General features: G+C 40.2%; 12 protein-coding genes across 18 annotated transcripts; 4 read left to right on the top strand and 8 right to left on the bottom strand.

Moving 5' to 3' along the window:
* Positions 1–643: 643 nt before the first annotated feature.
* On the top strand, positions 644–10,412 carry si:ch211-204d2.4 (uncharacterized protein LOC100003662 homolog). Of its 2 annotated transcripts, none has more exons than XM_034122337.1 (12): positions 644–877; positions 3,659–3,806; positions 3,935–3,991; positions 4,494–4,542; positions 4,682–4,779; positions 5,685–5,816; positions 6,429–6,518; positions 6,618–6,686; positions 6,776–6,846; positions 7,063–7,126; positions 8,449–8,526; positions 8,829–10,412. In XM_034122337.1, exons 2-12 carry the CDS (start codon positions 3,666–3,668, stop codon positions 9,267–9,269), a joined length of 1,290 nt encoding a protein of 429 aa, XP_033978228.1. In that variant the 5' UTR covers positions 644–877; positions 3,659–3,665; the 3' UTR covers positions 9,270–10,412. The 2 variants fall into 2 exon arrangements, with proteins under 2 accessions (XP_033978228.1, XP_033978229.1); XM_034122338.1 differs by having other exon boundaries at positions 658–877; positions 3,662–3,806.
* A 7,756-nt stretch (positions 10,413–18,168) lies between these two features.
* On the top strand, positions 18,169–28,218 carry tbx5b (T-box transcription factor 5b). The gene is made up of 9 exons (XM_034122429.1): positions 18,169–18,404; positions 19,398–19,574; positions 19,870–19,964; positions 20,253–20,372; positions 21,836–21,983; positions 23,398–23,550; positions 25,365–25,456; positions 26,597–26,838; positions 27,540–28,218. The coding sequence occupies exons 2-9, from the start codon at positions 19,404–19,406 to the stop codon at positions 28,115–28,117; spliced, it is 1,599 nt and encodes a 532-aa protein (XP_033978320.1). The 5' UTR covers positions 18,169–18,404; positions 19,398–19,403; the 3' UTR covers positions 28,118–28,218.
* A 15,827-nt stretch (positions 28,219–44,045) lies between these two features.
* Positions 44,046–46,534, top strand: LOC117476021 (coiled-coil domain-containing protein 42-like). Its single transcript, XM_034122376.1, has 6 exons — positions 44,046–44,051; positions 44,782–44,871; positions 44,995–45,183; positions 45,495–45,716; positions 45,817–45,975; positions 46,052–46,534. Exons 1-6 carry the CDS (start codon positions 44,046–44,048, stop codon positions 46,205–46,207), a joined length of 822 nt encoding a protein of 273 aa, XP_033978267.1. The 3' UTR covers positions 46,208–46,534.
* Positions 46,535–46,761: 227 nt separating this feature from the next.
* On the bottom strand, positions 46,762–54,051 carry iqcd (IQ motif containing D). Of its 2 annotated transcripts, XM_034122352.1 has the most exons (6): positions 52,569–54,051; positions 50,603–50,681; positions 48,806–49,448; positions 48,419–48,637; positions 48,259–48,330; positions 46,762–47,241 (listed from the first exon to the last, which is right to left on the bottom strand). In XM_034122352.1, the coding sequence occupies exons 3-6, from the start codon at positions 49,439–49,441 to the stop codon at positions 46,960–46,962; spliced, it is 1,209 nt and encodes a 402-aa protein (XP_033978243.1). In that variant the 5' UTR covers positions 49,442–49,448; positions 50,603–50,681; positions 52,569–54,051; the 3' UTR covers positions 46,762–46,959. The 2 variants fall into 2 exon arrangements, with proteins under 2 accessions (XP_033978243.1, XP_033978242.1); XM_034122351.1 differs by lacking the exon at positions 50,603–50,681.
* On the top strand, positions 50,850–64,132 carry tpcn1 (two pore segment channel 1). 2 transcript variants are annotated; one of them, XM_034122348.1, is made up of 26 exons: positions 50,850–51,426; positions 54,586–54,722; positions 56,274–56,450; positions 56,608–56,721; positions 57,212–57,342; positions 57,611–57,699; positions 57,827–57,861; positions 57,966–58,024; positions 58,225–58,324; positions 58,438–58,554; positions 58,641–58,765; positions 59,080–59,128; positions 59,213–59,276; positions 59,362–59,406; positions 59,502–59,558; positions 59,644–59,697; positions 59,839–59,911; positions 60,470–60,577; positions 60,666–60,827; positions 60,964–61,079; positions 61,429–61,475; positions 61,564–61,632; positions 61,745–61,841; positions 62,313–62,452; positions 62,681–62,761; positions 63,148–64,132. In XM_034122348.1, the coding sequence occupies exons 1-26, from the start codon at positions 51,336–51,338 to the stop codon at positions 63,292–63,294; spliced, it is 2,484 nt and encodes an 827-aa protein (XP_033978239.1). In that variant the 5' UTR covers positions 50,850–51,335; the 3' UTR covers positions 63,295–64,132. The 2 variants fall into 2 exon arrangements, with proteins under 2 accessions (XP_033978239.1, XP_033978237.1); XM_034122346.1 differs by lacking the exon at positions 50,850–51,426 and adding an exon at positions 54,258–54,464.
* On the bottom strand, positions 63,934–72,267 carry slc8b1 (solute carrier family 8 member B1). Of its 2 annotated transcripts, none has more exons than XM_034122349.1 (15): positions 71,885–72,267; positions 70,091–70,243; positions 69,254–69,306; positions 68,769–68,826; positions 68,012–68,117; positions 67,630–67,797; positions 66,666–66,779; positions 66,504–66,578; positions 66,281–66,411; positions 65,906–66,047; positions 65,663–65,784; positions 64,911–65,064; positions 64,749–64,829; positions 64,587–64,651; positions 63,934–64,486 (listed from the first exon to the last, which is right to left on the bottom strand). In XM_034122349.1, the coding sequence occupies exons 1-15, from the start codon at positions 72,047–72,049 to the stop codon at positions 64,298–64,300; spliced, it is 1,776 nt and encodes a 591-aa protein (XP_033978240.1). In that variant the 5' UTR covers positions 72,050–72,267; the 3' UTR covers positions 63,934–64,297. The 2 variants fall into 2 exon arrangements, with proteins under 2 accessions (XP_033978240.1, XP_033978241.1); XM_034122350.1 differs by having other exon boundaries at positions 66,504–66,575.
* A 2,219-nt stretch (positions 72,268–74,486) lies between these two features.
* LOC117475996 (acyl-CoA dehydrogenase family member 11-like) lies at positions 74,487–80,177 on the bottom strand. 2 transcript variants are annotated; one of them, XM_034122344.1, is made up of 15 exons: positions 80,105–80,177; positions 78,950–79,238; positions 78,436–78,659; positions 78,225–78,324; positions 77,848–77,965; positions 77,316–77,458; positions 77,062–77,214; positions 76,480–76,574; positions 76,290–76,389; positions 76,058–76,198; positions 75,877–75,969; positions 75,492–75,599; positions 75,226–75,397; positions 74,795–74,861; positions 74,487–74,704 (listed from the first exon to the last, which is right to left on the bottom strand). In XM_034122344.1, exons 2-15 carry the CDS (start codon positions 79,226–79,228, stop codon positions 74,590–74,592), a joined length of 1,908 nt encoding a protein of 635 aa, XP_033978235.1. In that variant the 5' UTR covers positions 79,229–79,238; positions 80,105–80,177; the 3' UTR covers positions 74,487–74,589. The 2 variants fall into 2 exon arrangements, with proteins under 2 accessions (XP_033978235.1, XP_033978236.1); XM_034122345.1 differs by lacking the exon at positions 80,105–80,177 and adding an exon at positions 79,992–80,016.
* A 1,709-nt stretch (positions 80,178–81,886) lies between these two features.
* On the bottom strand, positions 81,887–94,968 carry morc2 (MORC family CW-type zinc finger 2). Of its 2 annotated transcripts, XM_034122405.1 has the most exons (28): positions 94,882–94,968; positions 94,138–94,288; positions 92,920–92,973; positions 92,794–92,828; positions 92,636–92,704; positions 92,409–92,499; positions 92,199–92,307; positions 91,605–91,764; positions 91,353–91,461; positions 91,114–91,239; positions 90,947–91,026; positions 90,775–90,857; positions 90,555–90,640; positions 89,688–89,828; positions 89,445–89,599; positions 88,958–89,086; positions 88,748–88,853; positions 88,451–88,583; positions 88,286–88,369; positions 87,663–87,896; positions 87,089–87,358; positions 85,594–85,713; positions 84,929–84,986; positions 84,410–84,548; positions 84,154–84,321; positions 83,963–84,056; positions 82,929–83,117; positions 81,887–82,785 (listed from the first exon to the last, which is right to left on the bottom strand). In XM_034122405.1, exons 2-28 carry the CDS (start codon positions 94,203–94,205, stop codon positions 82,717–82,719), a joined length of 3,159 nt encoding a protein of 1,052 aa, XP_033978296.1. In that variant the 5' UTR covers positions 94,206–94,288; positions 94,882–94,968; the 3' UTR covers positions 81,887–82,716. The 2 variants fall into 2 exon arrangements, with proteins under 2 accessions (XP_033978296.1, XP_033978297.1); XM_034122406.1 differs by lacking the exon at positions 85,594–85,713.
* Positions 94,969–95,179: 211 nt separating this feature from the next.
* On the bottom strand, positions 95,180–99,104 carry zgc:158398 (uncharacterized protein LOC568894 homolog). Its single transcript, XM_034122439.1, has 7 exons — positions 98,920–99,104; positions 98,194–98,381; positions 97,736–97,988; positions 97,543–97,642; positions 96,955–97,096; positions 96,722–96,862; positions 95,180–96,553 (listed from the first exon to the last, which is right to left on the bottom strand). Exons 2-7 carry the CDS (start codon positions 98,353–98,355, stop codon positions 96,533–96,535), a joined length of 819 nt encoding a protein of 272 aa, XP_033978330.1. The 5' UTR covers positions 98,356–98,381; positions 98,920–99,104; the 3' UTR covers positions 95,180–96,532.
* A 682-nt stretch (positions 99,105–99,786) lies between these two features.
* plbd2 (phospholipase B domain containing 2) lies at positions 99,787–104,025 on the bottom strand. The gene is made up of 12 exons (XM_034122389.1): positions 103,788–104,025; positions 103,336–103,429; positions 103,097–103,255; positions 102,903–103,003; positions 102,567–102,781; positions 102,101–102,195; positions 101,809–101,969; positions 101,248–101,343; positions 101,094–101,165; positions 100,839–100,991; positions 100,593–100,755; positions 99,787–100,479 (listed from the first exon to the last, which is right to left on the bottom strand). The coding sequence occupies exons 1-12, from the start codon at positions 103,997–103,999 to the stop codon at positions 100,309–100,311; spliced, it is 1,692 nt and encodes a 563-aa protein (XP_033978280.1). The 5' UTR covers positions 104,000–104,025; the 3' UTR covers positions 99,787–100,308.
* Positions 104,026–104,242: 217 nt separating this feature from the next.
* rbm19 (RNA binding motif protein 19) lies at positions 104,243–113,766 on the bottom strand. The gene is made up of 24 exons (XM_034122388.1): positions 113,629–113,766; positions 113,368–113,550; positions 112,670–112,783; positions 112,418–112,459; positions 111,361–111,595; positions 110,307–110,590; positions 110,158–110,217; positions 109,951–110,029; positions 109,405–109,476; positions 109,068–109,277; positions 108,852–108,982; positions 108,638–108,762; positions 108,403–108,499; positions 107,569–107,679; positions 107,254–107,454; positions 107,096–107,165; positions 106,854–106,999; positions 106,709–106,769; positions 106,425–106,504; positions 106,281–106,336; positions 105,839–105,955; positions 105,625–105,730; positions 105,413–105,533; positions 104,243–105,316 (listed from the first exon to the last, which is right to left on the bottom strand). The coding sequence occupies exons 1-24, from the start codon at positions 113,662–113,664 to the stop codon at positions 105,234–105,236; spliced, it is 2,820 nt and encodes a 939-aa protein (XP_033978279.1). The 5' UTR covers positions 113,665–113,766; the 3' UTR covers positions 104,243–105,233.
* Positions 113,767–115,507: 1,741 nt separating this feature from the next.
* On the bottom strand, positions 115,508–120,112 carry slc2a11b (solute carrier family 2 member 11b). Its single transcript, XM_034122387.1, has 12 exons — positions 120,059–120,112; positions 119,261–119,359; positions 118,975–119,135; positions 118,768–118,892; positions 118,520–118,649; positions 117,831–117,979; positions 117,315–117,502; positions 117,099–117,209; positions 116,653–116,754; positions 116,476–116,551; positions 116,247–116,374; positions 115,508–115,730 (listed from the first exon to the last, which is right to left on the bottom strand). Exons 1-12 carry the CDS (start codon positions 120,077–120,079, stop codon positions 115,545–115,547), a joined length of 1,476 nt encoding a protein of 491 aa, XP_033978278.1. The 5' UTR covers positions 120,080–120,112; the 3' UTR covers positions 115,508–115,544.
* Positions 120,113–133,160: the final 13,048 nt, after the last annotated feature.

The raw sequence follows: 133,160 nt of genomic DNA, 5'->3' as shown, positions 1-133,160 counted from the left end.
GTTACAAACTTATTCAAGATATATTTTGCCATAGGCATAAAGTTGCATTGAAGTACATCATATTTCCGCAAAGAGAAGACCAGATTATATATTTGGGTTTTCTATTATTTCTTAATATTTTGTTTAAAAAATATTTGGAATGCACTTTAATTAAGTCAACCTCACCAAAGTGACAGCTAGACATTCGTGAATGAATGAAACTATTATTCTACGCTATGCAGACCTGTTAATCCAGGTTTACACTCCCTTTAGACCTGCTCATTTATAAGAAACAAGTGTGTGTGTGTGTGTGTGTGTGGTGTGTGTGTGTGTGTGTGTGTGTGTGTGTGTGTGTGTGTGTGTGTGTGTGTGTGTGTGTGTGTGTGCGCGCGTGCGTGCGCGTGTGCGTGTGCGTGTTTGTGTCTGTGTGTGTTCGACCCAGTTCTCAAGTTGCTACCTGAAGAGATAACATATCGCCCGCAGTTCCAGGAAGAAAGATAATGCGCACGGTTTATGTATTTTCTAAATAATAGCCCCTAAACACGTGTGTAAAAACAAAAAATAAAATAAGCAGAGATGTGTTGAGCAGTGCAGTTCCTCTACTGAGAGATCAGAGCAGAGGAGGAGGACCCGGGGCTCAGAGGACGCATAGATCACATCCGGGGCTGGTTTATTCTAATAACGAAACGTCCAACCCGGAAAAAAGACAACTCTTCTCTAAGCCGATCACTCAAACAAACAGACAGAGAGCTGCACGCCGGCTGTGTGACTGTACGCGGTGTCTAAAAGTTAGTAAAACTTTGTCTAACATGCTCGTTGTTCACCGGACTCGGGTCTCTCCTCTGTGCTTCGGAGCCGTGCGGGGCGCTGGCTGTGGCGCACACTGACTCCACACTGGGTAAGTGCTTTGGGACTGTGTGTGTGTGTGCGTGTGTGTGCTCCCGCCTCAGTGTGTGTGTGTGTGTGTTATGAGGCCAGAATAATGTAGGTGTGGCAGGCCGTTGTTGGATCTGGTGAGTCAGTGCAGGTCATCTGAGCTGTCTGTCTGCCAGATCACATTTCAACTTTTTTTGTAATACTCATAATCACGTTATAGTGTGCAAGCCCATGATCTGCTGTTCACTCAGTGGTGTGAAACCCGTGCCTCCACTGTGGTCAATAATATGAACACCCAGCTGTCACTAGAAAGCAGTAAAGAAGATGAATTGTTCTTAAATAACAGACAGTGTTTAAATATGCCACAACTTCCAAGAGTCCAAGGTAACGTCATCATGTAGCCTGTTTTGTCAAAACCAATCCCAAATATATTACGATTTATCTTCAATTTTGAGTTATTTTTAGCTACTTCTTATTTTGAATCCACCACTTTTCGGGGTTAAATATTGTAATTTTTACAGCGTTATTTTGATCTGTGGGCGGCTTGACCTTGAAGCTTAACTTTAATTATAAGAATAGCCTTTCATGGCACTCAAGGTCACCCTACATGACATCAGCAACACAGCCTCAGCAATACAACGTCAAATAAATCAACAATAAGCAACAGTGCATAGCAGTTAAGCTAGTTTATTAACATTGTGTTACTAAAAGTTACAAATTACAAGTGCAGTTTTAAATTCTGTAATGGATTCCGGTATGCTGACACTTTAAATAAGATGAGGCCCTCCCCAGCTCTAATTAATAAAATCAATAGACCGTCATTTTCACTTTTAAACAACATCATAAATTGAAAGAAAAAATCATTTTGGAGCAGTCCCTAAAATGTGAGGCCTTGTTAGTTATATAAAGTGTATGAAGCTGTTCAAATGAGCTTTACCTCAAACACATAAGCAACGCTCACATTTCTAACTAGAGTTGTATTATTGGATTTGTTGCCGGTCAATCCATTCAGCTTTAAGTTTAACTGTTGTGAACCTCTAGAGATTGTCAAACCTGAGAGAATTAGCCATATGGTATCTAGTTTGGATACGACTGAGTTTCATTCAGGTGTAGGACTGAGCAAGTGTGAAGCTCAAAGTCAAGAGATCTTTGCCTGTTTTTTTCTTTCTTTTGAACTTCATAGAAGAACCTAACAAAACTGCTAGAGTATGGCTGACATCAATCAGTTTGTGCTTCAGAAAAGAGGTTTACCTTGTCCACAAAGAAAGCAGATGTAAACTGAGTGTAGGTGGGTTTCACTTCACTGGCCTGAATGTGGTTAAACATGATGACATGACACTGATATTACTGCTGCAATCTGCACACAGCATCCAGCCCTCTTATACGCAAACTTTATTGACATTAATGAATGTGTGTGTTAGTCTGTTACTCTTCAAAGCTGAAGTAACTTGTGGTTTGTAGAGATTAAGACTGTCTGAGTTTATTGTTAAGTTTTGCCTAAGATGCCACAACCTCACCGCTGTTTCTCTCTGCAATGGTTGAGCCTGATGTTTTCCGATACCCCAAAATGGTTTATGTGTGTGTATGTGTGTGTGTGTGTGTGTGTGTGTGTGTGTTGTATAAGTCCTAGCGTGGGTGTTTGTGTGACCTCTGCGGCATCCTTTTCTCTTTTCCATTCCACTCAGAGTTTCTGCAAAATGGTTTGAATCTTTGACCTATTTTAATGGCAAATGTAATGAAGGTTTCAGAAATGAAATTATTTACAGGAGTTTCACCGGGACAGGGAAGATGAGTTTAAGAGGCTGCTGTTATTTCTCTGTCTCTGTCTGTTCATTGGGTCATGTGTGTGTTTGTACTCATTGGAAATGTTCCTGGAAATGTATGACAGTCTTGTAAAAGTATTGGCAGAGGCCTCAGTCATTCAGTCTGGACCATATATTTTATTTGACTGTAACGTTATATTCCTTGTTCTTAATATATGAAAAAATTAGACACAGATGTGGCCTAGTTTGCTATCATATTACCTTTGTAGCCCAGTTACATTTAAGTGGGGGGAAAAGCAGAACATTTGAAAGAAAAGAAAATCTGCGTTGCATCTGTGAGTACTTCATGTTACGTTTGCAGAGATGAAAAAGTGTAGAGACTGATTCCCTCCGCAACTTAAGGAGGACGAGATTATAAAATATAGCTTTCTGTAGGCCAGAAGTCGTCTGACTCCCCCTCAAAAATAAAAAAAAGTACTTCCCTGGAAAGCAAAGATAAATAAATTATCATCAGCATACCTGAGTGTCCGAGCTGAATGAGTCTTTTTTTAGAAATTGGTCAGCAGCTCAGTGATTCATATGCATGGCATCGTCTTAATGAATACATCTCACCAGCTCTCTCCCCTCTCCCCTTTTTCCCATTCCTCCCTCCCTCTCCTCTCTCTTCCCTGGCCAGTGGAAATGTGCGTGTGTGCAGATCTTGAGTGCAGTCTGTAATTTTTGGCTGTGGTGAAGGGCCTCAGCTCAGCCTCGGGCTTCGGGGTTTGCTGCTCGGCCTCAATCACGTCACATGAAAAACTGCTGAGTCGGAGTGGGTCTCTTTCTCCCTGTGTGTGTGTGTGCGTGCGTGTGCGTGTGTGTGTGTGTGTGTGTGTGTTTCAGCAGTAAATGAAAGTTAGTTTATCCTCCACATCTGCTTCTCTGCCTATCTGTCCTATACCATCTCTTTCTGTTGCTCCTCTCTATATATTCTTCTCATCTGACTTGAGTTTCTGTCTGTGTGTGTGTGTCCATGTGTGTGTCCTGGTGATATGTGATAGCAGCAACATGCCGTACGTGGACCGGCTGAACCGTGTGTGTGGCTTCCTGGACGTCGAGGAGAAGGAGAACAGCAGTCGCTTCCAGAGGCGATACTTCATCCTCGACACCCAGGAAAATACTCTGCTGTGGTATATGGACAACCCTCAGGTGCTCCACACAAAAATGCATGACACACACTTGCACAAACAGCAAGAGGAAGTGAAATTGACCAATAGGAGTGTGTAACCTTGGACTCTGAGCCAATGACGAGTGTATGTGTTTGTGTTTGCATGCAGAACCTGCCCAGTGGAGCTAGCTCTGTTGGCAGCCTGAGACTAACCTACATCTCGAAGGTAAACCATTTCCCTTTAGTGTGGGTTGTAGTAGTGAACTGCCTGTGCAGAAGATCTCAGCCGTTTGGACACAGAATTTCATACAAATATAAACATGTAAATAGGCAGCACAGATTGGCATTATCTATAGTTAATGGCCACATGCCGAGGCAGACTTTGTGAAGTTTTCCAGATGTCAGAGCGCTCCATGAGCTAACCAGAGATAATGACATCTGGCTGCACTAGAGTAGTGCTGACAGCTCCTCCCTGGACACTCTGAGTCAAAAAGTCTGCAAAGATATGACATGTTTCTCCTCTTAACTCTCCTCTCTTTTTGTCTACGCTCCCTTCTCTCCACTTTTTCTTTTGTCTGTTCTTGGGCTTTTCTTCTCTGTTTGTGTCCTCTCCTCTGCTTCCTCTCTTGTCCTCTCCACTCGTCTGCTCTCCTTTTCCTTTGTCTCCTCTTCTCTCCTTTTGATATCACTCCTTTCCTTTTGTCTCCTCATCTCTCTTTGTATCTCAGGTGAGCGAAGCTACAGTGAAGCAAAAGCCAAAGACAGAGTTCTGCTTTGGTGAGTTTTTACAGGGAGACACGCTGAACTTTGCTTATGCAGAAACACATTAACGCATGAAACGTATTGACACGTGATAATATGATATAATGCAGTTATTATGGATATTCATGGAGTTGTTTATTGTCTATTTCTGCAGTTATCAATGCAGTTTCTCGAAGGTACTTCCTACAAGCCAACGATGTAACCGACATGAGGGACTGGGTGGCGGCTCTCAATAAAGCCAGCAAGATCACTGTGAGTGTGACACACACACCTGCACACATGCACAACATAACCAGACGTATTTCGCTAATGCGCTGCAAGAAAAAGGCTCAACGAGAGAATTATTTCCACCTGAGCACAGGAAGCTGCAGTTTGTGGTGATGTGCCTGAAACCAGTTTGGCCTGAGTGGGCGAAAATGCCAGCAGGCTGCCCACAAAAACCCTGTGACACTTGTTGAATGAGGAAATTGTGAATGTGCATAAATGTAAGCGATAAAACTCACGTCACTGTGGTGGAAGTGTCAAAAACACCATTGTCTTTACGTGTGTGAGTGAATATGCCATGCATATTAGGTTTGAACATTTGCATAATATTTCTGCGAGATGAGAGAGTCCTTGTTGAATGGCAAATGACAGAGTGTCTATCTTTTTTTCTCTCACCTGCCCACTGACATAGGAAGCTGCAACGCTTACTCTCTCTTTCACTTCCTCTTTGACGCCTTTTTTCAGCTTCCTTGGCCTCAATAATGGAACCAATAAAGTACTTCCTAAAGCTGAGGGACACCATTTTAAATGCAGTTACTTATCATAACCTGTTTTTGTTACATTTAGTATAATGTGACCCCTCTTCCTCTTCCTTCTTTAATTACTGCAGTTTTCCACAAAATGCACCTCATATACAAGGTTGCTTTCAAACTATTGTATTTGCAAACAAAGTTATTTGATTGTACCATAACCTTTTCCAGGTTAAGGATGTTTACATTGAAACAACCCTTTAGACTGTGTTGGATGTTTACAGTTGCATTTTTGCAGCATGGAGAGTCCCAGTTGGAATTTAACCTCTGACCCCTGTTAAAGAGTAGCAAGCTGTACTAACTAAGCTCCACTTGTTAAGGCCACACTAGTATATGTAAGTCTACGTGCTGCTCTGCTCACAGGTTCCCAGATCTGGCCCCGCCTCCCTGAGGTCCGATGTGACCGCAGTCATCAGCGACGCTCAGGGAGTGAAGAGACAACACGCCTACAAGACTGAGATCATCGGGGGCGTGGTGGTGCACACCCCCATCCAGGTAATGGAGAGGAAGCTAGGAGACAACCAGGGTTGGGAGGGATACTTTAATGGAAGTAATGTTACCTGATTACTCTCTGTTAATTTTGGATTACCTCAATATCAAATGCAATGCAAATAAATAAAAGAGAAAGGAAATATCAATAAGATGTGTTTTACTGAGTGTATTATGTAAACACCAGAACAATGTAACCTCAGAAAAGAAGAAACCAAGATAGTTAGTATCAAAAAGTAGGCGTATAGTTTCACACTTAAAGTGTTAGCCTACAGAACAGTACAGTTTACAAAGAAGAAATATAACAGTAATCTGATTACGTATTTTTTTAATGTCACTGTAAGGGAATACAGTTACCTTTTTTTCTTGTATCCTGTTTACGTAATCCCGTTACATGTAACCCGTTACTCCCCAAGCCTGGATATAAAGATATTAAAGGTGACACGGATGGCGTTAGAAGACAGAATCAGTGTTTCTAAGCATAGTTTTTGTTCTGTACAGCTTGCTCTTGGCCTCCAAAACCACATTGTGTGCAATCTGATATATTTTGAAGATGGTGGTAACAGTGGCCACAATTGTTGAATCGATATTGAAGATGGCATGTGTGAAATGTTTCAGAATGAGTGCGAGGAGGCAGAAGGGAGAGAGAGGAAGGGCAACAGGCCAGGCATGCTGAGGTGCGGTTACTGTGTCAAACAGGGAAATGTGGTAAGTACCAAGCCACTTATAACTGATAAAACGCTGCTTTTAATGAAAAAAAAAAAAGCTGCATGTGGAAACTGTAATGTGGCTCTGTGTGTGTTTCAGAGGAAGAGCTGGAAGAGGAGGTTTTTCACCCTGGATGACAATGCAGTTAGTTACTACAAGTCTGAGATGGTGAGGAGCCAGGCATTTTGTATCTTCCCCTAAAATGTGTGTGTTCTCTTTGTCTAGCCTCGTCTGAATTGTGCTTTCGTTTGTCCCAGGATAAGGAGCCTCTACGGGCCGTTCCACTGAGGGACATTCAGAAGGTCCATGAATGTCTCGTGAAGTCAGGGTGAGTCAATGAGCCAAATTCTCAATTTTACTTTCTCACGATTTGGTCCTCTACTAGTGAATACTCTGATTAAGAACAGATATAACACTGTATGGTGTACGCCTGACCACTTCCTATACAGATATGAATTCAGAAACCAGAAAAATACAGATTGTAGATTTTTGGCACACAGCTACTATCTAGCCTTCTCTTAAGCCTCTGATTTCTGTCCATCAGGGATCTGCTGCTGAGAGACAACCTGTTTGAAATCATCACCAGCTCCAGGACCTTCTACATTCAGGTACAATCCCAACTTCCAACATACAAGAGATGCACGTTTTAAAATATTTTGGATGCTATTTGGCTCTAGATGAAAGCATTGACTACAATAAACAAGTTATTTTGACGGTAAAGCGTAGAGGGTCTATAGCAGTGATTCTCAAATGGGGGTACGTGGACCCCTAGGGGTACGTTGGGGTACTGCAGGAGGTACGTGAGATAAACAAAAAAAAGGTTAATTAAAAAAATACCATGCATGATTTCAAAAATAATCTAAGTACAATAAGTTAAATAGAAAACACAATTTTACATAAAATATTCCTTTAACCACCAAGGGGGTCCTCATATAAACATGTCAAATGTGTGTATTGTATTTTATAGTTTTCCATAATATATCATTTTGTTCATTGGTTTGTTAAACATATATTACTTCAATTGAAAAACTCCGTTATATTCTTTTTTTTCATGCATAAAGATGAAAATATCCTTAGTTTGTTGTAATTCATGTATGAAGGAGTTAATCAATCACACACTGATGGAACATCACTATATAATTATTTATATAGTCTTTTTCTTTAAAAGATGTTCGGGTTCGGTCAGGGCTGAGAAAATGTTTCAAAGAGGGTACATGACTAAAAAAAGTTTGAGAAGCACTGGTCTATAGTCTCAGCTGTATCCGTCCTGATGTTTTGAAGCTGTTTTCTCTCAATGCTCTGCTGCTGATGTGTGGCACGAGCTCCTCTTTTAGGGAATTAAAAGTTTGTTTTTGTGAAACGGGCAAAGCCATCTGTTAGCATAAGGACAATAACTTCCTGTTGCCCCCCCTGGGAGAACAGCTGACTGAGACAGTTGGGTCGGATCAGATAGGAAGTACTGGAGAGAGAGAGAGACAGCCTGCAAGCATGAGCGCTTTTATTTTTGTTTATGCGAGAGAGAAAAAGGAAGCATGGCAAACATTAAGCAGAAAAAAGCACAAACACATAACCAAGAATAGATTGAACACACACCGTGACCACATGCAGACATCAAAGTTAAAAATCATCTTTTAATAATAGTACGTCTGTTTTTGCTTAATTATCTAGAACAGTTTGTTGTCACTATTGTTTGGAATGTTGTTCTTTGTCCTTACTTACTATGCAGTGGTGAAACTCAACCTAATAGCTTCAAACATTTATTTGGCTGCGGTTTTAAGGATCACTTATTTGTGATTGGCATTTGATGACTTTAAGAAAAACATTATTAACTATAAACTATATGACCAGCGATAAAACACAAAAGGTCAAACCAGTAAAAAAGCCAGTGTGAAGTTAGTGCAAGGCTTGATGTGCTGCTGTCTCCCTGCAGACAGACTCTCCAGAGGAGATGCATGGCTGGATCAGGGACATTGAGATGAAGATCCAGGACTTCAGGGGCCCCCCCAAGGTAAACGTCAACTCTCCCAGTGGTGTAAAGCAACTAAGTAGAATTACTCAAGTACTATACTTAAGTTCAATATTGAGGCTTACTTTCAATATTTTGCTACTATCAAATCATATGATAAACTGTATATGATTGAGAAATGGGCTAATCTGCATAATGAGTACTTATTTAGATGCCAATACTTTTGTACTTTTACTTGAGTAACATTTTGAATGCAGGACTTTAACTTGTAACAGAGTATTCCTACACTGTGGTAGAGAAAAGTAATCCTCTAATATGATTATATCTTTCTTTCCTACTTGCAGGGCTTATCATTTTTGCGTGCGTCCTCTCTCTATCGTAATCCCAATGCCTCCTCAGCGCCTCGGGGTCAGCAGGGGCACGACCTCCGACCGGCCCTGATGAAGTCCTGCTCCGTGGCCCCCGGCTGGCAGCCCTGGACCCCCGTCCCGTCCTGCGAGCCCTCCATCCTGGACGCAGAGGATGAAGACAGTGCTTTCAGCTCTGCGCCCACCTTGCCTTCTCTCTCCTCCTCCTCCACTTCCTCCTCCACATCCTCCTCCTCCAACTCCCTCTCCGCCCCTAACCCTTGCCCCACTGCTCCTCCAGCAGCTTCCAGCTTGGGCATGCTCAAAGCGTCCGGAGACGTGGCCTGCGGGCGTCGGAGGCACCGCTCGCAGCCGCAGCCTCACACTGGCTTCCCCTTCAGCCTGGACGACGACGGCATCCGCACCACAGACGTCTGAGTACACTCTGCTCAGACTCCTGTGTTGGTACCTGCTTTAAACTGAATGTGACTGGTAATAATAGTATTCCTTGCTAATGAAGTGACACTGTGAGCATCTGACTTGGCGCCATGACGTGAGATCAAGGCCGGTCTTGTGGCTGTTTTGCAGACGAAGGATGCGCACAGCTGGAAGAAAACCGAGAGGCGCAGTGTTTGTTGTTCACAGGACTGTGAAGAAGTACAATGGAGTGTTCAACTTCCTCTGAAAACTTGAATAATCTTGTTGTTAATTGTTCTAGCAGACTACGAATTATCAAATGATGGCTTTCAATCTGTTGCACTTGCCTCCACTCGGAGATTTAACTGTCAGCAATAATGTGTTTTCACCCCTGTTAGAAGTATTTACCAAGAATAGTGTTTAAAGGCATTTAGACACACTAATATCCATTCCTTTTATATTCAAGCTTTTTTTCATAAAACACATAGTTTGGGTCTTTTATAGTTGTTTTTTTTAGCCCAGCAGTGTTAGTTTGCCTCTTTCTTCCTGAGTCACACATTACGTGACATCAATTTACCTTAGTTAATAATTAACTAGCATTTGTTTACTTACATCTTATCAGGTGTCTGGGGGAAAATGTGTGGGTCTCATTAAAAAGGTACAAGCTAACTGAGCAGCAGCTTTTATATGTTCGCACTATATTTTAAACATTAGCTTTTAATATTTGGCTAAAGTTGGTAAACTGTGACTCCTTAGCTTTTAACAGAGAACCTACCGTAATAATATAGCAGTGTTTTTAGATGGTACTACCAACATTAGAGTACAGCTGATCAGCCGGTTGACAGCTTTGTAAATGTGATTTTTGTTATTCCAGCATTATGTGGAAAAATGTGCCACTACTTCTGGTAATTGAATTGTAATTGCGCACTTTGCTTTTCTCTTTTTACTTATTCTTTTGTGCTTTTACAGCAGATATTACAGCTTCCTCCGAGAAGATGCCTCGGAGACTTAGTGTTGTTACAGCAGTAGACTAACCCTAACAGATTCACCTCAAGACGTCATTGATGTGGTACCGTGGTCACGCCTTTTCCGTTTGCTAAGATGTGTGCACTCGTCTGCCTGTAATGTTAATTTTCTTTCTTGTACATTAAATAATGATTTGTATTCGTCTTGTTTGAGTTGTTTTTGATTAACTTTATTTTAGTTTGTCTTTTCACGCTGCCATCTAGTGGCTCCTGGGCAGTGGTGAAAGTAGTGTACTTAAGTACTACAGTATATATATTTTTACTTTACTTGAGTATTTCCTTTTAAAGCTACTTTATACTTCTATTCATCTTTCAGAGGCAAATATCATTCTTTTTTCTCCCCTACATTTATTTAACGTCATAGTGACTAGTTACTTTGTACATATAATAACACATGATACGCTGTTATGGTATAATGTGGTACTGTAGTACTAATCTACAAAATGTCACATATTTGAATCGCTCCAAATTGACACTCTACCGATACTAAAATGCTCTTTCATGTATAAAAACTGGATAGTATAATAACCATAATTATATAATACTATGTAAAGATCCATTCTGCAACAAGTACTTTTACTTTTGATGCTTGAAGTAAATTTAGATTAGATGAAAATTGTTTTATACTTATTATTCTGAAGTAGGTTGTTGAGCAGGGATGGGTACTTTAATTTTAATGCAATTACTTTTTTAAATCAGGACTTTTACTTCTAGTGGAGTATTAAAGACCATAGTATGTGTACATGTACTTAAGTAAAGGATCTGAGTACTTCTCCCAACACTGCTTCTGGGTCAATTCACATCAAAATGTGCTTTCGATGGAAGTATTTTAAAGTGTTATTGTTGTTTTCTCTCCCGGCTGCTAGAATGTCCATCTCCCAGGCATGCAAAGGGTCAGGACTGACGTATTTGATCTTTAGCACCTATAACTCATGCTTACGTTACGCTGACACAATCACAAGCATGCACGCCTTCCACATGCCCCTCCGGTGCCAGAGGCTGTGTTAAGTGAAGTGTTTCACACGTCCAGTGCAAAGGTCCATTAGGTAAAATGCCTGAAACTCTGTCCTGACCTCCGTCCACGTCCCTCTGCCTCCCAGTGCAGCTGCGTGGCTGCAGGACGGGCAAGATTAAAATGTCTCCGTCGAACAGTTTAAATTGTGTTGGAGGTGAAGAAAAGAAAAAGGCCCTGAGTGCCCGTGAAATGTCAGCTGTGTTGAAATTAGTTTTCAGTCTGTTAAAGATAGAGCTCCCCTAGGTACTGAGAGAACTCCAAGCAGAAACATGTGGCAGGAGATTTAGTGAAGAAACAAAAATGATAGAGATTGGAGGATGAACTTGTTGACTTCGTGTATAACAAACTCCACACCTCATACTTTTAGTTACACATATTAACTTAAAACCTTTATTTACACAACAACAAAAAGAAGTGAGAATTGTACATATGCACATCCCGAGAACAAGCAAATACACTGTTTATTGAGTCAAGGCTGTTTAAACTTAAAGATTGAAATGAATTACTAATTCAATGACCTCATTAGTTGTGCATAGAGCAAAAAACAGAATACTACCAGAAAATATATATATATAATTCAAAGATGAGCGACATAGAAATAAATGCAACTTGAAGCATCAGTTTGCACGGACTACTTTATGTGTATCTCTGTAGTTGGTGTTAAACTGTGGACTTCTTTACCAAATGATTTAAAGGGCTGTATCATCTTTAAGAAAATGTATAAAGATAGAATAATTAGACATTATGAAGATGTCAGGTAACATGTTTCGCTGATGGGAGATTGTTGTGTTGACTTTTGATTGTGTTTTTGGTTTCATGTTACTGTACGTTTTGGTTGTAAGCAGCTGTGATTTAAAGACCATCCATTTTTGAGTGAGGGGCAGGACAATAAGATCTTCTTCATCATGGGCTACACAAATGGAAAGGAAAACATGCTTATGTTTTGTTTTATAATAATTGGAGTAAAACTATAACAATATAAAAACCCTCCTCTAACTTGTGAGACTAACACACTGATCTAAGACCCCCACCACCACTATAATCTTTCCTCTGAGGAGCTTCTCATCTCTCAAATTCAAAGCCTTCCAGTGCAAACGGGTTGTTGGACAATAAGGAGATAAAGGTCTGCAAAATGGCAACGCACAATAAGCCTTCGAGCTTGCACATAACGTAAAGGTCACGCTGCACTTCAGTTTGACGCCTGTGACTGACAGACAGCTCTGAGGGCACAATGTCCCCTAAAGGTTAATGTTCCCAGGTCTCTCTCTCTCAGAGCAGAGAGAGAGAGAGAGAGAGAGAGAGAGAGAGAGAGAGAAGAGAGAGAGAGGAGAGAGAGAGCAGAAGAGAGAGAGAGAGAGAGAGAGCGAGGAGAGAAGCGAGAGAGAGAGAGACGATAGGAGAGAGAGACGAGAGAGAGAAGAGAGAAGAGCATGAGAGATAGATCAGATCTCTATCTCTCTCCTCCTCTCTTCTCTCTCTCTATCTATCCCATTCTCTTATCTCTCTATCTTCTCTCTCTTCTCTCTCTCTCTCTCTCTCTCTCTCTCTCTCTCTCCTCTCCTCTCTCTCTCTCTCTCTCTCTGCTTCTTTCTGATGCCATAACACTGCTGGTTTCAGATGATGCTCTAAAATATAGTCAGGATCAGTCAGAATGTGGTTTATTGCAGAGGAGGATTTCAGGGGGAAAATACAGGCATTTATCGTCCTGCAAAATATACTTTTCTGTAACAAATGTGTGCAATATAATGTCATGTTGTAGCTGGATGCTAATGCTTTGTTGATGGTTCAATGGTTTGAGCCGTCTTTGCTTTCCACTGTTTCACTGTTATTTCTCTGTTTGCGAAAGAAAGCCACTAGATGGAGCTGCAAGACACCACACCTTCAGGTAGTGTGTCAGCTGGTTTGCAGCTGAAGAAGCTACAACCTCATAAAGAAGTTCTGCTCACTCTGAAACATAATTGAACTAAACCATAATGCCTCTGTGTATCAAACACAATATAAAAGGATTGCAAGAATGATGAAGGGGGATGACATGCAAGCTGCCAAACAAGGACAAAGTACAATCATTGCCTGTGTTTGGGGGACCCTTCAAAATAAAAGTCCAAATAATAAAACAATTGAGAGCTCAAAAGAGAGCCTAATGAGATAGGATGTGTAGAATTAAGATAATATAGTAGAAAATGAAACACACTGTTGACTATATTAAAAGAAAATACTTAGGTAACTATAAATAATAGATTTAGTCAAGTTTCATGGACAAAGAAATGGGTTAAATAATGCCAGCTAAGTGGATACTATACCGCATGACAGTTGGTGGAAAATGAAGATTAAGGGATAACTATTTCAAGTTAATTACAAGTGGCTTTTTTCACATACCATAAAAGTGTTAGGACTGGAGCTGTAATGGTGATTGAGTCACTTTTTTAATGAGTTTTTAAAGCTCTTTGCCGAGTTCACTTATGCAAGCCAATTATTTGACACAATCACATAGATTGAATCAGTTTGTTAAATGTTTAGAAGAATATCACCGCCGCTCAGCTCATGATTTTAAGTCACAACACTCACACTTATAGCTACATTTGTTAAGATTAAACTGAGTGTTAATGACTAAAGATAAGTGGATTTGTTTCTTGTTAGGTTGTTGGAGTTCTCTGAGCAACTTTGATTGCTGATGTGTGATATTTTAACCTCTTCACTTGCCACTAAACCACTAAGTGATGTGATCTCAAGGCACATTTACAGCAGCTCAGATCACAGGCACTGGCTTTAAACAAGAGCGTAACATTTGACTAAGCCTCTCACATGTAAGACTCTCCCTAACATGTGTAATATGAAGTCATATTAATGTGGAACAGCTTTTCCTTCATCTGGACTCGGAGGCCCCGTCTGGACCGCTGCCAAACCCCCCCATTCTCCTCCGTTCCCACATCAGACCACCTTACAAACTGGAGGTGGGGGGGAGGGGGGCGGTTGGAATGTATTTTGCCCTGTGTGATGTGATTGTTTGCAGAGAAATGGGTTGACCTTGCCCTCTAATGCCACACACACACGCACACACTTGCTCTGGCTGGAGGTGTGTGAGACAGACCCGCTGAGTGCAGGAGGTCTGGGACCCCGTCACCACTTCCTCCAGACAGAGAACAGAGGATCCAGTCAGCTGCAGCCAGGATGGGACAATAATGAGCCGTCCAGCCAGCACCTCATTCCAGGTATTATTGAAACCTCCGCCTCTCACTTTACTTCTGCATAGACCAACCACTGCAAACCCAGATTTTCTACATAATTAAAAAGATTTAGTCGTGTAAACCAACATTTCCCAAAAAGTTCTACCTTCAATATTTGTTCTTAGTTTTTGAGTTAATTTAACAAATCTTTATTGATCTTGCTGGTTAAGTCAGCTCCAATTCAAAGATAAAATGTAACTAAACTTATTTCTGTAGTTTATTGATGCATGTGTCTTAATGAAAATGTTTAAGCTTTTTTATCAACTCAAAAGAATATAGTCAATTAGTTGCTTACATTTTTTCGAGCTCTGGTAACTTTTTGGGGTTTACAGTGAGAGGGATATAAGACCATAGACCAAAAAGTAAAACATTAATTACTCAGGCTTTTAAAGATTTAAATGACAACAAATGGTGCTGAGTAAATGTAACAGTTTACTTAAGTTAATGTGACTCTAACCCGAAGGAACACCTGTGGACATTTAGCTTTAAAGAGTGTGTTATCTTAATAGTGTGTGTTAGGGTGCTGGAGTCCAAATAGTTTTCAAATAGTTAATATTTAAATTTTGTAAAGGGGATTATTGTATAATTTTACGATAATCAGATACAAATGTAATGACGTCTGTGAGTTCAGGTTTCTGATGGCTACATAATTGATCATTTTAAAGTTTGATGGAGAATTATTTTAACTCAAATTAAAGTTTTACTTTTTTCAAACTAGGTTAATTTAGTATTTTCCAGTGGCTCATATCAGAATGGTCACTAAGACAATTTTTTTATTATGAATTTGTGTTTTCATGTCGATACAATTGGTTGGCATTAAGCAGAAAAGATTTTGGACACATTCGATACATTTTATTGTGTGGCTACAATATCAGTCTAATCATGTTGTGTTATTGATTATTATTGAATACAAGATCGTTTGTAAACAATGACGGAATTAACCAATGAAACCATAGAGCATAATCCATTTAGTTGATGTATATATTTTTTTATTGAGTAATTGCAACTTCCAACGGGAGAAGTTAGATAACTTCTCGGAAATATAGATTCATTTTGATTCTACTTTTGAAAATCTGGCTGATGCTGTTTTAGGAAACACAAACAATTATTTAAATGTTCTAAATAAATTAACGTAATGCATTGACCTAGTTACCATACCGTGTTGTGCTTTGATGCTCGGAAAAACAGACGAGCGAGTTTTGCCAAATCATTTGTTTCGACTAAAAGTCATGACGTTTGCTCATCAAATATCCTTCCTCATGATTTGGTTTTATATAGCAATTTCTTAGACATTTTTAAATTTATTTTACAGTCTACAGTAATTCTGTGCCAACATGTTAAATAATTATTACAAATTAAGAGTCTAATAATTAATATGAGTTAACATTCGTAGTCATGATTTTACTCCAAGAAAAGTCAATTCTGACCAACTAATGTATGACACACACTTAATGATCAATGTGTTTACTTTTCTTTTTCAGGCAATCACATTTTGTTTATGTGAAGAAGCCTTACGCTTGTTCTTGTAAAACAAGGTATGTCTGTATTTTGACATGATACGTCTGTTTATTCAGGTTTTAGTTGAAAAATGTCTAAAAATCCAACAAATATAATGAATGAGATACACATTTTTCAGGGTAATCCTTCTAAACTGGCAGCCACTGGTATGTCCAGGCCATATTCTTATCGATATTAATTGAATCACCTATTGTTTTGTTTTTTTCTTAATTTTCAATGACTTTAAAATAACCGTTGTCGTTTCAGTAAATCCTAGATTTGTTGTTTGTTGCGGAAATTGTTCAGTAAAGGCGATAGGCGATTAGTATACACTTATATTCAGTAGAGCAACAGTAAATTATTTATTTTGAATCCAAGTGTGTGAGCTTTTTGAAGTCATCATTTAAAAAACGCAAGGCGTGTGTCTGCGCGTGTCTTTGTAAAATGTGATAGGCTAGTTGGTATCAAAGCAGTGCATGCATGCACACGCACACACGCACACACACACACAGACAGAGAAACACACACACACACACACACACAGACAGACACAGATACAGAAACACACACACACACACACACACACACACACACACACACACACACACACACACACACACACACACACGCACACACACATTCCCTCTCTCCCAGTGGCAGCTCTCTCTCACTGCAGACCCGTGTGTGCAGGAGAGGCTGCACCGAGCTGTCGGTCACCGGAGGTCTGTCACCGGGGAATTTGATATCTTTACACGGTAAGGGCTGCAGTTGTTGGTGCATTCGTTTTAAAGATAAGATCGTCTTATGCCGATGCGTAAAAACGCAGCACATTTACGCACGACAATTCCAAACCAGTCATAATATTAAATGTCATTTCGACATTTAATATTATGGCTCCAGTATTGTTTGCAGTATTTTTTTATATATCAGTTCGGTTTTTATATACCATTATTTGAATTGAATGCAGGCTAGAGTATATGTTTGTTTCAGACCATGTAGTCCAACCAGAGAAGGGTTTCATGGTGGTTAGATCTGTCAACAGACTATGGTCAGTGAAGGGGAAACGCGAGGACAAAACTGGTAGAAATCGGTGGACATGGCGAGGCAGATTCCCAGCTGGGCGGCCTCGCAGTGACCCCCTCAACTTTCAACTCTGGATGCTTCCGGTTATCAGTATCTACAGTATGGCTAATCCAATCAAAGTGATGCGCGCTCGCGTCAACCTGCTGCTGCTGTAGGCCTCGTGCATCCTATCCACAATCTAGTATGAGTGTCTTTCATGTGAGATAAGAGACATGTGTGTTTCTATCACTTCAGGAACTACATCCTCATCATATTAGGGTGTTCTGTAATTGGCATCGTTACAATTGTTGTGTATAGCACAGCACCCTGGACCCCTGGTACATTTACTCTCACCCACATTCGTTATCGAGAATATGTGTGATTGGTTTACTTTGCTTCTTTTTTTTGCATGCCAATGTGGCACAGGTCATATTTATTATCAAGAGCAAATCGTGCACTTTCCACTGTAACAATAAACAGTTGATCTGGATGGATAATCCAGATGTTTTTTTAAGATAGAAAATGAGTCAACCGCCTTTTTTGAAGGGTGTGCTTAATGTGAAGCCAAATGAGAAGAAGGGTGGGGGATAAATGATTTGTTTTGAGATTCAACTACTGTTAGAGTGAATAAGTATGCTTTTGAAAAATAAATCATCCTCAAATGTGTGTGTGTGTGTGTGTGTGTGTTTGTGTGAGAGTTTGTGTGTGTGCGTGTGCGTGTGAGTGTGTGTGTGTGTGTGTGTGTGTGTGTGTGTGTGTGTGTGTGTGGTGTGTGTGTGTGTGTGTGTGTGTGTGTGTGTGTGTGTGTGTGTGTGTGTGTGTGTGTTTGATTGGCCAGTGTCAGAGCCGTGATTCGGGCTGGGGATGCCGATGCACCCGGCAGACCTATGGGAGCGCGCGGTGGTCAGAAGGGGGAGGGCAGAGAGGCTGAGGCGGACTTGACTCCATTTGTAATAAAGGATCTGATGAGCGGGGTTCAGATCAGGGCTGCCGCTGGGTCTGCGAGGGCAATAAAACAGAGGAGCGATATAAATGAGGAGGGAATAACTTCCGCTTTGATCGGATCTGCAGCCCGCGGAGACGGAGAGGAGGAAGAGCCGAGTTGTGCGCGCAGGGAGACGGGCAGCAGAGCGAGAAACAACCCGGTGTTTTATCGGAACAGAGTGGATTTTTAAGAACCGACACTGCAACATTTGGACTGTTGGATTTAAAGGAAAATATTAATTTTAAATCAAAGCAAGCTGTAAAAAAAAACCCTCCAAAAAACCGGCTGCGCGGGCGTGTAGGATTATGAGCGTGTTTTCTGCAGGGAGAGCAGAGCAGTGCATTTGAGGTAAAGGCCCTCAGGGTGACCATCCAAAATATTCACACACACACTAACTGGTCAGGCTGTGGTTAGCTTATTTGATGTAAGTGATATGCACTTTACGAGATGCTTCCATTTTTAAACATCATATAGGGCAGGCTGTAGTTTAAACAATTCAGATGTTAACACACTGTGGAACTTCAAGCTCTCATTATGCATTGAGGTTAACAGACAAAATATGCATATTGATGCAAGTTAGGTTTCCACTGTAGATATGATACACTCTGACATCTGGGTGACTTATATTACATAAATATGCATGACAAAGGCAAACTGTCAACATCTCAAAAAACAATGTTGAAGTTCAAGTTCATGTAGGTCTAATCTCATTTTACACAGAAGCATTGGATTAGGTTAATCCTAATGTAAGTATAGTTTTTTGATGCTATTTTGCAAAGAAGGGACCATAAATTGTTTATTGTGTTCAGCACAATATCAAAGTGCTAAGCCTTAATAAACGAGGCCATGGTTAACAGTCCCTTTGTGAATCTTTAACAAAAACAGATATCAACTGACCGTTTCTGTTGCTTTCATGGTTTTTAGTCATGGTTATTGATTTTGTGATTTGAATAACAGGTGAATAATATTACCATTACGTGTTCCTAAACATGGATGCTTCAAATTATATTCACTCTAAAGGTCACGAACTATTGTGAAATGATATCATATAAATTATATAAAATGAACAACCCACCCTATCAAACAGTTGGGGTGGCACTCACGAAAAACCCTGTTTACCAAATGCACATCATATTAACGTGTGTGTGTGTGTGTGTGTGTGTGTGTGTGTGTGTGTGTGTGTGTGTGTGTGTGTGTGTGTGTGTGTGTGTGTGTGTGTGTGTGTGTGTGTGTGTGTGTGTGTGTGTGTGTGTGTGTGTGTGTGTGTGTGTGGTGTGTGTGTGTGTGTGTGTGTGTGTGTGTGTGTGTGTGTGTGTGTGTGTGTGTGTGTGTGTGTGTCAGTGGGACATGGCAAACGGAGGGGACCAGTTCGGCCTTGCGGAGAGTCCGGACTCGGACTGCATGGATTCCCCAAAAGAGACCAAACCGGAAAATCCGAGCTACACCTTAAACTCTCCAGCCTCTTCCCCGCAGACAGCATCCAGACAGCAGCCAGCGGCTACTACTACGGAGCAGAATGTAAATATATATTATTAATTCATAATTTACTAAATGTTGAAGACTATGCAGATTTTTCTTGCATCCTGGACCAAAGTGAGAGGGAAAGTTAATTCCCTTCTAGTAGTTGCTATGAGATTTGTCGTGGATTAGATTTAGATAAACTACAACATAATAGAGTCCAATAACTTCTTATAGCCTATAGCCTACTACTAGATTTTTTCAAACTAATTGTTTCTCGTTTTGGGGGCTTTAATTTAACTTCCAGGAGACTTCCTCTTCAGTTGTAGTGAGCACTGTTTTTGTTTTGTTTTAGGGAATGGAAGGAATCAAAGTTTTCCTCCACGACAGGGAACTTTGGACAAAGTTTGATGAAGTGGGAACTGAAATGATCATCACCAAGGCTGGAAGGTAAGAAGTTAGGAGGAATAAATATTTATCTGTTAGTTTTTTTTAATTTGGGTACATTCGATTTATCATTTTTATGAAGCCATGGTTGAATAAACAGCACGAATGTCACAGCACGACTGTCCTGACAATATATCTAGGACAAACGGTACAATGTGAATGTTGCCTCAGGGGACGTTTTTTCTCTCAGGATAGCAAAAAAATGTTTTATCTTAACTTCAAGTATTATAATATAATCTGTCTGTGTCTGTAAAATAATATATGTATTTTTTCTGAATGTGCTCCGTGTAGGAGGATGTTTCCCAGTTACAAGGTGAAAGTCACGGGACTCAACCCAAAAACCAAGTACATACTTCTGATGGACCTTGTGCCCAAGGACGACCACCGATACAAATTTTCCGACAACAAATGGTTGGTGTATTTCAAAATGTATAGGCCTACGTGTGAATTTGATGAAATCTAAATTGAGGTTTTCCCTAAAAATAATGGTGCATGCGAAGATAATCAAATATGCATGCATGCCCATCAGCCATGATAGGCCCCATTGCTTATTAATGTATTTTAAACGTCGTTTACGGAGTGTAAAACGGTAACAAAACCACCACAGGGAAAAAAAAGCACAATCCTAGACTTTGCTTTATTTTCCTAATTATCTTCCCTGTGATTTTGTTATGTGTGCCACTTTGAATTATGCATTAAAACCTCTGTAAAAATAAATCCGTGCTGTTGGGTTTACCTCCTCTTCACCCTGCCTCTAAAGGTCGGGTCCTTCTTGCAGACTAGCATGGCCTAGTTCCCCGTGTTTCCCCCCGTGTCTGCCCGCCGGTTAAATCAGAGTATGAAGGGTTCACCGGGCGGACAGACGGCACAGACCGGATTAAAGTCTCCCATTCAAATGCTTGCTGTGCTGAGGGGGGAAATCCGAAGAGACCACTGACTCTGCAGAGATCCGTAAATGCCCTGACACCCGGGTTTTACAAAGAAACGTGCCGTAAACAGGAGTCTGGATACACTGTGACATAAAGTCCGGCTCGCATGTGTAATGGTGGCAGCGGTGTTTCTGGAGATTAGTCGGTGCTGGGCTTCAGACATTTCTCAAGAGATAACGTCTTTATGTGGGTGATTGATAGCGTCATATATAGGCTAACTGGCTGCAAATGTATCTCAAAATAAATGTTATTTTCTTTTTATTATTTACGTTTTGACCGGCTCACGTCATTTGACATTTGCTCCTATATTGTTGACTCGTCTCGGAGCCATTCTTCATGCAGACATACAGCACTACGAAAAACATTGTTTTTTACAAAATTATTTACGCAGCACATTTCAAATATTATAATCCTTCTCTTTCGCTCTAATTTGTGTTTATAAAGTGTTAAAAGCAAATGCAAACACAAGAAACGAACCCGTTTATTGTGTTAAAAGTCCCAAAAAGTAAATAATGCATCCCTCAAACAGGTTGGCGATAGCTTGTGTCTGTTTCTCAGCTGCTGTAAAAGGGGGAAAATAGTCCAATAGTTCACAGATTATGTTTAAAAGTGGACCTTTTTTGGCCACTATTTTAGTTTCGTGGGGATTTTAAGTGTTTCTGAGGAAATATGTCAACAGTTTCAGGCTTTTCTCTCGGCGGCTCATAACATCTCTGGCACAAAAGGACCGAGGCTACAGCAGTTTTAGAGGAGTCCGAGTACATTTGGATCGAAAAAGCTAAGGTCCAGATCTCGTTCAGATATCTGTGTAAACTTTAACAAAACAAGTTTACAGTTAAAGCACCAGATAGGCCTTCTGCAGCGAAGGCCTCCAGCCGGTCAGACAGACCACCGTGACCCCCTGAATGCACCGTGTCTGATCTGCGGCCTCCTCTCTGTCCAAAGGTCGGTAACGGGAAAGGCAGAGCCCGCGATGCCCGGGAGGCTCTACGTCCACCCGGACTCCCCGGCCACCGGGGCGCACTGGAGCCGCCAGCTCGTCTCTTTCCAGAAGCTCAAACTCACCAACAACCACCTGGACCCCTTTGGACACGTGAGTCTCTTTCCTTAATATTTTGAGTTTATATTTCTTCAGAACCAGAAAAATATGCTTGGTGCGTCTTGGCAGTCAATACAATAAATGTGTTTGGCTTATGAAAGAGTTGTTTGCTTTGATAGCCTCAATATATCATGTCACTTTTAAATAAAATACAATCTATATCCCAAATGGAAATAGTCTTTTGGCCCAATTAGATTCATATCGTATGCTTTTTAAATAATCAAGTGTGATTTCTTTTTTTCTTTAATTAAGAAGATTGATTACACACACGGCAGTCACAGTTCCAGGCTGGCCACCACAACACAAAACAGCCCAGAGTATGCACAGAGAGACTCATTCCCATCATGGCAGCTCTGCCGACTGTTACAGTCTGACTGTACACACACACAAACACACACACACAATGTCATGAGGCAGTTGAGCTTCACGGTGTGAGAGCAAGTGAAAACATAGGCCTATTGTTTTTTTGCACTAGCGCAAAGACAATAGGCAACAAACAGAAACAATCTTCTCAGGCTTGTTAAATTAGAGGTAATGATTTCAATGACTAAAGCCCATTAGCTAATGCATGTCACCGGCGGACACGTCACTGAGATTAAACTGAGCCCCCTGGATAAACAAACGTGCTCGTGCCTGTGTGTTCAGACAGAGGGCCGTGATCCAATTAAAAAAAAACACTTGAGGAGTTTCCTGTGTCATGGGAAATTGTTTAGAATGTGAGATAAATGATTGTTATGGTTTTACATTGCTGGTTTCCCCAAGCCAAATGTTAGATGTTAAGACATTTTTTACTAATATGGAAATGTTAGTAATTTGTCAAGAACATACAACATCCAATGAGTGACTCTTAATTATACTGAAATCAAGCTAGTGTTCAGTGAAAGCCTCAACATATATATATTTAATTTAAGCCTTTAGAATAGTCTTATAACAATGTATGATGTAGGCCTAGTTTTGGTTAAAAGGCAATGGTCACAGATTAAATTAAATTAAGTGTGTTTAAGATGCCTTGATGATCACTTTGTTTGAAAGATGCAGTTTTACCTGGTTTCATGCATGGTTATCTTTTGGTTAGAATGAGATGAAAATAAAACATTTAAAAAAAATAATCAGCATGAGCATTAGTCATTTACTTGCATACTGAACCTAAATCAACCAAAAAATAGTTTACATTAATGCCCAAATGATGACATCAATATCTATATTTAAAAAGATCTCAGCTAAATTCTTGCATCCAAAACAGCTCCTTTACTTTATCAGTTTCAGCCTACTAATATGAAAGAGTCTCTGTCTTAAAGATTAATTTCATCCAAGAACTTTGGGTACCTTGACATTCATTGGGTTTACCCTCCACCTGGACTCATGACAGGTCTGTCAATCACACCTCCTCAATCTCTCCCCTGTGCAGATAATACTCAACTCCATGCACAAATACCAGCCTCGCCTCCATATTGTCAAGGCGGATGAGAACAACGGCTTTGGCTCCAAAAATACGGCTTTCTGCACCCACATCTTCTCTGAGACTGCCTTCATCGGTGTGACGTCCTACCAGAACCACAAGGTGAGCTCCACAGCAACAACACTGTTAAAATACAGGGAAAAAACACGCTTTATGTATTTTTAAGAAGGGCCACATTAGTCCTTTTTATAGAATATTTTGTATATTAAATGGAGTTTAAAACAATACAGAAAGTGTTATTTAGACATCACTTCACATCATAGAGAACACTTATTTTAAACAATTTTTTCAAGCCATAGGTTACCTCATAATTATCCTAGCAATTATGGAAATAGATCTCAAAGTCGAATGTGTGTCATATCTGTTCTATCTATGATTATTTAGATAAGTGTTTAAGATGTGCCTTTGGTCACTGGCTACATTCAAACTTCTGTCTCTCACACACACATTCACACACACTCACAAAGAGAACCTTTTTCTTTGTTAGTATTACTGTCTGTATTTTGTATCCAGAAAGTCAATTTGCATCTTCATTGTTTATGTGGCCTTACTTAGTATTTGTAAATATGTCCAAAAATAAGTTATCCGTGTGTGTGTGTGTGTGTGAGAGAGAGCATGTGTGTGAGCGAGTGTGTGAGCGAGTGTGTGAGCGTTAGTCTGTAATGAACTGTTTCTTTCCCTTGATCTTTGCTGACCAGTTTTCTTGATGTCAACTAGAAAAACAGATTGCTGAAGCTTTTTGCCGCTCTGCTGGTTGCGTTCCCATATGATAGATTTAATTTGATTACATTTAATAACATGAATAAATACATTTTAAATGTACATAAAACAAAACAAAAGTATACTGTGTTAGCATTTAAATAAAAAATATTCCTCAATACCCCAAGCAAATTGTTTGTATAAAAAAAGTGTAAAAAAAGGACTCTCAGAAATTGGTGCATCAAATCTGTTAATAGCAGGTCGTTTTTAGTTTAAACAAATAATAATACAATGATATTTTATTTAAGCTGAAGTATTGTATGTTATGTATAAAATGTATGATAATTATAATAAAGTTAAAAAGTTAGAAGTATTTAAACTGTCTATTCGATCAAATATTATGCAAACAAATAGATTAGTGTAATAACTTAAAAAACGTGTTTTGTATTTTAATCTTAAATACTATATAACTATCTAATTCTTCTTATTCTTATTCTTATCGTTATCATTTAGTGGTAGTGCATTAGCAGCAGCAGTAGTACACTATTGTATTTGCTGAATTGAAATCAATATTATAAATTCTTGTCACTTCAAAATCACAAACAAAAAACAATATGTTTTGAAGTTTTTGTTATACAAGCTATTGTGTTAAACAACATTTTTATAGTTCCATCATGAAAAAACTAATACTATAGTTATAACACTATTAAATCCAATATGTGTGCAAAATGATGACTATTTTAGCAGTATAGTTTGGTGGTGGTTTTCATCAGCACTTCAAAGTTAGTTTGGACCCGAGCTGGTGTCACATCTCCGGTCCGGCTGCCTGCTGTGTGATGGACACACTGCGCGAAGGCTTCCCTCCATGACATCACTGAGAAAAATGTGAAAACTTAAACATCAAAGCTCACAGCTTTGGACCTCTAAAAGCTTTGGTATGAAATCCTTAAACCTGGCGACTGTTTGGGTAAACAGTTTATTCTGTGTCAGCTGGCGAGGACACTGTTCGCTCCGTTAGAAACGTCAGCGGGCTGAGGAATGTCGGCCGTGCAGAGCTTTAGCGCCGCTGCTAAAAACATCTGCAGGGCCTCTCACTAATAGTAAACTTTAACATGTGAATGTGCCTTTGTGTGTCTGTGCTGTGTGTTTGTCTTGGCCTGAGCATGCAGGTGTAATCCATGTGTCTGAGCTAAAGATTTTCCTTGTTTTGTGCTCAGATTACACAGCTGAAGATAGAGAATAATCCTTTTGCTAAGGGCTTCAGAGGCAGCGATGACAATGAGCTGCACCGCATGGCCAAGCTCCAAGGGTGAGTACAGCTGCACGAGAGGAACACTTACAGAAAACAACATCTATTTGCCCTCTGAAGATTTTTATGATTGGGGTACATATGATCCAAAACATATGTGTGTGTGTGTGTGTGTGTGTGTGTGTGTGTGTGTGTGTGTGTGTGTGTGTGTGTGTGTGTGTGTGTGTGTGTGTGTGTGTGTGTGTGTGTGTGTGTGTGTGTGTGTGTGTGTGTGTGTGTGTGTGTGTGTGTGTGTGTGTGTGTGTGTGTGTGTGTGTGTGTGTGTGTGTGTGTGTGTGTGTGTGTGTGTGTGTGTGTGTGTGTGTGTGTGTGTGTGTGTGAGCCATTGTCACCTGAAGGTTGATCTTAGCATGCAACATCAGCCAGAGCGGGCATCACAAACACGAAGCACCGAGCGTCAGGTCCTGCATTGATTGATAGATGATATCCTGTTGCTGCTGGTCTAATGGACTGTCACTGCAGATCAGCTGATGACCTTACATGGTGTCTGTTTGCGTGTTGAACTGATCTTCATTGAAGCGCTGTTTTGGCAGGCAGTTTAGAGATTTTAATAGGCCAATAGGAGAGGCTGTTTCTGAGAGGAGGGGGAGGAAAGAGAAGAGAGGGAGGGTGCAGACCCCTGTGTATCTGTGCTGCTGTGGTTGGTGGAGTAGAGAGGGGAACAGAGGAGAGGAGAGTCTATCTAAGGTGACACATGGATGGCTGTTTATTTTTAGAGCTAGTTTTTGTAGCGTATTATCTCACAACAGGATTAACTGTGTGTGTGCAAGCACAAGTGTGTGTCACTATCTCAGCGAGGGCTAGCGAGATGTGGCCCAATGTCCCACATACCCAAGAGTTCACCAAGAGGGCAGTGTGTACAGAGAAAGAGAAAGATCAGAGCTGAAAGGATGGAGAAAGACTAAGTCGACTTGAAAGAAAAGAAAAAAAACAAGAGCACACAGAATACAATCAGGTGGAATAAAATGTAAGAGAAAAACCTGCACAGAGTCAAGAGAGGTCGTTTTGTGCACCCAACTGCACGTGTAAATGTTCCTGCTGCGGGACTAATAAAGGGTCTCTGATTCTGATATACATACTTTACATTACATACTTTGTTGTCGTTGTCATTTTCAACCCACCGTTCCCTCTCGTTCTTAGGAAGGACTTCCCTGTGGTCCCTCGCAGTACTGTCCGTCAGAGGGCCTGCTCCACCGGGAGTCCCTTCAGTGGGGAGGGTCGGGGTCTGCGGGGCTCCCCTGAAACAGTGGGGTCCCCGTTCAGCTGTGAGAACCGTTTGAGTCCCCAGGAGCTGCTGAGGGCCCCCCCTGCGCACTACACCCTGGCCCCTCCTCACATGCAGCACAGCCACCAGCCGCAGGTCTACTGCACCAAGAGGAAAGGTAGGAGGACGCTTCAGCACGCTGTGTGACAAAATGATCGGCTATCTCAAGCTGTGAAAGACAAAAAGCAATGCCATTAGTTCACTCCTGACACAGAAGTCCAGAAATGACCCCTTTCCTTTTTATTTAATCATTGTGACACTAAGATCGCCTTTATTGATCCCCATAGGTACATTCAGGTGTTATAGCAGCAACATAATAGGAGAATAACACAGGTAGTACACATGAGAATATACACAGGATATGAGGAACAAGGGGAACTTGAGCTGTTAACCTTGCTCTCTACAAAGTCACAAAACTCCATTGAAAAAAACAGGAATGTTACCTTACACTGTCTGGCAGCCCATAAACATATTCCAAATACAGCATGCACCCTAAATTACATTCTTTTGAGATGGCTAAAATAACTATTGTTGCTAAATGCCCTGCTGTATATTTACTGTACTTCTTACACTGACTCTGTATTACCCCAGTTTAACCCCTAACCCTAACTACCCCTTATCAGACGTACTCTTAAAGCACCTAACAAATTCACTTTTCCATGAGGCTCCATCTGTTAAACTTTTGGATTTATTTTTCCCATCTCAGCTTCTTAAACGGTCTGAAGTAAGAATTCAGACATCCTGGTCTGAAACGTTTCCAGTTCATGCTTCTTATTGATATCAAATTGTACATTTCTCTCTGTCTGTGTCTCTCCTTAGTGGGGGAGAACTGCTCTCCAGGAAATCGCCAGCAGCCGTATAAGAAAGCCTTCACCGGTAGCTCTCCAAGTGAGGGCGAGTCTTACTACCACCCCTCCTCCTACCCTCCTCCTCCACCCGGTCTATCCAACAACCCTCTCACCGACTCCCCCTACAGCTCAGACATGGGACAGCGCCAGGCGTGCATGTTTGCCGGATCTGAACCCAGACTGGATGAACTCAACTGTACATCCTGGTCCTACAGCAGCCCTCCCCCCTCTGCCATGACCCCCATGGATCCCTACCCACCTTACACCCCTCACCCCCCCTACAGCTCCAGCCCTCAGGGTTCCCGACTCAGCGCCATAGCCAACCAGAGCTCTCCGACGCTGGGAGAACACATCGGCCACCACCCCTATCCGAGCCAGAGTGCCGCACCTCCACCTCAGAGCTCCCAAAACATTCACAGCAGGCAGGTCAGCCCTCCTCTCAGAGAGTACCCTCGCTACACTCCCAACCTGTCTCCTCCTCTCTACCACACACTAGAGACACACACACACATCAGGTGTGTCGTACCAGAATGGAGTGCAGCCTCCTAACTGAACCAGAGGACAAACCCCAAAGACTGATACATGGACAGAGATTCCTCGTCTCATATTCAGTGACCGTTCTTTCTGCTATTCTGAAAGATGCTGGCTGTATACGGACTAAATATGATATTACCTTTGTAAAATAATTGTGAAAAGTCTGATATTTTTGTGCTGTGTGAAGAGCTCTCCTCCAGCTTTGCAGGATGGGACAGTGGATTGTTAAAGACTATACATGGTCATCCATAAAACAAACAAAGTTGTACTTAATCTTCTTTCTATAACCCAAAGACTGGTGTCATCCAAATGTTGTAACTGTGAGCCCTGTTCAGGCCAGACTGTGAACGCGACTGTTCTGTTTTCCTCTAAGTCAGTCCCACTCTCTCCATTGTGAAGGAGGTACATTTCGACCCAGGCTGTAACATTTACTGACCAAAATATCTCTGATCTCCCAGCAGAGCCTGAGGTAGACATATTTTCTCTTTAGTGGAGAAAAGCATAGCTCCATGCTCAGTTTCAATGAAGGAGAAAAGGCATGAGTTGTGTGTGTGTGTGTGTGTGTGTGTGTGTGTGTGTGTGTGTGTGTGTGTGTGTGTGTGTGTGTGTGTGTGTGTGTGTGTGTGTGGTGTGTGTGTGTGTGTGTGTGTGTGTGTGTGTGTGTGTGTGTGTGTGTGTGTGTTTGTATGTAAAGCCTATGTCAGCTCAGCTCAAGGATGCGATGAGATAATTTTCCAATGAGACAGGCAGTAGTTCCTGCGGGCGCTGTAACATAGAAAAAGCAGTTTGTTTAGGCCACGCTACAGGCTGAGGGACCTGTAAACACTGCTTTCACTGCATTCTGGGTAAATGCACTACTCAGTGTCACACGGTTGTCACCGCTGTCCTCTCAGTCACCCCTAGCTGACCAATCAGCTCTCTCTTTTCTCTGAGAGCCAGCCAATGAACATGCGCCTCTCTTGTATCCCCAGCTGACCAGTTAGAGCTGGAGCGTCGCATGTTTCATGTGTGCGTGCGTGTTGGCCCATTTTTGTTTGTTTCTGAATTATTCATTAGTCCAGTGTTGATCCTTGACATGCAAGGATTGCTCAGCAAACATAAAAAAAATCACAGTTCTGTTAAACGTGATAATATTGATGCACTAACTCTTGTTCCTTTAATTTGAATCTAAATTCTTCCTGTCTTATCCATTAATGGTTTTACAAGATCCGGTTAGATACATGTCCCTGCAGCATCATCATTCTACTTTTAGCTAACCGTAAAGAAAGATATGTGGCATCCATTGTGAAAGCTGAGGTTTTGGTGTCTTTTTGTGTAAGAAGGCAGATTTCATATATCTGCCCTGTTGTTTTACATGCAGTAAAATGTGAGCAGGTGCTCTCACATTACAAACAGTATGCAGAGAGCAAATCCCCATCATTCCTTGGTATGTATTTGATTTGTATGTATGTGCGTTAAAATGAGATTTTTTTTATAGCCTTGTTCCTGCTAACAGTATTTATTACTCTAGATTTGTAAAGATTAGTCTGTTGTTAACTTGTGAAACAAGCAGAGTTGTTCAGAGATATTTGTTCTCTTTAAAGGTTTGTGTCTGGTTTCACCCCCCATCTGTGGTGATAAATAGTTGTGATAAACAAACAAAAATGTTCTGTTATATGGATAAAAAGACAGATTTATACACAGAAATTGAATAAATTTTTGAGAATTATGCGTATGTGAAGTGGTTGCAGTGTTCTTCTTTGTGATTAGACAACAAACACAGCAGAGGCAACTTTCCCACTGTAGGTTATTTAAAGCATGGTCAGCAACTCAGGAATGGAAACTCCTTTAAGTGCAGTTCAGTTAATCAGTTTCAACGCATGTAGCAATATGAAGCACTTGATGAGGACAAGTGCCTGTACTTTTCTCCAAATGTTCCAAAAGTGTCCAACATTATCATGCAACAATGTAGAGTATTGTTTAAATTATAACAGTGTGTGCTATGCTGTCTTATCAAGAACAAGAGACCCCAGTGTCTTTTACAAACCCCCCCCAGAGTGGTGTGGGTGCTGCACATACCTTGTCCCCCTCCTCTTATCTGTGACAGGTTGTTTGGCATCTCCAGTCTCCACCAGCTGGACCCCCTCATTGGTGCCCAGAAAGGCTTATGGTCTGCCGGGATGCAGGACAGAGAGAGGTGGGGGTGTGTTGGTGGTCCCCCTTCCCTCTTATGTCTCCTGACATCCCATGTTTGTGTCTCTCACAGCAAAGTTAACCTCTTCCACCTTCCACCTGCTCAGAGTTTACAACACCCTTATTTTGAAAGAACAAATGGACGTAACATGCAGAGATCTATTTATAAAAGGCTGCTAAATCATTAAACTTGTAACCCGGGGTATTTACAATTAATTGCATAGTTATATGTCAGTTGTCAGACCTCCCCTTTCTCTCCTTCTCCTTCCCTTTCTTCCTCTCTCTCTCTCTCTCTCGTACACCATAAGGCCAGAGGTTAAGCAGGCAGCCCTTCAGAGGGTCTGTTCCTCCTTAACCCTTTGTCTCCAGACAAACTGGATAAGGGGGAGAGGGGAGAGGAGGGAGGAACGAGGGAGGTCCCATGGAAGGGCCTCCGACTCTGAAGATGGATTGCATCACTTCATGCTAGCTTGTACAGTAACAGATCTGTGATGACTCCTGTATGGCTGGAAGAATAAAGCTTTGGGAGAAGTGGTAAAGTAATATTAAACACAGAGAGAAAGACTGTGTGTGTGTGTGTGTGTGTGTGTGTGTGTGTGTGTGTGTGTGTGTGTGTGTGTGTGTGTGTGTGTGTGTGTGTGTGTGTAAACCGTAATCCATCTGTGGAGGACTTTCTCAGACACACTGGACGGACAGTAGATTGATGAACCTTGGTGATCAAAGAGCCTAAGTGGTGCTTATCGTTATCTCCCCAACGCCCCCCTCCAACATAAACACACACACACACATACACACACACACACACACACACGCATGCACACACGCAACTCCTCTGACTGCCCTCTACAGATTCTCCTTTTCTCATCCGTATTCAAATCTAAAAGTCCAACATGGTTTCCAACATGGTTTCCAATAGATACACCAAATACACACACATCCTTTCTTGTCTTGGGTAGAGACGAGACACCACGTGTTAAAATGGAGACTGACATTTTTAAATGTCACACATTTTGCCTGTAGACCTAAATCTATGTATAACAACTAACCTTAGAGGGTAACTGTCTGAGGGGGATTTATATTTCTGCTGTTTGTATCCCTAAGCTGTTTCTCTTAGAACAAAAACAACTGCTTTAAATCATTTGTTTCATTTAATTTTCATTTCAAATGTATCTAGAGTCTCTTGCAGGACACTGAGAGGCATTTGTGTGATGTCCAGCATTAGTGATGGAATAAGTGGTCTGAGATGGAGTGTAATTGGTAAAGTTAATTATGGTTCATCTCTTTGGGTCTGATGGTGCTCCATCTCTGCGGCAGTTAAGTGAGAGTTCAGTTCCTCCTTACTAGCATGGCACAAGTTAAAAAGCTGTTGCACTGGAATGCAAATACATGTATATAACATTGAATCTATGCAACTTCATGTTTTTAAAATGTGTCAATCATAAAATGTATTTAGTTTTAACGTTCCTTTGCTTGTTGGCTTTTTGGAAGCTAAGAAAAAAATATCTTGGTCCATGCTTCATCAAGTGATATTGGAAAGTTTACAGGGCATCTTTGAAAATTGGGCTGATGAATACATTCAACTAATCCTTTCCAGAATATTTTTAAATGTATACAAAGCCAGAAGTATGTGCAATTAGAGTCACTAAGCACTGTATGGCACTAAGAGGACAGCTCAATGGCAGTACAATAATGTAAAACAATGAGTGCTTGGCCATTACATATGGTGCAACAAAGTAGCATGGTTAGGATGATTTGAATGATACTATCTATCCTTGTTGTTATTTAAAAGCCACAAGAATGGTCTAATGCTGTTAAGCACAGTATAGAAACAAGATTGAGACTCAGAGCTAATTTCCTCCTAAATGAGAGTTTATGGCTGAAACAGCCCTGAAATCACTGAAGTAGATCTTAATATGAGCATAAGGGCTGTCAAGGATAAGAGGTCCAAGTAGAAGTGTGCATGTGGGTTGGGGGGGCTGGGCGGCTTGTGTGTGCTCTGGTTGTCCTGCATGTTGCGTTTGAGAGACAAAGGGAGAGTTAAGGGTCAAACCAACAGCAGACAGGCCAGTCCAGGGTCAGAGGGCTCAGACTAACCTGATCAGTGGTGCTTGTGTATCTGGTCATCCTTGAACCGTTACTCTGATGAAGTCTGCACTCAGATCAGCAACTTAGTGCCAGTTTTGAAGAACAGATGATCCCCTTGAAAGAAATACAACATGCAAACATCATGAAAGATCAAATAAGGATATCTTGTTGTCCATGCGATGTGACCGTCCTGTCCCAATCTAAGATAGGTTAGGGTTTTCTTTTCAATCTCTCGAGGGTAAGCTAAGTTTTGAAAAAAGGACACCGTGATGTGAGCAAAAATAATTGTTTTAACTCCTAACATACCGCCAGGGTCCCAAGACCGGCAGCCAAACACACATGACAGGGTAAAAGGGATAGAGGCCCTCCCGCAGTGGGTGGTGGTGGGGGTTGTGGGACGTCATGGAGCCAATGTCCCGTCTGATTACAGCCAGAGGACTGGAGAAGCATGCTAAACCTCCACACACACACAAATATGGATACACAAAAACACTCGCATTGAGACAAAGGCACACAACCAGCAAGACAGACAGAGAACCACACACACACCCCCACACACCCCCCCCCCACACACACACACACACACAACACCCCCCCCCCCCCCCCCCCACACACACACACACACACACACACACACACACACACACACACACACACACACACACACACACACAAGCCCATAACCTCTGACCTCACTGCAGTCCCCTTGTCCAGACAGCACGCACATAATGATATCACTACCAGCAGGACGCTCTTTTTGTTTGCTCACTGTACAACCGACTGTGGCCCCTTGCAGTCCCCCAGTTTTGAATAAAGGAACATTGTCAGGTCATTATGGTGCATGGGCCCGGGCATTTAGGCAGGATTTAAAAAATGCTCAAGTCATTAGTCCAAGTTGTAGTAATGCACCCCCCCTCATTGAAATCCTTTTTGACTTTCACAAGAAAAGTTACATGTTTTCAAATTCATAAAACAATCTGCCCACAGATTTAGGAACATAATTCTGGTGGGGGAACAGGAACACCAAATCCCATTTATTTGTTTGGTTCTTTTGTTTTAATGGCCCTAATGATCAATACATGTATTAATTGACACAAGAAAGCCATGTGAAAGTAGTCCCTTGTAATGATGAACCTATAGAGAATTATCAACCAAATGTGCACCTCGCCCTGGCTTCATGGAGCTTTATAGTCAGTTTCAAGCTCATTGATACCCATCAGGCCCTCACCTTTACTGTTTTAGTTCACTCTAATTGCTCTCTTAGTAAAAAGCTTCTAAATCTACCGTACACGACCTGCTCAGCACCAGATGGCAGCTCAAGACCATAGTGTTGATCAAGACCAAGACAAAAAGCATAGCTAATGTAAAAGAGACTTCATTTACCAAGTGTCCAGATACACATGTCTGCATATCGGCTAAATGTGAACATAAGTAACTTTAAAACAAGGATGCCAAATAAGCTTAAAATAAAAAGGGTATGTCAATGCTGTGTTCACCTCAAGTATTTAAGAAGTAAAAAGAGTCAATTAAATTCAATGAGCTTTATTGGCATTACCATAATGACATACAGTATTGTCATAGCTTTGTACAATTACGACATCTTACATCTATACATAAATATTAGGGCTGTCAAGTTAACGCGTTAATAACGCGTTAACGCAAAAAAAAAATTAACGCCACTAATTATTTTAACGCGATTAACGCATGTGTATTTTTTGTCCTCGGCCGCCGTAGTTTCAGAGCGCATCGAGTGTAAAATACCATCGACAAGCTGATGCTGACAGCCCCGCTCCTGCCGCCCGCTTGTGGCAGACCACACTTCCACGCTCACTGGCAGGCCCGGACTGGCCATCGGGAGGACCGGGAGGGAGTGTGTATGTGTGGCGCGACTCGCGCGAGGCACACCTTACGTGTTGTTGTTGTTAGCATCTGGTGCTAGCTAGCTGCGCTAACGGATATAAGGAGCTGTTTCAATGACATTTCGCCGACAACTGCTCCGAGCACTTGACTTTATGCAGGTAGCCAGACAGTGTGACATTGTACGAAAAGTCAGCACACTCAGCACGCGCAACATTATTGCAGCGTCCAGGCAGCTCCCATTCGAGCATATATGCCTTGAGCAGCTGCACATAGCTCAACGATCCATCACAGTGTCCACACACACACACACACACACACACACACACACACACACACACACACACAGTATTATTGTATGAGAGAGGTTCCAGGTTGAATTGAGGCGAATATTTGTAATGTTCAGAGGTTGTTGTGTTTAATATTCATGAGAATATTTGTCATTGTTCAAATGATAATAAACAAACATATAAAGCATATTTGTCCACTCATATGTTGATAAGAGTATTAAAAACTTGAAAGATATCCCTCTAAGGTACATTTAGAACAGATAAAAAATGTGCGATTAATTTGCGATTAATCGCGATTAACTATGGACAATCATGCGATTAATCGCGATTAAATATTTTAATCGACTGACAGCCCTAATAAATATACATTTGGAATGTAATGTTAAGTTTATAAACATTTTTTACCATAAGCAAGAATAACATGTATACTTTTTGAAAAAAAGACACAGAACAATAGAAAAAGCTAAGGTGAGTTATTGATTATTGTGCAGGATACTGCTGATAGTAAATTCATACAATATATTAATAAGAAAAGAATAATACAAATAAAAAGATGTGAGACCTGATGTAGATGTAGCAGATAAAAGCCTATCAAATAGCCATAATGCTGCATGATGTAATTAAGGAAATGCTAAGATTATAGTTTGCTAATATGCTCCAAATAACGATGCTAACATGCTAGTGTTTAGCACGTATAATGGTCATAGAGTGGCGAAGTCCCTCCCCTTCCGGTGGACCTCCATGGGACCTTATTTCGGAAAAATTATGTATTGAAGTCAATGGAGAGAGAAAGATTATCTTTCGATCCCGTTTGAATTGTGCCATGAATTACACATATGTTGTTTGTCAATTTAAAAGATAATTTTGCAAGTCAAAAAAAAAAAATGTGTCGTAAAACTGTGAAGTAACACATTTGTTTGTGTGAAACGCTCAAAGAACTACATCTGATCTCTGGTCAACAACACACGTCACCAAGATGGCCGTCACTACTGTCTTGTCAACACAAGAGACTACCCTCACTATCACTACAATGAAACACGTCCTGAAGAATGTCATGCAAAGCTGCCTGCCTTCCTTCCTTTGATTCTCTCTGAACTGCCTGGTCGTTTTAATGTTTAATGTCAACCATTTGTGCAGATAGCATGAAGTAGAGAAGATCGCTAGTGTTAGCGTTAGCATTTCTCCCCCGGGCTTAAATTGTGTATTATAGAATGATCACACCGGTGACAGTACTATTCAAAGGGTTCACGAAATATGACTACTACTCTTACTGTTTAACATTTTGGGTTACTTAATGTTACTTCATGTTAAGGCTAATAAAAATGACAAGGCTGTAATGCTAACTAACGTGCTAGCTACTAGCTAGGTAGCTAACTTGATCCACACACTCCTCTTTCATCAGACGGGAAGCGAAAGAACGAGCAAGACCCATTGCTGGTATAATAACAACCTGGTACTAAGCACACAGGCACAAAGTTATCTTATCTTAGCCAGCGCCATATAGATAGATTCTATCTATATGGCGCTGATCGTATATATACGGTATTATACGTGTATCGTAGTGTCTCAATTGTGACATCACTTACGCGACTCTGGGATTTGTAGTCTTTCTAGTTTCGTATTTTTCAAAGTCTTATATTTCAACAGTTTTAAGACAAACTGTGACTTTTTTGACATGGAAATTATTTTTTAAGATTGACAAACATCATATGTGTAATTCATGGCACAATTCAAACGGGATCGAAAGATAAGTTTTCTCTCCCCATTGACTTCAATGCATAACTTTTCCGGAATAAGGTCCCATACCCCGGAAGTAAGTGGGAGGGACTTCGCCACTCTATTGTGTTCGATTAGCTTGTTAGCATGCTAACACATGCTAGTACTCAGATCTTGTACTGGTAAAAGTAGAAGAACCAGTATGAGTACTCTGTTACAAGTAAAAGTCCTGCATTCAAAATGTTACTTAAATGTTAAATGTAAAAAAGTATTAGGATCAGAATATACTTAAAGGGGACCTATCATGCAAAATGCACTTTTGTACGTCTTTTATACATGAATATGTGTCCCAGGTGTTCCAGGGAACTCACCAAGTGTCAGAAAACACAACCCTCTCTATTTTCCTCCATACCCAAATCTCTAAAAACGGATCTGATAAAAACTGATGCAGATTTGAACACTTTACTGACGTCAGTAAAGTGGCGCTACGGCTATTGGGCCAACTCTCCACCTATCAGGGGAATGTGGGGTTGGGCCACGGCCGGCCATTGCCGCTCGAAAGCACTGGAGACGCTGTAGTACATATGCCAGGCCTGTAAGTGGCGCTGTAGTCTGCCACAAAAGCAGTGAAGAAGACTTCCCGCCCATAGTTACCATGGTTACCCTTCTCTTTATTCTCCGCTGTGGCTTTTTTTCTCACTCCCCGAGGCAAGCGTTTGCTCCCGCTGCTTTAATTCAATGCAATCCCTCCCCGTCGAGGCAAGCACTGTAATTCTCTCCGGTTAGTCCACCAGCAGATGACAAACATCCACCTCTCCGCCTCTTCCAAGGAACGAGGGGACCGTGCGGCAGAGTTTCAGTTTCAGTTTTCTTTCACCGGTCAAGATGTCCGTTAAAGTTGAAATCTTCCGGACAAAATTAGAAAAGTGCCGGTCAAAGGTCTTCTTTGTTATTTATTGAGCTTTAAAACAAATGAATAACGACTCTATAGGCCTATAATAATATAATAACACGGAGGACGGAGATCTTTTTTTCTCCCCCTCTTGACTTGATCAGAGCACGGCTCCCCTCTCCTGCAGGGGGGCGTGGTCAGCTGCAGCTCACAGAATCAGCCCCGTAGACAGCAAACAGCACATAGAGCGAAATGAGGCATGGCTAAAATGCATGATCTGTTTGGTATTTTGAAAACAGAAACGTATAAATATACCTTATATAGGTATGGCCCTACAATATATCATTTAAATATAGCATGATAGGTGTCCTTTAAAGTACTCATTATGCAGATTGGCCCATATCAGAAAATCGTCATCATATGTTTCGATTATAATTAATGACTTATTTAAGTGTTATCAAAGCTGGTAAAGGTGCAGCTAGTTTTAATGACTTTGTATACTGCAGGGTAGCTTGTGAATTTACTCCAGGTGCAACTAAAATGTTATTTAAAGGTCACCAATCATGCTATCTTTAGGCAATAGCATAGGTCTCAGATATAAAATATATAAAAAACATGTCTATGAAGTGTTTTGCTCAAAATACCAAACAGATCACCCATTCTAGCCATGCCTCATATCCCTCTATTTCACTTCCTGTTTCAAAAGTGCTGATTTGGGGTATAAAACTTTAAAAAAGAAAAAATTGATTAAAAAAAAAGGAGGGGGCTGAGTTTATGCGGGGGTTTTTCCGGCAGATACTAGGTGATGAAACACCATATCATGGATTATCAAGGATTATTTCTGAAACAGTATGGAGCTCAAAGGCTTTCTCTCTTGCAGGTTATACCACAAGGTGAGTTCCTTTTTATTTCCAGCTTCTTCACACACATGCTCTGTGCAGTACAGGTTAGCTCTGAGTGTTAGCGATGCTAATGTAAACATGCACCGAACATTTTACGTCCAAAACAGTCAGGCATTGTTTCTGATAGCAATGTTTCTGATAGGGCCTAAAGCCAGCCTACATTTCCGATATTACGTCATATCGGACGCAAATCAGGATCAGCTCCGTTGTTGCCCCGTTTTTAGAGATTTGGGTACCGAGGAAAAGAGAGAGGGTTTTATTTTCTGACGCTGCGTGAGTTCCCCGACACACCGGGGACACATATTTATGTATAAAAAACATCAAAAAGTGCATTTAGCATGATAGGTAAGTAAGTAAATAAGCCATCTGTATGTAAAAAACCACCTGTATGTAAATTGTAAATAAGCCATCTGTATGTCAAATATGTCTTATATGTCTTAAATGATATGATGAATTGGAAATGGGGGACCCTGATGTAAACAAGACGAAAGTCTTTCTCTGGTCTGCATCCCCTTAACAATTGTATGTTTTGAGCTGTACTGTACTGTACCCAATATACAAGCTGTTAATAAACTTTTCAATCAATCAATCAATCAGGTCCCCTTTAAGTGTTGATTATATTTCACATTAATAATCCAATGTTCAAAGTAACTAAAGGTATTAAATGAATGTAGTAGAGTAAAAGTACACAATTCACCTGCATAAATTATAAATACTTAGGTAAAGTACACGTACCTTAAAATTGTACTCAAGTAGCCTACAGGCTTGAGTAAATGTACTTAGTTACCTTACAACACGGCCAAGCAAGGCATCTTGAACTGATAGATCCGATCCGATCCGGTTTTTGTTTTTACGCCAGTTGACAAATGTATTTACTCACGAAGCTTTCATGCAACTCTCAGCTCCTCCATGGTACGTCTCCAACGGGTGATACCATGCTCAAAGGTATTCCCATTATTTGTTTCTGATAATGCTACACTGTGTACACCTAATCCGTGTTGGGGGGCTTGCTACCATTAGCTGTTAGCTGCTAGCAAGGTGCTATTGAGCTAATTAAGATGCATTTACAGTCTACTCGGTCAAATGAATTTGAGGTGAATTCTAACCATGTCGTTATCATGATGTGTTAAAATGTAAGGTGCATTTCTTTGCGAGAACGTCGTTAAACAAAAACAGCTGTTTGAGGAGATTACAAAATAGTAGTAAGCAGTGGTACAAAGTAATAAGTACCCAGCAATGTACTCAAGTACTGTACTTAATTCAACCTATGGTCCAATGTGTGTCTTATTGTAGAATGTAGATGTTCCCAACCTCATCAGGCCATGGCCTTACAGTGTGTATAATGTGAGAGCAATTCAACCAGAATGGTGATTTCCCTTTTTGTATTGTTTAATTTGAAAGAGTCAATCAATAAATCAATATGTATATAGCAGCCTAATATTACACATTTGACATTTGTCTCAGGGGGCTTTACGAATGCAACACCCTCTGTCTTTACACCGTCACATCGGACAAGGTAACTCCCAAAGAAAGAAAAAAAGTAAGAAACCTTGGGGAGAGCAACAGAGGTGGAATCCCTCTCACAGGACGGACAGACGTACACAAGGGTGTAAATTAAAAAGATTATACATTTTCAACATAGACAGTCCAAATGCTAGAAAAGATAATGTGTCTGTCTATATATAAGAAGAAGATTAATATGGATCCAGGTGGATGTCAACAATCCTCCAGGTGCCAGCAAATAAGTAGTAAGGTGTGCAACAGGCAGCCTGAGTTTAGTGGCCCTTATGTAGGCCCATTTCCAAAGAATAGTGCACAAATGTGAGGGAATCAGAAAGAAAAATAAATCATTTGGTAAATCCCTGGAGATGATCCTGACCCCAGCCAGGTACCATTTGATTGTTAACAAATGTCCCAGCTATAATTTCAGTATTAAGGAAAAATCATTTTATAATCTGTAAAATATATTTAACACATTCTGTTGTATTCAGACTTTATCCATTTCTCCTCAGAAGTCCCCTGTGCCTCAGCATCCCCTAGCAGTCCCCCGTCTCTCCGTGCGGTTACCCATGCTTTACTGCAGGCTTGTCAACATTTGTGTACAAGCATGTTTGCAAACAGGCCAGACAGGACCACTGCTGTGAGACAAACACAAAACACAAACATCAATAAACAAACAAATCCGTTCACACACCCCAATCACTGCGAACACTTCGTGCACATGCAGCCCAATTTCAAAGCACTCACTCAGCCGGCTGTCACGCGCCGGTGTTTGCCAGCAGCGGCATTGTTTGGTTCATATTCAGTGCATTTCTGTGATCATGTCTCATTATTAATAGATGGTGTCAGAGAGTCGCCAGCCTCTCTGTCTGACAAGGCATTAGCATAAACACAGACTTCCTCTCAATATCTGTTTGCACCACACTGTTGACCTTTAATTATAGATGTCTAAATGTTTGTTACCTGTCCACTCAAGTGTGTGAGTGTGTGTCTGTGGGTGTGTATTTGTGTGCAGGCTTCTGTGAAAGGCTTTTACTGTTGTAGCTTTAAGTTGCTTATTCAATCGTGCTTTATTTTTTGCATTATAAGACTTAAGAAGGGGCCTGACAATGAACATGAGAGCAGGATAAAATGTCACATTTCTAAAGTATATGTTTACAAGAAAACAATCAAAAACAGTTCTGAGTAAGATGTAAGATGCTAAGAGGAATTACCAGGGAATCAATTGTGAAGAAAATGCAGGGCATAAAGAACTTATGTGAGTTTTCAAAGAATCATGAGGCAATTGAAAGACTCTCAAAAACAACAAACAGTCCACCGATGAAGAAGCTTCAGTTATTAGATGTGTGTCTCAAAATGTTATGTTTATATCTTGTGATTCAAAAACGTAAAATGCTAAATGACTTGAGAAAGATGCAGATGTGCCACTATAGGACTCACAGGAGCAAATTAACGGACAAGCAGTGTTCAAATCCAACAACACTTTTATTTAGATATTATTACATCTAGTGGTCTCAAATATGAACACTTAATCACAGAATAATTTAGCATTTGATTTAATGTTACATGATTTTAATCATTGTTTTTGGATATTTGGATTATCAATTAGGCAAGGGTCATTTAGCTTTTGTGACACACTGAACAATGTGTGCAACTAAGAGGACACTTAAGGGGAAAATGGGTAACATTAGGGTTTATTAAAATGAATAGTGCTATCAGTATTTATTTTATTGTCCTCATGGGCTTTGTGCGTGCCATTATACATTCTGAACTATTCATATTCTTCTCCTCATCCTACTTAGCTGTTAAGAGGTCTGCTGGTGTTTACATGGGTGTTATGTTTCCATCTCCCCAGCCTCACACTGTGCCCATCACCTGTCGCAACATGCTTTTATTATAATAGCATCATTCCATTAGTATTAATAAAGTAATGCCTGAGTGTGTGTGTGCAGCAGGCTATTCATTCATCAAAAATGGATACAGCAGCATCTCTGCCTGCAGCTATCTGTGTTGTTGTTTTTCCCCTTCACTGCCTTTTAGTCATTCCTTTTCACTTTCTTTCTCTGCTCATTTTGTGTGTGTGTGTGTGTGTGTGTGTGTGTGTGTGTGTGTGTGTGTGTGTGTGTGCGTGTGTGTGCGTGTGCGCATGACACATTTAAATCAGATGCATTTTTCTGGTTATGCTGCTTTCACTGTCAGCATAACCATCTTCGCCACACCTGGCAATTATTATGCAAAAATAACAGCACACAGCATTTCCATTAGGCGCTCTAATGCCACCTTCCTCTGTCACCATCCAGCAATGAGCTACCCAGTATGAACATGTAATGTCAAATTACTATTAATACAATCCTTTAAGGCTCCAACTCAGTGTAAAGGTGGTAACATGTCTTTTAAAGATACTTTTGGCATGAAATGAGCCATAATGTCCTGGTACTATTTCTCATTTGGTGAATACTGTATAACTGTAGGCATGTTAGTTTTAAGCTTGTTTAAATCATCTTATTCCAAATAGTTTTTATGATGTGAATTCTGTATCAGCTGACTTTCAAAACTATTCAAAACCAAGACTCAAAATGGAAATATTTTACATGTCTTTTGCATCACATTTGACACATTTCTTAAGATTTCTACCAGACAGAATTGGTACCCATGGAAATGTTATGGCTCAGTGGTTTATGATGCATACCATGTTGTGCAACATCCCAGGATAATTAAGGCTATGGATATTTGTTCATTCACACATTTTTAGTTTTGATAGACTCCAATAGATCCTTACATTAATCAAGCCAAATAACCTTAATAATTTGACACGACTGATCTTGTTTCTGAAGTCCTTTCAGCATATTGTCACAACGTTTGTCAGTCGCGTGTATATTGAGGAGCCTGCTGCGTAACCACATGCTAACCTGAACTGTCTGGTGTCATTCAAAGCGTCAGCAGCAGATAGGTGTGATATCAAGTGTGATTTGTGTGCTTAAAGTACACAAATCACACCTCCCTGTGTTAGCACCTATCAATCAAATATCTGAAAGATGCAGACACATTTTCAGTTGTCTTTTAATCATAATGTGGTTTAAAAAGACAGATTATGAGACATATATATAATTAATTAATATACTTCATCATATTCCATCAAGTTAGTAGTTCATTAACCATGCTTTCTTTCCAGCTATGAAGACTATGTAAACATTTGATTTAATGAAAATAACTTTTTAATATTTTTGGGGTTCTTTTGATTTACATTTTAATTTGTCAGTTGTTGATTCATTTTCAGTTAATCAGATATGGCTTATCTTTCTTTAACTTTAACATTATTTTGTTACCATGGAAACGAGGGGGAAGGACGCTGAGAGCTCGTAAAAAGTTTGAACACAAACCAACGACAGCAGCAGGAGGAAGAGAGTCAGTACTGGAGACATTTTGTATCTACTCCGCCGTGAAAACTGTAAAAAAAAAAGAAAAAAGAATAATGACCTCCAGCAGCGTTCACGTGTGTGTGTGTGTGTGTGTGGTGTGTGTGTGTGTGTGTGTGTGTGTGTGTGTGTGTGTGTGTGTGTGTGTGTGTGTGTGTGTGTGTTTGTGTGTGTGTGTGTGTGTTGTGTGTGTGTGTGTGTGTGTGTGGTGTGTGTGTGTGTGTGTGTGTGTGTGTGTGTGTGTGTGTGTGTGTGTGTGTGTGTGGAGCCAGGGTCAGTGTGAGCGGTGTGTGTTGATGCCGTTGTGCTCTGCCTGTGTGTTAACCAATACTGTATCTATGTATACAGGCGTGTGGAGGGGAGCGCTGAGCGGGCAGCAGCCAAGAGGAGCTCTGCCAACTTCGATCTGCTAAAAAAACCGCAGGGAACTCCAAGACCTGGACAACGAGAACCAGGAGAGCCAAGAAGTAGGTTAACGGGAGCTAACGATACAGTTCATCCCAACAAAGAGTAGGCCTACTTACAGAGGTGGGAGAAGTACACAGATCTGGTATTTGAGTAAAAGGAGAAGTACCAGAGTATAGGAATACTCTGTCATAAGTTAAAGTCCTGCATTCATAAGGTTACTCAATTAAAAGTACAAAAGTATTTGCATCAACATATACTTAAAGTACCAAAAGTACTCGTTATCCATATTGGTCAATTTCAGAATAATATTATGTTTTCATTATATTATTGTTGCATTGAAGTGTTATCAAAGCTGGTAAAAGTGAAACTAGTTTTGATTACTTTGTATACTGCAGGGTAACTAGTACATTTGACTCCAGGTGTAACTAAAGTCTGATTTAAGTGTTGATTATATTTCACATTATTGTTCCAAATCTGTAAAGTAACTAAAAGTGCATAATAAATGTAGTGGAGTATAAGTACAAAGTAGCATAAAATGGAAATACTCAAGTAAAGTACAAGAAACTCAAAATGTTACTTTAATACAGTACTTGAGTAAATGTACTTAGTTACTTCCCACTACTGTGTAGTACAAAATGTATTTTATGTATAAGAAAATATAAAATACAGCATGCTTGATCAGCTGTAACTTGAACACAGTTGAGGATGCATGTAAGGAAGACCTACAAGAAAAGTCTGAACTGTAAGCAAACAGTTCAAATAGTTAACTGACTAAAAGTAGGCCTAATGGATAATTGTAAAATAGCTAAATGTATAACTTTTGACACTAGTATTATAAATGTGATCTTGCCAGCGGCAGTTCTAGACCAATGTTTCTGGGAGGGCCTGCTGTGGACAGTTATCGAAGAGGCACATTATATGTGACAAAACTGAAAAAGACAAGAGTTTAACATCACTACGTTTTTAAGATTTTAAGTTTCATACTGTACACCCTGTTCAGTTCAAGTGTAAGTGTTACTTTATTTGAATCAGACCCATCAAATACCATTTACAATTCTGTTTCTACTATATACAAAAATGGATTCTTACCACCACAAAATATTTGTATCATCTGTAAATAATATAAACAAAGAGACAACAATACAACAAACCCTGAGCTCTAGGGAACCCCACTCGTAACATGCAGTATTTGTGCTTTAAAGTTGTAATTTTGTACGTGTTAGTTATTTTTCTCCAGGTATCTGCTTTACCAAAAGTGACATCCCGCTAAATCCATATATTTGTAATTCCTTCATTAATAGCTCATCGTGTCAAATGCTATTATTAACAAGTGTTGATGTTTCCCACGCAGTGTAACTTTCTGATTTAATGCTCAATGTCCTGACTTACCATCATAAATGTTCCCAAGTCATGTTTGCCTACTATGTGTGTCTCATTATAGGAACTGGAGAATTTGCAACAGCGTGAAGCTGAGTTGCAGGAGAAGATTAAGAAAGCTAACAAGATGAACCTCAGCTTACAGTTTCTCAGGGTACAGTGAAGGACCATTTCACACACAATTCCTATATGAAACTATACCTAACGTTATTTGATTTTAGTGTCATAGCTGGAACTGAAAACACTAAACTAAATCTCTTCATCTCCCTCCCTGCAGGACCAGTATACTGAATGTTCAGAGGGAGCAGAGAGGGAGAGGAAAGAGGTTCTTCATCTGGATGCAGAGCATGAGAGGCTGGTGGTGGAGTTAGCTGAAGAGCTGCAGAGCAAGCAGGAGCGAGAGCGCCAGCTAGTGAAACTCACTCCGTACGCTGTGAACTTCGAGCGGGCGGCCAAGTTGACCAAGGTACTGCAAGGGATTTTTTTTAGAAGGTAGAGAATCTAATTTAAACATGTTTATTGTACAGGAATAGTCCTTGTGTGGAATCGACTTTTGTAATTGTTTTGGTCTTTCTAAATCTTGTCTCTTGATGATGTCCTCAACAGTATTCACACACATTTAATATATGGCATTGTTGTGAGGAAAAGCCTTTCTGTCTCTTTCTTCCTCCAGGTTTATGCTTTATTTAAAAAAAGTGCAATCATGTGTTAGATTAGATAATGAATTTGAAATAATGGAGTTACATTGTGTGTGGTTTCTATGTGTGTGTGTTACAGTTTAAGGATGCAAAGAGCCTCGCAGATCATATGGAGAACCTTCTCCGCATTCGAGAGAGTCACCTTCAGAAGGACCTGAAGAAGCGTGAGAAGTATGACGAGCTGAGGAGAACCCTGCAGTCAAAGCAAGAACAGCATCCCCTCATGCGTCTGCAGAAGAACTACGAGCTGTCCCAGATGGAGGTGGAGCATGAGAAAGAGCGCTCTGAAGTTCTGGAATGGGTACGAGAGCTGACCCCGGGTCAAAGTCCGGCATCAAAGCTAACACCAAATCAAATGATGATCTTCTGTGTGAAATGAAGTTGTCCCTGTCCCCACACAGGAGAGGAAGTGGAACCACATTCAGGAAACCGCATCAAATGAAACACTTCTCCTGGGACAAATCAAGATGGCGACACTCAACCTCTACGAAATGACGTGTCAAGACGAAAAGGCAGATGAAGTGGTTGATATAAACGACACAGAGAAACAGCTGGACCAGGTGTGTACCCCAACAGAGCAGAGATGGAGGTAAAAAGCAGACAGAAAAATATCATCTTATAATTTAGTCTCCTCAGGTTAAGACGTTCATTCAAGACAGCGACGACATTGTCAAACAATATCAGACTTCTTCACAGAGACAAGATGGAAAGAAAAGAGACAAAAAGAGCTTTCCAAGTCACCGTAAAAAAAAAGGCTTCAAAGTAACCTTTACCATGAGTCTCCTTTGCTGAGATGGAACTAAATAATTAAAGTGTGTTTATCTAATGTTAAACTCTGTGAGTTTCATTAACTGTTAACTTGTAGACACTGAACTTCAATACACTTGAAAACTGAGTGCAATCAACTATTGTCCATGTATCTCATCATTGTTATTAACATGGCTTGATTCTAAATTCTGAAATGGTTCTGATAGTGGTAGCTAAACATTTGAGGGTGACTTGTTCATAAATGCTGTATATCTACTAGCAAAATCAGATAACTTATAGTAGTAGTCAATCCTCCTCCTATTGGCACAATGTAATGTAGACAATGAATCATTCAGAACAAAAAGTCCTGTACTGCCCCCTCGTGGCTATTAAAGAAAACAGCAATTGGTGTTAACTTATTTTAGCTGATTTTTGAAGGAAAGCTTTGCTGGGGATTTGCCAGGTCATTTAAATCCATGTCCTTACAAGAGATATAAAGGTGTTTGTCCAACAGGTGCATCTGTGGGCATCTGCATAGTTTGATAATGTTTGCAGCAAGACATTATATACATTTAACAAACCAACGCAGTCCTTTGTGTTGTGTGTTTAAAACATCTGTTTGAGTTTAAAACATATAGAACTTCATTAAAAAAATAACATACATGACAAACACACTCTGAATGTGAAGTATAATGGTATTTGCTCAACAGAATCTTTATATATTTTAAATAAAACATCCAAAAACGTTCAGGTAGGGTGTGTCCCTGTGCATCTGAGTAATTAAACCAGTCAGCGACTTATTTGGTCTTTTTGCCTTTTCCTTTTTTGGCCTTCTTGCTTTTGCCCTTGTTTTTTAAGGCCTTGCGAGTACTGTAGCCTCTCCACCAGGCTTGTGCCATAATTGCAGCTTTGGTCTTTAGCTCCAGCTCCTTCGCCTCCTTCTTTCTCTTCTCTTCTGCCAGCCGACGCTTCTCTTTGATCTGGTTGCACTCGACCTCTAGGACAGAGAAGAGTTTCTCCAGCGTTTTCAGCTCCTCGTCCTCCTTTTCATAATACATTCTGTTCAAATCCAGCTTAGCCTGAGACATGGGATGGTGGAAGTTAAAGTAAAATCAGAAATGTGATAAAGTGTTTCGAAACATTAGCCATTTGAGCATCCTGAAATCACAAACGGCGTAATTTAGGTATAAATCCTTTTATGCCATGCTCTAAGGCCGTCATTTTTGTTTATTTTATACAATTGGGGAATGCATTTCAAAGCAAAGACACACAGATTGGTGTTTTATAGCTTAAAAAATTGATAAATACAACATAAATTGTTGTATGTATTCATGGGTGCTCGGGCTTTTAGCTGCACTGCTCCCAGACTCTGGAACGCCCTCCCACCGCACATCGGACAGTCAGACACAATCACCATATTCAAATCCCAATTAAAAACCCACCTGTTCAAATCTGCCTACCCACTGTAGTGCTCCCCATTATATGTTTCATTTGAGTCCACTTGACTGTCTCCTCCATGATTTCCTGTTTGTTTTTTTATCATGTTCTGTTGCCTATTAGCGTTTTCTTTTTTTTAACAAATTGTACGGTGTCCTTGGGTGTCATGAAAGGCGCCTAAAAATAAAATGTATTATTATTATTATTATAAATTGACACATATTTGGATAATTGATTATTCAGTTGTTTTATCAAGTAAAAATAGCAAATATCCTCTGGTTTCAGCTTCTTTTATGTGAGGATTATCTGTGTTTTATATTATTATATGATCGAACAGGATGACACATTTACAAAATATCCTCAATCTAGTAGTCAAATGATCATCTAAACAAGCATTCTCCATCAGAGTATGGAGACTGACCAAAACTAAGCCGAGAAAGACTGTGAGATGCAGCCGAAGGCTCCAGGAAAAAGCTTGTAAAAGGACTCTGTGTTCAGATTATTTTGTTAAAATATCATATCTGGGGTCAAGACCAGACTGTATGTTTATCACCCTGAATATAGCCTCACAGGCACAAGAGCTTTTATCCAGAGTATACACATATATTTTTCCAGTTATTTTGGGCACTTGGTAGCGGCACGTTAGTCTGAAATGGTACCTGTTTTTCTTCCATTTCCGTGTCAAAGGTATAAAGCAAGTTTTCAATTTCTGTCTCCACCTTTTCAATTTTCTGCCAAGGAAAAAGAACAGAGACCGTTATGTTATAATAAAAATATATTTGTACGTTTATTGTGATGTGTTAGATACACTAAACGTACCTCTTGGATTACTCTCTCTGCCTGCCTGTTTTCAAAGATCAACTTGCTGAGCAGAATGTTCGGTTGATCAATAGCTTGTGTTTTACCGGCCTTCTTCATCTTTGATGCAGTATGCACCTGGCTCTGCTGGACCGGAAGAAGTGAAATACCTGCCTTATGTCTGTTGTTATCTTCCAGATAACCTTGGCAGCGTTTGATTTCTTCATTTTTCTCAAAGATCTGTGATACAAAAACAACGATGGGAGAGGTGAGATGACAAAAGGGGCAAAAATATGATGATGAGATTTTTCTTTCTTATCTAGCTGCATTTAAGCAAGTTATACATTTCTTAGATTAGATTTATTTCATGAGGGTCTCTTTTTTTCAACATTCAATGTATTGCCTCACCTCTGCATCTTGTTGCTCCATGGATATTGCTTGTTTTTCTTGCTTTAAAGCTAGGATCTCCAGACGGTGGTTTTGGTATGAAGACTTTTGGAGATCCAGCTGATCATTTAGCTCCTCCTCCACACTGGTCAGCAGCGTTTCAACCACACAGCTCTGAAACTTCTCAAGCCCTGTAATTAGTTTGTACTCACTCTCCCCTACAGCGAGCGTCTTACCTAGCTCTGCCTTCAAACCAGAAATGGCATCAGGATGGGCTCTTGCCAGCCTTAACAGATCCCTCAAAGAATTCTTGATGTCCTTCTCAAGTCGAGCCATGGCCTTGCCAACTTCTCTCCCTTGTTCCCCGTCTGACCCCTGCATGAGACATTCAAATGTCTCCAGTCTTTTCTCTAATAGTTGATGCTCCTGAAGAGCCATACTCAAGTCCTTGTCCACCACACTAGAAAGAGTGTTTAACTGGAGGAGAGCAGGCAGCATTGCTACAAACTCAACTCCACTAATGCAGTTTTCCAACATGTTTAAGATGCGTTTAGCTTCAAGGGAGAGCGGCTTCCTCTGTGGCACTTCATTGTTCTCTGGAGCTTCTTCTAATTGGGTCTTTGTCTTTCCCAGCACTGTGGACCTCTTTGCAGACATACTGTCACTAAATGGTAGGAAAACAGTCAAGAATAGCAAAAGATTAATGTTGTAACCTTTGTATACTGACATACAATATTGGCTTACAATATTATCCCCACTAGTGGAATGTAACTATTTACTTCAGTACTGTTAGTACAATTTTAAGGGACTTTACATGAGTATTTTTAAATCCAGCTACACTTCTTCTCCACTGCATCCCATGGGCACATGTTGTGCTCCACTCCACTACATGTTCAGATAGCTGTAGTTACTGTCTTTAAAGATCAAATCATGATGCATTAAGTACAAAGATGATGCTTGGAGATATTCACATGCTAGCTTACTGTATAGCAACAACAACAAATTAAGTGTCTGCAACATTAAAGCCTTAATCCCAAAATATATGATTCATTATTCTGAATTAGATGTTCTACAATAAGTGTGCCTACAGGGTATGTCTGACCTCAACAAGTAGAAACAAATAAAATTGATTGTTTCTTGATATACGGCAGCCTCAAGTCATTGGCCTATATAGTAACTATTGTAAGCATGTTATTTATAAACAGTATTTGCAGTTATTAATAGTAATGAATAATAATAAATCTTATTTGTATAGCACTTTTTATACACCAGGTGCAGCTCAAAGTGCTTTGACAATATGACACAGATCACAAATTAAAACAAAAAACGGGAAATTCACTTCAGGTCAAACCTTTTTTTGCACACATGCAGCATAAAGCGTAATTTAACAATTCAAGGGACACAAGGGGGTAAAACAGGTATAATGAAAAGTAAACAATACATTCAATAACATAAATAATGATCCCTCTGTAAAATATAGGATGACATGGGACAAAACGAATAAATACAATAACATAATAAAATCTATAAAATAAATAAGTACATCAAACAATTACAATTGTAATAATAATAAATGCATAATGAGAATAATAAAGATGAAAAGACCCATTAGTTAAAGCTACGTTTGATCAAATAAGTGCGCATTAGGGTGTGTACATTCAGGCTAGACAACATACTGATACTACACCTATGTTGCTTTTTAAAATGTATTTAAAATTGACGAGGATGACACTAAATCCTTGAGCTTTTGTTGCTTTAGATGTTTGTGTATATATATATATATATATATATTGACATATAAACTAGTAAAGCTCTTACCTGTCTACTTGTTGGTCTCAGACGAAAAATATTGTTTACATGTTGCTAAGATACCACCGTAGACAAAACACTGGCAAATCTAATTGGGGAAAAAAACATGATCAACCTATGGTCTGTTTTGAATATATAATTAATTGTGAAAAAATAAAAAGACTTAATTGTTTTAACACATGTTTTTACAACATTGTTTTAAAATGATTGACTTTTATTTTGAAAGGTTGGCAACTCTGCCGGCTGCCGTGAAATGTTTCGGTGTCGCGAATGTTTGTTGATACCACAGTATCATCTGTGCTGTAGAGCTTTCTTTTAGTGTCGTTGATAAGTGTCAGATAGTGTTGTTTGAGGAAGGATTTATCTTTATCGATATAGAATCGGAGGACTTATTTGTAGGTTTGGTGTTATCAGAACATCTGTTATCCAGCATTAAAGCTTTGTGATGATGCCGCCGTGATGCAAACAGACAGCAGTTAGTGATCCAGTGGATGTGACAGGACAACACCATCAACCCGCGGGCCCTGTCAGCTGCTAACAACCTAAAAGCTGCTAGTTCCTGTTTTAAATGACTTCTACTTAGCTCTGTCTCAGTTAGCACTGCCTGAAAAGTCCTCTGTTTGTTTGCTAAACAGCGAGCACCCAAGATGTGCAGTTGTCTTTGCGGAACAAACCGCGCACTTATTTAGCCTGTGGGTGGATTAGACAACTCTATTTACATTAAGCCTGTTTATCTGCTAACATGGAGTCAGACGACGATGTGCCTCTCATCTTAACATGGGACGAAGCAAACAGCGGTCTGCTCAGCGAGGAGACCGAGAGAGGAGACGAAAGTGAGTTGTGTCATATCCCCACAATGCAGACTATTGTTTGGCCGGGCCCATGACCGTGGACACTGGTGTTGCTAATACCTGCCATATTCAGTGTTAAGTAACTAAGTAGATTTACTCCGGTACTGTACTTAACTTAACTACCATTTTGGAAGACTTCTACTTCAATTTTTTGTGAGTTTAAACTTTTACTCCACTACAATTCAGAAGTAAATCATGTTCTTTCACTCCACTACATTTATTTAATATCATTAATATTATATATAATGTAAAACTATCTTTTACCTCTACCAGCTTTTGTTAACATCAATGCATCAATAATTATAATCAAAACATATAATATATTATTCTGAAAAGCACATAATGAGTACTTTTACTATTGGTTCTTTAAGTATATTTTGATGCTAATAATACCTTTGTACTTTAACTTGAGTAATATTTTGAATGCAGGTCATATACTTGTAACAGAGTATTCCTACACTCTGGTACTTCTACTTTAACTTAAGTACAATATCTGAGTACTTCAACCACCTCTGTCATTCTTATTATAATAATATAATATTATGGCAGAGTTTAATATGTTGGCCTAGAATTAAAGTCAAAATCCCTCTGAGCATATTACCATCTTTGCACTCTATCTCCCCTCCATGAAGATTATCAGGGTTTAAAATCAAGTGTTTCCTCACTTACCACTGTGGCAGTTTACTTAACATTCCTACCTGTCACAAAATATCATATATAAGTCATATTATGCTATGTCACAAAAAACACACCTTACATCCTTTGTATTGTGTTCATACAAAGTCATAGTATAGTATAAATGTATATATGATATGTCGTATAAATGTCTTGTGTGCGATAAAAAAAAATGATGTCATATCAAATATAATTTCATTAAAAAAATCCTAATGTATGCACAAATAAAAGTCATAAATTAGTATGTCGTAAACAAATCTCATAGTGTTGTACAATGTTCAATTATTGTCTAAAATCATTTTAGGTGTCGTTGGTGTTTTATTCTATGTTTTGGCTCCATTGTTTTGTATTCATATAACTGCAAAGTGTTATTTATAGAAGAGTATTTAGTATTTTTGTCTAGGCTATTATTGCAGTATATTGTGATATATATAAGCTTGTCTACTCACCAGATGTGCACTAGCCGGGTCATAGCCGTTTAATGTTGTTTACAGTCAGCTGCATACATTCTGCACATCCAGGCCCTGCTGCTGTAACGGAGAGAAGAGATTTTTCCACTATGCTTGGAGGTCACGTGTGTGTGTGTGCGTGTGAGTGTGCATGTGAGTGTGCATGTGTGTGTGCGCTCAAAGTACGTATGGGTATCCATGCATCAACTCAACATAATAATCCTGCTGCCTTTGTGTTCCTCACATACAAGCTACAAAATGACCCGTCTGAGAACCTGCTGCCTCAGCACACCGGTGCACCCCCCCGCCCCTCCCTGGTGCTCATGGACCGCATGTGTGTGTTGTGTGTGAATGTCTGCAGCCTGTGTGTAAGTGTGTTTGTGTGTGAGCAAACTGAAGCATTTACTCTTGCTCTGGAGCTGAACAGGAAGAGAGGAGAAGTTTTTTTTTTTTGTCCTCAGGATATTTGGTAGTGGTGGACAGGGAGGAAGTATCATACTGTTCTTTCTGATTGCTGTTGGAGCTTTCTGCAAAAAGAGGGAGTTTGAACCTGGACACTGAGAACGAAGGCTGGATTGTATCCCTTCAGTGACAAATCACTTGTGGAGTTCAGTTTAACTGCTGGTGGTCAGGACCCTTGAGATCACCACAAAACTAGATTGTATTTGTCCTACTGCTGAGCCTATTTGTGCTTCTGTGTGCCTGACCCCAACGTGTTTTTGACTGGGACAACATATTATTGTTCTCTAACAAATGAGGGGTTGACACACGGTGTTCTTCTGTCAGGATAACAGCCAGGCTGCCGCTGGACAGGAATCTGATCTTCACATCTCAGCTGCTGCTGTCCTAGTTTACAGGAACAGTGTGTGACTGCTTTTCAGAGACTCATTTAATCTCCTCTATGTTTTATTCCAAGGACAGAAGCCGAGACATGTGATGCACAGTACATGTGAAGAACACCCAGATAGACTCGCATAGGATTGAAGTATGCAGCTGCTGGAAGACAAATGGAGGGATTGCTTTTTTTAAGAAAGAAACTGATTTATACTAAAGAAGGATCTTGCTTTAATCTATAATTTCAGGTTATGAGATAAAATAATAATTGTAATTCTTCATTCTGTCCTAATATGCTACTGCTTTTTCAGTGTTATTACATATTTAGATGTCATCCCTGTGTTTTGAAGTAAGTCATTCTCCTTGTTGTATCACAGGATTAATTCCTCTTTTTGGTTTATCTGAGTGGTGCCTGTATCCTGTCTATGCCAGGAAGGGGATGGTTTAGACAATGTGAAATCAGTGCAAACACGGCATTTTCTTACTGACTGTATGCCCGGGGTTTAAAGTTCAATCTGTGTGGCTATGGCAGTAACGTTTTACTGTCACTGGTGACAGTATCTCTCATTAAGGCGATTGTAAAAGTCACTTTTTTTATAGAAGCAGACAATTGTCAGAAAATAACTTTTTAAGCACTGTCAACAGCTTTTAAAAGGTGTTTTGTTTCCAGTGTCACTTTGATCCCCCGTTTTAGTTTGAATATTTCTGGATCTGTAAGGACTCTCATCCTGACTTTGTGTCTGGAGTTTGAATCAGGCCTGGAATGTTTGGCCCTTAGTATCTCCAGATGTGTGTGAATGCTGGAACAAGACCAGTGCACTGTGAATGACACACACACACACACACACGCGCACACACACACACACACACACACACACATACACACACACACACACTTGTGCTGTGGGACTTGTATTCATTCATACAGCAGCGATACTCAGACAAACTGATCAATGGAGTGCATATGCGGACAGGCAGCTGATTCCCATGAAGATCAGACTCACAGCGGGACTCCAGTAGTGATCTCCTCGTATGCCTTACAGTTCGAACTAGACTGCATTGGTAGGACCCTCTATGTACTGTGTCTGTGTGATTGTGTAACCCATATTGGAACAACTTCATTGTTATTTTGTTCTTTTCCACATCATGTATTAATAAACTGACACTTACGTGTTTCTTCCAGATGGAGGAGGAGGAAATTATGACATAGTGAACAATGCTGTGATCTCAACGCCCGGGCCACAACTCCACAGAGCCCAAAATGCGTCCTTACGGCAGAGCTGGGAGATGAACTTCCAAGAGGCGGCCATCTACCTGCAGGTACCCAGGAGCAGTAAAGTGTGTCATGTGATAGTTACTGAGTGTGCCAGACTGCTGAGTCCACATGGTTATATAATGGTTTTTATTGCATCCTCCTCACTGTACTACATGTGATGGGTAAACTTTGTACTCATTCAAATTTCAAAGTATATATAAATAAAGTAGTGAAATAGGGAAGCACAAATGAGGAATTTCATGGTAAAATCATCTTATTGTTGTTTGTAAATCATTATAGTTTGAAGGAGTTGCACAGTTCATGTGTAATGATGTTAAGTGTGTTTTTATAGGTATTGTTTTACATTTAGTGTTTTGTCTCAAAACGAATTGTGTCTATTCTTCAGGCCTGACAGTGTTTTGAATGCTTGACGATTTTTAAAACACTATGGCCCAATCCCAAACCACGCCCTACACCCTAACCCTACACACTCCCCCTCCGTGACGGAGTGAACTCCGTGGAGTGACACTCGCAGTTCAACGAGGCTCCCTCCTGTCAGATGGAGGGAGTAAATACAGCGGCAAGCTTTGGGACAAACTCCCGTTCTTATTATCCATCCATGCAAACTCCCCTCTCTCCGGCAGAAACAGGAAATGCCGTAACTGTATGTAACAACGGTTTCAAATCAGCATCTCTTGGACAAAAAATACAAATTAATAACTAAAATAAAACTCCAAACATTACTTTTACTTTTTTGTAAAGCTCTTTTAGTTTTAAACCTGATGTTTATAAGCTTCTTAGTTTTTGCAACAGTCTGTAAATATACACAACTTTATAATAAAATGCAGGGCTAGGGCAGGGGTACTCAAACTTTTTTATTAAAGGTCCACTTGTGAACTTTATACAAGGTCACTGGTCCGGATCAATGCCAGTAAAGTCACCCCCCCCCCCCCCGAAACGAAACCGTTTTTTATGGCGCGCTATGCATGGAGCCACCTTGAGGGGGTTTCCCGACATGTCGTTGCAGTAAATGAAAGGGTGTTTCATGTTGTCGTTGCTGTGGACCTTCTTAATCTACCTTCTTTGGGGGCCCCCTTCTGGTCCAAGCACTTGCCTGCCTTGCCTGTCGGCAAACGGCGCCGCTTTATACACTACACTCACACATTCAATACATACATATTGGCTTGGCTGTTTGTCTGTAGTCAATGCCTTGAACCTCGGCAAAAAAGGCATTAGAAAGTCAAGGTAAACTTGCGGTTAACTTGCGGTCTGCAATGAGTGTCAGGCTCGCGCACATTACCACTACCTACTGGTGATGAATCAGTTTGAATCAACCTGCATTCTTGTGTGCATACACACTTGTTTGTGGAAACAAAACTGAGATCGTAAAAAAGATTGCTCTATCGCATGAATTAATTAAAAGGTACAACTTTGTAAACAGATAACATTTACCACACATCCACAACATTGTCTTCTATGAAGTACAGGAAAATGTGTCACTGCTTCATCATACCACAATGTCAGATACTGCTGCAGAGTGGTGGGACATTGATTCAATAAGAGGAAAAAAACGGACATTATGCGATTTAAATGCGTCCTTTAAATGTCACACACAGGAGGGAGAGAACAATGATAAGTTCTTCACCCATCCTCGAAACCCTAAGGCATTGGCAGCGTACCTGTTTGCCCACAACCACCTGTTCTACATGATGGAGCTGCTGACAGGCCTGCTGCTGATGATGCTGTCGCTGTGTGAAGCCCCCGCTGTGCCCTCACTGCGTCTGGACGTCTACGTGAGTAAACACATACACACATACACACACACACACACACACACACACACACACACACACACACACACACACACACACACACACACACACACACACACACACACGCTTATAAACACAGCTCCCTCTAAAAGCCCCTGTGTTTTTGATCCCTCTGCAGGTCCATGCCACTCTGGAGCTGCTGGCTCTGGTTATGGTGGCGTTCGAGCTATGCATGAAACTGCGCTGGTTAGGCTTCCATACCTTCATACGACACAAGAGGACCATGGTGAAGGTAACTGATCCATGATGGGGTCTTTCTGATGACATTATAGAAGTGCTGCAGAGTTCTGGTAAAAATGAGAATCAACATTTTTTCAACTCAAAATTGGAATCCTGATTTCTCCTATAATTCTTAAGAACACAATTTTTTTTAAATGATTGTCCGCATTGTTTTCATGTAGACAGAACAGTCAATATGATGATTCGCTAAAGGATAACCTGTCTAACAGCTGATGGGGATTTCCCACAGTTTGTGATGTGTCATGTTTTAGTTTTTCTTGAAAAGTAATGCAGGCTTTTCTATTGTCATCTTTGAATTCTCTGCCAAAAAGCAGACTGTAAGCACCGTGTTTCGTGGTGGAATTAATTATTAAATTATTATTTTGGTTGTGTGGATTCATTGTGCAGCCCAGCTTTAGTTACTTCAGCATGCTGGATGCTTTACATCAAATGGTCTGGTCCACTGCACATTCGTGTTCATGACGTCTCTCCTCCTTGTTCAGACGTGTGTGTTGCTGCTACAGTTTGTGGAGGCCATTGTGGTTCTGATCAGACAGACGTCTCACGTGAGAGTGACCAGAGCTCTCAGACCAATCTTCCTGGTGGACTGTAGATACTGTGGTGCTGTGCGCAGGTACACGTGACCAAAACATCACACATTCACCCAGTCAGGTCAAATTCATGGCCAAATAGGATTTTCAGCTAGTTTAATGTACACAATTTGTTGTAAATGTACTTGACTGCTCACTGATGGTCAGTTTGAATCACCTATTTGTAAATTGCTTAATTCAAAGTAATCTCCCTTTTCCATTTGTCCATGATTTTCTCCCACTTAAACATTATCAGATATTTCACTGTTAAACCATTCATTGTACTGACTAATGTTTCTTTTATCCAATCAGAAACTTGCGACAGATCTTCCAGTCCCTCCCACCTTTCATTGACATCCTGCTACTGCTGCTTTTCTTCATGGTTATATTTGCTATGTTGGGTAAGAATGCAAAGGAAAACAGAAACATAGAAACTAGTTTGGGGGGGTTTTGGTTTTTGTGGAATTTAAAAAAAAACATTATTTCCTGTTACTCTGTGTGCATTACTATCCTGTTGTCTCATTCCAGGTTTCTGCCTTTTCTCTCCGAACAAAACGGACCCGGTATGTTGAGTCTTTAGTGTCCGACATGAGTTTATCTGAGTTGTGTTAGTCTGGGGATTTTTTGGTGTCAGGTTTCTGTGTTAAAGCCTGTGCTCTCGCCGCAGTACTTCAGCACCCTGGAGAACAGCCTCGTCAGTCTGTTTGTGCTGGTCACCACAGCAAAGTAAGCACAGCCGAACACAAAGCACTGTTCACGTTTCTGTTCCAGTTTTACATACATGCCATGCAAGCAGAACTTCCTGCTTTCAGAGCTCATCATAAATGTTGTCTTATTTCCCCTCACCACATGTGTTTTGGCTGATTCCACAGTTTTAATGTTATGCCTCATGACTTAAGTTTCTCATGTTTCCCTTTTTCTTGTAGTTTCCCTGATGTGATGATGCCTTCCTACTCCAAGAACCGCTGGTCTTGTGTGTTCTTCATTGTCTACCTCTCCATAGAGCTCTACTTCATCATGAACCTGGTACTTTGTTTCCACCACTTCTAATACCTCAGTTATAATAAGATATGGCTTATTTCAAGTGTTTTTTTTTAAACATGTTCACTCATCAGCCTCCCTTCTCTTTCCCCCCACAGCTCCTGGCAGTTGTGTTCGATACGTTTAATGACGTTGAGAAGATGAAGTTTAAATCTCTTTTACTTCACAAACGCTCCGCTATCGACCATGCCTTTCAGCTGTTAGTTAGCCGGCAGGTAAGCCCTCACCTATGTTTATTTGGTGCAAGTTATTTATTTAAAATGAAGCACTCACAAACACTGTGTTGTTGTTTTCTCAACAGAGGCCGTCAGGTGTGACACTAAAACAGTTTGATGGTCTCATGCGATTTTACAGACCACGGATGTCTGCAAGAGACCGCTTCCTCACATATAAAGCTCTTAACACCTCAGGGGCTCCGATGCTCAGGTAACTGCCTCAAACTAAAATGTGAATGCTCCTCAATGTTAATGTTTTACTTTCAGCCACATGAACAAGTGTGTGACCTCTTACACATATGTATCCACAGACTGTGCTACACTTACATTTAAACATGATAATTGGATTTTAATCAAATTAAACTTGGTAAACGGTTGTCCAACAGAATGACATATTGAAGCATGGCACCAATAGCCCCTCCTTGTGGCCATTGGTAGATCTTCACCTGTTAAGCATGTGTTTTTGACAGTTTACAGAACATTGATTATTGCACACATCAAGCTAATATGTCTGCTCTGCTTCAGTCTACAGGACTTTTATAAGTTCTATGAGGTCACTGGCCTTAAATGGAAGGTGAGTAGCCTTACATATGTGCAGTTATATTTCACTATTTTTTTTGTTGTACTTTTTAAATGTAAAGCTATGTGTGTGTTCTAGGCACGACGCAGTGGAGAACATTGGTTTGATGATCTTCCACACACGACCTTCCTCATTTTCAAAGGCAAGTCTCTTTTCCTCCTCTTCTTCTGGAGGAACCTGTGTCTTAAGTTCTTACTCTCAGAGCCCTTTCTTCTTTACTTCACTAGGTATCAACCTGCTCGTGAAGTCGAAGGCCTTTCAATACGCCATGTGTAAGTGATATCATTTACATTCTCCCAGCTGGTCCCAGAGATATGGATGCAAAGTCTCTAATCATAAACTTGTTTTATCTTCTCTCTTGCTGCAGGTGTGGTGGTGGCCATCAATGGCGTATGGATCCTCGTGGAGACATACTCACTGAATAGTAAGATCTTTCCTGATGATAAACACAGAAGATTGAAGCAAAGTGTTTTGAACTACAGATCACTCATCTTCCTGTCCTCATACAGGTGGATTCTCCTGGTCCAGATTTGTTCCCTGGAGTTACATCGTTTTTCTAACCAGTGAGTACTCTTAGTGCTGTTTCCCACTCACACAGAAAATGATCATATGTTAATGAATTGGTCATAGAGGGTGTCAAGAATGAAAGTTGTTTACATTCACTTACACCAATACTAACTCTGCTTCTGTCTTTCCATTTTTAGTTTATGGTGTAGAGGTGTTGTTGAAAATAACTGGTTTGGGGCCGATGGCTTATATCAGCTCTGGGTGGAATCTGTGAGTAATAACTTGGATACTGGGTCGATTGATTTACATATTCAGAGAGTACTGAATCCATAGAGGTCAGAATTGTAGACAGGTAATGCCCAGCTCCACAGTGAGCATAAGAATATATATCTGTACATTTGGATTCAGTGCTCTTACTGAAACTTTAAAGGCACAATGAGAAGGATTTTAAATACAATTTATAGATTGAAATACTCCCCCTCCACTTTTCTCTTTTTATGTTGCTGTGTTCTGGAAATATCTTGGTTTCAACCTCCTAAAAAAAAAAGAATTAACCTGGTGCTATATCTTAAACGCGCTTCCAAGAAGAAGCTAAGCAAATGGTGGACACTGCCCATAAAAACATGCAAATTATAGTGAGGTGAAAAACCAAGCAGACAAAGACAAGAGGAGAAGAAGCCAAGTTTAAGTGTTTACAAACTGCAACCTACACATCTTTCTCACTGTGCCTTTGATGTGGATATTTTGTGAAAACACAACTTAAATTTATTTTAAATGTCCTGGTTTTGTGTGTTTTTGACATTAATGCTCACTGTGATGCATGTCCAGGTTTGACTTCACTGTGACGTTGTTTGCCTTCCTCGGTCTGATTGCTCTTGCCTTTGATATGGAGCCGTTTTACTTCATCGTAGTCCTCAGACCACTTCAGCTGCTCCGGTACGCTTTTATTTCTTAAGAGTATTATGAACTTTATATTTCACAGTTTTTCTTTATGTTAAACTGTTGTGTCTGTTGTCTTTCTCAGGTTGTTTAAGATAAAGCAGCGGTATCGTAATGTGTTGGACACCATGTTCGAGCTCTTTCCCAGGATGGCCAGTCTGGGCTTGACATTAATCATCTTCTACTACTCCTTTGCGATCGTTGGGATGGAGTTCTTTGCAGATGTGGTTTACCCCAACTGCTGCAAGTGAGTCGAGTAACTGCAAGTCATTTTTCAGTTTTATCCACATTGGGAGATTTGGATAAATAGGCAGTAACTTTGATCTTCTGCATGTTTTCATACCTGCTGGCTCAAGAGGATAAATTCGTTTTTCTTTTCTCAGCACCAGCACAGTGGCAGACTCCTACAGACTGAGAAACGTCACGATTGGCAACAAAACAGTGTTGCAAGAAGGCTACTATTATCTCAACAACTTCAACAACATTCTCAGCAGCTTTGGTAATCTTTCTTTAAAAAATGCTGGAGATATTCTTTGTTGGGATTGTTAAGGAATCCCATGAATGTGCGTTAGTCCATCGGTACTTTACAACTTCCCGTCTGTCTGTGCTTCATGCAGCTCCTTCGTTCCTACTGATGACCAAAGACACATCACTTAAATATAAGAAACCTGAATCATTTCCATTTATTTGAACCTTTAGTTGATGCAGACTTAGTTTGTGCTCCTGATATTTGTTGTATTTGCTCTAAGCTGCTATGACATTAACAATTCTTCTCAAAAACGGGATCAGTAATATTTATTTAGATGTGTACGTTTTCCAGTTATCTAATTTGTCGTTTTTTTCTCCAGTGACTCTTTTTGAATTGACTGTGGTCAACAACTGGTACATTACAATGGTAAGATGAAGTCATGTATTGGTGGTCTTTCATCCGACCCCACTCTGCAGCCTTGTCATTGATCAGAGTGTGTTTCACTCTCCCACAGGAAGGAGTCACTTCTATGACGACGCACTGGAGCCGGCTCTACTTCATGACCTTTTACATAGTTACCATGGTGAGTGTAGTCATGTGTGTTTGTGATTTGTGTCTGGAAGTAAACACTGCATTCCTGCTTTTATCTGTGCGTCAGTGTGACTGTGAATGATTGTCATTTTGATTTTCTCCAGGTGGTGATGACCATCATCGTAGCGTTCATTCTGGATGCGTTTGTGTTCCGCATGAACTACAGCCGCAAGAACCGGGAACCAGTGGAGAACCCAGAGGGTGAGAAACTGGTGCAAATTGAAACAAGAGAACCAATCAAAAACAATAACATGGCGCCAAATGTATGGAGCCTGTCAGGACATAGAGAGAGATGCAGAACTATCCTACCCTCCCTGATGTTTTGGGAAATATACCGAAGGAAGGAACTCTTGCATGGCAAATCTGAATCAAGTTTTTTGCCACGTACGTTTACATGTACAAGGAATTTTCTTTGGTGTACGATGTTGGAAACATAAACAACATAAGAAAATAAGTTGTAAGAGAAGGTTGAAAATATAACGATAATAAAAAGAAAATGTGAAAAAACCTATTTAGCATTAAAAATAATAAAGACAAGTGTTTACAAAATAAACTAAAAAACGTAGTACAATAAATAGATGCAAAGCAAGATAATTTATGTTTTGCTCTGAACAAAAACCTTCCTAATGAAAGTGAGTCATTCTGTCTGTGTGTGTGCTCTTATTTCTTTAGATGAAAACGGGATAGTGTTCGAAGTCGAGGTGAGTAGGGATGAGGCTCTGGCCACTCTGGAGCTTTTCAAACAGACGTGCCCAGGAATGTCCTCGCTCAGCTCTCTACAGGGAGTCCTACAGGCTATGGACAGGGGAGGGGTAAGAAAAAACACACACACACACACACACACACACACACACACACACACACACACACACACACACACACACACACACACACAACACACACACACACACACACACACACACACACACACACACACACCACACACACACACCACACACACACCACACACACCACACACACACACACACACACACACTCCTTCTCCTCACATGAACTCCCTCCTGCTTTGCTGTGCACAGCATACGTCTCTGGTGTACCTGGGCCGCAGGTCTAGGACCAAGAGTGACCTAAGCATGAAAATGTACGAGGAGGAGATACAGGTAAGAAACTGAAGAAATAATTCAGATTTAAAAACTGTGTCCTATTGCTTTTCCTTACCAACTTTCTTTTAGCTCAATGGAAAATGTAATGAGGCTAAGGTATGACATAAAGGAGAAATCATAAGGATTCAGGAGAAGTGGTGTTAGTAATCTGACGGCACTTACACTAGGCTACGTGATTATGAGACAGTCGTTATAGACTTTGGTCTGCCATCTCCGTTAAAATGTTGCTGATACAAGGAATTGTGGGACAGAATTATCTCCTTATCTTTCATAAACGATGGGCCACTGGACCCTATGCTAAAAGAGAACAATTAACCAATTCACTATGTAGGGAACTTTTCTAACCAAAAAAATCTCCTTACCTTCTGTACGTCTCGTTTCAGCAAGAGTGGTATACAGAGTATTCGAGGGAAAACCTGCCTGAGCTGGACCAAAGCCCGGGTCAGGATCCGGACAGTCCCGTCTCTGACCCGTCTTCCTTCCCCGAGCCTCAGCTCAATGCACAGACTGGACTCCACAGCGTCAACTAACACATAGTTAGCAAGCAGTACTGTACATACACAGCACCATCTCAGTGTTTTTAAATGCAGAGGAGCTCCCATCACTCCAGGTCTTCTCCAGTTCCCCCACTCTCTCCATTTGCCACAGTGGGAAACTAGTCTTTTGGACTGACGTGAGAGGGAGACGAGTTGATGAAGACGCGTCACTAAAGACAGAAAGACAGCAGTGCTGGCCTGTTGCTGGACCAGTGAAGCGTTGATGTCCTTTTCAAAGACTGATATTACGTATACTGCTGAAGGCCATTTGTGACCTCCTGAAAATCCTGTAGTGCTTAAACCCCGATGCCTTAGTTAAGTGGCTCCTCTGATCAGTATCAACAGACACTACATTTAAGTTCTCTTAAGACCAAAAGTACAAACAATCCTTTTAGCTCAACCCAATGCAACAATAACAGTGTATCTCCTAACTAATGTTAAACGGATTCAAAGTATTTTACTTTTCTATAACTTCTTATTCTGTGATGTGTTAGTAAGAAGGGATTTTGTTTGAGTTGTTATGTGCATTTATGTATTTTTGCTGTACTATCATATGGCTGGTAACTGCTAATTGACCTACAATGTATCATACAACACAGACCAGCATAGCATTACCACGACCTGTAAAACAAATACCAAACCAAAATTATTTAATGCCCGTAAAGCAGTTTTGTACAAGGTAATTTTAACATTTTGATTCTCAGTATATTTGACAAATTCACAATGTTTTAAAGTATACATTTTTACAACCTGTGTTTTCATTCTGGACTCCCAAAGTGCCAGATCCAGTCAGCACAAACAAAACGTTTAATAAAAGGCACAGTGTAATAATTTCAGCTCTCCCTGAGCAGAGAAGTCTCAGTCTTATTGATTTGCCAGTTTGGCATGTGCAGGTTTCTGTTGTTGAATGAATACAGATTTCACATTATGCCCGGCAGAGGCTGAATCTGTTCCAGTGTGTCATTTTGCTTTACTGAAGGGCGTTGTGTAGTCAGATCTACACAAAGTGTATCTTTCCAAACTCTGTAAGCAGCGCAATGATAAGGAAGATCGCGTAGAAGACGAGGAGAAAAATCCCGTAGTTTCGACCCAAGTGGAACCGGCTCATAGGAACGATGACGAAGGACAGAACCAAAGACAAACCCAGTGATACTGCAAGAACCCACGTCAAACCATCTGTTTCAAACTGAGGAGGAGAAAGAGACAAAGGTTGTTAGATCCAATAGAAAGACTTTGCATCTTAATGGTTTGTGTTAAAAACAACAACTATGGACTCCTGTGATTACCTGCACATCATTGTGTGTTTCAACCATCTGCATCAGACCTCCTAAACCAACTCCAAGCAGCATGTCTGAAGGGGAAACAGTCAAGGAGCATTTATTCCCAACCACCTTTACACATACTGTATGTGATGTCTTTAGATTGATAGATTTTATAAAAAAGGATACTGAAAATGATGCCTCCAAAGCAGGCAGAAATGGCCATCCGTGGGTAACCCTGCCGGGCGATGGTGATGTCAGAAAAACAGTCTGAAAAAAAAAAGAAGAAGTTATACATTATGTGCTAAAAATTTAAAGTACACTCATATTTTTGTAAACAATGAGTTTCACCTCCTACGCTGTTGCCCCAGGCCAACAGAGTGAGTCCCAGCACGGTGTTGCTGAGACTCAGCACCACACCGAGCATGTGCAGAAGACTGACCACTTCTGAGGCGGCTGCGCTGATCAACAACGCACTCACCAGGAAGCCCAGCAGAGAAAACAGCTGGAGAAGAGAAACACAACCATGGATTAAACCCTACATTTATCCAATCTGGAAAAATAAAATTATAATTTACTCTAATGATAAATAAGTTGTGATGAATACATACTGCATTTATTTTAAGCCATGCTAGCAACATGGCTATAGGGATGGCAATGTCATTTCGTTCAGTCAACCACTGTGAACATGCCTGACATATCTCAACAACTAATGAATGTATTGCCAGAATATGTTATATAAATAGTTTTGGGTTATTAAAAGTTCCTGCAAAACTCAACATGCCTGTTAGCCTCAACTGTCCTTCGTTTTAAGTGCTCATTAGCAAAAGCTAGCATGCTGACCATTTAAACAATGCTGGTGAACATTGTAAACATATCATTTTAATATTAGCATGTGGGCATGTTAGCATTTAGTTGTGTAGCGCTGAGACTCACAGAGCAGACATGGCTGTAAACTCTTAGTTGTGTTAAAGTTATAGACAATAGCATCTTCTACATTTGAGACCTGACCTGAAGGTGACACTAATTAACCCTAAAAAAAGCTTCATATCCTGTATATTTGGAGATTGCTAGCTCCTTTTCTAATCTCAAGAAATACTTACTGAATGATATTTGGGAGGGGAGTCATTAGTGGTGGTGCAGAAGGCGATAGCAGACAGGAAGAATCCCAGCAGGAGCATCAGCAGCCAGACGGGAAACTGCCCTTGGATCAGATAATCTGCATCTAGACATTAGTTGAGGAACACATTTCACACTTCAATAAACAAAACTACAATGGCAGGCTAATGATTTAACCGTATATTTGATCTTATTATGGCTGCTTCAGTATGTCATGCTGCTCTTACAGGCCCCAGACTGGAAGGTGAGCAGACAGGCCAGAGGAGCGGTGGTCAGATGGAGGCAGTTCAGCGGGCGTCTCCAGTTCCTGTCTTCTTTATCGGGGTCGACCACAGGGATGCAGAGCAGCAGCACCACCTCTAGGGGCGTCTGATGAGACAGTAGAGTTTTAAATAGACTTTCACTCATTTGACTTGGTGTACTTGTTGCGGCTGTAGTAATCCAAAAAGAAGTGCCGCGAGGGACTACAGAGAAAAACATTGTCTGACGCGCAACTGGTATGGGTTTGACCGTTGACGTAACAAACACAGAAAATACTTTACATGTGGCTCCTACAGTACCAACCAGATTCATTCAGACATTGAGCTTCACAGCCCACCCACCTTCAGTATTTTGAGAGCCCTCCAGCTCCAGGTTTTTCTCCTCCACTTCCTGCTGTCCACCGGGTTCATGGAGCTCAGCAGGATCTGACTCGTGGACTCGGAGTAGGGCAGAAGTGGCCTGTACTCTGACTCTGAAACACACATGCACGTGCAGCTTATGGTCCTGATCATGCAAAAGAAATCCTGGTGTTTATTAACTTAAATTGTCGTGTTGCATTCCTACCGTACTCCTGTTGGACGGTTCCTCCATTCAGGCAGGGAACGTCATCATCAGACGAGTCAGACGAGTGAAACTCTGCTGCAAAGACAAAAAATATCATCAATGGGAAATGTGTAAACATATTTTTTATTTTGATGTGGGTGTAAATGTATTTGTGTTTCTAACCTGGAATTTGTGCAGTACTTTGCACACTGGAGTTAATCAAACGTTTCTGCCGGTTGTAGATGTACGCACTGATAATAACTGTCAACACGTACACCACATAGAGGCTAAGGTACCCTAGGAAAAAGGAAATGAAGCAAAGTGAAGATCATACTGAAAGACTGAAGTGAAACTGCCCTTAAAACTCTTAATGTAGGGCTTTTAACAAAAGGCTTTAAAGTTCAACTTGTATTTACATTTTTAAATCGATCATAGCTCAGATCACATTTTGATCTAAAAGATCTGCACACATATACATCAATGTTATTCATTTCTCAAGTGTTCCTGATATGGGGTCCCTGAATATTCTCTATATTGTTAGGGGTCCTTGGCAAAAAAGGACCTCTGGGGTTTCCACTGTTTGTGAAAATATTTTTAAAATATGCTTCCAGAGACTTCATAGAAACATTCGGCTGAGTGAGTCTGAACTGCAATCTGAGTTAGATTTGGTCAGAAAATAGATGAGATTGCGGATGTTGCGGATGTTGGCACGAGAACAAGAAAACACTCGCATGCACACACTTTGCAGGCATTCACAAAGGAGGAACTTCACTTTTTTTCTGGCCTAAATGTGGCTTATGCCTCATTGAATCTGTTAACGGGTAACCAGAACTAACAAAGAAATGGCTCTGAAGCAGAGCTGAGGCAGTGAAGTCCACCAATACCATGGAGTGTGTTACATTTAGTATATTATTTAAGTCAAGTCATTAGGCTTTACAATTCGTACAGTATGTGACACTCTCTGTCCTTGGACCTTTCCAGGCCAGAAACCAGTAAGTGATTTCAATCATACAAAATGATGATTGTTTATTATTAGCCAAGTGCATGTTAAAAATGCCTCCCAAAAAAGGACCAATATGCAACACCCTGAGGAAGAATGCAACATTGTCAATCCGTATAAACACTATGTGTGTGTCATTGTGTGTACCCAGTGTTTCTCCCAGTGTGGTGGTTCCTCTGTACAACATGAGGAAAGTCCAAAACACAGCCACCATGTAGAAGATGACGTCCCGCAGAAATGGACGGGAGGCCACAGCGAAAGGCTTGACCAGCGCCACGCTGCCGGCAACCACTGTGGTGACAAATATACCAGCTCCTGTGTGTGGAGGGGGACATATCAACCAGGTTTCCATATTAAACTGTGTGTGTGTGTGTGTGTGTGTGTGTGTGTGGTGTGTGTGTGTGTGTGTGTGTGTGTGTGTGTGTGTGTGTGTGTGTGTGTGTGTGTGTGTGTGTGTGTGTGTGTGTGTGTGTGTGTGTGTGTGTGTGTGTGTGTGTGTGTGTGTGTGTGTGTGTGAGACTGTGCCTACCAAATAAGGCTCCGACAGCCAGTCCAGCAGTGTGTGGGTGGGAGAACGCTGCCATAGCACTGAAGACGTCCGGAGCACCATTACCAAGAGCGAGGAACGTCACACCCTCAGAACAAACACCAGTCAAGGAACATGTTCTCAACAAATAATGAGTTGAACAACAAGTAACGAGAGGAACAACAACCATCTCTGTTGGAGCTATTTATATATTTTGTATTTCTTAATACTCTAACATTTATTTTCTTGCTGTTTTTGTTTTTATTAAATGTATCATTATTTATTGCAATTATTTAGTTAAAATAAAGTGTTTATGCTTTTATTTTGAAGGCCGTTTTAGGCACCTGGTGATCGGTATAAATTGGAGACAGGTGGTGGTGGGATCATTGCACCAGCATATCTTTTTTTTTTTTTTTACCAGGCTGACTAAGAAAAGCCATAGGAAAGGCTGCAGGAAATGAATATATAGAAAATCTGTTAATTGTACTATTGTCGTGTGATATAAGATCATCAGAAATAAATGCCCATTAAGGATATTCTTGCCTGGATTTGGATCCTTTCCCCTGCGTGAGATTCGGGTGCCTCAGCAGAGTTCATTTTCAGTTTGATTTGTTTGATTTTCGCTGGTACAATATGTGACCTTGGTCTATGTTGGTGGATAATCCGTCTTATGGAATGGCTTTGTACTCGTTAAACATAAATACTGTATATCAAAGTGTTAACTTGTGAGGAAAGTGCCGTAGATGTAGATAAAGGATACAGCCACGTTGTGAGTGAGGTGCAGACTGGTACAGATGGCTGACAGGTTGGGACAGAAACTGGGAAGAAACGGTAAAAAAACAAGTGAGTATGATCCTAAGAAAAGCATCTCATAATTTCTACACGATATTCTTCCTGAAATGTTATATTAAAGAAGACGCATTACAGTTACTAAAGTGCATTGGGTTCAGTGGGTGAAGTTTGAATGAGAACAAATTGTCCTTCCTCCTTTGAGGAAATCTCACAACTCAAGTGAAACAATGGAGAAAATCTCTCGACAGTCATGTGACTCTTTTCCATGTGACTATAAGGCTGACCCCACTGAGGCTGTAAATGTGTGTGCACTGTGCACTGTGCACATGGGGGCTGGTTACACTCTCAATAGGTGAAACAAATTATAATTATTTAGGCTTGCATGCATGACACGCATACTGTAAAGGGGAACTTGTCTGACACATATTTACAATAGCAACCAAAGAAACTTACAATTTAGATGCTGTGAGTCCCAGAATGATGAACAAAAAGAGCAGCCATATCATCTGTGGAGAAGCAGAAGAGTGTGAATAAGTGCTGCTGCAGTCTATCAGCTTATCAGGTAGAATCATTGATAAGCATGGCCTTGTTTCACTACACTGATCCTGTTGTTTCTATTCTGAAACATGGATGTTTTATATGTATTATATAGAATATCCTTGGTAGATTTTGTGATATCTCCCATGTAATCTCCCCCCCCCCCCGCCAATGTGCTTACTGATTTATCAGTGTGACAATTTGTCATGCAGAAAAAAATGCAATTCAAGAAGTTCCCAAGTTGAGCAGAAAGTGAAATGACTGGGGGTGTTTCTCAATGTCGAGTAAAGCTGCTCCAGAGCCACTATTTCAAGCATACTACGTCATCGAGTGCCGCCGAAGGACTGTTCCAATGTCCAGCATACTTGGAATTCTACCGAGCCCGGCGTATGTAAATCCCCACAATGCTTTGTGCACGGACCAATTTCCCCAAATCTGTGGCGACAAATGTAAGGCGGGGCTTCTCATGTGACGCACACCTGCACACTTGCTCGCCTGTTCCACTCTTCGTTTTCCGAATGCCAGAAAGTATTCTTGCCTCGCTTCTGAAGCAAGTGACTCGGAAGACATGTGCTACCAAGCAAGCGTATTCGACATTGAGAAACACCCTGAGTGTCGTAAAACAGAGGTGTGATCATTCCTAGTCCTCCTAGCAAAGTCATCTTCCTCAAAACTGAGCTGAGCTGCAGTTTCATGCTGCACACACACACACACACACACATCTTACACACACATCTTACACACACATCTTACACAGAGAGTGATGGTGAGGGGTGTGAGGTTTGGAGGAAGCAGACAGAAGGCCAGATTAAGGTAGTTGAGGAAGCCATCTTCCAAGTTGCAGTCTGGAGTGTTCTTCACAAACGCACAGCGGTCTGCAGCACTGACGTTCATCACAAGGTCACACTGTACACACACAGAGAAAGACACATATCAGTTCTCCTACTTAGAGGTCTAAATGACTACAATTATACAGCCGCCATCTCCCATCATTATAGGGCTTAATACATATGATAATAAATACTTCCAAAATTCCAAGTATTGTGAAAGACATCACAAGGGGCAGGGGCAGAATAATGTTTTATAATAATGTGACTTGCTGTGTTAAGTATCACACTAGACACTACATGTGGCAGCTTTGTAATGTTTTGCCAAGAAAAAAAAGAGACCATCCCCTTGCTGTGATTTGATCAAACATAAAAAGTATGTAAGAATAATATGAACTGAGACCAGGCACTAAGGAGGACATAGATAATGTTCCAGCAAATGAACCGCTTGAAAAAAAAGGAACTTCATTACATTGTCGCAAAGAATATGTATAGAAATGAAATAATGATATAAAGAACAAGCAGCCCAGCTACATCCAGGGCCTAATAATACCCAGAGATAATATAGAAAGGTGACATTTACAAACATGATTAACGAAGAATATAAGAATAATAAGGAGAACACATTAACAATATTTAAGAGATCAATACAACACCACCACTAACTACAACCTCAGTATTAAACATGGAGTTAATGTAACACCTTTTGGAAACCGGCCAAAGCTTCTGGTTGGATATGAGACGAGATGTTGTTGTGGGTTTCATTCGATTATATAACTGTTCCTAACAAAGTGTTAAGGGTGCCAGGTAGTGTGTAGAAAGGTGTTTCTATATGCTGTCTGCTACTGATCATGTGACAACCTGTACGCTTCAATCAAACTATGCTGTTACAATTGGCACTGGCAGTAAAACCTGATCATCTGGTAGTTGGGTAGTCACATTCACAAGAAGAAATGGACTGGCACTGAACCAAATATTGCATAGTTTCACATACAGGCTCCACTATGGCACCACTATTAAAGATATTTTAAAAAGGCAGGCAATCAAAACTAAATGTGTTTTTATCCCGATTTCCTTTATATCCTTAATGCATTTAAGGCGTGTGGCGCAGTGGATTAGTGCGTTGGTGTTCGGATCAGGGGAGGTTCAAACCCCACTGCAGTCAGTTGTGTCCCTGGGCAAGACACTTCACCCCAAATTGCTGCTGTGGGGATTGTCCACAGTATTGAGTATGTATGCAAGTCACTTTGGATAAAAGCGTCTAACAAGTAACATGTTATGTAATGTAATGTATTTTCTTTATATATGTTTTACTCTGTATATATAGCTATGTACCCCTGATGTCAATGTTTTGTATTTGAGTGTGCTGAAGACTTTCCTTAAAAAAATAAAATAAAGCATTATAGTTAAAGCTGGTTTAAGATTACCCAATGTTTGTCCAACTGAGTCCTAGATTTTATGGTATTTTATTTATTGTAATTATTTTGTTTTTTATTTGTATCTATTTTTCTATCTTGTCTTTTTAATATTTTCTTGTCATTTTATTTATCTCTTATCACTGTCAGCTATGTTTGTTAATCTGTGAAACCCACTGAGACAAACGTGTGTTGTGATATTGGGCTGTATAAATAAACTTTGATTTGATATCATGTTTGATATACACATATATTTTCTTGAATCAAATAAAAAGATCATTAGGTATTATTCTGACCCCACCGACCTTATCGTTGTCGCTTTCGTACATCATGGTCAGTGTGGTGTTTAAAGCCCGCCCGGCTGATCCAACTCCACGCTGGTTCCGGGGGCCATGGGAGCGCGAGGTCACCTGTTGATGATCCGATAGCACGAGCAGCAGGAGTGACAGGTAAACAGCGTGAGACATCATTCACTTTACCCAGGAGTCGCGTCCATTCTAGTGGAGAGGACTGTGCTGGGTTGTGTTGCTCTTACAACCTTTCAGTTTAAATAATAACCGGTAAAATAAAACGGCTTCTGTTTTATCCACACGTCGATTATTCTGTAGTTTTTTATTAAAGTCTCTTACAGAGATTATCCGCTCAGATTCAATGTCCGCGAACACTGTGTACACTGTCTGTGAAAACAGCTCTAACCCCACCCACTGTTTTTCCAGCCAGACGTGTGGCGCCTTCAAGGACTGCTCGTAAAGTCAGAACTCGTATTTCATTCTACATTATGTTCTTGTTTATCTTATTCCATTTACATGTATATAGACTCCTGCATTTACTTGTTCACTTACAATTGTATTTTGGACATGTATAAGGTTTAATTCCTCTGCATTACTTGCTCATTGGTCTTGCAAAATAATCTTGCACTATTTTATTCTACTCTTTTGCACTATTTTATGTTTTTTAAATTTGTAAAATAAATGTAATGTCTATAATATATTATGTTGCATTGTGGTGGAGCCTCGGACTTTAGATTTTCATTGCCAAATCTACACTGTAGCTACTTTGCATATGACAATAAAGCCTTTGAATCTTGGATCAATATTTAAGAAACATATCAAGAAAGTCTCCAATACCGTTAAATTCAACTTGCAAAATTTTAAACAAATCAGACCTTTCTTAACTGTCAATGCTGAAAAGTCATACCTCCACTGTATGATTCTATCCCACATTGAATACTGTTTTACAAACTGGTCGTTTGCTTGTGCCACAAACCTGAAACCCATACAACAACTGTACAAGAGAGCTATCAAGGTGTTTGACAGAAAGCCAAATTCATACCACCACTGTACCATCCTTGAAAAACACAATTTCTTGAGTTTTGACAATTTTAAGTCTTTTAAAAGTATGTGTTTTTTTTATAAATGTTTACATGGACTGCCCCCCCCCCCCTCCCTTAGGGGAATTCATCCACAAAAAACACACTGGACGTCCCGATAGCAATGAATATCTTAAGTGCTTTGACAAAAAATCCATAAAAAAATGTCATCTGTGGAAGCCGTAATACTGTAAAAAGCACGACCAATCATTTTAGGCGGCCCGGCTAAAATAACTGGATGGCCTGTCAGCCTTCCATCTGTGCACAAACTTATCTCGTGCCCTCATTGGTCATGTGCGCGTTCGTGTGTGTTGGAGGAGGGGCTCTATAAGGAAGTGGCAGATTTTCTCCGGTTGTGTATTTTCAAATTCTAACGATCTCGAGCCGGTTTCTCAAATGTACCTATACCCTACCTTTAATATGTCGTAGCTGCTACATTGCACTACCTTGTGGTAAATGCTTGTATGCTGCTCATGCTCTTTCTGCATATCATGTATTTCTGTTTGCCATGTATATAAATGTTATGTTCATAAATGTTGTATGTGACGGGACTACGGATGGAAATTAGCTCAAAGCTAAAATCCGGCTCATTTACATTTCAAAGCATTATTTTTGTTTAAAATGTTCATTAATGTGCATTGTCCCGGTTCAAATAAATGAAAAACATATTGCAATACATAAAACATGTATTCTAAAAATATAACATTCAAAATACAATTAAAATACGTTGTTAATCGAGAGTATATGTTTAACGAGATCTTTATAAATGTATTTCCAAAAATACGTTTCCTGCCGTCAATTGTAGGCATTGTTAGCATGCTTATGCACCTTTTTTTATACAATATAGAGTTTGGCACAATGAAACACAATGATACAGTAAACATACCAGATAATTAACTTTTGTACAATTTGAAATAGTTGCCTGATGTATTTAATTGTTCAAAACTACAAAGTGAACATATTTCTCATCGTTCTGGAGATCACGCTTGCAATTTTTCCAACACTTTGAAAGCAGCATGTTTGTTGAACTTAAACTCCCTCCTGCTCTGACGCGTCTGACCCGTGCTCCAGTTCAGTGTTTCAACCTTCTATCTTAAGGGACCCATTTATTTTTTACCATTTAGTAAACTGATGACTAATGTCATATTTTATGGATATTTCATATTGAGCTTAATGCATAACAATAACTCTACAGAATAACTGATAAACTGTAAAAGCTACATAAGCAGTGAGTGCATTAACAGCAGGAAGTTATGTAAGCAGACAGGGATTGTGGTTTAAACAGAGTTCTTGAATGTAATGGTGAAACGCCCAGGGTCATGTTCAACTCATCTACTTCACAATTACATAGCATCCAGGCCTCCAAAAGAATGTGTAAACTGCAAATGTTGTACATTTATATTTCACATTTATTACAAACAAAAAATATATATTTCAGATACTAAACAGTAAATATCAAAAATACCCAAATCCCATTAGAAAGGATCACATGGTATTAGAAACTCAATTTACAGTTTGATTGCCGTGCTGCTGTACAGAAGTGGGTTTTATTTAAAAAAAATCATCTACAAAATACAATAAATCTGGGATACAGTAAATTACAAAATAATCAGAGTGAGTTTATCCGTTATCAGTGAACGTTCAGCCTTGTGTCGGCCGGTCATACACTAGTGCAGCATCCAGTGGTGCCGTGCTGGGATCATAGCAGCCTCTCGCCTGCTGAGTCGCCACAGGACACAAGTCCTGCTCACACCATCTGAGGAAGGGAAATAGAAATGGTGTTTTATTTGTTTTTTATTAAACCTGAAAGAATTGTAAATGTAACTTTGATTAATGTTTTTTTTACCTGAGAGCTGCATAGGTGTCAGATGAAGAAGCTTCTTTCCAAGATGCATGGTCAATGAGAAGGGCACCTGTTAACATTTAAAACTTTAAAATGTTACCTATTTAGGTATCTACATACCATCATTTTAGCGTAACAGGGGAGATTCTAATGTACAATTAATTTTCATTTAATCGTTTATTTGAATCGGGACAGTGCACATTGATGAACACTTTAAAACAAAAATAATGCTTACAAAACTCTGATTATTAACCAGGGAACCAGTAAACAGAACTGAAGTCCATTGAACATTTCACACCATACTTCCTGATAACACTTGTCTTTGTATTATTAAAATGACCAAAAGTCAATATTATAATGACTTTGACTTTCTGAGAATAACTACACATATTTAATATTGATGCATAATGACTAATGTGGGATTACTATTCTACCTGTGTAGATGCGAGCGAGGCTAAAAGCCAGGTCTCTGGCTGCCAGTTCCAGGTAGCCGGGTTCTCTAGTAGCTGCAACCTGAACAAAGTCCTTCAGTTCAGAGAGAGCAGCGTCCACTGCTGTCACCGCCGGGCTCAAGGAGGAAACATTCGATGCTCCTGCAAGCAGGGACTACAAGGAGAAGAAAACAAGATCAAATTCCAGTTCAAGTCTGTCACAGATGAGTTACTGAAGTTGTTTAATGGGCTGTTTCCTGAACCCTTACCTTGGCGTGGGTGAAGAAAGCGTGAAGAACCATTCCTGAGCTACGAGCCACGCAGCGCAGCACGTCCAGAGACAGGACATTTGTGGTACCTTCCCATATACTCAACACCTGAGAAAAAAGGAGAGAATCTTTTTAATATGCCCTTTTTTTCCAGGATCAATCGTTTTGTCAATACAATGGTGGACAATTTTAAAACATTTCTATGCAAGTTTCTCAAAGTCAAAGATGTTCTCAAATGTCTGGTTTTTAACCCCAAAGATATTCATTTTTTAAATAATATAACACTCATAATAAAAAACAGCATTTTCTGCCATGTTGGCATGAAAACCTCCTTTAACTATTTATTGATTAGTGGACCTATCAGTGAAGCTCTAGTTGACCTCACCTGTGCATCGCGAAGTAGTCCAGGCAGCCCGGTATCCTCAATGTAGCCCTGTCCACCGAAGCTTTCCAAACCCTCCGACACCACAGCCACCGCCTGAGACAAGACAAAGACAGTAAGGGTTGTTCTCAAACGGCAAGATTACTCACAGATAACTAGATAACAGACTGAACAGGTCGCTCACCTGCTTCCCAGTGTACAGTTTGACGACAGGAGTCAGCAGACGCAGCAGATGTGCATCGAGCTCAGTCGCCACGCCGCTCTCCTCTCGGCCCAGCAGACGACACACATCCATCACCAGAAGGAACGCTCCACGGGTCTCCACCTGTCCACAGCCAGAGCAAACATGTGTGTGGTATGATGGGAGAGTTTGTATACAGTGTGTAATTTGTTTACCATCAGCCAGCCCAGCTCACCTCCATCCTGGCGAGAGTCTGCATGTGTAGCGGGTGATCTTTGAGAAGCTTTCCAAAGGCAGTGCGGCGAGTGGCATAGTCCCCAGCTAACTGGACGACCCTGTGAACACACACACACCTATACATAATAAGCTTTCTATGGCGTGTTTTTGTATCAGCGCAGGATGCAGTGCAGTATTATGAGTCTTGCCTCCTCATTGCGGCTGCTGCAGAGATGCTGTTGTGTATCCTGGTTATCGTCAGCATGTTAGCTATGGAGGCCACACCTCTCCCTTCCTCTGAGATCTGTATTTTTAGAGAGGAAATAAAGGAATCAAGGTCTTTGACATTTATTTAGTCTAAAAAATTAAATCAGCAGGGTTTGTCTTAACAGAGGAGCGTACACAAAGATGGAGAGACCCTGTGCTGTTGGCAGAAAAGCCTTAAACTCTGAACGTATAACAATACAATATATTTGAATATGCTGTATTTCTTGCTTTTCCCTGATGCCCTGAATATGTCTCTAAATGAGTGGCTTGTAATAGGCTCTGGGGAAGAATTAGAGAGATGTCCTTGCTGTAGCTGCCTCAACAATGATTAAACTTGTCAATGCAATACATAGTATTGTATTTCCTCTTTTTAAGCTTAAATATACAAATGTTAGGCTCACAGGCGTTAATCATTATATGCAAAGACCAGAGGAGGAATCTACAGCTTATACTTACTTTAAGAGACATGGAAATCAAACTTTTTACAATAGGAGACCTTTAAAAAGACATGATGTGTAGCTGACCCTGTGTGCCTGCAGGCCGTCCAGCAGTAACTCAGCAGTCGGCATCTGTCTTGTGCCCAGCTTGTCCTTCAGTCTCTGAACCTCTATCCCCTTCAGTCGTCCATCCTCACCTCTGCTCACCTCTGCGTAGAACAACGACAAACCCCGGCTGCCCTGTAGGACAGAAACAGAGCACACAAACTAACTGTAAGGGCAATACATTCACTTTGTAAGTCATTGAGTGTATGGCTGATACTAGAGGATGTCAGCATTACTGGTGTGGTAGCTCCTGATCTGTCCTGCTCTCTGGCCAGAGTCAGAGTCATGTCTGCGTCTGTTGCAGAGGTGAACCACTTGAAGCCGTGAAGTTTGTAAGAACCGTCCGCCTGGGGAGCAGCCACCGTCTCTGTGCCGCTGCCTGAGGAGAAGAAAGATGGGGAGAGGAAACTCATGAGGCATCACAACACAGGGCAGCAAAAAATAACAGACTGTTACCTGGATTAATATTAATGATTTGCTCTGTGCTTACATCTTTTCTCCAAAAATGTTGGGATAATGTAAGAGAATACAACTCAAGGAAATATATGAAAAATATCTTGTCATTTTTACACATTTTAATGCAGAATTGTAACACCACTAGGTACTTTAGTGTATAGTATGGTACTAGGTTTTAGGTACTTTATTCTACGTTGATAGAGTAACAATAAAATATCTAGTGTTTTTTAAACATTATACTCTAGCCTTTTGTATCTGCAAGCTGAAGCTGATACTTGTTCATGTAAGACACTGATGAACATCAGTACTGACCCACGTCAGATCCTCCCTGTCTCTCCGTCATCCACTGTCCAGACGTCCAGAAACGCTCAGGCTGACGAGTGGTCAAACGACTGTAGGCTTCATCTACCGGCCATGAAACACCTATGGACTTCACATACACAACAAGAAAATCACTCAATATTTTACCAAAAAAAGGGAAAACATCAGGTTAAAACAAGAATTATGGATTGAATCTTGGACACAGCAACACATGTGGATTTTCCCTTCATCTTACATGAAAAAAGGCTTTGTGTTTGCATAACTTAGGACACTTCCCATCAGCAATAATTGGCTTCTAAATTGTTTGTAAATGTAAGTATTGTAAACATAATTTAATGATTCAGTTTTATCTTGATTTTCTATCACACCTGGATGACTTTGGCAGCTCCGTCAGTCATGGCCAGAGGACAGGTGTAGAGACCAGAGGACGGAGAGAAGATGTACAACTTGCTCATTTGGTACACACGGCTGAAACACAAACACACACACAAAATTGATCTCAGGTTCTCATTAAAAACTTTTCTTATTATATAATTAATTAGCAAGTGAGCTAAAGTGAAAAGGGAAGTCTAACACTACCTCCACTCGCCGAATGACCTCTCATAGCCAATGGCGACCAGGCCTTCCTGTGCCGAGAGGTCTTTCATGCGTTTCCAGGCGGAGGAGGTCACGATGTGGTCAACTCTTCGCCCCCAGGGATCAAAGTGCACCAACCGTGGGGGGGTGATCTCACACTCTCTGCCCCACTCGTCCACCTCATTAGCCACACGCTCTCCAAATGCACATAAATCTGAAAAAGCTGCCTGTAAACAAAAAGAGTCACATAGATTATGGACAAGACCTAAAGACCTGAATTAAGTTTTACATGTATATCTACTCTGTCTGTTCTTACACTATTTTATTGGTTTTTACATTCGTTTTATTGTTTTATGTCTTATTATGCTGCATTGTTGGAGGAGCCTGGGACTTAAGACTTCCATTGCCATATCTACACTGTAGTTATTGTGCATATGACAATAAAGCCTTTGAATCTTGAAGTTAATTTTATAGAATATTTCCAGCTGTTGAAGGCCCAGCTGTGCGCTCTTCTCACCTCGTGTGGCAGGTGTCTCCTCAGGTATCCTCTCAGCAAAGCGTCCTCTAGAAACGGGTTCTTCAGAACGGGTCTTTCCTGGATGAAGGATCCTATCTTTGCTCTGGAGAACGGCAGGTTCCCTGTCTCCTCCCATAGTGGTTCCTCTTCAGATCTTCTTGTACCCGGCTCAGCTAACCTGGCTGATCTGATGTGGATGAGAGATGGAGGAACAGCACACAGCGACCTGCAGCCGCCTCCAGTCACACGCCGGCTCAGGAGGGCTGAGCACACCGACATAGCTCAGGACCTGCAGGGTGAGGGGAGGAAACATGACAGATAAAGTATGACAATATATTACAATACATTTAATTTAGATCACACTTTTATCCAAAGCAACTTACAATAAAGGCGTTGTGTTATTGCACAACATTGGGGTCGTATTCTTTGTTTCTTTTTGTTTTTTTTACATTATTGTTATTCAATTTTAATACATTTCTTCCAAAAATAACAATACTTCAAAATGACCAAAACCCTTTAATTCAGTCAGTAATCATACACTCTGTTTTTTGTAATTAAAGGATAGGCCTACATGGCTCTGGTTTTAGTCTATATTTTATTTTTGTTATTATGCTATTCTTTGAGTCTAAAATGAAGCTTGAATTGATTGATTATTTTTTTTAAACTAATACAAGAGAGCCGAAGAAGAAATCGATTCAAGAGATATCTAGACGTGCCACATACAGGCACAGTAGTTATATAGTTAATTTGAAATAATTTTCAAGCAACATTAAACTGAAAGCAATGTTATGAGGTGCCTCCATGATGACTGAGGATCATTAACGTGGGTCAAAGTTCACTCCACTCCGCTGCCCTTTTTATGCAGATATTCGCTTCAGAGTAATTGTATTTTATCTGACTTAATTATAGTATAATGTTTAATACAGTTAGCACGCTGCTAAGCTTAGCTGTTCTTTGTCAAACTGTGTATGTTTACATCGTCAACTTCGTAGCCCGAAGTGACCCGAGCTCTGCAACAATAACAAGCGAACAGCTTAAATACCGTGTAAAGACCATCAGTTTTAGCCTTTTCACATTGTGGAGTGATTCAAAACAGCAAATCGTCTGCATGTTGAATTTATGAGCTTCAAAGATGCAAGAGAAATATTATTTTACCTGAAGCTTTGAGTGTCCAGCACTGTTTACATTCCCCACAGCTGCCTCCACTCTCCCCTTCAAAATAAAAGTCCTGTTCCAAAAACATAACATTTAAAGTGGTATGCGGATAGTTTAGATTTATTTACACAGTTCTTAAGATCTTTCAGAGATTTCGTTTATAGAGCTCACCGTATTGAGTTAAACAGTCAGGGGCGGATCTAGAAAAATATTCATGGGGTGGCAAGACGGTGGCAGGAGAATTTCAGGGGTGGCATCCCCTGGCAGAAGTATATGCTGATTTAATCGCAGTCATATCAATTAATGTTAACTTGGAAAGCCACAATATTTATATTTTAACTCAATAACATTTGGTGACATTATTGTGGCACATCAGTAAAGCCTTACATATAAATATATAAGGTGGCAGACATCATTTAATGAATTTTAACTGAACAATAACTGAATGAGTTTGTTTCACTCTTAGACCAGCAGGGGTACCAAATCTATGCAGACTGCTGCAATAAGTACATGAATTAACTGTCTCATCGATGTTTGTCTAAATTAATATGATACTATTAACAATCATATTATTCCTATCAGCTGTCAATCACTGTTATGATTCACATATTCAGTGTTATTATTAAATAAACTATATATTTTTGGAGGAGTTAATGATGAATGTTCCTCAAGATGCTTGCTCACCCTCCTTCACATTTGAAAGACAAGTAATTACTATCATATATCAAAAGATTCAAAGGAACAGTTCAGCGCCCCACAACTTCATTGCAAACAGTTACAACCTTGACTTTACATCAGAAAGAACAAACATTAAAGAAGTGACTAACTGCATCAGTTAGGGTTAAACAACTTGTATTCAGCAAAAACATATACATCGCTGCAGTTATTATCCAGTGGAGAGTCCTTACCTACTGGCCTAGTTAAATCAAAGTGGTTACTTTTTTTTGTCTGGGCAGTGTAGTTTTACACACCGTCTTATTTGACTTTATCAGGACTTAAAACTGTTTTTTGGGGGCAGACCCCCACAAAGAAGAAACATTTTAAACACACATACAAGGTCATCATCTTAACAGTTTATTATGCTCATCGAGTCATCCGTGAGCAGAGCATCAAGTTGGCATGACAGCTGAATGTGGCGATTACCATCTTGTTCAGCAAAACGCCTCACAAACTTATTAAGATTTAAAGCTTTAGTGCGTTTTGATTCAATGCTGAGTACAGCCAAACTTGACAGTCTCTTCTCTGTCATTGTAGACCGCAAATACCTCATTCCTTCCGTGTACTTGGGTCCGAATGCTTCTCGTTTTGCGCTGTCCCCCCGTTCAAATGAAATCGCCCAAACTCGCGCCAGGGCCGGGGGAGGGGTTACAAGGCTCGCGTCTTGTGCTGCATTCACTTGCACTCGGACATTAGAGATTTTCTCTCATAAATGTCCGATGAGCCACAACTTTTCTTTCAAAACAAAGCTGCCAACTGGGGTGGCAGGGAATTTTTCTGAGGTGGCAGCTGCCACCCCGTAGAACCGCCACTGTAAACAGTTAACTATCTAATGCAAGAAGATTTCCTGTTATAATCAAGATTGTTACAATTATAATTACAGTTAAATTATGTTTTCAAAAAATACAAACTCCACCCACCTTCAATTCACTTTCAACCCTTTAAGATTGTATTAATGGAAACCAATAATTGATTAACTGCTCTTTACTTTTTACTGAAGTCTAAATGTATTTAGTTATTTTCACACATACAGACATAGGAACAATAACAGACATCGATTCATCATGAGGTGTTGCTGAACCGGCTTTATTGTTCTAGGTAAAGATTTGTCAAAAATACAGAATCGTTTGTTCCAATCAGAACAAAAAGACTGAAAGCATGCACCGTTTGATAAAACATTTCCATGACATGTTAAAATCTGTTCAAAAGGAAGGGCACAGGCACATTATTATGAACACACAACCTTCGCATTCGAGTGAGATGACTTTTTTTCTTCCAAAAATAAACACAGAACAGTCAGAGTTTGAATGTTGGAGGGAAATGAGGGAATAATCATACTGATAAAACCCAGTAAGTAGTTCTCGTTAATGGGTGTGGAACAGCACCCAACCGTAAAATATTAACCTGGTTCCCTCGTTGGACCAGGATGTAGAAAGGTAATGGGAAACACTTCAGTGTTTTTAGTGTATAAAAATAAAAGTTAAACTACAGGCTGCATTGCAGAGCGCAACCTAGTCACCTCCAAATCTCACCCGACGATGAACCAAACGAGGAACAAATTTTGTCTGCAGTTTGTCACAGCTTTAGCCGACTATATAAATTGAGCATACATGTCTTAAACCTACATAAAATATTTCAATCAAGATAAGATGGCTTTAACATAGATTAACATATATAAGCAGGGATATAAAAAAGGACTTAAGATAAAACCACAGGATACCGAACACTGTAGAAACACCAGAGAACCTGCCCAAACTCAAAGATCAAACTCGTGACACTGTGATTTAACAGCCAACTCTGCAGATAAGCACGAGTCATTACAGAGCCGTCAACAGGTAATGGCTGTAATGAAAACTGCCTGTTTATGTGCATGGACTCTTCTCTCTCCGTCTTCTTTAATCCCCCTTGGTCAGAAGGTCCTCTATGTAGGCGTCCAGCTCGTCGTCTGTGTTTATGTCAATGTCCTAAAAGTGTAAAAAAGCAATATTAGTAACTGCAAACATTGACAATTATACAACAACGATTGTATTTGATAGAAAGATACATTTTGTCAAACTATTTGAAGATTTGGATGTCCTGTTTCTCGGACCAGGTGAAGCAGACTTACCTCTTGAACTTTTTGCAGGAGTGCTACAATGTTTGTTCGTAGTTTCTGTAGTTTCTCGTCCGCCTCCTTCAGTTTCACCTCATTGCTGTTGCTCTTCTCTTCAACAGCCTTGGCTCTGGCGTCAGCTCTGCTCTGGTACGAGTTGCACAAAGACTGCAGACCTGATTCATACTGCTGGAAATACTCTTTCTGAAAAGCAGGAGGAAATAATAAAAAGAATAGTAAGAACAAATCAACACATTCCCAGAACTTTAATATTCATTAAGGGGCTTTCACAACTGTCGCTAAAGTAAAGTAGAACAAAACGTGAAGGGCATCGTGGATGGAGAAGGAGGCGGCAGAAGGAAGAAGAAAAAGGAGCAATGGAGGTTGCGATAATGCTGGGGTTGTGCAAAATTGCACTCGCAACAGTAAGTACAACCAGAAGAAAAACTGGACCTGGTATAACATTTCTACCAATTGTTTCAAATATTTACAGTGACCTTAACTTGCACTTTCACCAGAAACCCATGATGACATTTGAAGAAGCACCACACTGTCAGCATCCTATTTACAGAATGCATTTTTTAAATCTGACCTTAGTGTTAGGGTGAAAATGAACAGATTTTTAACTCAAACTAAAACTGCTGCCGAGGCAACAGAAAGCAAATCTCACGCAGGAAATAATATTCCATTTTCCAAGCAAGAATTTAGTTTTTTGTGCATTTTATTTACTCTTTGTTCCAATAACCCAAAATGCAACAGACCAATGACTTCTCCTTTGACCTGTGCTTTTCCTGGTAAAAAAAAACATGTGCAGGTGCTGGTGGCTAACCCACCACCACCTGTCTCCAATATATAATAACCACCAGGTGCCCAGATCACCCAGTGATTATCACCTAAAAGCATAAAGAATGACTTTAATCAACTAAAATATACACCTTAAATAATGATCAATTTAATATAAACAAAAACAGCTAGAAAATAAATGTGTAATTAATAAATAACATAAAGCACCAACACTTATGAATATATTCAAGCGTTAGTTATCTCACCAAAGGAAAGGCCACCAACTCCTCAGCCGTCATGCTGTTAACGTCGTCCTTTGGGATCCGAAAAGCAGGAGGGAAGAAGTAACGCAGCATGGTCCTGGAAACACAGAGGGCTCAGAGATCAAACCACAGTACTAAGAGAGTGGCTGACATCCTTTAAACATGGTAACACCAGTTCATTGTAACCAGCTCACCTCAGCATGGTAACCAGACTATCGGTCACCTCCCGGCTGGTGCCTGGCTGGGTGGTGTCGGGCTCCATGGGGGCCGGCCCCTTCTCTGCCTCCTGCTGGGTGTCAGGGGTCTGAGAGATTGGAGATGGCGGCCGCATCAACCGGACATCATCACTTCCCTTGAACACCCTTCACAGTCACAAACATACACGTATAGGAAATTAGTAATCTGACAAAGTCACCAGCATGTGCCTTGAATGCAGCTTAAGAGTCTCACCATCTGTCTTTAGGAGTGTTTCTAGGTACATAGTCAAACTTCACTTTCCAGCGAACGCTCTGTTTGTTCACCTCCACAGCAATGACTTTGCCGGTGTACCACTCTTTATTGACACGTACTTCAACCAGCAGCCCTTTATCTGTAGACAAATAAACCCAGGTAGACATTCTTATATCAGAGGTTATATTTTTTGTTTTATTAGTGAAACATATTTGCTTTTCTTGGCTGATTTCTTAAAAGTCAGATTTTTATTTTTGCAGAATCTGATTTGTTTTCTTTTTAAGAACTACAATTGACATTTCAATGACTTTAAATAACTCACATCTACTCCAAAACGGCACCAAGTTACAGGACTTTCTTTGTGTGTGAAGTTGTCTTACATGGCTAATCATCTCTAAGCAGGCTGAAGAACTCCACACCACTGACAGGATGTGTGTGTTGCTTTGATATTACTAAATAAGACCGATCGCCTGCTGATCACTTCATGCATTGTTGGTGTAGATCAGACAATAAACTCACCTTTCTGAGCATTTTTCGTGTTGTCCCCCGTTTCCTCCTGTAGGGGCTTCTCCGAGGCCTGCACAAAACAAGACAATCGTAAATCCCACTGCAGTGAAATAAATAGTGTTTACTGAAAAGAAAGGTTAAAAGAAAATATTTGCATCCTGTCACACTGTCCCGAAATTGACACCAGATGGACACACGAATATGGAATTGTGAATTTCGCACGAAGATGGCCCTGAACTTGGTCAACAGCCAAGCAACAGCCGAAGCAAGTACGATGCCTACAGAAGGCCACACGATGGCACCCAAACCACACACGAAAATATGGTCGTAGACTTTACTGATGATTTAGAATGTATCCAGACTCAACGTAAGAGCTTGTGCATTTCCTTTATGGTGTGTCCATCTGGTGTCAATTTCGGGACAGTGTGACAGGGGCTTTAAAGAAGGAAGTTAAAGACCCAGTCCGACTGCAGGCAGTGGGTGAGGGTGTCATGCTGGATAGTAGTTGTTAGAGGGAAATGTGAATTAAGTTTCAAGAGAAGATTGTGAGAAGAGAGAGTGATAATCAGACAGTACCCATAACAGCTGAAAGGTTAATTCATTATAGTTAGAGGTTGTGAGAGCAGATGCAGCCCGGCTTAATTAAAGGGTAGTAGAGAGGGACCGAACAAAGCTACCTTTGCTTTAGTGCCATGCTGCTGCATGGAAATGGATTTAGGAATAGAGGTCGATGTGGTCGGCTTCTGCTGTAAAGGAGAAGAAAGTCCTTTCTTCTCGGGCTCGGAGAGGGTTTTAACCTGCAAGGTCGAGAGTAAGGTCTGTTTGGAGGTTTTCTTCTTTACTTCCTTATATGGTCCTAATTTCAGTAATTCTCCCAGACACCCAACACAAATACTATGGGAAGTTAATTAACCCATTTGATTTTTTCACAGTTTTCTCACTGATCTGGAGAGATAAGTAAAAGTCACATAATCTTATAAAAAAATAAATGAATGCCGTTCTCATACACATGTGTAGCAGGGTATATGCAGGAATCCTGAAGTCAAATGAAATACCTTTTAAGACCCTTTCCATACATTTTAAGACCTCATCGCCACTTTGAGTTTTAACCGGTTACATTGGCGACACACTTTACCTCACAGTTACTATATACAGTATTGATTGTCCTTCCTCCTTATCTTCCAACTGTTGTAACTTGTTTTATTTAAGGCAGTAAAACATTTGTTTATTTGATTCTTGATAGAAGTTAAAAGGTACAATGTTTCACAGGAAATGCTTTTATTTTGAAGTGCAAGTATGTGTCCTCCTCTGACACCTTCCTGTTGTTATGAAAATTGAATACGAGCATGTCGAGTGCATTTTCTCTGTCTTCCACCGTTCTTGTTGGAAACTGTTTAATGAACATAAAGTAAAAGTTCAGTTTGGATAAGACTGCGCTTGGTTCTTCATTCGATGCTTCTATTACACAACACCATCCATTTGGACGCAAACTTGCATTTCCCCATAACGATGTTGTTTAACAACCGGCGTAAACGGAGCTTCGCGCGCTATCAAGCAGTGAGCGTGCGATGTCCTGTTCAGATGACGTCAAATCCAACGGGATGCCATAAATAAACTACACAGAATCACACTACACACCTACGCAATGATTACATTCAGGCGAACTGTAGAATACGACCTCTTTGGACAATTTATATACTTATTGAAAACAACCTACAAAATGTAATACCTTGGAAAATGCCGTTTAATACTTTTTAATAGCCTTCATTTTCGCTAAATTGATTTCGCTAAACTTTTAATACTTTTTTAAGACCCCGCGGACACCCTGTATTATAAACATTAGTCTTTACGATCTAAATGTGTGATAGACACGCTTATCTGTAATGGATGAAAACTTTAATCAAACTGCCCCAATGCTGCTAATTTCAGGCTCCTATGATCTGTCCTCTTCATTTCCTCGCTGCCTAAAGGTGAGTCCTTTGTGAGGAACTGGTGGTAACAAGGGAGGAGCAAGGCAACAAACACCGTCACAACACTGATGCACACAGGGTGATTCACTTTATGTGGTATGACCTGAATGTTTGCGTAGTTTTGCAAAAGGTGTCATTTTATATTCTTTAGATAAAGGTGTACAGACCTTTGAGCTACAAGCAAAGTCTGTTGTGTGTTTACCTCGTCCAACTTGCCACGTTTGGGAGGCAAGGACTTCTCTATCACTTTCCCACGGTTACCAGCTGCTGCTGCCATCTTGGATTTCTTTGTCTGCGGTTCTTCTTCACTCTCCACCTCACTGTCATCATCCTCATCCTCCTCCTCTTCTTCTTCTTCTTCTTCCTCTTCCTCCTCATCCTCACTGTCGACCACCGTTATGACTCTCTTGCGTTGTACAGCAGATGTTGCTTTGGCTGGTGATGCTTTGGCAGGTGATGCTTTGGCAGGTGTCTGTCAGGAGAGAGATATCAGAATTGAACATTGACTTGTACGACCAGCAACAAAACCTTCCATACTTTGTGGTTTTTACAATCGAATAGAAAGCCTTTGTTGTCGTTGTACAAAAATATACAGCGAGTTTTTAGACAAACAATAAAAACACGCCAGTAGGGCTAGGGATGGGTATCGTTAAGGTTTTAACGGTACTACTACTTTTATCGATACCGCTTATCGATCCGGTCTTTTAGCAGCCTGGCGGCTCAGGGGTAGAAGCTGTTCTTGCTGTGGTGAGCGTTGCCTGAAACATGAATCTTACCCGGGAGCTGCGGGTGGGCGGGGGGGTTTTGGCAGTAGCTTTGGGTACAGGCTTGGCTGCAGGAGGTTTTGCTGCAGCTCTGGACCTGGATGGGTCGACTTTAATTGGTGGTGGCGGAGCAGGTGATCGGGTGGGGCGCTGAGGAGAGGCACGAGACGGGGGGCCGCCCTTTAGATGAGCTGGAAGCGGGGGGGAGCGGGGCCGCGTTATGGACCTCTCAGAAGACCTGGTTGCCTAAATCAAAAACATGTGAAGCACACAAAAATAATTGTATCACTGAAGAAAAAAAAAAGTATAATGTATGCGATTAGACGTTAAAGAGGCATTTATATATTAATGCTTTGATCAAATTGGGTTGTTGATCATTCAATCTTTACATTTTTTTTTCATAAATTAGACATCCGTGCAAACTTATTTTCCGGGAATGTTATTACTTGTGTGTTATTGCTCATATTTCAATTGATATCCCCAGTATGAAAATAAAACATAATGACAACATAATGAAAATACTAATACTAATGATGGTCAATGCCTCACATCTCAACTATGACCGTATTAAATAAAAGGCATGAAATGACTTTGAATTCAAACCCGAAAGGAAGCACAGTAAGGGGAGTTTGTACCTGAGAGGATCCCTCGGAGGGTTTCATGCTGGCATCCAGAGGCAGCTTCTTTATATCCGCTGCAGATTTGATGGTGCTGGTTTTCTGATGAGAGAAAATACAATCAATTGTGTCCTGATGTAGATAAAACAGAGAGCGCTGAAAAGAGAGGGACTGATTAAGTACCTGCAAGGCCTCGAGTTTCTCCTGCTGCAGTTTGATTTTCTCTGCCAGCTCTTTTTGTTTGACTTCACCCGTCTGTTTGTCTTTCTTCAGAACACCACATGGCAAATTCTGTTTCTGTTCAGAAGCATCACACCTAAGAACAGAAAACGCACACTTTATTTAGCTCGTAGGAACACTACATTGATTGATAAACAGCAACATAGTGAAACAGAGACAACCTTGGCATGCAATACACATGTAACATGAACAATGCATTCATTACAACTTTAAAAAGACATGAAACCCCACTCTGCCCACCTGTCCTGGTTGCTGTCGGGGTTCATGAGACACACCCAGCTGTCTGGGTAGCGTTTGTCCACAGCATCCATCTGGAATGGCAGCGTTCTCCACTTTAAACATTTATCTGAAGATAAATTGCAGAGTCAGAGTCAGTGTAGGATGTGGCAGTAAGTACGCTTGTCGAGACACAGTGTGTGAGTTTGGTGTGTGTATTGATGTGTAACTTACCACACTGGATAGTAAGCGGTATCTCCATGGCCCGACGCCTCTTGTATCTCGGCTCTGATGACGGGGGTGCGGACCAGCTGGCCGACAGATATCCGAACTCATCCCAGAACTTCACTATGCCTTTCTGAGCTGCATAACAAACAGACGCTCAGCATTTCATACTACAAATTCATTTATTAAAAATAAATAAAAGCAAATACATGAACATTGTTTTCATTCATTTATGCAAGTTAAAATATATTTATATTTTTTACCAATTAGCTTTTTTTGTTTTATCAACGTTTGTTTTTTAGATGACTTGTGGACATTTACACTCTCTCTCTCCTTCTCAAAAAATCGGCCATTGAAAACCCCATATCAGTCGAGCACTTATTGGGAGGGCAGTGTTAGGCTGTAGGGAGGAAGCTATGATCTAAACTGGTAAATGATTATTGTGCATGTCCAGTGTTGGTGACAAATTAAAAACCCACATTTCAGAGAAACTCACCAATGTTAGTGTCCTTCCAGTACTGAGCTAAATGTTCCCCCATGGATTTCAGTAAATGTCGATACTCTTTGGCATCTGCAAAGTCCTGTTTGTTGTGAGTGGGCTCTAGAATTAAATACGGGACATCCACTACTCCAACCACACCTCCACAGGCCCTAAAACACACAAATCACATAACTGTAAAATATTTATCTTTACAATTCAAACATTGTCACTTTTCAAACTCTGCTCGATGTTACTCACATGCCTCCCTCCAGCTGAGGCCCTGTCTTCTCGTACATCTTGATGAGACGAGAGCAGTTGTACACAAACATCCCATCCAGGTCTCTCTGACCAATGTTCACTCCGAATATAAAGTTCAACTCCTTGGGCTCCTTTAGCGCTCTGAAGAACAAGAAAGTGTTATAGAGAAAGCTCAGAAATAATGCTATTTTAAAAAGGTGTTGTGTTGGGATATTCTTTCTAGTTCAGGGTATATGCAGGAATCCTGAAGTCAAATGTAAAACCTTTTAAGACCTTTTTTAAGACCCTTTTCATACATTTTAAGACCTCATCGCCACTTTGAGTTTTAACCGGTTACATTGGTGACACACTTTACCTCACATTTACTATATACAGTATTGATTGTCCTTCCTCCTTATCTTCCAACCATTTGGACAAAAACTTGCATTTCCCCATAACGATGTTGTTTAACAACCGGCGTAAACGGACCTTCTTGCGCTATCAAGCAGTGAGCGTGTGATGTCCTGTTCAGATGACGTCAAATCCGACGGGATGCCATAAATAAATTACACAGAATCACACTACACACCTACGCAATGATTACATTCAGGCAAACTGTAGAATACAACCTCTTTGGACAATTCATATACTTATTGAAAACAAGCTACAAAATGGAATACCTTGGAAAATGCCGTTTAATACTTTTTAATAGCCTTAATTTTCGCTAAATTGATTTATCAATTTAAATACTTTTTAAGACCCCGCGGACACCCTGGAGTTACCATTCTTTATCATTTCCATGAAAATACAGAACACATATTCACAAAGGAATATTCAATATACACAGCAATGTATAATGTTAATGTTTCACAATGTTGTCTATCATACTTCTGTTTGGCTTCGAGAATCCTTTTCTTCATGTCACAGTCCCGCCGGAGCATCATGGCTGAATCTTGAACCTTTCGAAGGATTGCCTAGAGGAAGAGAGGACGGAGGAACAAACGTTATCAACCTCACATTAAGGCAGGGGTTTCAAATAATAATCAAGTTTTTATACAAACATGGTGTGGACACGCGCCATAAACTAAAAATATCCCCTTCTGCTTACCCGTGAATCTTTTGACAGGTCGTCTCCTAGTCTGGTCTCCAAAGCCATCTGCTTACTCTCCGCCTCTCTGGCTTTCTCCTCCGCTGAAATAAATAACCAAAGTCATAACTGATTAGCACGCGAGTCACAAAACTAAAATGTAAATACAAGTCCCATTTCACCCCTATCTCACCAATCTTAGCCAGGTGATCCGCTTTCTTCACTTCTTGCTCGGCACGAGTTTTGAAACGAGTCGATGTGTATTTATAAACCCTATCAACAAAACAAGAAAGTGGATTAAAGTCTTGTCACTAGACTGCCGTGGTTAACAGACACAGTGCAAGCGAGTTATCATTTTACCTCGGTTTATATAAACAGCAGGACAGTCTCTTAGTCCTGACTTTATGTCCCTGGATATAAATCCTCATGCGTGGGTCAATGTACAAAACAGCAGCGTACGCCCTGAAAGACCTCCTCTCCGGCTTCCTGTGGGGGGAGAAAGAGTGCGGCCATTAACACTCGTTAAATGTCCTATCAATACAAAATACAATTCCTTTCACCATGGGTTAGTGATTGCACGGTTCAATGGAGTCACTTACACTCCTTCAACAGGAGTCCCAGCCATCAGTATGTCCTGGTGATCCGTCTCTACATCCAGCTCTGGCTCTCTGTGGTCCAGCTTCAGATTATAGACGATCACAAGAGTGCCTTTCAACAAAGCACAACACTAAAGTAAGCACTGCAACTCTATATCATTCAAATTGTATATAAAGAATGTAATGTATTGATATAGACACAAGAGAAATTATTTTTCACACAACTGTTCTCTTCACAAACATTCATTTGCTTACCACTGCTACTTTCTATTTTGTTGAACTGCTCCATCAGCTGCTGTTCATTTTTAAAAGGTGAGTATTTATAGATCAGCTCCGTCTCTATGGCGTACTTCTCGGGGTCAGAGGTCAGCGGTTCCTTGGTTTTCAGATCCCAGGAGGGAAGAGGCACGATCACCTGAAGAGAGAGGATCAAAAGCTTTAGGTTAAGTTAAGAGAATCTTGAGATGAAAAGCGAAATGGGTACCCAAATAAGTTTGAATCAAGTATTCAAAATTACTTAAATACAGTTATTTCATCAATTAATGACATATTATACAGTAATTTTACAGACTGAGTAAATGTAGAGGAAGAAATAGAGAACAAGAAAATGTAGTAAAACATGATAATGAAACCAGCTTTTTCCCAGTACATTAAAGTGTATGATCAAAGATGGAAGAACAACTCACTCTGCTTGTCAAAAGTGTATGAAAATGGCGGTAAATAATTATCTCTTGTAGCCTGAACAGGCAATGTAATACAGAACACTAACAAGCAAAGCTAAATTAGTACATAGAGCTATTCAAATTGACGACCGCCATTCAACAGCTCTATCTAAAAGTTGACTCTGACCTCGTCCAGTCCCTCCTCTTCGTGAAAAGTCCTCGACATGAAAAGGCAAGTGAGCGTATTGCCCTTTTTCGTGAACAAGATGAAGTCTTTCCCGATCCTCATAGAGCCGCTGGGAAAACAAAAACATTTTTAACGATATGGGAAATTGTTCAAATACTAATGCACCAAATGCAAAATGTCATATTCACACAGAAGCAGAGAACGTCTTACGATTTCAGTCCGTTTCCATACTGGCCAATCTGAGTGGACTCATGGGACCTTTTGCTTGACTTCCCAAACTGGATCACGTGAGTTGTCTCATCTAATAAAATAAATATTCATCATGTTTCAAATAAAAGACATGCAGAACATCATCGGAAAACCTTACAAGACTCCTACAACAAAACACCTTTTATCATAAAAAGAAGCTTTTAGTGATTGAATAAATTAGCGCTTACAAGGGTCCATTCCAACACCATCATCCAGAAAACACAGCATGTAGCCGCCCCGCAGATCTGGCCTTTTGTCTGTGAAAAGGAAAACCACATGTAAAGTGAGCAAAGAATAATTGTGCATGCTTCACTGTGTAAACTGGTTCAGTTATTCTCAGGTGTACCTGTGTAGATGTCTATGCGTGTGGCATTTGCATCTCTGTGAAGGAAATAAAGCAACTGTGAGATATTTTACTTAATAAGAACGATATCAGTCATAATGTGTCAACCATTGAATGCTCTTTCTGCACCTTGAATTGTCCACAAGCTCGGCCAAGGCTCCAAACAAGAACTCGTGGGTCGTCCTGAAAACAGACAGTGTAGAAGGATTTCAGTTTATATAGCAGGAGCAGCTGGTAAAGACAAACTGTTGCCCTGCTACAGATATCCACATTATTATTCTACATGCAATTGCTATACAACCTGTATCTTTCTCAAGTGTATGAAGAGATATGCATTTATGCAAACCAACTGTTGAGTATAAGCTACACTTAAACAGAGTATACAGCTTCCGGTTCCAAGAGCATTTAATTATTATTTTTGATTTATTTGTAATGTTTACTCCATATGTGATGCACACCACAAGCTCATCAGCTATTCCAAACACCTAATAAAGCACTATTGTTTGAGTACTTTGGGTAAACCCTTCCAGTGCATAATCCCATAGCAGTGGATTTGGAAATGAGCCCAGGATGTGTCAACTGCCATGTTCCTGACTTTGTTGACCGGGGCACCACAACCTATTCAACCATGGACCGATCTGTTCGCTAAAAAACGATTAGTCTACTTGTTCTAGTAATGACAAGATAAGGCACCTTGGTTCCATCTTTGCTTGTGAAGTACAGAGACATACAGTAAATGCAAGTGCCTTTTGAAACCATGCAAGAAAATGTTGTGAATTACATCAATCCTTAGATGACATTTTCTTTTTCAGACTAAACATCACTGCTGCACTTTCATGATTCCATCAAGTTCAAAAGATTCAAACACATCATGTTTTACACATCTGCCATATCTGACTCATATTAAAAGATCACAAAGTAAAAGTACACATTTCTCGTTCCACAAGAGTGGATTTTAGAAATGTTAGTTAATATACATTTCACATATGACATAACAGTCATATGTGAGACTAAGAGACTATTATTTTTCAAACTGCCAAAATTACATGGATGCATATTTTCTTCTTCATTGAACTGAATATCAGGCTTTACCAGATATGATCATCAGTACAAGCTACATGTTATGTAGAATGTGTAACAGATATTAATAGAGTTAAGGTGTATCTGTAATGTGGGCGTTGATCTGTTGTAACCCTTTCAGTCTGACCCTTCAAAAACATTGACACGAATGATGGTTAAAGGTTGTATAATGTATATCTAATTGCTGATCTGTGATATTCCCCAGCATAATTATGTGTAGTACCAAGTTCATAAGCACATATTAATTGCCAGCATGTCAGTACTTACGAGTTTGTGTGCAGATACTCAAAGGTGAGCTGAGCCCTGCTCAGGTTGCTGTAGTTCGAGTAGGCCATGGCCACACAGAAATATTTCTAGCTTCCTGGTTTCCCGTTTGTGTTCTTTCTTCACAATGGAGCTCTAGACCAGAGCTTTCATCCTGGAGAGGAAAGACAGCCATCAAAGGTTTTGCATTTTGACCTACAAGGTTTTAACGTGACTCCTCTTGCTGTCACCATGGACATGATGTGACAGCAGATGATTGAGACACTCAACAGTTCATTGGGGGCAACTGAACATCCACCTGAATGAATGCTGCCCCCGTGGAAGAGGCTCCACGTGTGGGGCCTGATTGGGTACATCAACATTTCATGGAAGAGAGCAAAGGGCGCATTTAGGCAGTCTTAGCTAGCTATCAAGGCACATTTATATAAGTTGTTTATGCTGAAGTCAGTGATTGTTTTAGGTCTAGGCAAAGTCATATTAAGTAAAGTACACATGATATACACCTTAATACATGTTTCATACGTTATGCATGAACGACTCTAACGTTAAATGTTAGGCTAACTGTAGCTAACAGACGTTTGCGTCTTGAGTGTTTATTAGCTAACAGTAGCTAGCTAGCTAGCTTCACACTGGAAACATGGAGCTCTCTCAAGTCATTTTCACACACTTTGCCGACCGTTTTAAAATATGGCGACTTTGTAGTTGCTTCGGCCTAGAGTAATAATATGTATAAGCAAGAATACATACTTTGTAAAGTTACGTTTCCTTATCCTTGATATAAAACAATCCGTCAGGCCGCGAATAATCCAACAACCACTTCGACGTTGGTTTCCTTCGATCTGCACAAACGAAATCCCGCCTCTATTTTTCTATATTCAACCAATAGGAAAGCCCCCTGTAAATATTATTTACAATGATTGGACGAGAGATCCTGCTACGTAGACGAGGTAACATACCGGTACATCAGCGGTCCCGCCTCACGTCGTTGGAATGACTATTGAAATATTGTAGACACAATTTTATATGTATAATTTGAAACACAGACTTTTAGAAAAAAAACATTTGTTTATTGTGAGTTTGTCAACTGATAACATTCGGCAAGACACACCATTTTGGCAAAGGGTCGTGAGAGATCATAGTTCAGGTGGAGTTCCAATTCAGCTCTCTTAACTTGATCAACATATTCCATGGTCTTGGCTTGACTCCACTAAAGATACACTTTTTTCGATCACCAGAGGGAACATTCAGTGATGCAGACAACTTTGTAAGGTTTTTCAAATTAATTTCACAGTGCTTTATTACCAATATTGTGGTGTGTGCACCAAGTCAAGCCCCAAGCCTCAAGGGTAACATTAATAGTGTGGATTACTTTTAAAAAGACACTTAAAGTTTAAGCGCCCTAGCCATAACAGCAATAGTAACCTAGTTTTTATGTTCCAATTTTAATGTTTAATTCTTACAAAAACTGGAGAAAGAATGTTAGAAAACAGGTTGCAGTCATCTGTTTCTAAGAGTTAGCCTACTCTGGAGTGAGTCTGTAGGACATGTCAGTATATATTTTGTAAATTAATTTGCATTCATTTTACGCCTTTCTAGTCGTCCGACCTCTCAAAGCGCTTTTACACCCCATTACACGACGACATGTCATCATGTTGGCAGGGTTGACATTCAAGGTGGCAAACTGTGCATTATTTGAAGTGTTATTACAAATAGCTTTATCATAGCAGCACATGGTACATTCCTTTTTTTCCACCTAAACAAAGTTTGTTGCTTAGAAATAATTTAGGAGCAACAGGAATTTGGGTTTTTCTTGACACCCACTAACACATTGCAGGTGGATGCACAAAAACTAATGGAGAACACGGAGCTCTCCCTCAGCAGAATGCATCGGAAATGTATGACGTAAACATGGTACAAAATGCACTAGACTTGATTGTGAATGTATGACCAATCAACAGTGTCGGCATTACTAGTTGAAGAGTAATTACCATTACATCAGGATCCCATTACAAAATATACTCCTTCTCTATTATAATTAGTTCTCCCTTTGATATTGTATAACATTTCATTGTCATATATCATGTATTCTCTACTGATTAAGCATCACACTTTCTTAAAGCAGGAAAAACCTTCGAGAAATGTAATTAAAATGTTAAGCATTGATGCAGCAGACGTTCAATGTGGTATCCTCATCTCACTGGGTGCTACATAAAAATGTAGGCTGTCTTCAAAATTGCATAACACACTGCATGCAATGTACTCAATCTGTTTGTAATCAATTTGTTTTAAACACTGAATATTACTCCCGATAGAAATCGATTGAATGTGCCTTAAAAAAAAAGTAGTGACACATAACGCTCTTCTCTCAAATTAATTACTTTGGTGTAATAAAAAATATTCATACGTCCATCAAGGGCTCCTGCAAAAAAAAAAGTCAACAATAAGGTTAGGTAAAACAACATATGCACATTTAACAGCAAATGCAGAGACTACGATACAGTATGTAGATTTTCAATCATATGGCTTATCCTAACCATAGCCAGAGATACACATATAAAGTGGTATGGTCATATAAGAAATTACTTACATTTTGTATATCTAGACCATTCCAATGATGGCGGCGTATGAGCGACTGTGTGAGACTGGCAGCGACACAGAGTACCAAACAAACTCCAAGCAGACACACACTGACTTCCATCAGATGTCTCACTGCCACGTTTCGCTCATCCTAAAGAATACAAGTAGAGAATGACTGACAAAATGACGAGACGGTATGTGTATCATGGCTCTGTTATATTGTTCATGTTTGACATCCTGTACCTGTGTTAACATGACTGTGAGTGTAGGGTCATCCTGTGAGTGTAGGCTGTAGCAGGTTTGTGATGCTGCAGGCTTTTTGTCGCTCACTTCCACATGGAGGGGGGAAATGTTTTTCTTAAATTCTGGGCACTCAGGCGGAAGTCTTTCATTAAAGAAAAAGCATGAAATTAGAGGCAGACAAAAAATGACAAATTCAGGAGCGATTTTTCCTACGTACAGTGGAAAGCTCTGTCTTTGTCAAAATTAATCACCATAAGTAAATTAAAATTACATTAATATGAATTAATGTATTACTCATGCATATTCCCATTTTACTGACATTTGCATATTAAAAACATATAAAGAATAAAACAGAGAGCTTTCTTATTTACGGAATTGTATTTAATTTACAGATTTGTAAACTTTTTTTATCCAAAAAATCTGTACAAAACAAATGACTGTGCTGCGTTTAATTAAAATACAACAATGTATAGGAATCTTATTGATCCATATACACGGTTGATCATTGTGACAGTGAGTGCTATAAGCGGTTTACACTCAAGATAGTGATTTAAGAAAGCTTAGAAACTTGAGGGTGAATTAACTTACAGTTTCATGGGTAGGAGGTGTGCTGGGGCCCTTATGGTGAGGCAGGTGTAGGAATCGTTTTCGGTCAAAAACTCCAGAGTCACATCAACACTCTCCGTTCCTAAAGTAAAACAATCGATCATGAGTGAGATGTTATGGTTATTCACCTGCTTTAACTTTATTCTGAAACAAAGCAATGTAGTGCAAAACTAACCCCCAAGATGCAACTGACTGGCTCTGAAGGCAGTGTGTAAAGCAAGGTTTTTCAGGGAGCCACTGTTTGAGTTGGTAGTCACAGACAGAGGAACCTTAAGATTCAAAGTGGTGAGAGGAGTCTTTGTTGAGGAAACTAAACTGTCTTTATCCATCAGAGGAGAGGGCACTGGTGAGACAAGCTCAGACGAACTTGCATTGGCTTGCACACAAAACTTGTGCTGTGAAAGAGAGGACAGTAGATGGTTCCAGTCCTAAAAGAGGAATAAAGTGTGTCATTTACAAATCAGTTCCGGACACACAGAAACACAAGCAAACATGCATTCACAGTCTGCACAACATCATGTTTTACTTACACACAAGAAATTGTCCTCTTAAAAGGATTGTGTGAACAGATTGCATGCTAGAACATCAGACAATTCCACTCTCAAATCATGAATTGAATAAGTGAGTCCTTACCTTCACTGTGTCGGGGTTAGGAACAGTGTGGGTGTAGCTGTAAGAACAGAAGCAGATAAAGGAGATGGCCAGAGTCAACAGACACAGGAAAAATGTCACCAATGGAGGATTCTGGGATACATAATCCCTGAGGTTGGTCCCCGGCTGCCAGAAACCCATCATCAGACTCCAGATACACCTGTGCAAAACTGTAAACAAAAGTCAGTCACTTCAGTTAGAGACGTTTCTACAAGTTGGCCTCCTTCATGGACTTTGGTCGGTTGTTGGACCCGGGTCAGCTTATTTGATTACCTAAAGCAAGATGTTCAGGACTGTTTCAGATCATATTCAGAAAAATGTTGCGTTTCTGCAGGACTTGTTTATGTAACCTTTACCTACCTAATTTTAAGCTTAGTGAAATCCAAAACAAGTTTAAACACACTGCTGACTTTAAGTTGCCGTATGAAGTCTAACAGCTAACTTGTACAAATATTGACCCAGAAAACCATCTTTCCACCAATGTTTGGAATACGAGGAATAACTAGAATTTAGCTAGTCCACACCATAGATTGTATATAAATAAATGCACTGCAGAGTGCACACCACAGAGCAATAGGACACGTGTAACTTGTCTACCATATCAGCAAACGAGCTCCATTGATAAATAGCATTACTGGATGCAACGTTAGGTTAACACTGTTATGTTTGTAATGTTGCAAACCAACGGGCTAACAGAAAACTTCATACCTTGGATTTAAGCATTCTCCTATGATCACGTCGACAGTTTCGGTATTCTCCTGAGTTACGTGACAGTTAGTGAACAGCAGATCGACATTTTAACATGTTTAAAGTTCAGCTAAAGGAGCTGTTCAAAGATAACAACACGACCGCGCTGTCACTTTACGACAGTGCAATGCTATGACGACGACCATGGCTGGTCACGTGACGGACAGACTGTTTTCACAACCAATGCGTTTAATTTATTTTAGTAAAATAATTCATATACAAATGTCGCTTTTTCCAAATTTCCCCGGTATTTATTGCTTTTCTTAATCAAATGAATTGAAACAAAAAATATATTAAATGGTGCAAAAGTAAGAAAAAGCCCAACAATTTTACAGATTTATAAACACCTCAATACCTAAGTGATCTTGTGTTTTGTTTCTGTTTTCCGTTCATAATGCCCTCAGTTTTAAATTAATGTAAGGAACACTGATGTTTTTGTGTCTTTTTTCGATTTATTGGAATAATTGTTCAATAAAGTTCAATAAAAATAATACATAAAAATAAAACCAATATACATTAATGTTATTTTAGCAATTCATTATTAAGAACATTTTGATGTCAATACTTTTGTACTTTTACTTAACATTTTGAATACATGACTTTTACTTGTAACAGAGTATTTTTGCAATGTAGTATTTAACTAAATAAAAGATCCGAGTACTTCTTCTACCATTGTATTAGTTTTTGCAACGATATGATGACCCTGACCTCTTCCTACAGTTTTGAGTGGCCCTATTTTATTTGGCTATTGTGACAAACATATATTTGAACACACCCACAATAACAATTTAAATGATGCAGTAGAGAACATGAAGACATTACATCTCATAAAATTCAACAATCTGAGCATTTTATTTAGAAAAATCATTTGAAAAAAATACCCAAATCATAAGGCATTATATTACAATAATTCAAAAACTAATCAAGACATTTGACTTCACAGTGACATACAGTACCTTCTTTATCTGTATTATTGAACTTAGCGTTTTTCTCAAAAGAAAGGTGTGGTCATGTGAAAACATTTTTCAATTTCAAGAAAATGGCAGCACAATTGAAACAAGTGGGATTTACGCAATAGGTACACTTATTAAGCAAACCAAACATGAAAATCAGATATGTAGTTCATATTGCAACATTTTTATACCCTGTGTGCTTTAATTATGAAAATAGTGCATAACTGTAATACCTGCTGGATATTATTGCCACTCATCTGAGAATCAGTAACATGACTATTGAGTTCATAAAAGTGGAGTCACAATGAATCCAAGTATAATTTCCCTTTGTCCAAACTTCAAACCGCCGGCAGTTTTTACATTGATCATGCTACTCGTATATTCAGCGTTAAAACAACTAAGGATTCCAGGTGACTTTTATCGGCTTGAATGCCCAAGTATCGGGGTGCCCCATGTGCATCAGATCTTTGTAAGGGGAAGTGCTCCACTGGAAGGGCGGCACCTGGTCCCATGTTGGTCCACTCACTGCCATCATACCGTAGTCACGAAACATCCCGTAGGAGGTCATCTGAACAGGAACACACAATGCATCAGATTTAGCAAGCACATAGAAAAGAGTTGGGGTAAGCATGGGCAGAGATATGGGTGATGGGAAGTAGATGAATGGGGAAATATAATAACCTTCATGTCTGTTCCTCCATGCGACCTCTGCCTCAAGGCGCCAAACGGATACGTTCCATTTGCCGGGTTCAGGTCTGAACGGGCTGAGATGGCATTCTCTCCATTTCCAGGTGGATTGCAGCCTTCACACTTTGACAATGGGTCTTCCTTGAAGTTATTATACCTGAGGAGAGACAAAGAATCGCATTGATAAAACATTTTTTTTAATCAACATATTTAAAGTATAATGTTAGAGTTTGTTTGTACCTCATAAGGCGGATCATGGAGTCCACATCTGTGACAGCTGTCTGGTTTCTTCTGAAGATCTGAGCCCGAGGATTCTGGTCCTGAGAGAACCACGGGCCGTACTTCTCCACCAGCTCATTGCAGCCACTTGCATTGAATATTTCCTCATAGTATCTACATATGAGCAAATATAAACAAAAGGCAGTTGTACATGTAACACAATTATAACACATCCAAAGTATATGTTTACATAACACTTTTAAACTGGATACTTACGGTATGTTGTAACTTGCCCAGTACCCTTTCTCCAGCAGTTCCTGAGTTTTATCTTTGAAAACAATTTCTCCCCTGCAGCATTAAAAGATTTAAAAAAGGTTATTTAGAAGTCATGATAATATAATGCTGAAATAATGTATGATGAAGGACTTACGGAATCTGCTCCAGCACAACAAAGAGCCCCTCTTTAATGTCAGTCTTCCCCGGAGTAAAGTGGTTATAGTCCACAATCATCCACTGGTTATTATACCTACAAAAGACACACACAGTCTAAAATGAGCATACAACCTTTACCCTAATACCATTAACTGACTTTTATTTTGAACTGTATAATCATGTAATTGATGAAGTCGCTTATTCAGCAGTCCACAACAAAGACACAGCCTGATTGCAACTGTGTAAACCAACTGACTTCTCATGTGACTGCTGATAAAAAACCTGTTTCTGCTTCCTTATCCTATCAATCCACATGATAGAATGAGGTCACACAAAACACACATCTTATCTTTTTCATTCAATGGAACTTTGAACACAGAACAAAAAAGACGATGGATTATATTAAGACAAAATGTTGATTTTGGCATGGACTTAGTGTGCAAGCATTAACCTTTTCCTTACTGACACTGTTGTCCTGATAGACATGCACCTACGTAATGAGCCCGTGGTTACTCTTCTTTAACTAAAAAGTCCTGAAGGTCTGTGTCTTAATACTCACGTTCCACTGTTGTACTTGCTGAATATCTCGGCCCACTCCTTGCCCGTAGAAGCTAGTCTATTAGCCACAATGTTCCTGAGCCACTCCATGACGCTCCCTGTGGGCTGCACAAACTTCCAGAGAGCGGGGTTACTGTTGCCAATGGTGGTTTCCAAAGTAACCTGGAGACACAAGATAGATTAGGGGAAATAAAATCAATTTTTCCTTTACTCAAGTAAAAATATTAACACATTTAAATAACTCAGTATTATTTGCAGTCGGTTGTATTATGGCAAGTACAAACAGATCTCACCAAGCCACTACTTAGGATATAAAAGTCATCTCCAGAGAAGATCGATCCAGGGTAAGAGGAGAATGCCTGAATTCCTCCAGGAAGAAGGTGCTCGTCTGAAAGCAATGTAATTAAGTACATAATAAAGTTAGATTTATGGTTATTCTCATCATCATAGACATCAACAACAGTGCCAGTCCATTACTGGTGCTTCAAACTTGTAAACACATTTTGTCTTTTTGAAAAAGGGTCTGTAAAAACGTGGGTTCATTCAGGCAACCACTTTTAAATGGTAAATAAACCCAAAAATAATTAACCAGACCATCAAGGCCTTTATCATCACATCTTAATTCATACTAAATATGCAATAGCGAAAAGCAAAGGTTAAATAATTCATTTAAAAACACAGCAAACTATTTATAAAGTCACAATCACAGCTTTAACATAAGCAATGATGAACAGAAGACAGACTTGGATTAGAAATTACCTGAAGGGGAAACTCTAAAGGCAAACATGTATTTCTTCATGATGCGCAGCATGGCCTGGTAGGTGTTCCAGGTGTCATGTGACACCAAGAGCTCCTTATTGTTGGGCAGCAGCTTAATGAGAGCCGAACACGAGCCCGATCCAAGAGGTTGAGTAAGGCTGGATTTGTTCAGAACTGATTCCAAGTCCTCCAGATCCCCACCCATTTGGAACAGTCTGGTTGGACAGAGTAGCCGTAGAGTAAGATAGACAACAGCAAGAAACTACATTTATGGACCAGTAAAGAAATATGTTAAATTAATACATTAATTAATAAAAAATGGAGATAGCCACTTACAGGAAGCCAAATGGGTTGAGGTAGAACGACCCTAATGGAAATGACAGCTCGTCATTGAAGCCGTCCTCCAGACCTTTCAGCTGCAGCAGGGCCAGACGCACCTGACAGGCAGAAAATAAATGTCAAAGATCTTATTTATGGCTTTTTCAAATGTTTCAGGCCATGCAATCATCCTACAAATACTAAATTCATACCTGGTACCAGTAGGGTGAACTGGGCTGCTTCTCTATTTGATCCTGAATCCACTGCAGATTGGTTGAGATGAAGGTCTTAAGGCGCTCGCAGTAACCAGTTCTAGTGGTGAAGGGTCCACAGTAACCCATCAGAGTGTTCATCCAGTGCTTATAGAGGAGCTACAACAGACACACATCAAGTCTTAGGATTAAATAAATGTGATGTAGGTAAATCATCAAAAAGGACTGTATAATCTAACCTGAGATGTGAGTACAGCCTCCACTGCACCGGCAGCGTAAGCCTGGATGCTGTCATTGTACTGACTGCTGGTGGTGACCTCCAAGAAAGACCAGCTGCAAAGAAAGGGCTACTTGTGTTCTCATGTTTTGCTTGAATATTATCCTTTTAATTATTTTCCTTTTTATAAATTCATGCATTCATTGGGTTTTACTACTATTCTTACATTTGCACAGAGGTCCACTATGCATGTATGGCTATCTTGACCTCTCTGTTCACGTGTTTCACTTCTGCTATCGGGTTTTAGGATATTTTTAGAAGTAAAAATGCAGATGAAGTAAAAGTTGAAAGAATTTGTCGATTGGTCTATAAACTGCAAACTAATCGTAGAGGAAAGGCGTTTAAATATTCTTAAAAATATAACAGCATTAGCAAAGGAGTCCCTCCAATAGAAAGACCCACAAATGAACTCACCCTGATGTTTTGATGTCATCAGTGAAGTTTGCCCAGGCCACAAAATCTTCTCGATATCCCTCAACAACAGACAGCTGCCCGGTTTGTTTGTCAATAACAGCGGTTTGTATATCTGCCCGAACAGATGCGCACATAAAACACAAACCGATTAAAACAGTAAACGCAGGTTTAAAAACCCCAGCAGCAGACCCCTTGTTTTGTCCGGACGCCATGTTTGCCAGATCAAGTCACATGAGACCGTGGATGACTAGTCACATGGCAACATGAAGAACACGCCCACTCTCAATGTCCACACCTCCACCAATCACTAAACAGCTCCTCATGCACATTGGCACCAGATAAACAGTGGTGTAAAGTAACCGAGTAGATTTACAAAAGTACTGTAGTACAATTTTGAGGTTCTTGCACTTGAGTATTTCAACTTGTTGCTACTTTGTACTTCCACTCGACTACAATTCAGAGGTTAATAGTGTACTTTTTACTCCACTAAATTTAATTTAACAGTCAGTTTCTTTGTACATATAAAAACACATGATATGCAGATATAATGCAGTACTGTACTGCTAATCTACAAAGTGTTTCACGTATCTCAATGGAGTCCACATAGATAAACTACAACACTAAACATGTATAAAGACAAAATATTGACTTCTGGACTTAACAACTTGTGAAATGTCTGGATCACATGAATCAGAAGCAATCCTGTGCAGCAATGACTGTAATTTGATTCTACAAAAATAAAATACAAATATATTTATTACAGAATAATATGTATCCTCAATTGTGCAGAAATATTAAATAACTGTTACCTTATTAATAAGAGAAAAATGCATCTCAATGAGTCTTAAATAAGGGGTTTCACTGCAAGCCTGCTGCCACTAGATGTCCCTTTGAGTTTACAACATTATTATGCGTTCAAAGTTTCAGCTCTTAAAATATATAGAGGTCAATTTTCGGCAATGTGATGCAAAAGAAAATATCTTGTAAGTAGGAAACCTTTTCCAAAAAATGACTAGTTTTGTCAGAATGACTCACCTTATCTTGAGATATAATCGTTCATAAGTTATTTTTCTTATTCTTATCATTATTTTAAGATTCAAAGTCATTAATGAGAACGTTTCTCAAAAGACAAACAATTCATGTTTTTTTTTGCTTATTTTCTTCTCAGTCACTTACACAAACAAATTAAGACATTAAACCTTTAAAGCATGATATAACATTTTATATAAAAACTGAAATCATTTAAATTATTTTGAGGATCATTCTACACCAAACATTGTAAGAAATCTAGAAGTTCCACAAAATATCCACCAGCTGAGACATTATTAATAATTATCTCCTTTTGCCAACCAGTCCTTATTTTGTCCACAGTCCTATTTAAAAAAAGACGAAGGGCGACTCTGGTCAGAGTCAAAGAGTCGGCAGGGACAGTGATGGTGGGCAGATTCAGTCTTCTGCATCGCCTCCGGTTTCCATGTTCTCCATAATTCCCTCCATGACTTCTGACTGTCGCTGCTTTTTGTTGGCAACTGTCAAGGAGGATGAATTAAGCAAAAATAAATACATTAATAAACAGTGCAGTTGCTTTCATTTCTGCATGTTGTTTCAAAAGAATGTGGACTTACCATGAAAATGTTCAGCTGTTTTCCGCCTCAGTGTCTCCACTGTTTCCTCCGCGTCAGCCCACTCCAGCACGAGGCGTCGGCCGTACAGATGGGTGCTGTGACACAGTGCAGCAAATGCTTTCTGGGGAGAAAACAGGAGCATAGTTTGTATTAAGGTAATGGCCATTTTTATTGCAGCAGTGTTTCAGTCTGAAAGCGTAGATAATACAAACCTTGGCGTCCTGTTTGGTGATGAAGTCAATAAAGCCGAAGCCTCGATGATTCCCTGAACCAGCGGCTTTCTTTGGAAGACGGACTGTCTTCAGCTCTCCAAAAGTACTAAAAATGACATGGGGATGAAATCATGGTATTATTAAATTATCTTTTTCAGTTTATTTCCAATACAACATGAGAATAAACACAGTTGTGTGTGTATGTGCTAAGTACCAGAAGAGTTCTCGAATTTCCCGGACGGTGGCTTGGAAGGGGACGTTTCGCACGAGGATTTTGGATCCCGTCTGTTTCTTGTCTTTTTGCTTCTTCTTGCGTGACACTTCAGGAGTCCTGCACAGAGAGGAAATACATTTATGAGTAACTATTTATGAATTGAGTTTACATATCAAAACAGCTAAACTGGCTGTCTTCACAAACCCTTACAGTCAGCATTTGAAAAAATGCTTTTACCAAGTCATATTTTATCATGATGCACATTTCAGATGATACAGATTCCAATATCTCAAAGCTGGTGCTAATGCACAAAGCTTAAGCTTGCAAATAGCAACTGTCCTGGCTTACTCCTTAACACTTTACTTTTAAATAAACTTGCACATTCACAATTTATTTACATTTATATATTATTTATATTTGATTATTCTGATGCATATCTTACCTTGTGGCTCTCTCAGAGACCTTGAGCTCTAGCTGGTGATCATCCACAGAGCAGTGCTGGTGGAAGGACGAGATATAAAAACACACTTTAACAAAGATCCAGGTTGCAGAGAACATGTATTCAACACGGACATAAGGATGGTACCTGCAGTGTCCTCAGGGCCTTCTGTGCTGCCTCCGCTGTCTGATACTGAACAAAACCGTAGCCCATGGACAACATGTTGCCTGGAAACAAATTAATATTGTAAAGGTGGTTGTTAACTAAAAAATAATAACTTTGTACATTTCTCTTGCAAAGCTTGAGAAAACAACGGCAAAGGCATACAAGTACATACATACATTGACGTTGCTTCCAGACCAAAGTTTATGCTGTGTTTTATTTTACATTTATGGATGTGAAAGTTCATAGTTCTTTTTAATGTGTAATACCTGTTTTATCTTGCTTCTTTGAGATGGTGCAGGAAGTGATCTTTCCACATTTGGAGAATGTCTGAAACAAATGAATAAAACAATATTAAACATTAAGCTATGATTAAAATGATTAATTAAGGGTTGAATGTATGAATTAACCCACTTCCTGTAGTGTCTCTTCTGTTGTGGTGAAATTAAGATTTTTTATGAAAAGTGTGGAACCAGGAGCAGATTCCTCCTCTTCTTCTTCTTCTTCGTCTTCCTCTTCCTCTTCCTTTTTCTCTTTCATTGCGTCCTCTTTTTCTAATACTTGGTGGAAAAAATACATTTAGGTTATTTCAATTAGTCCAAAAAAAAACTTGAAAGGTTTGTGTAGTATGTTAAACAACGTGTGAGAGATTATACCTGGTTCTGGTCTGCCTGCCACAAACACATCAACAGGAGCCCACTCCAGATACAGCGGGATGTGTTGGAACTACAGATTTCAGAGATACAGTCAGTACAGGTCAAGCATCAAACATGTGGTACATGTGCAGGTTTTACTGGTATAAAGCGACACACACCTTGCTGTAGGCCAGCCGTGTGAAGGCTCGTTTCGCCTCGGTGGGCTCGAGGAACTCGATGATGGCAGTGAGGCCGGAGGGCGGCAGCAGCACTCGGCCCAAAGAGCCATGAGGAGAGAAAAGCTCCTCCAACTCTGCCACCGTCACACCAGCTGGAAGATTCTTCACCAGGATCACAGTTGTACTCCTCGCTGCTGCTGCCTGAGAATGTTTATATGTAGGAAACCATTTTAAAAATGTTCCTGGATTTCCGGCACGGTATATTGTTTATGGTCAATTTAGCAATTAGTAAATGGGAATTTGTATCGAGCATACCTGACTAAAGGAATCCAGACTGACACCGTTGTCCAGTAGAAACTGCCGAGTCTCCTGTACAATCTGCGTCTCTCCCAAGGCCATCCTCACTGCAAGACTTCCCTTTGACTCCTGCAGAGGAGGGCAAGCATAGACAAGTGGATATCATTCACATGTTGTTACAACAAAAAAATACTTACCTGACTTACATTGTTGGAAAGCAATAAGACGTCATCTAGCAAAGTCAATAGAATATGCAAGCATGCATTTCTCGTAGATTATTTGTTAATTTAAAATAATATCTTTACTGTTTATTTTTTTAAATAGAACAAATACTTTTCTTGATGACTACTTTTAGTTAAATAACTCCCTATGCAGAGTTTTGGCAGCCTTCAAACTAAGTTTAGTCATCATGAGGTCAACCTCCGAATATACTAATTTGTAGAAGACTGTGATATTTTATTGGTGACTTTTGTGCTCAGTTTAATGGTCAATTTGAAAATAACAATAATGTTAAAAATAGTTGTCTTCATTTATTTTGATTTTAAAGGTTATAGTTGTACTGTATAGTACTGTAGCTGTATACTCAAGCTGTATACTGAAAAGCAGCAGGAATGCAGAACTGAGTAAACAATTGCAATATTCAACAACAGTATCCAATATCACTTATTTATTCCCCATAAGTGGAGACCTACTTCAAACTCATGCATCTAATCTTGACATAGTACATTTCTCCAGGCACTCACTGGAACCTCAAGCATTTGCATTGTTTTAATGCAGGAAAGTGTTTGGTCTGAACACACACTAATGCTGGAGTTGATGAACACGTTATGAACAGGAAACAGCTTCACTCACATGGTCCAGGACTTGGCTTTTTGTCGTGTTGTATTTGTCAGCAATGGCATCTGCCACTGCACTTGTGCCCAGAAAAAGGCTGTTCCAGTTGTGGGAGCTAGAAAGAATATGAAATCAAGCAAGGAGGGTGAGGGGTCATGTCATTTACCAAAAAAAATAAAGATTTTGTCAGATGTAAAATCATACGACACCACAAAAACAGAATGAGAGGATATTGTGCTTAAATATTGTTTACCTGGAACTTGAAGCTTTATTTTTAGCATCTTTTTGCCGTTTGTAAGTGGAAGAGCCAGGACCACCAGCGTCTGAGTCCGTCTTTTCCTTCTTCAAGGTGGAGGGCAGCAGGTGAAGCATTCTGCCCTGAAAGCACGAGAGAATGAACGTGACTTATCAGCCTTAACTTCATCTGAAAATAAGTTGGAATACTAAGTCCGTTGCAGTAAAAATACCTGAAATATATGTCCGTCCAGCTGAGCCAGAGCAGTCACAGCATTCTCTGGTATCATGTACATGACAAAAGCAAATCCTTTCGGTTTCTTGGTCAGATTGTCAATGGGGAAAAGTATCTCAGATATAGGACCTGTAAAGATGTACAATTATTATTCCCCAGGATTAAAGTGAAAGCCTGAATGAACTTGAAAAATAGTTTTTTGTTTCAAATTCACCATGTTTAGCAAAAAGCTCTTTGATCTCTTCCTCTGTGCAGGTGTAAGGAAGGTTCCTGATGAAGAGTCGACCGGACTCTGCAACATCTTCCTCCTCTTCATCCTCCTTGAGCTTCCTGGTAAAGCTTCTGTCAATTTCCTTGTCCTTTCTGTCTCTCTTCTCCTTACCCCCATTGGGGTCCACACGGAAGACCTCAATGTAACGCCCACCTGAAAACACAAGCAGGTGTGTCATTTTCAGCCAGGAAGAGTCATCAGATACACACAAGGTTGGTGATCATTTAAGTTCAATTCATGGTGATGCACGAACAAGAGAAAAGGATTAAGTATTGTTCACCTATGTAATCTTTATTCTTCTTCAAGGCCTTTTCCGCCTGTTCATCAGAGTGCAGGTCCACATACACATACCCTGAAAGACAGTCAACAAAGACATAGGGTTTATTTAGACAACTCTACCCACCAGGTGGTTTACATTGTACAATATCGTACATTTGCCAGCATATTTTAAACCTGGTAATGTCGTTTTATGTAAGAAATAAAGAATATGGCTTCCTAGCATTTAGAAACTACCCGATGATATGCACATGTGAGGCAATCTATATGATATAGTTCAAGTCAATTTAAATGTTTTAGAGGACTCATTTGGATTAGACTAACTTTACTTCAACTAAGTGACACATTGTAGGATATGTATAACCATAATTATCCAAATGATGCAACATATGGACATTTTTATTAACACACCATTACGCTCTAAGGTGACTCACAATAGAGTAGTGGAGGTAACAAAAGGGTTAGTAAGTAAACTTCTGAATAATATGACTATGAGCATAAAATGTTATCAGGGTACGTTATGCTGAGAAAAGTCCTTTGAATAACAAACCTGTTCTATTCCCACTTTCGTTTTTCCCAATCCTGATTGCTTCAGGCTTCAGGGGCAACATGAACTCCCGAATTTGTTGCTATGAGGACAAACACAAACGATGATATTCTTGGTCATATATGCACATGTTCAATGAAAAATACAGAACTTTTAAAAGTGGAATATCTTCACAGTAACTTTGAAACTGGGACGCTGTTGTTCACTCACCTCCTTCACGTTGAACGGGGCTCCTCTTAGCTTCACTGTAAATTCTGTTGTCGGCTCCATCTGCAACAAACAGGTGTGAGTGTAAACTAGAAAACAAATAATGTCCTGAATTAAACAGCTTTGTTTAACGTGTGTATTTGAACAGTCACCTCTTGCTTGGCCGTTTTCTTTATTTTGCTTTGCTTCTCATCCCCAGAGGAAACTAAGGTTTTGGTCTTTGAGAGGTTTTCTTTGTCACCGCTCTCATAGGCGCTGTCTGTGTGTTGCGCAGGAACACCATCCTCATCTTCATCATCCTCCCCTTCATCATCGTTCTCCTCTTCACCATCTTGCTTCTCCTTACTCTCCTCCATGGTGTCCTCTGTCTGTGCCACCTTTGAGCGCAGATAATCCATGTCTGATAAGCCAGACTTCAGTGCTTCTTTAGTGGCACCTGAAAGCAACACAAAAATGGAGATCGGTGAATCGCACACACCTTTTCACTTTTTTTTCTATGCTTGTTATGTGTAGCATTTGTCATATAGGATCAACTGGATTGTCATTGGGAACACACTTACAGTATATAATAATCTGATGCAGCCTCTTTTACATTTTCTCTACTTTTATTTGCTGTTATTTTTGCATTTTCTATTGAATGCACAGTACAGTATTGTACTACTACTTTATCTGACAGATTGTGTACCTGGTATATCATAAAAGTATACATTAAAGGTGGGGTAGGTAAGTTTGAGAAACCGGCTCGAGATACACTTTTTGTTATATTCCATGGAATGCTCTTAACATCCCGATAGCAATGAATATCTTAAGTGCTTTGACAAAAAATCCATAAAAAAATGTCATCTGTGGAAGCCGTAGTAATGTAAAAAGCACGACCAATCATTTTAGCCGGCCCGGCTAAAATAACTGGATGGCCTACCTGCCTTTCAGCCTTCCATCTGTGCACAAACTTATCTCGAGCCCTCATTGGTCATGTGCGCGTTCGTGTGTGTTGGAGGAGGGGCTCTGTAAGGAAGTGGCAGATTTTCTCCGGCTGTGTATTTTCAAATTCTAGCGATCTCGAGCTGGTTTCTCCAAAATTACCTACCCCACCTTTAACTAATTTTTTATGGAACTACATGCAAATCCAGACTTCAGAGGATCCAGCCCCTAAATTAGAACACACCTTTTATTTGCCTAGACTAAGAAGAGAACATCATTACTAACCTTCAGCTTCATCCTCTTCTTCCTCCTCCTTCTCCACCTCATTCTCCTCCTCTGACTCGTCTGAATCAAAGTTAAGGTAATCATCAGAAGCAACCTTTTTCTTGCTCTGAGTCTTCACCACTGCAGCATCAGGATCAGTTTGCAGCTGCTGCATAGTGTCATTGGACCAGGTCGGTGCTTGGCTTCGGTTCTGATGTACTGACAGAAACTCCTTGAACCCCTGGTCCTCTTCCAGCTGAGACACACCACAAGTAGACATGCAATGATTACAACTTGCATAAACAAACAACAAAGAAAACTGTACACACTTAGGGCCGTTCTCATTTCATCAAATCCCCCTCCTCGACTCCTCGGTCCTCCGGTAGTGACCCGGAAATGAATTTTAGCGCGCCATGTTGATCTGTAGCCTGTTATTGTCTCATTATACCGCACTGTCAATGAATTAAAAGTAAATAAGTCGTCATGAACACATCTGTCCATCAGACAGAGGGCTGCTGTGCCTCCTGTCATCATTAATGGACGTCTCTTTAAAATGACCGCTCAGAGGAGAGGAGTTCTCATTTCTCTAACCGCCTGCTGCTTCCCCTCCTCTCTCCTCGGTTCCCCTCCTCGGCTCCTCCGCTCGCATCTCCTGTGGGCGGGACTAAGTCTCGAGGATAGGAGTCGAGGAGGGGAATTTGATGAAATGAGAACGGCCCTTAGTGTCTCTTTCCACTATAACTGAGATATTGGCATGGTCAAATGTCCAAAAAAGGATTCTCTTTTAAAAACAGAAAAACTGTCATTTATCACTTATTATAACAATTATTTATGTTACGTCAATAATTTAATTATGTCAATATTAAACAGGTTTTAGTGAGGCTGATTTAGACCTGGATGTAAATATAACAATTTCAAGGAGATTTCTGCACTTTGTGGTTGGTAACCAAAGAAGTATTGATGTTTATTATGTATGATTGACAAGGAGCCTGAGTTTGGTTTCATCATGTCCACAATCAGATGGTGTATAATGAACATTTAACAGAAGACAAACATAGAAGCTGATACTTTTACTCACAATGTCCAGGGTGCTGTTGGTTTCCTTTTTCTGTTTATTTTTCTAAAAGGCAGAAACAAAAATAATGTTTTACGGGATAGTGTTGCAGAACAGTTTAATATACATTATACTTTTTTTAAATCTTCATATGATTTGTATGTAAACATTGTACAAAGTATAAAGAATCCGGAAGAGATGTCAAATTGTTTTGTATGTGGTTATTGTTTTTTCCTTGTGATGATAATACTTTCTTCCAGGTCATTGTGTGTGTACCTTCTTGCTCTCTGAGTCAGCAGGGGTGGAGGGTTTTTCGGGGCCTGAGCTCTGGGTGTGTTTGCTCCAGGCTTTGGCTTTAGTGGGGTCTCCAAACGCCTTACACATCTCCACCTGGAAGACATGAAAACCACAGTGTTTACTGTTCACATGTGGAAAAAAACAGTCACAGTCATCAACACGCATGGTCAGCAGAGGTAACTAAGTACATTTACTCAAGTACTGTACCTAATTACAATTTTGAGGGTTGTTTCCATGATATGCTACTCTATACTTCTACTCCAGTAAAAAAAGGGAAATAATATAATTTGACTCCACTACATGAATTTAACAGCTTTAGCTACTTTTAAAAAGTAGCATCTCTAAAAATTAAACTAGTGGACTAACTCTTTAAGTCACAAAAGAGTCAAATAATTTTAAATATTTTACAAAAAGTCCATCAGAACTTTGTCTCTCTACAAAAGTAAAATGCTTGCATCTTGCTGATAATACTTCTGTACTTTGACTTAAGTAAGTTGAATGCAGGACCATTACTTGTAATGATGTACAGAGGTGGGAAGTACACTCTGGTACTTCTACTTAAGTACAAGATCTAGGTACTTCTCCCACCTCTGATGCAGTACTTTGACACAAACGTATTGGTTCTTTTACTAAAGTAAAGCATCTGAATACTGCACCACTGATGGTCATCTCCATACCGTCACTCTGGATGTGTCCACGAAGCTCTTGTTGAAGTGTTTCAGAGCGTTGTTCGCGTCTTCCTCGGCTTTAAACCCCACAAAGCCGAACTTACGGAACTTTCCATCCTTGGTGAACTTCAGAGAGCAGTCTGTCACTGTGCCAAAGGCAGCAAACATGGACCTGAACCTCTCCTCCTTCATCTGCACACAACACACAGCGAGGTTACATCTTCAGGAGAAACCAGACAAAATGGTGCTGACATACGGGAGTTTACTTACCCCATTAGGGAGGTTTTTAATGATGAGTCTCGACATGGTTTTAGTAGCTGTACTTCCACTAATGTAGCATGAGTTTAATGTTTAAATATATGTCAACAAACGAGCATGGACACTGCTCTAGGACGCCATGTTGAATGAGACGAGCTTCTCTTTCTTCTTCTCTGCTTTCCAACTATCGTAAATTAAGCCTTGCTGCCCCCTGCTGGAGAGTACACTGAGCGGCAGGAGAGGCATACTGTTTACAGAAGAGGATTAGGGCCACATGTGAAACACTTTTTGAGATCTGACCAAAAGTAGTTATTTTATTCTTATATATTATTTTTTGTACTTTGTTATAATTATTATCATGAGTAAAATATATATATATATATTATTATTATTGTTGTATGTTTTGTTTCTGACATGTTCAATAAATTGACCAAATAAAAAAATATTTTATTCTGAGATTAAAGTCAGAATTCCAAGAAAAAAGTCAGAATCCTCACTTTCAGTCAGATCTAAAAAAGTGTTTCACATGTGGCCCTAATCCTCTTCCGTACTGAAGTGTAAAAATACTCTGTTTCAAGTTAAAGTCCTGCATTAAAAGTATTCGTTGTGGACAACCAGTTGAGCCCCGAGCCTGTTTTTCAGGTCTCAGGCTCGAAAAGGACATTCCCAGAACAAATGACTATAACTTCACTTCTAAAAGGGGTAAATTAATAATCTTTTTTCTCAAAGCAATGATAAACCTGTGAGTTGGATGTAGAAAAGTCAGAATCAATATAGAATGTTTTTATTTTAAAGTAAATTCAGATTGAACATAGTAAAAAAAAAACATTACTTATAGTGAAAACCACCCTTGAATGATGGGATCGGAGACTAAAAGCTTCCCCTGCCTGAGTTTTGATCGCTCAGTGATCTACTACTAATATACTTATATTTCTAGAATCTGTGGAATCTGTGGAATCTCAGCTTGCTAACTGATATCTTGTTTGTGCAGATCCGATAAGTAATAAGGTATCTCTACCGTGAGTTCTGTGCTAAGTGCGTTAGCATTTTTTTTGCTCAGGGCTAATTCAGAGGCTTGGTATGACCCTTGTGTTTCGTTTTGCTAAAAATTGTTAATATTGTCTGATAGCTGAGTTTCTTCCCGTTAAGTGGGTATGACACATTTATAGTTTGTTAAATGTTAAGAAGCCCTCAGACGCTGTTTCTTGCAAGATGTTGCGTTTTGCCCCATTTCACTATACAGTACTTGAGTAAATGCAATTTGTTACAGTCTGTTTTACCAAACTTAATGCAGACTGCCATCTACTGTAGATAACACTGTGACTAAGTACGCAACTTTCAACAACATAAATTCAAAAAATATGAATGATCACTTTAAGTTATTTGACTTTAACATTTATCATAGTACTGTATATGCTGTTAAAGTAATATAAAGCACTCCTGTGACCCCAGTAGAATGAAAACAGACTACTTGACTCACACGTCAATGAACCTTTTGTTCTCCAGGCCACATACCACACTGAAAGGTCAGGAAACTTAACAGGCATCCAAAAGTGCATAACAGTTCACTTTGAAAATACTCTCACTCTGTCATGAGTTCATCTTTATTTAAAAAAATCAATGGAATGCTCTTTTTGAATGGTTTTACACACCAATTGATCATTTATCATACCAAAATATGACATATTGTTACAAAAACCATTTGAACCAAAGTGATGTTATTATGACTTCCAGGCACATCTCTTTATAGTTCAAGAAAAGCACGATGATTTATGTATGCTATAAGTTTATAATTTATATTAAGTTACATTTTCTGATTGAATATGTTGTGAGTGTGGACTATAAAGCCTTATGGAAGGTACTCATGTTTTTGAAAACAAATAGTGGAAGACAAAAATGCTTTAATTGCTGTATTCATGGGTAATATGTTATATAGATAATAACTGCGTCATCCCTGTTGCATCGACAGTGCGGGCCTTTTTGGAGGACTTGAACTCATTCTGGATTTCAACAAAGGTTTTGTTCTTGGTTTCAGGAAGGACAAAGAAAATGTATATGGCCATACAGGTGCAGACGGCCATGAAGACGAGGAAACAATACTGCTCCAGCCAAACCTGTACAAATAAAACAGGATATAACACAATGAGTCCAAATCTCTCAAAGAACCAAGTTTATTACTTTCATTTCGTCCTTTGAAATGTACCAGATAATGATATAGCATTTGAAAAAGAAGATACCATTATATGAACATACTTGTGTTGTGATATACCTGTATGGCCAAGCGTGATATTTGAAAAGTGAAATATTGATATTATATTCATTTAACACATATTATATTATGGTGTAAATAATTCAGCGCCTTTTAAGTAATTGGTTACAGATATTATCTTGGTTAAAGAATAACTCTCTCTGCCCTAAACCCGTCTTTTGAGTGTATTTTATTGGACAAAAAAGGTAAAACATACAAGTTAAAGATGATTTTGAGTGACAGCATTGTCATCATCTGTCTCAAGATGGCTTTAAATATCTCTATAATGTCATAACTGTGAATCATTTTGAGCATAATAATCATGCAGAGAAAATATCGATCTGAAAAACATTAAATTGGACAACCTTTATTGAATGCTTACCACAAGAAAAGGGAAGATCATGCTGATGAAGAAGAAGCTCAACCAGTTCAAGGATCCTGCGATAATGTAGGCTGCAGGGCGTGTTGTTTGAGTGAAGAGTTCAGTGGTCAAGATGTTAGTCACACCACCTTCAAGGAAGAAGAAACACCAAAATAAATCACTGTTAGTTATAACCATTGTGCAACAGCAGCTGCTAAGAAACTACTTTAATGAAGGAAAAACGTATTACCTGGTCCTAAGCCAAAACTGAGGATAAAAGCAAACACACTAGCTATGCTCAAGTAAGGAACTATGGGGCTGGCACTCTGTGAGAAATAAAGCCAAACAGAAGAAAATAGTTTAGTGAGTACATGTCTTATTTATGGTCAAAAACAATGGTTTATATATATGTTTTATAATGAGGTACCTGATAAGAGAGCGACAGCGTGAATAATATGCAGCAGATGCTCATCAGTATGTATCCTCCCATGATGAGCACTTTCCTTCCCAGGCGATCAATGACCATACCCTGTGAGACACACAGCATGTCACATGACCAAAGACACTCTCGAGGCAAACACTTTCCTTGAATTTAACTTCGACCTTTTATGCGTCAGTTTTGTTCCGCTAAATCCTGCTCAACAATATTTTTTAATCTCACCATTGAATGTTTTATTACAATTTTTCCTCTGTAGTGTTATGTTTTGATCTATTTCAGTTGCACTCTGACTCTTATCTTTTGCATGACGCTTTTATTATAAATGTCTTGACTGTTTTACCCTTGTGGCTGCACACCTATACCTATTACCCTGTTGTGTTGCTATAGCAAGAAGGAACACCATAATAAAAATACAGTGTAAAACTCATACTTACACATGTTAAAGCTGTGACGAGTTCACAGGCACCAGTGCCAAGGGTCACATATGGAATTCTTTCAGCAGAGATACCAGATTGTGTGAACAAGTAATTTGCATAGAAGTAAATCTACAGGAAACAAATTAAAAAACAAAGTGAATCATCTTTTAGGAACCTTGTTAGAGGTAGCAGGACAAATCAATTAAAGGAACAACAGGTGTAATATAGACGTACAGCATTGATGCCGTTCAGCTGCTGTGCCACGTTGAGCAGCACCACGGTGAGAAGCTGCAAGCGGACGCTACGATCACATAACAGCTCCCAGAGTGTCTTGGCCTTGAAATCTGACAAACTTCTCTTCTCCTTCTCGATATCATCAAGTTCGCCATCACAGCGAGATACACCGTGCAGTTGCTTCAGGGCTGCAGATGGGGAAACACATGACAAGCATGGTGATTGAAGTTTTCCCCATATTTACCATTCTTCTCATCTGACAAGGCTAGAGGGGATCTTTTTTGAGAATCTGATTAAAAAAAGTGTTCCTGTGTTAATGTGGCATTAACACAATGTTATCACATGCTGTAGTCACTGGCATGAGGACAAAATCTGCCTCCGGTGATTCCAGATAAAGGGTGCCCTCAACCATTTCAACCATGCTATCATGTGCGCTATGATCTTCTTGGTCAAGAGAAACAAACACACAGATTTGGAAATGAAAGCATCTGTACAGTAGTTTCAGTGCAAGTTTACCTTTCTTGCATCCTTCACTATCTCCTCTGTCGATGAGCAGGTAGCGCGGGCTCTCGGGGAACCAGGGCAGGATCAGGAGCTGCAGGAAGGCTGGGACACATGTGGTGGCGAGCAGGATGGGCCAGCTGTCTTCTTTACCCAGGAGCTCTCTGGGAAATCACACAGACATGTCTAAACAAAAACACAGTATAGCATTTATCTCTTTTTCTTTTAAAGTGCTGTCTTTTTCCATTAAGCCTGGTATACAGAACAAAGATGGCAAAGGGGAACAAAGATGTGAGAGCCGCTGTGATAAGGACTGAGCCTCAGTGCATGTGGCATGTGCACAGACACAATGTTTATGGGGAAATATTATGATTTAATGTAAAAATAAAATATATCCATTAGCGCTTCAATGATTAGTTAACAAAAAGTGAATCAACAAAGATCTACTCTTTTGATAATTAATACATGTTTGTTCATGCAAAACGGCACACAATGCCTGTTTTAAGCTTCTCAGAAATGGAGATTTCTTTTTTTCCCTCTGTTTTATCTTATAGTTACCAGAATATTGTTGAGCCTTGGACTGTAAAACAGTTAAAGACATCATTCTGAATTTTGAGAAACTAGGATGGATATTTTTTCACTAGTTTCAGATTATTCTAAAAATCAAATTAGTTGTTTGTAGCCTTAATATAGCATTGACTTACTTGAGACCAACCACTTGTCCAGCTAAGAGCCCTAAAGTGATGGAAATAGAGGTTCCCATTCCCATGGCCCCACGAAATGCAGTCGGAGCTATTTCCCCCAGGTACAGAGCTTGAACACAAAGACCAATGCCTGTGAAAATAAAATATGTGATTAAAGCTATATTTATGAGGTTTGAAATGCAAAATTAAAACCAAACATTGAATACACTGGTGAACACACTCTCTAGATGTATTTCTGAATGATTTACCTGCATTTAATCCAGTGACAAAACGTCCGATGATGAGTAATTCATAATATCCTGTGGGGTAACTCAGACCCATCAGCAGAGCAGCGATTATTGCAAATGCATTATTTGCTAACAGTGTCCCTTTCCTGGAAAAGCAATATTACATTATGGCATTAATGTTAAAAACAATATGGACAAAATCAAAATATTGCAAAAAATATGCCATACCTTCCAAGCTTCACAGACAGTGTCCCACCGACTGTCACTCCTAACAGCCCCCCTATGGTGAATATAGACACAATAGTGGACCAAAGCAGGGTGAGAACATTTTCTGGTATGCCAGTCTGGTAACGCTCAATCCAGGTTTGGTTGATGAAATTATGCACATCCTGAAGATAAAAAGAGAAACATGGATGTTCAGAATGAATTAAAATGACAAAGTAGCCCATTTAGCATGAGTACAGACAAATGTGCATAAATACTGCAGTAAATGGTGACACAGTGGGGTTATTACCGTTGTGGGTGCATTGATGACAGAGATATTATATCCAAACTGAAAGGTTCCCCCTATACAGGCAGCACAGGCAGCCAACACAAGTGATCTGTTTGGGAGCTGCAATACAAACATACAAAACATATATTTACATCATTAACAACTTTAATTTGACGTCTCTGAAGAGACTGTTTTTGATTTTTTTCTCATATTCCACATACCTTTGGTTGTTTTTGTCCATTTAAATCTTTAATAAGCAGAGGCTCAAATTCATCCGTAAATTCCTTTGGCATTTTGTCGCCGATTTTTTGCTCAAAGTCCAATGTGGTTTCTCGTTTGAGTATCCTTCATGAGAGGAGTTTGCTCTCAAAAGGAAACTTAAATGACGGGAGGATGGATTTATCATTAGGAAGATACAATTGATCTGTTGTCATGAAGTCACAGCGAGGTGAGGAGAATCGGCTCTATTAATCCGTGTCTATCAGGATTTCACAGCAGTGTATAGTAGAACCAGCTGCATCACAAATGTGAGCTTCAAATGCTTTTTTCCCCTCAGTAGACTACATCTCTATCCAACTGTTGACGAGCTGTCTCACAAAAGAATGTTTCCCAAAAAATAATACAATGAAAAGTAAAAAAAGTTATTATAGATAACAGCATCCGTGCTGCTTCAGCCTACAAACAGCCGTGGAGGAGGCGGAGAGTCGGGCTGCCTCATGACAGCCACACTGATAAATCATTATCCAACTCATTTGAACTACAGTTATGTTTAAAAACAGCATTATGTTCAAAATCAGCAGTAGTTAAGTGTTGACTCACCCTGCTGTATGTCTCAGACATCAGAAGAGCAGGGATGTGAACATCTGCAGCATCTGAAAGCTAAAAAGTTAAAACTTTAAAAGGGTCAAGAGGTTGAGAAGACAGTCAACCGTATTGTTTTATATTTATGTGGTCAGTATGATACTCTTTTATCCTTTAATTCTGCAAGATGGATACAAATACGCCCATTACAGGCTTCATTATGCAGTGTTTAAAGTTGATTAAAATTAACATGTTTTGGGTTGCAATTTTGTGTAAACATTACTGGGGCTGGTGTTCATCCTCCTCCAACAGGACACTTGAAGCATCATGAAGCATTTATTACATTACATTACTGCCAAATACAAAAGGACCCTCTCTGCGTACATGTAGATTAATAGATCAACAGATCACTAATGCATTTAAATTGTATATGATTTATTACCCTTCATGAATAATTAGATATACAACTTATAAACCCTTAAAGGTGGGGTAGGTAATTTTGGAGAAACCAGCTCGAGTGCGCTAGAATTTGAAAATACACAACCGGAAAAGATCTGCCACTTCCTTACAGAGCCCCTCCTCCAACACACACGAACGCGCACATGACCAATGAGGGCACGAGATAAGTTTGTGCACAGATGGAAGGCTGACAGGCAGGTAGGCCATCCAGTTATTTTAGCCGGGCCGGCTAAAATGATTGGTCGTGCTTTTTACAGTACTACGGCTTCCACAGATGACATTTTTGTATGGATTTTTTGTCAAAGCACTTAAGATATTCATTGCTATCGGGATGTTAAAACCTGTTAAGCCCCAAAGACCCCGTCGGCGGGTCCTTTTTTTTCACAAATTAAAAAAATATATATATATTTTTTTTCTTTGGATGGAATGAATACCTATGGTGATAATTCAATGTAATACACCATTTTTAGTGTATGGTGTATTGTACCTGAAAAAGGTCAAATGGCACTGATGGAACCAGATGTCGGCGGGTCCTTTTTTTTCACAAATTAAAAACAAATATATATATTCTTTGGATGGAATGAATACCTATGGTGATAATTCAATGTAATACACAATTTTTATAGTCTGGTACCTGAAAAAGGTCAAATGGCACTGATGGAACCAGATGTACCCAAATGTGCCGAAAGCTTATTCCGCCTGGAACCTTTTTTTGCTAAACCTCTCTAAAAAGGTCAAACTTCACTTGTTTTGCCTCAATCTTGATACAGGGTACTTATTATATGTTATAGTTTGGATTCCTGAAGCTTTTAGTCTACCATCCCATCATTCAAGGGTGGTTTTCACTATAAGTAATGTTTTTTTCTTTAGGCGGAGGTAAGAATTTACCTTTTTTTGCTATGTTCCATCTGAATTTACTCTGACTGAGAAAAATCTATATTGATTCTGACACTTCTCCATCCAACTCACATATGTAACCTGGCTTAACAGGTTTGAGAGCAAACAAAAAGTGTATCTCGAGCCGGTTTCTCAAACTTACCCACCTTTAATAGAGAGTCATTAGAAAATGGCAACACATACATTTTAGCCTACATTTATTTACAGGTGTATTTTACATTCCTCACTTTGATTTGTGCACTGATTATTCATTTGACTATCATCCAATAAGTCTAACAATAAATGTAATGTGTCTTCACTTTACACTTGACATTTAAAGCAAACCACGAGATACATTACAAGTGTCGTTGATTAGATCACACAGGTATTAGTTGCTGACATACCTTACCAACTGGTTGGAAAAGTATACTGACAATTGTATCAGTCGAAAAATTAGAGCCAATTTTATTTTCTGAATATAGTTTTTTATTTTATTTTACAAAATACAAAACAATAAATGACATAAATGCCAATACTCTTACAAACCTTCCCACATGCTCCCCACACATTCGATAACATAAGGACTTAGGATGTCTCGAAGGTAAACCCTACAGCTCAAAACAAAGCACACATTTCCATTGCAGCCTTCTGAGGCATTAAAAGGTTGCCGAGTTTGGGTTTCTACTCACCTCTTTCTTTGATTCTTCAGATTTCTCATCGAAGTTCATTTTGGAAGTTGCTATATAGTGTTTCAATGGACCATTTATAATGTTTCCAGTTCAGTCGAAACAGTAAGATAATGGCTGCCTATTATTAGGGCAGCAAATATATGAAGCTCAGCGCAAGTTCAATCAGGAAGACCAAACTCTTCATTCAGATTACACGTCACTTCATTACACTGCCTCCCTTGTTAAGTGAACGGCGCCTGAGCGCTCGTGGCTTCCCGCAGAGGCTCATGTACAGCAGTATGAGGTGTGATTTGTGCCAAAGAACAGATAACTAAGCTAACTGAGTGGAGAACTGACGTGTCAACGTGCGCCAACGCCTCCATCAATTTTGAGTGGGTTGACGTAGAATACAGGCGACGTCACGACGATGTCAGACGTCACGACGATGTCAGACGTCAGACGTCACGGCGACGTACCATAGATGCGCTCAAAGTACGCGCTCAAAGTACGCGCTCAAAGTACGCGCTCAAAGTACGCGCTCAAAGTACGCGCTCACGTAGCGGCGGCGTAGCTTAGAAAGCACTATCTTAGATATGCGTGTTGATAACGTACGTGTGGATAAGCGCGTGAATAACGTAGGGGAGAGTGGGGTAAGTTGAGCCATTTTTTAGTTATGCTGTCCTCTAAGCAAGGAGAAATGACACATAGTAAAAATGAAAGCACACACCTATAATGCAGGATGTCTCCTATCAATGGCAATGATAAGAATTAATATTTGATCAAGGGCAGTGAAAATATTACTTCTAAAAAAAAAAAGGTTTTGTGGCTCAACTTGCCCCGGGTTAGGGGTAAGTTGATCCAGGTCAGGGGGTAACTCTGGGCCCAGCAGGTACAAAACTAAAGAGGGGCTTCCATATCTGGCAGAGAAGGTGTTGTGGCTGGCTGCCGGATATGGAAGCCCCCCTATAATTTTTCACCTGCTGGGCCCAGAGTAACATGCTTTTGTGAGCACAAAGTAGAGGGGAACAGCAAACACCAGTGTGATTTTGGTGAGACTATCCTGGACAAAGGTATAGGGGGGCTTCCAAATCGTCTCGCCTCCGTTAGCATTGTGTATAGCATTATCCTATATTATATTTTTCGAATGATTCCGCTCCTACAGTAGTTTGGAGAGTGTTACAGGTAGCCTACACTTTCTCATCGGCACAGTATTGGTATCAGAAGAGAGGGGAATAATAATTAATAATCATTAGTATGAGAATATTTGCTGGTGTTGTACTCGAGACCGGTCTCCACTTTTTAACGTCTTGTCTCGGAATCGACTGCATTTGGTTTCGTATTGTCTCTGTATCAGACCTATAGGACTCGAGATTTTATGTCAAGACCGGTTAAGACCACGCAGTGGCGGCGCCAGGGTATGGCTGGGGTAGGCTACAGCCATACCAAGAAATGGCTTAGCCCCACCTTAGCCCCACCATGAAAAATGATGTTAAAGTAAGCAAAATAAAGTCCGTCAACTCGCGCGGAGTAAATTGCACAGACAGCAGTTAGTAAGATTGATTTCAGTAGCCACTTGTCTGGAAATACCGAAGACTAGAAACGGTTTTGAAAACTTTTGTCACGTAGTGTTCTTCTTCTCAATAAAACATCTTTGATAATGTCTTCTGGCCAATCAGAATCACGATAACGGCGTGGTGTTGTTGCAGGAAGTCCCGACGGAGAATACTTTAGCGGTAGTACATCTCTATATACATCGATACAACATTACGTGAAATAAGACCCACGGTTTGATGATTGATAGGTGTGTGGGCTGTCTTTCATTTTGACACACAGAACAATGGGGGCTATCCACCCTTATCCACAATGTAATTCACACAGCCTCTTCCCCTTTCTCTCTGAGGAGCAGCAGGTTCAGCTTTCAGAACACAGTAACAAAAAACTAAAATGGCATTCATTTTTTTAAATATGTAGTAATAGATTTATTTATTTTTCTTCTCAAGAGAGTACCAGAATGTGTATTTTATGTTAGTATTTCAAAAAATCTCCTGGGGGAGAATCCCCCCAGACCCCCCTGCAGGGCCTCTCATATGACGCACACCTGCACACTTGCTAGCGTGTTCCACACTTCGTTTTCCGAATGCCAGGAAGTATTCTTGACTCGCTTCTGAAGCAAGATGCTCGGCAGACATGTGCTACCAAGCAAGCGTACTCGCGATTGAGAAACACCCTCTGTGTCTGTGGCCATTTCTCAATCGCAAGGATATTGGCTTCCAAGCCAATATTTCAAGGATGCTACGTCATCGAGTGCCGCCGAAGGACTGTTCCAATCTCCAGCATACTTGGAATTCCACCGAGGCCGTGTCCTTGGTTTGGGGGAAATTTCGAGGCTGCACATGGGTAGACTTTGCATCCTTAAAATCCCCACAATGCTTTGCGCATGGACCAATTTCCCCAAATCTGTGGCGGAAGATGTAAGGCGGGGCCTCTCATATGACGCACACCTGCACACTTGCTAGCCTGTTCCACTCTTCGTTTTCCGAATGGCAGGAAGTATTCTTGCCTTGCTTCTGAAGCAAGATGCTCGGCTCGGCTGTGCTACCAAGCCAGCATCCTCGCGATTGAGAAACGGCCTGTGTGGCTTGTATGTCTTGTGAACGCAACGCTGGCATGATGTGGCCTGCTGACATGGCCTCTAATAAACACACAGGACTAAAATAATTTGTGTTTAATTCAGCCCAGCTGCGGTGACTGCAGGCCAAATCAATTAATGCGGCATATATTGAAGGTGTTCAAAGTTGCACCGGTATGAAGCGCACCTGTCAGACCAGACCTTTATATATACAGTCTATGTGTCAGACTAGCGAATGGGCACATTTACATTTCGGGAGAATAATGAAGATGTGATTGGTTGTTCCACTCTCCGTTTCACACGAGACCAGCGCGCTGCTGTTTACATTAGTGTGGACTGGACCGACTGAAACTGACGGCAAGGTTAATTATTGTGGAAGGATGGATCCCCATCCTGCAAAAAAAGGCAATGAAATGTGCTAAAATCACTGATTTATTCAGAACCCCCTGTATGGAATAGAATGACGAAGCAGAAAGTAAGTGAGCGAACATTATGAGCCACATTTATTTCTATATTGTAGCCTGATGTGCACATCGACTGTCAAAAAAACAGTTTCTCAGTCCAATGCTAAGTTAGTGGCAGGCCCTGTGTGACTGGAGACTATAAGGCTACACAAAACCCAAACATGTCCTTAATGTTACTCAAGGCAAATATATGTAATATAACCGTTAGACTGCAGCTAACTGCGGGGCTACAAACCCCTCATACTGTGAGTGAATAACTTGAGATGGTTATGTTGTCTAAAGGGGAGACAATCATTATGGTATTAGGCCATGCAAATACAGGGTCAACTAAGTGATAAAATAAGTGTTGCATAATATATGTTCCTGAATAATGTTATTTCATAAATAGTTGTTAATGTAATGATTACATGTTCTCCTTATTCAGTTCCACTATCAGATGCTGCTGATGGTGATGGCCCTGAGGGAGAGATGCAGGCAGAGCTCAGTGGACAGAACTGGCAGGTACAGAGGAAACTGCTTCAATAGGCTATGACTATGAAAACACTGAACAAAACAAAGGAAATGTAATGACAACAGTATAAGCAAGCTATGTTCATGTTCTCTCAATAAGTTACTATAGTTATTGATCAGAGTTTAATCCATTTGAGGTCCACCCACAAATAAAACATGTTCACATGGAAAGGTTCCCAAATACATATGCACACTTTTTTTTAACAATATCCTATGTCCATATGTTTCTATTTAAGTAGTAGATTTAAACAGTAGGGCTATCACTACGGTATAACACCGGCACTGATTCCGGCCGTCCTTTTGAAGAAAGAGTGGACTTCGTGTCCGTGTAGACCTCCGTGTCTACGTACAGTAATAAAGATCCCTGCATCGTCAGGCCGTCCGACCATCGTGTCGGCGTAGTCAAGCCCTGCGTAGCCAGGCAGGCGACCGTCGGGTCGTTTTCATATAAGCCCGGTGTTGTGTCAAATTATGCACCCCCATCATGAAATGCCCCCCTTGTCACGGGAACGCGCATTTCTTTTTTTTTCTTTTTTTTTACAAGTCTTTTTATTTCATTATAGTGTACAGTAATCTATGCCATTTCATTTATATTGTAATATCACAGTACACTCACTACACTCCCCCCTCCCTCCCTCCACCCACACATACCCGCACAGGCAAAACCAAAAAATGCTTATCAATATAAGTTAAACAACAGAGCCATGAAAATAAACATAAAAAGGAAAAGGAAAAAATAGAACCAAAAGATAAATAAATAAAAAATAAAATAAAAACCAAACAAGTAAAACAAACATAATTATACAATACAGTGACAATGTAGACAATGACAACACCATAACAAGTATTTCCGGCCGTCAGGACAAATAGCCACAGAATGCACCATTCCATCACTGGTCATATATCAGATATGTTTTCCAAATAAGGGAACGCGCATTTCTAAATGACACGTTTACACCTTAAAACGATGTTTAAAACGAAAAGTAAACGTTCAGGGTTTTTATTAATGGTAATTTTCAGACTGTGAGTTGTTTAGTGGTAGCTCATATAGTCTTGATTCTTGTGGTTAAACTTTTCGCTCCGTATTTGATGGTAGTGGTGTCGAAATTCATTCGTCACTTCCTTTTCAGTTTTTGTTTTTTTTAATCTTTTTTTTTTTCTTGTTAAGTCCTGTCTGTGTACACGTGCTTTAAAATGTATTGTTTAATTTTACATATTTGTCATATAATAATCAAAATATATGTTTACAAATGTCACATTCATGAAACTTGCTCCATTCATTAGTACTAGTCCTACAACTATACCCTGAAAAATGCTTGAGGGTGGGATTAATACAAACATCTTTTTGGGTGGGGTGCATTTTATGACAGGCCTGGTTATCACAATATGCCCCCCCTTGCTATCTTACAAAATAAAAGTGTCACATTCATGAAACTTGCTCCATTTATTGGTACTAGTCCTACAACTATACCCTAAAAAATGCTTGAGGGTGGGATTAATACAAACATCTTTTGGGGGGGGGGGGGGGTGCATTTTATGACAGGCCTGGTTATCAAAATAATGACCAACCAATCCTGTTGTAATTTAAAGGTTATGATGGAGTTAAAACAATATTGGATGATAGTCATTATTTTGGAGTGTTTTGGAGATGGAGATAAATCATGGGTCAAAATTGACCCGCGAACACCATGAACGGTAACAGCTTTCGAACACAACACAAGGGTTAAAGATGAATATGACATGTTGTTCACACTGACTTTGATTGCTTACCATGTCACTGGACTCTAATCTTGAAAATGAATGTTTATTTTATGTGTGATAATGTACACAATTTTAGTATGGATAATATGTCACTTCTTTATTTCATTCAACATGTATTATTAATTACTGTGTGTATGTAAATGTGTTGGACAATTGCAGGACTAGCCCTCACTCCATATTTGTTTTATTTCTGACTCGGATGATAAACCAGGCCTGTCATAAAATGCACCCCCCCCCCAAAAAATATGTTTATATTAATCCCACCCTCAAGCATTTTTTAGGGTATAGTTGTAGGACTAGTACCAATGAATAGAGCAAGTTTCATGAATGTGACACTTTTATTTTGTAAGATAGCAAGGGGGGGCATATTGTGATAACCAGGCCTGTCATTTTTTTAATTTTTTATTTAGCCTTTATTTATACAGGTGTAAAATCTCATTGAGACACAAGGTCTCATTTCCAAGAGCGACCTGTCAGTGGTAACACTACCACACAGTTACAGACAGTTAGGACACTAAACACAGAGGCAACAATAAAATACAACATCGTAAAAAAAGTAGCCATTGAAATCCATAGAAAGTATTCAGATATAGCAGGTGCAAACACCCACAGAGGATTTTTCCAGCTTTTTTAAAATTAGTTTGAAATCCGTGATGGGTATCAAACTGGTCAGCTTAAGTTCCTGCTGAAGTGTGTTCCAGGTCGAGGGGGCAGAGTATGATATGGCTTTTTTTCCAAGCACCGTGCGAACTGAGGGGACGGACAGAGTGATGTAATGTTGAGATCGTAGGCTATAGCTGTACTGTTTGTGTGATATGTAAGTGGATATGTAGAGGGGCAGCAGTCCAAGCATAGCGGTATAGATGAATTTGTACCAGTGCAGTGATCTGCGCATTGATAATGATGTCCAGTTGACTAAAGAGTACAGCGTGCAATGGTGTGTGAGGGGTTTACAGTTTGTTATGAACCTCAGAGCCCCATGGTAGACATTGTCCAGCAGATGAAGGGAGTGAGCTGAGGCGTTCATGTACACAACATCCCCGTAGTCCAAGAGCGGCAAAAATGTGGCAGCTACAAGCCGTTTCCTCGCACTTGTGGAGAAGCAGGCCTTATTTCTAAAAAAGAATCCCAGTTTTAATTTCAATTTCCTTAAGAGATTGTCAATATGTGGTTTGAAGCAGAGATTTTCATCTATAGTGATGCCTAAGTATCTGTAGGTGTTAACAGCTTCAATGGGGTTATGCTGTGCAGACATGATGCAGGGAAGAACAGTTGGTAACCTTTTCTTATTGGAAAACAACATGACTTTTGTCTTATCTGAGTTTAACACCAACCTAAGGTGGAACAGATGTGACTGAAAAGTGTCAAAAGCAGACTGCAGACGTTCAAATGCAAGGGCAACAGTGCTAGCACAACAGTACACAACAGTATCATCTGCATATAGATGTACAGAGGCATCAATGCTTTTACCCACATCATTTATATAAATAGTAAAAAGGGTCGGTCCCAAGACCGAACCTTGAGGAACACCTATGGGCACATTAAGAAAGTTTGAGGAGAGACCGCTGAATTTTACACATTGCTTGCGATTCGAAAGATAGTTTGCAAACCAACCAACAGCTTGGTCAGACAGGCCTATATGAGATAACTTTTGGCATAGAATGCCATGGTCCACAGTATCAAATGCTTTGGATAAGTCTATAAAAAGGGCAGCACAGTAGCTCTTTGCGTCCAAGCTTTCGACAATGTCATTCACTACTTTCAAAGCAGCCGTTACTGTACTGTGCTGCTTCCTAAAGCCTGACTGGTGAGGAGATAGAATGTTGTTCAAGCTTAAATATTCTTTGATTTGATCATTCACCAGCCTTTCAAGTACTTTAGCTAAAATAGAGAGCTTGGAAATTGGTCTGTAATTATTCATCACCATGGGATCACCACCTTTCAATAAGGGGAGAACATTTGCAGTTTTCCAAACATCTGGAATGACATTGTTTGTTATAGAAAGATTAAAAACATGACACAGTGGTTTGGCTATAATATCTGCAGCTAGCCGTAAGAAATAAGGGGGGAGATCGTCCGGGCCTGCTGATTTTTTGGGGTCTAGGCCCTTTAGAGCCTTACAAACCTCCCCAACATTGAAGGGGTTGAAGGAGAAAGTGTGGCTACTGGAGGCATGACTATTGGCGATGGAGGGAGATGATTTACCAAAAGATAATGTGTCAAACAAGGAACTGGACGCAATAAAATGTTTATTAAAACAATTAAGCATCTCTGTCTTATTTGACACAGGGGTGGAGTCAACAACAATGTTTGGAGGCAGCTCTAAGGAGCGAGAGCTGGCAGAGAGGGATTTTATGGCATGCCAAAATCTCCTAGGATCGTTCAAACTGTCTGTGGTCTGGGATAAGTAAAAATCGCTTTTGGCTTTTTTAATGGAAGCAGTATAGCGATTTCGCAGTTGACGAAAAAGAAGCCAGTCAGCCTCAGAGCCTGTCTTCCTCGCAGCAGCCCAAAGGAGATTCCTCTTGCGTAAGAGGGCTGCCAGATCAGAAGTGAACCAGGGGGTATAACGGCCCTTCACCCTGAACCGGCGAAACGGAGCATGTTTATCTAAAAAATAACTAAAACTGTCATAAAAATACTTCCAAGCATCGTCAACATCACCAATCAATAAAATACGATCCCATTTAAAATGAACTAAGTCATGAAGAAAAGCTTGCTCTATAAAGTGCTTAACATTTCTTTTCAGAACAACACAGGGTTTAGTACGGGAGATTTTGGTATCCCTAATAGCACCAACTAGACAATGATCACTTAGGTCATTAGCAAAGACCCCGGTTGCAGTATATTTATGGGGTTGATTAGTAATTAAAAGATCGATAAGAGATGATTTTTCTAGACACCTGGTGTTAAGACGAGTAGGACTTTCAATTACTTGTGTAATATTTAGAGACATACAATGAGCTTTAAAATCATCAGACACTGGTGAAAGCCAGTCCCAGTTAAAATCACCTACCAGGATGATTTCCTTAAACTGTAGTTGAGATAAAAGCTGCATTAGCGAGGATAATGTGTCGCTTGTAGCAGAAGGGGGCCTATAGCAACCAACAACAGTTAAAAACTGACCACCAGATAAATCAATCTTTAGTGCTAAAATGTCAAACTGCTTAACAGCAGATTTGGAGAAGATGACCTGTGCAGCAAGATTTTGTTTTACGTAAATCGCCACGCCACCACCTTTCCTGGGGCGGTCCGAACGATAAATATTGAAGCCGTCAATTCCGACATCTTTATCCAATATTTTCTTTGAAAGCCAAGTCTCAGAAACAATAATTAGATCAGCTCCAGTTGACTCTGACCAAATTCGCAACATATCCATTTTGGGAAGCAAGCTGCAAGCATTTACATGGATGATGTGTAACCCAGACAGGTTCTTAAAGTCCGTCGGGGTATTACATGCCATTAAAGGACCAGGATTAGGCTGAATACCAGACAGAAGAAGAAGCAACATGATTAAGCACTTCTGCTTAAATTTCGTTATAGTCGGGAGACTAGAAGAGTTAGAAGAAGAATACTGGCAAAGGGCATCTGTAGGGTTTCCCACGGTGAAGGCCCCAGTCATAAAATGCACCCCCCCCCCAAAAGATGTTTCTATTAATCCCACCCTCAAGCATTTTTTAGGGTATAGTTGTAGGACTAGTACCAATGAATGGAGCAAGTTTCATGAATGTGACACTTTTATTTTGTAAGATAGCAAGGGGGGGCATATTGTGATCTTCTTCGAGTCCGTAGCAATCTCAAATGTCGTTCTGCCAGTATCGGGCACAGGCCACAGCTGATGGGGTAGGTTCTGCCAGGTCTTCTGGACTGCACTGGGGGGCATCGGCACATTCCAGTAAGTGGGACATTGTCTGCACTGATCCACAGCTGCACGTGTCTTCTGTGGTGTAGTTCCACACTTTCATCAGTGCTTTACACCTCCCCTGTTCCACACGCAGTCTATTGAGTAACTTCCAGGTTGTGCAGCCAAGGTCGTGGCCACTAGCAAGGCTTTCCGTTGGTGTGATTCCTCTGTCCAGCCATTCAAGAGCTCGTGTGTCATGTCTTTGCCATTCATCTTCCCAGATGTTGGTCCTTGCTGCTTGTTTGGTTGTCTGGAGGGGCAGGACTGTCTGCACAAAACTGGCTCTGGATCGGAGCCTGCGTGGGGGTGCTACATGGCCATGCAAGGGGTGTCTGATGTCTGTCTCCTGTGTTCTCCGTTCATCTTGAGCGATACCCAGTCGTCTGATGTGTGGGGGAGAGATGCCGGCTAGTGCATAGAGGCACGGGACAGGTGTTGTCTTAACGCATCCCGTGATGATGCGGCAGGTGTCATTCAAGGCTGTGTCGACCAGTTTGGTGTGACGTGATCGGCTCCAGCTTGAACAGGCATACTCTGCTGTAGAGAAACACAGGGCCATGGCAGTTGCACGGATTGTTGGTGGATCTGCGCCCCACTTGGAGTTCACTAGTTTGTGCAGGATGTTGTTGCGGGTGTTGATCTTGGCTTTGGTGTTCTCCAGGTGTTTCTTGAAGGAGAGTGTCCTATCCAGTGTAACACCAAGATACATGGGATGCGTGTGGTTGGACAGTTTGTGGCCATCCCAGGTGACGCTCAGTTCTTTTTTAGCGTCTCGGTTCCTCAGGTGGAAGCTGCATAGTTGGGTTTTTGATGGGTTGGGTTTCAGGTGGTTGTTATTGTAGTAGCTTGACATTTCTTGGAGGGCACTTTCAAGGACAGGCTCAATCTTCTGGAGGTCTACTTGTTGGGTGGTGATGCAGAGGTCGTCTGCGTAGATGAAACGCTGGCATTCTGGGGGTAATGGCTGGTCGTTTGTGTATATGTTGAAAAGGAGGGGGGCCAGTACGCTACCTTGTGGGAGGCCGTTCTTTTGGGCTTTCCACTTGCTCCTCTGGTCATTTAACTGGACGTAGAAGCGCCTGTTGTTGAGGAGGCTTTTGATGACTTGACACAGATTCAGGTCACCAGTCATGTCCAGTAGTTTCCTGACCATTGTACGGTGTTGGACAGTGTCATAGGCAGCAGAAAGATCTATGAATGCTGCTCCAGTTATTTGTTTTCCTTCAAACCCATCCTCAATGTGTTGGGTGAGGTTGAGTAGCTGTCCAGCACAGGAGCGGCCAGGACGGAAACCAGCTTGGTCTTTAGTCAGCTTGGTGTCTATGAGTGGCATGAGGCGTTGGAGTAGCAGCCTCTCGTAGAGTTTGTAAGTGATGCAGAGGAGGGAAATGGGTCGGTAGCTCTTTGGGGATGATGGGTCTTTGCCGGGTTTGGGGATTGCAACCACTTTGGCCTTTCTCCAGACAGGAGAGATGGTTTTTTGTGCCATACATGTGTTCAGCATCTCCAGGAGCCAGGTCTTTCCGTTAGGTCGCAGGTGCTGTATCATTTCTGCCAGTATGTCGTCAATCCCTGCTGCTTTTCCGGGTTTCAGCTTACCTTATATTGTGATAACCAGGCCTGTCATAAAATGCACCCCCCCCCCCCCAAAGATTTTTCTATTAATCCCACCCTCAAGCATTTTTTAGGGTATAGTTGTAGGACTAGTACCAATGAATGGAGCAAGTTTCATGAATGTGACACTTTTATTTTGTAAGATAACAAGGGGGGGCATATTGTGATAACCAGGCCTGTCATAAAATGCACCCCCCCCCAAAAGATGTTTCTATTAATCCCACCCTCAAGCATT

The sequence above is a fragment of the Trematomus bernacchii genome, unplaced genomic scaffold, assembly GCF_902827165.1.
Source record: "Trematomus bernacchii unplaced genomic scaffold, fTreBer1.1, whole genome shotgun sequence".
NCBI lineage: Eukaryota > Metazoa > Chordata > Actinopteri > Perciformes > Nototheniidae > Trematomus > Trematomus bernacchii.
Note: the sequence above shows the minus strand (reverse complement) of the source record. Positions and strands in the feature narration are given on the sequence as shown.

Coding starts and splice junctions, on each gene's coding strand:
- iqcd (XM_034122351.1), bottom strand. CDS start 52,591: ATGACCCGGCTAGTGCACATCTG. Junction 48,638..48,805: donor TGGAGCAACAAGATGCAGAG/GTGAGGCAATAC, acceptor TTTGTATCACAG/ATCTTTGAGAAAAATGAAGA. Junction 48,331..48,418: donor CAGAGAGAGTAATCCAAGAG/GTACGTTTAGTG, acceptor TTTCCTTGGCAG/AAAATTGAAAAGGTGGAGAC.
- tbx5b (XM_034122429.1), top strand. CDS start 19,404: ATGGCAAACGGAGGGGACCAGTTCGGCCTTGCGGAGAGTCCGGACTCG. Junction 19,965..20,252: donor ATCATCACCAAGGCTGGAAG/GTAAGAAGTTAG, acceptor TGCTCCGTGTAG/GAGGATGTTTCCCAGTTACA. Junction 26,839..27,539: donor CTACTGCACCAAGAGGAAAG/GTAGGAGGACGC, acceptor GTCTCTCCTTAG/TGGGGGAGAACTGCTCTCCA.
- si:ch211-204d2.4 (XM_034122337.1), top strand. CDS start 3,666: ATGCCGTACGTGGACCGGCTGAACCGTGTGTGTGGCTTCCTGGACGTC. Junction 3,807..3,934: donor GGTATATGGACAACCCTCAG/GTGCTCCACACA, acceptor GTTTGCATGCAG/AACCTGCCCAGTGGAGCTAG. Junction 8,527..8,828: donor ACTTCAGGGGCCCCCCCAAG/GTAAACGTCAAC, acceptor TCCTACTTGCAG/GGCTTATCATTTTTGCGTGC.
- slc2a11b (XM_034122387.1), bottom strand. CDS start 120,079: ATGTCTGAGACATACAGCAGG. Junction 119,136..119,260: donor TCATCAATGCACCCACAACG/GTAATAACCCCA, acceptor TTTTATCTTCAG/GATGTGCATAATTTCATCAA. Junction 116,552..116,652: donor CGCTGTCGCTCTCTTATCAG/GTACCTCATTAT, acceptor TATTTCTCACAG/AGTGCCAGCCCCATAGTTCC.
- rbm19 (XM_034122388.1), bottom strand. CDS start 113,664: ATGTCGAGACTCATCATTAAAAACCTCCCTAATGGG. Junction 109,477..109,950: donor CGAAAGTGGGAATAGAACAG/GTTTGTTATTCA, acceptor ACTGTCTTTCAG/GGTATGTGTATGTGGACCTG. Junction 108,763..108,851: donor TGGACGGACATATATTTCAG/GTATTTTTACTG, acceptor TCGTGCTTTCAG/GGCAGAATGCTTCACCTGCT.
- LOC117476021 (XM_034122376.1), top strand. Junction 45,717..45,816: donor GCTCTGAAGTTCTGGAATGG/GTACGAGAGCTG, acceptor GTCCCCACACAG/GAGAGGAAGTGGAACCACAT. Junction 45,976..46,051: donor CAGAGAAACAGCTGGACCAG/GTGTGTACCCCA, acceptor TAGTCTCCTCAG/GTTAAGACGTTCATTCAAGA.
- tpcn1 (XM_034122346.1), top strand. CDS start 54,356: ATGGAGTGCATATGCGGACAGGCAGCTGATTCCCATGAAGATCAGACT. Junction 58,025..58,224: donor GTGCTGGTCACCACAGCAAA/GTAAGCACAGCC, acceptor TTTTTCTTGTAG/TTTCCCTGATGTGATGATGC. Junction 61,633..61,744: donor CCTTTTACATAGTTACCATG/GTGAGTGTAGTC, acceptor GATTTTCTCCAG/GTGGTGATGACCATCATCGT.
- morc2 (XM_034122405.1), bottom strand. CDS start 94,205: ATGGCCTACTCGAACTACAGCAACCTGAGCAGGGCTCAGCTCACCTTT. Junction 88,854..88,957: donor ACCGCTTACTATCCAGTGTG/GTAAGTTACACA, acceptor ATTTATCTTCAG/ATAAATGTTTAAAGTGGAGA. Junction 84,549..84,928: donor CACGAAAAATGCTCAGAAAG/GTGAGTTTATTG, acceptor ATTTGTCTACAG/ATAAAGGGCTGCTGGTTGAA.
- zgc:158398 (XM_034122439.1), bottom strand. CDS start 98,355: ATGATGGGTTTCTGGCAGCCGGGGACCAACCTCAGGGATTATGTATCC. Junction 97,643..97,735: donor CAGTCAGTTGCATCTTGGGG/GTTAGTTTTGCA, acceptor GTTTTACTTTAG/GAACGGAGAGTGTTGATGTG. Junction 97,097..97,542: donor CACCTCCTACCCATGAAACT/GTAAGTTAATTC, acceptor CTTTAATGAAAG/ACTTCCGCCTGAGTGCCCAG.
- LOC117475996 (XM_034122344.1), bottom strand. CDS start 79,228: ATGTCGGTGTGCTCAGCCCTCCTGAGCCGGCGTGTGACTGGAGGCGGC. Junction 76,575..77,061: donor ACGGCCTGCAGGCACACAGG/GTCAGCTACACA, acceptor CTAAAAATACAG/ATCTCAGAGGAAGGGAGAGG. Junction 76,390..76,479: donor GCAGCAGCCGCAATGAGGAG/GCAAGACTCATA, acceptor GTGTGTTCACAG/GGTCGTCCAGTTAGCTGGGG.
- plbd2 (XM_034122389.1), bottom strand. CDS start 103,999: ATGGCGTCCGGACAAAACAAGGGGTCTGCTGCTGGGGTTTTTAAACCT. Junction 102,782..102,902: donor CTCAACCCATTTGGCTTCCT/GTAAGTGGCTAT, acceptor CTGTCCAACCAG/ACTGTTCCAAATGGGTGGGG. Junction 101,344..101,808: donor AGCAAGTACAACAGTGGAAC/GTGAGTATTAAG, acceptor TGTCTTTTGTAG/GTATAATAACCAGTGGATGA.
- slc8b1 (XM_034122349.1), bottom strand. CDS start 72,049: ATGATGTCTCACGCTGTTTACCTGTCACTCCTGCTGCTCGTGCTATCG. Junction 66,579..66,665: donor AAGTACTGCACAAATTCCAG/GTTAGAAACACA, acceptor TTGTCTTTGCAG/CAGAGTTTCACTCGTCTGAC. Junction 65,785..65,905: donor CACCTTCCAGTCTGGGGCCT/GTAAGAGCAGCA, acceptor ACTAATGTCTAG/ATGCAGATTATCTGATCCAA.